The sequence below is a fragment of the Puma concolor genome, chromosome C2 (genome assembly GCF_028749965.1).
Source record: "Puma concolor isolate L17-30 chromosome C2, mPumCon1.1.hap2, whole genome shotgun sequence".
NCBI classification, from domain to species: Eukaryota; Metazoa; Chordata; class Mammalia; order Carnivora; family Felidae; genus Puma; species Puma concolor.
The window spans coordinates 113,573,876-113,691,685 of record NC_141675.1 but is presented as its reverse complement, the minus strand read 5'-3'; the positions used below and the strand labels follow the sequence as shown (position 1 = coordinate 113,691,685).

The following is a 117,810-nucleotide window of genomic DNA, read 5'->3' as shown; positions in this document are numbered from 1 at the left end:
CATTTGGAATTGACAAATTTTTGGAACCTCAAAGCATAATCTTACAAACTCTGGCACATTCCAAGTTCTCAAGAATTAATCCCTTCTTAACACCACCTGTCAGAAGTAAACTGGATATACTTGATTCTCAATTTTGAGTTTATTCAAGAGATTATGTTTCAATATTAATTCACACGGAATACCTATTTTCAAATCAAGAATATTTTCATCTTTAGTGTTTGTCAATTTTACTCTCAAGTTCTCTGAAATAAAGTATCTGTTTACTGATTATTTATCAATCTATAGTTGAAATAGATACTATTTATTCTGAAATCCCTATGGATTTGGATATTTTCATGCTGTTTGATTAGGCATCCATCAAAAGTAAAGTGAAATTCTGAATATATGAAACTAAATGATTTTTTTTCTCTCTGATATTATTACTTGTCTTGTTATTAGCAATTACACCAACCTGTACTGATTCCAATGTAAATTACTGACATATTCACAGCATTAACAAAAATTTGGGGATGCTGTAAAGCATAAATTAGGCAGAAAATAGTGAAAATTCTAAATACCTAAATACCTGAACAAAAAAGATTTACTGATCACTTATATATGCAAATATGAAAGAAAAAATAATTTACTGAGAACATACTATCTGCTAGGCACAAAGCTAGACCTTTCATATATATTGGTTAGACATGATTTTTCATGTTTTTTCTCAGTAAAAATCTCGTACTTTGAAACTGAGTAGCTTGCTCAAGTTCATCCAAGTCATTCAGATCAAGCTAGAATTTGTATCAATGCTGCTTGGGAGTTCAGAAAATGGAGATCCCTGTAGCTTTGTGTACTGAGTTCTTATGTAGTATCAAAAGTAAAATGTGCCCTAAAAATGATTTTAAAAATGATATTTGGAGGAAAAAAGGAATAAGTATGACCACAGCCGATGTTTATGGAAAGAAGCGTGGCCTTGGGAATGGGGGATAAAGGAGGTGAACCATGGAGAGAGTAATAAAGTTGTTGTTCAGAGCTGTTCCTGAATATGGGAAATAAAGGTGGAAGTGTATCAGGTTATTGAGAATCTTATATGCCACCCAAAGGAATCTGAATTTATCTCAGAGGCATCAGAGAGCAAATTCTTCCTAGAACAGGGTAGTATGATTGTATCTTTCAGAAAACTAATCTGGCAATTGAATGCAATGAAGCTGGGCACAATAAGACTCACTGTAATGATTCATACATTAGACAATGAGAGCTGAAACTGAATAAAAGTAGAGGAGTACACAGATATCAGCAACATTTTAAAGAAAAGATAGGCAATTGTAACTACTACTGGGTAATAAAATAAAAGCTTACATTCTTCCTATGAATATCAACCTAGTCATAACTGATTTCCTTTCACTAATACTTAGTAAGGTGCCTGACATATTTGGCCATTCACTAACCATTTCCTTTAATATATTTTATTTTTATTTTTTACATTTTTTTTAATGTTTATTTATTTTTGAGACAGAGAGAGACACAGCATGAACGGGGGAGGGGCAGAGACAGAGGGAGACACAGAATCAGAAGCAGGCTCCAGGCTCTGAGCCATCAGCCCAGAGCCCGACGTGGGGCTCGAACTCGCGGACCGCGAGATCGTGACCTGAGCTGAAGTCGGACACTTAACCGACTGAGCCACCCAGGCGCCCCTCCTTTAATATATTTTAATATAATTAAGTTAATATGTAACAGGTTTGTTATTTTTATTTTTGAATTAATCAATCAATAATAATAAACACATAAACAAAGCTCTATAGGGTCCTAAACTCTTTTTAAGAGTATAAGGGAAATCCAGATACCTGAGTTAGATGAATGTTGTTCCTTTGTATCCACTCCCTACTTTAGAGGATATTTTTAATTGTCAGACTCACATACATTGATTCCCTCTCCCTTTCCTAGAGGTACCACAAGTTTTGTTATGTATTTCTGTACCATCTACCCCCAACTCTTAGCAACACTGAATCCTAGAGGTCTGTTAAGGGAAGAGTACATAACGTATTTGGGGCCAATGAAACAAAAGAGGTAATTGTGTAGAAGTTTCTGGAATACGTGGTTCCTTTATTTTAAAACAGATCCACACAAAAGGTAGTCTTCCTTCCTCTGAATGTCATGCTGTGTGGATATGAAATCTGGCACAGTCTACATCCATTTTGCCATCAAGGGAGAAACCAGCCTAGAGACGAAGTCAACACACACAAGAGCACATAGCTGAGGGAATCACATAGAAACAAACCCAGAGTCACTGGAATTAACCATCCCTTCTGGTTTCAAAATTTAATAGACCTTCTAACTGTTAAACTTGTTTGGGAAAAATACTTTTATTGCAGCTGAATAAATATTAACTAATACATTCATGTCTCTTGCCTCATCTTTCATTTTATACTTGATTTTAAATTAATTCTCATTCTTTTAGCTTATAAATAACTTTTCACCAGTGTCCGTTTAACTATTTGGTGTTTTGTTACATATTTTACTTTTATTTCTATATTTTAATTTCCTATAACCCCACTGAAAAAATGGGGGACACAGAAATTGCACAATTTGTCCACAGAAATATTAATTTGGAGTTCAGGGATCAAATACAGGCTATCTAGCTCCAGAATCCATGTTCCTAACCACTAAGTCACATTGTACACAGCTCAGAGAAGTAAAAGTAGCAAGAGAGGAAAACATTCAAGAAACTAAGCTGTAAAGTGGGCAGAGATTCAAGAAAATGTGAATCAGTGACATTTTCCTTTAAATTTATTTTGAAATATTTCAAACCTACAGAAAAGTTGAGAGAATGCTCATGAATTTTTTTAAACCAAGATTATTAATTAACATTTTACCATATTGCCTGGTAATCTATCTATAAATGTGTACATATATATTTAATTCACATATGTATATATACATATATATGATGACATTATGACAGTTTACCCACATATCCTTCAACATATATCTCAAAAGAACAAAGACATTTCCTACATTGTCATATCATTACTATCCTCAAGAAATTTTTTTTTTTTTTAATTTTTTTTTTTTCAACGTTTTTTTTTATTTATTTATGGGACAGACAGAGACAGAGCATGAACGGGGGAGGGGCAGAGAGAGAGGGAGACACAGAATCGGAAACAGGCTCCAGGCTCCACCCATCAGCCCAGAGCCTGACGCGGGGCTCGAACTCACGGACCGTGAGATCGTGACCTGGCTGAAGTCGGACGCTTAACCGACTGCGCCACCCAGGCGCCCCACTATCCTCAAGAAATTTAACATCACCTAATACAATGTTCACATTAAAATTTTTCCCATTTTCCCCAAATTGTCCTTGATAGCAATTTATTTTTTCATCAGGAATTCAATTAAATGTCACTATTTACTTTTGGTTATTATCATTCTATAGCTTCCTGTAATCTAGAAGAAACTTCTGGCTTTTTTTTCTTTCATGACATTTAAGATTTTTTAAAATATATGCATCAGACATCATGTAAAATATCCCACAATCTCTATTTTTGTGACATTTCCTCATGATTAATTTAAATTAAATAGTTCAGCAACACCAGATGTGCTGGTTTTTTTCCTTCTCGCATCACGAGACCTATAACATCAGTTTGTCTTGTTAACTGATTACTTCATTCAAGGCAGTATTCATCAGCTCTTTCGATGATAAAGATAACTGATTTCCTTGCTTTTAAAATCTAATCTGTAGGGTGATATATTGATGCCATGTGCATTTCTTGTTCCCTAATAATTTTTCATCAATGGTTTTAGCATCCAATGACAATAATTATTTGAATCAATTATTATAATTGGAGACAGAAAAATGGTGATTGTTTTTCCTTCAAGTGTTATCTGGCTTCATTCTGAGAAACAAGAACTTTACCTCAAAGTCTTTTTTTTTTTTATGTTTATTTATTTATTTTGAGAGAGAGAAAGAGCAGGAAGGGCAGAGAGAATCCCAAGCAGTCTCCATACTGTCAGCCTGGAGCCCAATGCAGGCTCAATCTCATTACTGCAAAATCACAACATGAGCCAAGATCAAGAGTCAGACGCTTAACTGACTGAGCCACCCAAGCGCCCCTACCTCAAAGACTTTTTAATAAGTTTTTAAAAATTTTTTGAACAGTTTTGGATTTCTAGAAAATAATAAAGACAGTATAGAGAATTCCCATATATCACACACCCATTTTCCCACATCGTTAATATCCTACATTAGTATGGTACCTTTGTTATTATTAATGAGCCAATATTGATACATTATGATGAAGTGAATGAAATCCATATTTTATTCAGATTTCCATAGTTTAATCCTGTGTTTTTCTGCTCCAGAATCCCATTCAGCATATCACTTTATATTTGGTCATCATGTCTCTTTAGGTCTCTCTTAGGATATGTTATCTGTGACAGTTTCTTAGACATTCCTTGCTTTTGATGTCCTTTGTAAGTTTTGAGGAGTACTAATCAGGCATTCTGTAGAATGTCCCTCAATTGGGATTCTTCTGATGTTTTTCTCATGACTAGACTGCGGTGACAGCTTTTTAGGAGAAAGACCACAGAGAAAAATTGTCATTTTAATCATATCCTATCAGTGGCAAATACTATCCTCATAACTTATATAACTTTTGATGTTGACCTTAACCATCTGGCTGAAGTAGTGTTTGCCAGGTTTCTTCCTGGTAAAGTTGCTCTTTCTCCACCTTCTCTTACTGTGTTCTTTGTCAGCAAGCCCACAACTAAAGAGAGAAAAGAAATGGTCCAGCTCCCTGGGGCAAAGTATCTATATAAACTGGAATTCTTCTGCACAGATTTGTCTATTCACTTTATTTGTTTGTTTGTTTGTTTATTCATTCAATCATCTATTTACATCAGTATGTAATTAATGGATTAATGGATATTTATTTTATACTTTGATATAATTAAGTACTACTTTGATATAAATAAGTACTACTTTATTAATTAAGTACTACTTTACTGCTCAAATCATTCTAGCTTTGGCCATTAGGAGATGTTTCTGGTGGTTCCTGTGTCCCTTTGACATGCACCATGACCGTGTATGCAGGGTGGGGTTTTTTTTGTTTGTTGTTTAGCCTTTTTCTTTTTTCTTGTCTTTTCTTTTTCTTTTTTTTAACTTTCTGGCATTACAGGATGCTCCAAGCTCATCCTGTAGATTTATTTCCTGCCCTCGTCACTGAATCTGCTATTTCTCCAAGGAGCTATAGTTCCTTTGACTGAATAATGGTATTTGAAACCAAGATCTGGGCCATAGGTATGCCAATTGTTTCTGCAATGTCATTGCTCCTAGGCCCTGATAGCTAGCAGAGAGAGGATGTGTGTGTGTGTTCCTGTCATTCCATATTCTTGCCAGCAATTGGTTGGGTTTATTTATTTTTTTAAATTTTATCCATTCTTTTAGGTATGGCATTATTGTTTTAATTTGTAGTTCCCTAATGACAAATAATGTGGAGCAGCTTTTCATATGTTTATTTGCCATCTGTATTTCTTCTCTGGTAAAGTGCTTGTTCAGACCTTTTGCCCAATTTGTATTGGATTGTTTGTTTGCTATTTGTTGATATTTTATCAACAAACAACTTGGAGCTCTTTATACAAGTCTTTCATCAGAAATGTGTTTTCTTGGTACTCCCGCATTCATATGCTGACATTTAGTGTTGTCTTTATTTCTCTCAGGCTCTGCATATCTCCTCATTCTTTTTTTTCTGCATCCTTTGGATTGCATACTCTCTGTTGATATAACTTCAAAACTACGGATTCTTCCATCAGTTTAAATCTACAGTTGAGCTTCCAAAGTGAATTTTTTATTTCAGTTGTACTTTTCAATTACAGAATTTCCATTTAATTGTTTTTTACACTTTGTGTCTCTTTATTGACAGTCTCTATTTCACATAACATGGCATTCATGCCTTCCTTTACTTAAAGTTAATATTTACTTCCTTTAGTTCCGTGAACATATTTATCATGATTATTTTTAAGGGTTTTTTTTCTATTAAATCCAATACATGGGGGCGCCTCGGTGGCTCCATCGGTTAAGCGTCCAACTTCGGCTCAGGTCAGGATCTCATGGTCCGTGAGTTCGAGCCCCGTGTCCGGCTCTGTGCTGACAGCTCAGAGCCTTGAGCCTGCTTCAGATTCTGTGTCTCCCTCTCTCTCTGCCCCTCCCCTGCTCATGCTCTGTCTCTCTCTCTCTCTGTCAAAAATAAATAAACATTAAAAAAAATCCAATATATGATTGCTCTCATGGGCAGTTTGTGTTGCCTGCTAATTTCTGGTATATGGGTCACACATTTTGCCTGTCTCATGACTTTTTTGGTTGGGAACTGGGCATTTAAGATAAAATAGTTTAGAACTCTGGATGTTCATTCATCCTTAGGTTTTGTTTTATCCTTGTTTATTTGTTTAGTGAGTTGGTCGATGTGTGTGTGTGTGTGCGCGCGCGCGCATGCATGCATATGAAGTCCATTTCCTCTGCAGTGTAAAGCCTTTGTTGTTGCTCTCCAGAGGATGCAACATGCTCACAGTCACTTGGGATGACCATGATTTTAGCAGAGATCTTTTCATCTCTTTCTTTGATCATATCCCACTGTTAGGCCCCACTAACTCCCAGCAATAGCATGAACTCTCTTTTTTTTTCATGCTATGGGGAATAAGTTGTTCCACATTCATAAGCGATTAAATTTGGGTCCCTTTGAAGCATGGTTTTTGAGGATAATATTTGAGGCTTGTTCTAACTTGAGGCAGGCTCCTCCCCACTTTCTCCCACCCTGCATCTTTCCAGGCAAACCAGCTGGCCTGAAGTTTCACCAATGATTCCACCAATCTATTAATCTCCTTTTGCCATAAAGTCACTTTCTTTGGGGACACTTTTGACGTCTCTGTTCCTAAGGCCTTTCTTCCCTTTTGGGTAAAATCTCTAAGACTCAACTCCTAGACATGGGAGTAGTGATAGTGACCCACTTCTCTCCATGCGATACCCCAGCTTTAAGAGTGGGTCACTGGAAGTGTGGGGGGTGGGAAGGGTGCCCAGGTGGCTCAGTCAGTTAAGCGTCTGACTTGGCTCAGGTCATAATCTCATGGCTATTAAGTTTGAGCCCCATGTCGGGCTCTGTGCTGGCAGTTCAGAGCCTGGAGCCTTCTTCGGGTTCTGTGTCTCTCTCTCCCTCTCTCTGCCCCTTCTCCACTTGCACTCTGTCTCTCTCTCTCTCTTAAAAATAAACATTAAAAAAAAAAAAAAAAAGGAAAAAAGCATGAGTCACCAGGTAGTCACAGCAAGCAGCCTCTGATCTCAGCTTGCTCCTTCCAGTCTGGAACAACTGCCTGACAACTGAGCTCGGTCCCAAGGTGATCAGGGCCTGGTATTTTTGTTATGCCACACCTAGGGTAGAGTCTCTACCTTACGAGTGTGGACTGGGTGGAAGAAGGGATCCACAAACTCGATCACACTCACCTAGAATTTAATCTCCACAACACATAGCTGGAAGGAGGCGAGAAAGGCTGTAGGCCTGGCCCTTGTGGGAAGTAATATAGTCTACTACTGGTGGGTGGGAGAGATACAAGGAGGGAGTTCTGTGTCCTTGGCTGCACCTGAGTGAAGTGGACCTTTTGTCAGACCGAGCTGGGAAGGCACAGGCAGAGAGCAGGTTATGATTCAAAGGCTGTAGATTCTCACTGTTCTTACCAAGTTTTAATATATTTTCTTGAATGAATGTTTTTTCACTTGCTGCATGCTCTTAGCACAATTTCCACAGATCTCTTTTTCTTTCTCTTTTAGAGGGCATACATGCCCACAGCCAGGAATATCATCCACTTGGTGCCAAAAAACCAGTGGGCAGTGGGAGGGATGCTGGCACCATTAGCCTACCCAGACTGCTGTTGCCTGAAATCAGAGTGGCCACAGTTCCAGGTTCAAGCTCATGAGGTGATGTGAGGTGGGAGCAATCCCTGGCCTTGGAGTCAGGGGTCCTAGGACAGAGTAGAAGAGCTATAGACTTGCTGGGTGTCTCAGGTGAGCCTTGGATCCACACATTTCAGTTTTCACAGGTTAATGTGGGCACAGAGCCCAAACCACAAACCTCTCATGGCCACTGATGAGAACAGATGTACAGAGCAAAGCAGCAATGGGCGTCATGTTGATGTCCATCAGCATCTTATTGTCCATGTCAGGCAACCTAATGTTGCCATACTTCACCTCATGCTGGTTTCATCATAGTGCAGGATCAGCAGCATCTACAGGAGGCCCAGGCAGACACCAAATGGAAGCAAGCATGCCACCTGCGCTGGCCGCCAGCACGTTCTTGAGCATGTCCAGGCAGTAGTAGAGGCGCTCTTCCTCCTCCTGTTTATAGTTGGGGTGCACAACTGCCAGCTCGTCCACCAGAGCTCCAAGCCTGTCATAGACCCTCAGCTGGTCCTTATCACCCAGCAGCCCTGCAAACCGCCACCCAGTATATCAGTGGCACCACCTCCATGGTCCAACCCCACTGGAACACTTGGGTGGCCACCCCATTTTCCAGAGATTTTTTTAAATGTTTGTTTATTTTTGAAGGAGAGAGAGAGAGAGAGAGAATGAGTGGGGGAGGAGCAGAGAGAGGAGGAGACACAGAATCCAAAGTGGGCTCCAGGCTCTGAGCTGTCAGCACAGAGCCCGACGTGGGGCTTGAACTCACAAGCTGGTGAGATCATGACCTGAGCCAAAGTCAGACGCTTAACCAACTGAGCCACCCAGGTTCCCCTCCAGAGATTTTTAAATCGTGTTTTTTAATATATAATTTTCACCATTTATTCTTCTTTTGAGGAACCGGGCCATGAAACTTATGCTGCCATTCTGAAGTGGACCTTGGCTGTAGTTTTTTCAAAAATGTTCTTCATCAAGTCAAGAATTTCCCTTCTAGCCCTAGTTTGCAGACTAGTTTTTAACTCTATTCTAGTTCTCCTCTAAGCCTTCCCCTGTGTGTAAATCCAGGTTGTCACTTATTAACTGTGGCCCTTCTAGCCCTAGTTTGCAGACTAGTTTTTAACTCTATTCTAGTTCTCCTCTAAGCCTTCCCCTGTGTGTAAATCCAGGTTGTCACTTATTAACTGTGGCATATTGAGCAAGCTAATCCCTGCTCTTAGTTCTAAGTGTGTATTCATTAAATACTTCATATACTTATTCAAGATCACTTTATCCCCCCTAAAACTTCAGTTTTTAATGAAGAAATATCAATCCCCACAACCACTTTCAACTCTTTTATCTATGCTTATGTTAAACATGTCCGTATTTTAAAATCATAAGTATATGTTGCCATTTGTTGACTTTTCAGTTTTAAAAATTATTAAATTCATACAAATATGAGAATTTCCATACTTAATTCTTCACATCCCTAACCCTTTCAATACAGCTATATTAGAATTATTATTTTATCAATATTCGTATGACTGCATAAATTTTGTTCATAGGAAAAATACATAAGGGTACTATGATGATGTTTCCTTTCTTACACAAAATTTTCCTTCCTAATAATCACTTTGGTTTTTTCTTTGATTAATATTTTTATCACTAATTCAGATGCAAGATTTTCTAGATGCCAAATAACCTATCAATTCCAGGTTATTCTTGCCCATGTTTCACCCAGGGCCCCTGCCCTTCTTCCCCAGTCTGTACTGGTTTTTCTCTGGGACTGTGGTTAGTGACCGTGAAACCTAAGGGAGGGGAGCATGGTGGGTGGGCTATATAGGTCTTTAAACTTTGATATGCTTTTCTGTGGTGAACTCAAAAAGTAAAAGTAAGAAGTACAGTTTCAGGTGGGTACTAACTTAATATGCACACCTAAAACATCTCCACTTCTTCTAATTCTCATATTTTTTTTCCTAATTACACAAAATTATACTAAGAATCATCTGGAAGAGTAAGTGTTTGTCACAAACATTTAGCACACAAGGCAATATGGTAGGCTGTCAAAATATACAAGTATATATATATATGTGGAACTAGATAAAAGTACAGAAATAAACCCAAGTTACTTTAAAAGCTCAAAGTATGTTAGGGTTCCTGGATGGCTCAGTTGGTTGAGTGTCTGACTCTTGATTTCAGCTCAGGTCATGACCTACATGTTCATGAGTTTGAGCCCCGCATCAGGCTCTGTGCTGACAGGATGGAGCCTGCTTGGGATTCTACCCTTCTCTCTGTCCTTCTCCTGTTCACATGCTGTCTCTCTTAAAATAAACAAATAAACTTAATAAAATAAAATAAGATTCCAAAATATCTTAAAGGTGTAATTTCAAATCAATGGAGAAATAATGGTGTTGGGAAAACTAGCCTGTCATTTAGAAATAAGGTTGGATTTCTGTTCACATCTTAAATCAAACTATATTTCCTATGAACAAAATATGTAAGAATCCAAACTGAATACAAATAGTAGAGGAAGTAATCTTGAGAAAGGACTTTATTACCAAAACAGCAAATCTAGAAATCATAAACAGAATAACTGAAGTATGAGATTCTTCTGATCATTTGCATGTTTGCCCTCAATCCATTTCCCAACTTCTCCTGTGTTTTGTTTCATAATCAAATGACCTCTCTAAACTCTTGTTTCCCAGACTCCTTTCAAGTAGCTTCTGGCTAGATTTGGACAATGGGAGGTACTGATAAGAAGTTAAAGAGTCTGGGGAAAGAAATCACAGTATTTCCCCCCTCTTCCTCTGCTGCAAGCAGTGTCTCCAGCACAACCAACCTCCTCATTAATTCCAGCTCCTGAAGGAAAACGCTGCATGTGGCCAGAATCATGGATTCTGTTAATACCACTCCTCCCTCCCTATTGGAACTTCCCACCATGAGTAATCTCTGGGTTGCCTTACTATTCCATGTTTGACATTTTTGCTTTTGCAACTCTTTGGAGCTGTTTACTGAATTAATTTTTTATCTATTTTAACTAGTGGGCAAGAACACAGTTCTCCTGGGTAGACCATCTTACAATGACTATGTAAAACTTTAAAACTGCTATATAATTAAGAAAAAAACAAACAGAGTTAACAGCCAGATAAGATTACAAGAAAAATATTTAAGACATTTATGAGATTAAAGATTAACACCTTTAACATATAAAGAGCTTTCACAGTTGCTATGAAAAAGGTGAACATTTAAATAGAAAGAAGGAACAATGGACATAAAAAAGAAGAAATACAAATAGCCAATGAATTTAAGAAACTATGTTTAGTTTATTTAAATTTAAATTAAGGGGCCCCTGGCTGGTTCAGCTGGTAGAACATGAGACTTTTTAAAAAAAAACTTTTTTAATGTTTATTTATTTCTGAAGGAGAGAGAGAGACAAAGCGTGAGCTGGGGAGGGGCAGAGAGAGAGGGAGACACAGAATTCTAAGCAGGCTCCAGGCCATGATCTGTCAGCACAGAGCCTGATTTGGGGCTCAAACTCACAAGCCATGACATCATGACCTGAGCCAAAGTTGTACACTTAACCGACTGAGCCACCCAGGCACCCCTGAACATGTGACTCTTGATCTCAGGGTTGTAAGTTTGAGCTCCAGGTTGGGTGTTGAGATTACTTACAAATAAAACCTTTAAAAAAATAAATTAAGAAAATTAAAACATCATTGAAGCTTTATTTATTTTATCTTTGGGGATGAGGAGAAAGAAGAGATATCAGTTTGGCAAAAATTAAAAAGGATAATGATAGACAAACTGTTGGGAGTATCATGAAGTAGGGACTTCTCCCAGATTTATACGATCTTTCTGGATGACAAGTTAGCTAAAAAGATTAAAAACCTTTGAAATATTCATGCACTTTGATCCAGACATTTTACTTTTGATGAATCAGAAAATAAGGGTATATTTAAATAGATATTATTTAGTGCCTATTTATGATAGATGGAAGTAGAATTAAACAAAATACCCATCAAAATGGAATGAATTTAAAATGGTACATAAAGCCTCATGGTAACCACAAAGCCAAAAACTACAATAGATATACTAAAGAAAGGAATCAAAGCATACCACTACAGAAAAATCATCAACTCACAGTGACAGAAAGAATGAAACAAAAAGACTATAAAACAGCCAGAAAACAGTAAGATGGCATTAATAATTCCTTATCTGCATTCAGTTATCCCACATTCTACAGCAGACAGAAAAAAAAGAAAACCTTGGAAGCCATGGATTTATAGGTCCAGGGTGTACAGATCATGGATTTTCAATTACACCAATTAACTACCACTCCTAGAAAGCAACAAAAAAATCAAGGTCCAAACATTATTAAAGGAGTTTATCATATCATTATCAGAAAAAGCCTAGGCATTGAACAAAAGATTGTCTAAAACTCAAAAGACATATACAAACCAAACCACTTGAAAAAATTCCACCTTTTGCTCACATGACAGAATAGGGAGGCTTCAAAGATAACAGGGATTTCCCAACTACTATTAATCAACACCTTAGGAGAAACAGATCTTACCATTTTGGGGGAATGAAGTACCATTAGTTCTTACAAACACAGGAGTAACAGTATCAGTTCTTAACCCCACCAGCCTCTCTTTTCCCCTTCCTCAGAGTACAGAAACACTTCAAATGGTGGGAGTTTCCAATAACCCTATGACTTTTTAACTCCTTGTTTATCTCCTTTTAACAGGGACCACTGCTGGTCACACACGAGTTTCTACTCATTCCCACAATTCCTGTTCATTCACTAGGACATGATTCTCTCAAGATCTTTCAGGACCATATTTCTTTCTCTTAAAAGGGATAAATATCTCTAGAAACAACAGATCAACAAAACATAAAAGAATCTACAATAAATGGGTCAATACCAATACCTGTCTTTCCCATAATTCAAATTACACAGCATCTGCTTCTTGACACTGTCCCTGACATCCTTTGGTTTCAATGTTCTGCTGACATTGGACACATACACTCTGCTCCTTCTATAACAATTCAGATGGACTCTTCTAAGCCACTTCCCAATATTAAGCAATACCCATTGAATACTGAAGATATTAAAGACATTAAACCCACTATCAAGGAATATTAAATAAGGGTTTAATTATTCCATGCACTAGCCCTTATAATATCCCAATTCTTCCCATACAAAAACCTCACAGAAAAGGGCAGAGATTTGTGCAGGACCTAAGAGCAATAAATAATAGTTATACCTTGTCACCCAGTTGTGCCTAATCCTCATGTTCACAGAATCCAAAGCAGGCTCCAGGCTCCAAACTGTCAGCATAGAGCCTGATGAGGGGCTCGAACTCACAAGCCATAAGATCATGACCTGAGCTGAAGTCAGATGCTCAAGCTACTGACCCACCCAGGTGCCCCTGAACTTTTTGCTTTAACACGGGCAAAGGATAAAATAGCCAACACATACAGGAAAGGGTGATATGCTTTTGGAGCTACAAAGTATTTCAGAATGGTCTGGAAACAGAGGATTTCTAACTTCTACTGGGCAACAAATTAAAGATAATTCTTATGCCCTGAAATTACTCGATCAACTCAGCTACCCAAACAACTATCTATAATTAAAATTCCTGCTCATTATGCAGCAAACATGGAGGAAATTAAAGGCAATTAAATGGCAGATAGCATAGCAAAAAATTGCAACTTTACAAAATCATTTCACATTAAAATTAATGTCAACCTTAATTCCTTTAGAGACCTTAAACAAACTCATTTTGAGTGACCTGAAACAATTTAGGATATTCAACATAATGTCACTATTAATGAAATAAAGAAGTAGATAGAATCAAATTGTAAATTTGATCCCAACACCCACCTTTGGTCCAGCCCAAATAGGCAGCCTGTCCATGACTGCCTATAGAAAATGATTTTAAAATTTAACCATAAAATGACCCTCTGGAACATGGATAAAATGATGGACTGGGGACAACAGTTTTTGCAGAACCCACCTCATAAAACTGCAGCAGAAATTTACCATTGTTTAATTTGCCACACTCATAATCCTGGGAAGCCTACTCATATTTCTATGCCGCATTTCCCATTACCTTTAGAACCTTTTGAAGTTTGGTGGGTTTTATCCATATGTCCCCCTCACAAGGATACAAATATGTACTGGTAATGGTATGCATGCACTCTCATTGGGTGTAAGCATCAGCAGAAATCAAGGTATTATTACAGAAAATCATACCTAACTAGGAATTTCATCTGAATTACACAGTGATGGAGGAATTCATTTCACAGGACAAATAGGCAAGGCACTTTGTGAAACTTAATCTATTCTACAGCATTTTCACTGCACCTACCATCCCAATCATCAAGGCCAGCAGAAAGAATCAATGGCATAATTAAAACACAGCCACAATTATAGAAGCTTTTAATTTGCCCTGACCTAAGACTCTGCCACTTATGTTATAAAAATCTAAGGTCCACACCCTTTGGGAAACATATACAATCTTCCTTTGTCACAACTGGAAGACCTAGACTCTGGGGCTTATAAGCCCATACCAGTCAAAGGAGAAATGCTTGAATACTATAAAGAACTGATAAAAACCTTGAAGAAAAATTCATTCTTGGTAGAAAAACCTTTTTACAGCATGTTCTCCTGAAGACCTCCTCTACTATGATCTATAGTCTGGAGATTTTGTCTACTGACAAAGACATCTCCCCAAAGACACCCTACAACCCTGATGGAAAGGACCCAACTGAATATTGTTAACCAACCCTTGCACAGCTAAATTCAAAGACATTGACTTTTGGATTCATGTTTCTCATTTAAAGAAAGTCCCAGCCCCTCAGTGAACATCAGAACCAACTGCAGACCTAAAACTCGAAGTGACTCAGAGTTGAAGCAGAGTACCTCTGAGTACACAGTTGTCCCAAGATGCTGCAACAAGTATTGTTTACTTCCAAGTCTTTTTTTTCCCCTTTTACCAATAACTTATTTTTTTAAAAACTTTAAGTTTATTTATTTTGAGAGAGAGAGAGAGAGAGAGAGAGAGAGAGAGAGAGAGAAGGTGGGGCACGTGAGCAGGGAAGGGGCAGAGAGAGAAGGAGGGAAAGAATCCAAGCAACCTCCACACTGTTACTGCAGAGCCCAATGTGAGGCTTGACCCCACGAACCACAAGATCATGACCTGAGCCAAGATCAAGAGTTGGACACTTAACCAACTGAGCCACCCAGGCTCCCCAATAACTTGTTATTTTCTCTATAACCCTTCTCATAATCATCTTATTGGGGAAGCTCCTTTATCTACTTTTCTATGAAGGAATATAACACCATTTAGAACATGTATTCTGTACTCCTTCTTGTGGACCTCTTTGCACAAAGTGAAGATTCCAGGAATGGGTTTATGCTTGGCATTTAAACTTGAAGAGCACCCCTCAGATTTTTTGGGAAATTAGTAATGAAGGACTGCTAAAATATTGAGCATTTTTCCTAATAAGCATTCTAATGCTTTTTGATATATTACACAGTAGGATTCCTTTTTGGATGGTAAAACCTTATAGTATTGGAAAAACCCATTTTTCATATTGGTTACTGCATTAGAGACTGAATTTATTGCCTGTTAATTGCTCTAGGCTGCTTGGAATTCATACAGTAATCAACATATCAAACCAACTTTCTCTAAGTTCTCCTTACAATGGCCTCTGTTACTAGGAATAATTCTAGTCCCTGGGTTAACATTTTACTTTTTCTTATTACCCTCATTGCTGATGGTCAAGTCTTATCACATCCTTTTGCTCTCCCCTGCAAAAATCTTCTGATTCTGACTTTCTGATTCAAACAGTCTTTCTGACTGTTGGATTTGTGCCAGAGCAAACCATACTTATGGTGTGCCTGAATTAATAGCTTGGCCTTTATCCCTAGAGGCCAAGGGTTAGAAAAACTTAACGGGTAACGTAGGATTCTCTTTTTGTGTCTTGGAAAATATTCACCAACTTCCATCTGGAAAACATGCCCCAAATACAAATACCTTCTATTGGATTCCCCTACTCATAAGGGAATACCTTTAACTCAGATATGGGCCTTGACTAATAATCATTATGTTTTGAAAAATATAAATGGTACAGGTAAAACATTAGATTATCTTTTACTGAATATTTGTAACTATACACTCTTATATGATTCAGGTGACCATGATTTCACTTCACATTGGAGTCTATACAACTACAAAACGCTTCTTTGTAATGTATTCTTGTGGTGGAGAAATGAGATCTATAATGGAACTGGATATTGGGAAGCAATATCCCTTTTATTGGGACAATGTGGGACATTGATAAAAAAAACATCTGGAGAATAGTAAAAACTTAATTCCTTCTGTCTTCATCCCAGAAGCTTCCCATATCTTAACATGAATCTGACTCACAATAATCAAACTCATTTATTGCTTCAAGTATATAGAAATATAAGATGCTCTTAAAATCACTGAGAAAATTCCATAAATCAGATGATTATGTACTCTGTGAAGATGATTACATTTTGATCATGAGATTTCTTCCTTTGAAACTGATAAAAAAGAGCAAAAGGACCCCACTTATGCCTCACCCCTAGAAGGTTCTGGATTTGTTTGTTTGTTTATGTGGTGCCAATATTCACTCTACTCTTCCCATTAAATGGAAGGGGTTGTGGGATTGTTGCTCTTACCACTGATGCCAACATTAGAAAAACTCTTCCTTCCACTGCTCGTATACCAAATCTGAGATCCTTCTCATAGCAATTAAAAAGCACTTGGCAAAGCTGGGAAGGTTATAATTCTGCATTGATACAAAGCAATTGTAGACAGAAAGGGCCTTGGTGACTTTGCATGAGCATTCTTTCCTTGGGCTGGAGGAACAGACTTGAAAAAGGCAATACATAACCTACCCATAGTCTAAGTGACCACCACCTTCAATGCTTCTGTTCAAGCATTTGGGTATCAACAAACTCAAGTTGGTAGCCTGGTAGAAATTATCCTACAAAACAGAAGGGCACTTAACATCTTAATGGCCCATTGGAGAGGTACTTATGCCCTATTAGAAGAATGGTTTTTTTTTATGTTAATTGATTTGGCAGAATAACACAAGAACTAAAATCTGTAAAGGATAGTACCAACCTGTTAGCTGACAGGACACAGGCCAGGACTTGGAGATTATTTTAATATCCTTAGTATCCTTAATATCCATCAGGAATAGGATCATGGTTAATAACAATAGCACAAACTGGTTTATTACTATTTTTCTTAATAACATGAATGTTATGTGAACCAAATGATTGCTAAAAATTGGAACCTCTGCTGTCACTTACCCAACCATGCAGCTTATGTTTGTACTGATGACCATGTTGATGCTTTTCATCAGGATGGATTTTATGGACCAGAAAAACTAGAGTGGAGTTAATCCACCCTGGCCTCAAGGGACTAATATTACCCTATTGATTTTTTTTTTTTCTCTAGGGAATTATGAGCAAAAGGGGAAATGTGAAAAGAGTTGTCAGCAATTACTCCATTTTTGTACTTTCGACTCAATCTTGTTAAAATATGTACTGGCCTTGCTAACTTGCATACAATTGATATAAGATTTTTACTTCCTTAGATCTGCTCTATCACACTAACAGCTTACTGAGCCCTTAGATACTTAATAATCCAACATTCTTAACAATTTCCTAGATTAGTGTGTAATGTCCACAAGACTTTTAAAATATTATTGCTAATTGCTCTTCTTATGCTCACTACCTTGCTAAGAAAGTTCCACCTAAAACCTCTACAAGTGCCTGATTATGGTTACTCCCACAGGCTGATTTATTTGAGCCTCCATATGGCATAATAAAGTCCTCAGAAGAGGAAACTGTCTAAGAACCATTTCCTGATTGCTTCCTTGTTGCTCAAATATGGCCTGACCCTAAACGACAGTGACTCCTTGAAACAATAATCAAAGATTAAAAACTTCCCCTCCCCACCCTAACTTGAGACATTAGCTTCTGGGTAAATCTATAGATGATTGCCAATGCTTTCAGAAAAAGATCTAGATGGGAAGGGGGAAAAGTGAAATTGAAACCATGTCCTATAGGGTGAATGAGGTTAAAATTGACACAAGCAAGATCTTCACTGACCCCCCTCTCCCTTCTTCTTCACAGGAATGTTAACCTTATGTTTTAGAGGCTCCAGCCTCTAAAAAGAGCTCCAGCCAGCCTAGGCCAGTTTTAGCTTGACCACTGAATCACACCTGCATGGATAGGCCATGGAGTGTCCAACAGCTACCTCTACTTCATTATAATGTTAGAATCTCCATCCAAGGAGGAACACAAGCTTCATTAACATACACCTGGTGTAGTCTCTATCTGGAACTCACCAAGACGTAAACTAATTTGGTTACAAAATGAATTGGAGTAACTCAACTCAAGGGGTTTTAAAATGGAGTGGGAAGGCCAGTAAGGAACTGGGCCTTATGCACATCTTTGATGGATGAACCATGAATTATGAACTGGACCAAACTGTAAATATTCAAAGAACTCAGCCTGCAATTTGCTACAGTGAGAGGTGCTGAGCGATGACCTTAGCAACCAATTTAGCCAAGATTAGTTTTCTGCCACCAACACCAATCAAAATTCTTTGTAAACAATACACAGGAGCATCCCCTTTTGTTTTTAAAAACCTTTCACTTTGTTCCCTAGGGGGGCACAGTTTGGGTTGCTACCTGAATCTGTGCTCCCCAAACTGCAATTCTGAGATCTTACATAAATGCTTTTATTTCAACTCTGCCTCTTTGCTCAGTTGACAATATACTTGAGAGCTGCTAAGAGGTTAAATTTTTTTTTTATAATGTTTATTTATTTATTTATTTTGAGAGAAAGTGTGTATGAGCAGGGGAGAAAAGGAGAAAGAAAATCTCAAGAAGGCTCTGTGCTCTCAGCACGAACTGTAAGATCATGGTCTGAGCCTAAATCAAGAGTCCTAATATGCTGAACGGACTGAGCCACCCAAGCTCCCCAGAGAGTAAATTTTAAAATTTCTCACCACACACATAAAAAGGGTAATTAGGTAAGGTGATGGGGTGTTAACTAACATACTGTCATCATCATTTCATAAATATATACATGTATCAAATAATCATGTGCGGCTTAAACTTACACAATGTTATATGCCAATTATATCTCAATAACACTGGAAACAAATAATGATACCAATCCATTATGTACGTACCTGGGGCTGTTGTTCTTCAGGGGAAAGCCTCGAGGAACAGGCACGATGGTCTCCGGAGATGAGTTCATGAGTTCTTGGCTCGCTGCTACAGGGAACAACCACTGGCCCCAAGGATATGCCATGGAATGAAGCACTGAGGATGCTATAACCCCAAAACCTTGGAAGACCTCAGACTGAGGCCTCCATGCCAGGCCAGAAGCCCACGTTGCTGACCGCTGGCCTTCGGGCTCCTGGAAGGAAATGCATAGACTTGTCCCGCACATGCGTAGTGCACTCCCTCATTCTGGTCTCTGGCAGTCCCACCCCTACCCAGGCTGCCGGCTGGGGACCCGGTCCCAGACACCAGCCAGGCACCCTGGGATGAGGAGTTTCAGCAATGCGACTCTGACTGGGGCGAGGGGGAGCCTTCAGCATGGATTGAGGTTTGCTTGATAGGTGGTGTGAGCCAGACTGCTTCCATTTGGAGAGAAAGGGTTCCGGACACCTGGGTACCCAGGTGTTTCTCATCCCTAGAAGCTAATTGTGATGTAGATTTGTGCTTGTTGCTAGAAGCAGAGTTCTTTTTAATACTGTTAAGTTAAAACACTCTTTCCAATATGATTCCACCTTCCTAAATGAATATGAGAAATAATTCTGAAAAGATATGCATAAGTGATGTTAGTAGTTGTTTTAGGCAGCCACCGTGTGTATATAGTTTTTAATTTTAATTTCCTTTTATTCGTTTCTGGCTTTTATTTGACATTTCATGTTGATAAATGTAAACACATAAAGAACTGGAGAATATTGGCATTATCTGCTGTCCATGAAGCTACCTTCATTTAATGTTTTTATGGCAGTGTCATATGGACATATCTGGTCAAGTCTGGCTGGCTTGAGTTAGCAGCTGATCCTCGGGTTTGAAAGCCAGCTTGAGTCAATATGATGGAATGAGTGTGTCGCTCATTCATTAAAAGAGGAGCCAGCCTCTTTCTCCCAAGCATTGAGGGTTTGAAGTGGCCAATCGTAGTCATCCCACTTTACTTTCTCTGAAAGTGCTTTGATTTCAGGCCCATCCAGAGCTCTAGCAGGAACCTAGATAGTGAGTGATAAGGTTGAGTGATCAGCTATAATGAGCCCAGGAACATCTACATATACTTGCATATGTAGAAGAGAGACTAGGTAGGAGAACAAAGGAGAGAATAGAACTGGTCTTATTTTTAAGATTCTATTTATAAGTAATCTCTACACCAATGTGGGGCTCGAACTTACAACCCTGAGATCAAAAGTCATATGCTCTCCCGAATGAACCAGCTAGGCACCGCTGAACTGTTATTGCTGTTGCTGAGTGCTTTTGTAGTTGGAAGCACTCACAACATTTTCAGGAGGAGGGCAGGAATATTTGTCAACTAAATTATTGTGGTTTGATGGCACTAGGAGAAATTCAGGCCAATAATACTTCTGGGTTCTTCATTAGAGAAGCCATTATCAGTTTAAAGCTGAAGAGTGTAGAGGTCCTTTATAAAACAAACCTTTGATATAGACTGGGGTTAGGCTACTAATGTGATTTCCCTGACATTGGATTGTTGTCATTTTCTTTAATAAAAAGATTGGTTATCAGCCTTCAGGAGAGACTTTCTAGCATTCTTTGCTTCATACAATCAAAGTATGATCTTTGAAAAATAAACTCAGCCCTAAGTCTTGCTAATGATGTCTCTGGCCCAAAGGGCTGCCTCAATACAAACTCCCTTCTCATTCTTTCACACTAATGTTCCTTTACTAGAAATCCCTATCTATTTCCTAATAATGTCCATTGTGCATTGTTTGAAAACAAAACAAAACCTGTTTGCAGTTATGGAACTTACCCAATTCCCAGTCTCTGAGGGTCAAACTTTTAATAAAGTCTCTAGTGAGGACCTTCAGGCTTACTAAAAATTTCACTAGGTATCATTAATTCATGCAAATCTCTTCAGCTAACCAGTTAAAATGAACCAATTCATACAAAGACATTAATGATTTTAGCAGCATGCTCTAAAAAATGAAAAGACACAAAAGCATTAACAAGACAGCAATAATTACAACAAAATTACTATACTAGTATAACAAAGCTTCATAATATCTATAAAACATCCACTATTAATGAAAACTTTCCCTGGTGGTCCTTCATACAGTGTTTCTATCTTGAAAAAAAAACCTGTTCACTGGTGTTACCAAGCTCTCTTACATATTTGAGATAAAATGTTAACATTTTTCAGTGTTATGGTTCACTTCTGACCACCTATTTGCTGTAGGCAACACCTTGCTTTACTATGCCGCAGGACCCAGTCAGTTAATGGATAGTACCATCTCAGAATGTATGGTGAGTTGTACAAAAAGTTAAATTTAAAAATTAGCCAAAATATGTAAAAATAACTTGATTAAAATCAGTCTTATTGATCTCCAGTTTGTGATCCTCTCGTGCAGAATTTGAAACATGAGCTGAGAATCACGGGACATAGTCCTGAGTGACTTGAGAAATGTTTTAAGAATCCATGGAACTTGATGTCAACTTGATGATAAGTTGGATATGGGGGGTGAGGATAATGTCAATGTCATAGATGGTCCTGAAGGTTTGAACCTGAAGGTGTTGAATGTCTCCCTGTTGCTGTTAGGATACACTTGAGAATCTTGACCCTGGACTATGAGGTCCTGTGATATCTGCCCCCTGACTCCCATTCTAACCTCGTTTGCCACCGCTACTCCACTAACTTACTGTGCTGTAGACACTCTGGTTTCTTAGTTCCCAGAATACACCAGGCTACTTCCCAACTCAGAGCCTACAAATGCTATCTATGTTATAAATGCCATTTGTTTCACTTCTTGCCCAATATCTGGTTAATTCACATATTGTCAAGGCTTTAGCTTATGTGCCGTTTTCTCTGGGAAAATTTCCCAGCTTCTATCCCCAGACTGGGATAAGACCTCTATTATATATACTTCTCATCATAGCTCTTAGTAGAGTTGTAATGATTTGTTTAGTGTGTTTCTCTGCACCACAAGATGATAAGTTCCATGAGGGCAGGGACCACGTTAGACTTGCTCACTGCCCATCCCAGGAGACTGCCCTCACCTTATGTGTTATTTCCTCAGAGATACTTTTCCTCTCCCATCTTCTACATTCTGTGACAACATGGGGAAGTTAATAGGGAAAGCTCTTTCTTGGTACAGGTAATTTCCCTTGCAAGTGTGGTAAGTTTGAGGCATGATTAGATATTATGGAAATATCCCACAGACATGAGTTATGTGGAGTGATCAGGGCTGTAGATGATGATCTGGAAGTCAGCTGTATCCAGCGGTGAGTTACTAATTTCTAAGAGAAAAGAAAGGGTCAGATGGAACTTCAAAAATGCCTATGTTGAGATGGAAACAATGTTAAGAATGACAGGATGGTTGAATTTTCAAATATTTTAGAGAGGTCAAAGAGAACAAAGGTTCTGAAAAGATAATTTGACTTGATGGACAGGTCATTGGGGAGTGCAGTCTTTACAAAATGATGGGAACGAAATCTGGGTTGCAGGTAATTTAAGAGAGTTAATGAAAACGGCAGGTATAGAATTCTTTTGAAAAGTGTGGTGCTAAAAATGGAGAGAAATGGGACAAGAACTAAAGAGGTGATAGTGAGGTCAATTAAGGTTTTCCAAAATAGGGCAGAACTGTGCAGCTACAGGGGAAAAACAACAACAACAAACAAACGCCACTTTCACAGTGGGAATCTGAAGTCCCTTGAATCTTTTGACCACTCTTTTTTTTTTTTTTTTAAGAAATACTATTTCCTTGACTTTTACTACATTACACTATCTCTCCTCCTCTTCATTTAGCTCTCTCTCCTCTCTTTTTTTTCTCCCCTTCCCCCACCTTGGAGCTGTGCTTTCCAATAGTAGCTCATAAACACATAGCTAGTAAGTACTTGAAATGTATATAGTCTGAATTATTATGTGCTGTAAATGTAAAAATCACACCAGATTTTGAAGGCTTGGAAGGAAAATAAGTTAAAGTAGCTTATTAATAATTCCCTATGGATTGTTGAGGCTATAATATTTTATATATATTGAGTTAAATAAAATATATTATTAAAATTAATCTCATATTTTTTACTGTGTTGTTATGTGGGTCCCTTGCCTATCTCCCCACCCTCTTTTGCACCATTTACCCCAACTGTCTGCCTCATGACCCTCTTTCACTACCTGGAAATTGTCATGCTCCCTCCAGAAATCGGGTCTTTGTATGTTTTTCTCACAACTCACCCACTTTACCTTTTCCTGGTAAAATCTGTTCAGCTTCCAGATTTGAGTTTAGTCATCACTTCTTCAAGGACATCTTTCTACCACTTCCCCCACACCCTTACCCTCCACAAGTACTAATGACAGTGGTGACCATAGTGGTGGTAAGTGATGACAACATTTAGCACTTAGTAAGCATTTATTATATACTGGAATCTCTTCTACTGTTTTAAACATAATTCATTAAATCTTCAAAACTACCTTTTCATTCCCCATTTTCAGACTATAATCCATTATAAAAATTCATTTTTTTGATGTGCAAATTGACTCACAGAGAAATTAACTAATTTTCCTGAGATCAGTTAGAAAGTGCTTAGCCAAGATTCAAAATTAGGCATTCTTGTTCCAAAACCCATGGGGTTAACTACTATACTATACTGCCTTTTCAGACTAGGCTAAACTTCTCTATTATGTTTCCAATAATCTTACCTTTGCAATAGTGAAGTTGTAATTACTTAATAATTAATTTAGGTGATTATCTCTCTCCCATAACTTTTTCCAATTATGTAAGGAGAGGGGAGGCAGATACCATATCTGCTTTTGTTTCGTGTTTAACCATAGTGCCTAGCATTGTAGCTGGCATAAAGTAGACACACAATATAGTTGAATACAAGTATACAAAATGTGTCAATATATGAAAGAAGGAAGGAAGGAAGGAAGGAAGGAAGGAAGGAAGGAAGGAAGGAAGGAAAGAAGGATGGAAGGGCAAGTTCCTCCATATCTCCAGTTATGGATTTCTCTACTGAGCACAGCTTAATCTACTACTTTCTATTTCTCAAATCCTACATGTGTCTAAGGAAGTCAGACTCTGGCAACAACAAATTCAGTGATCCTGTCTGGTATGTACTAACTTAAGAATTTCTGAGCAATTAGTTGATTATGGATGGCTGATTCATTCAATATTATTTTAGGCAGAGCATGTCAAAATCAGATCAGCCATTAAGTAATCTGCTATGACATAATTATGAGTACCAAGTTCTCTAATTACACCCATACTGCAGCCAGATTTGGGGCTACTTTCTAGTCCTCCAATACTTCATGAGCTTTCATGCCTCTGACACTTTGCTTAGCATTCCCTTTCCAACTTTTCTCTGCTAAGAAAATGTCGATATATCTTTCAAGGCCAGGGTCAAATGTCCTCTCCTGGGTAATCTATAATAAAACACCCCTTATCACTTTTTGTTGTGTATGTGTGTGTCTTATAGAGATGCTAGACCTAACTGGAGGATATTTTAATATGATTGCTCAGTTGAGGATATGTCTGTATCCTTGTGGTTAAGGTTGGAAGGTCCACCGGAGAGCTGGGCATGCAGTGTCAGTCACAGGGTGAAGGGTTAAGCCCTCAGATTCAGAACCCAGGAGTGGAATGCCTGCTCACTCTTTCATCTTTCACATTTTTAGAAATGGATACCTTGGGGCTGAGCCAGGTCTGAACTTCCAGGTAACTGGGAAAAGACATCTGCCTCTTAGAAGTAGATTTGGAGATAGGTAAGGAGGCCTTGCCATAGCGAACCATAAGTGTAAGATGAGCGACTCACTCATGTAAACCAGATTATCAAGATCAGCAGGCTTCAGACTATTTCAGCACTCTGATCTATCACAATCAGTTATGAGATGCATCACAATTGATGCATTTCTAATAATAAAGTACCATAGTTTAATACGATTTACCTTTTCAAAATATAACTAGAGTCAATTCCAGATTATCTCAGGAATACATTTCTCACTCCTTTGCATCACAATATATCTTGAATGTGAGAAAATAAAGAAGAGTCATAGCTAGCCAGCAGGCAATTGCTCATTACTGGAGGAAGCTGAGAGGAGTGTCAACATCATCTCCCGACTTGCTTTCTCAGTAGAGAGAAAGTGTTGAGAACTGCTCTTCTAGTGGTATATTAACACATTTTATTTCCCAGTGGTTATCTCCAAGTCTAGTCAAGACATATATACAATGGATCCCTCTTAATCTCTGTGCTGCAGGGATTCATTTGGGCCAGAGTGAATGGAAGAACAATGTCTTCTTGTGGCTCCCAAGGGTTTCATAGCAGTGGTGACTACTTCTCCGGAGGGAAAATGAGAATCTGGAAAAAGGTTTGGGGGTGTGGAGATTTGCTTCTCCCACATGGAAATTTGATCTCTACTGTCAACCTAAAGTATTATTTTATTTGGGAAGAGACAGTTTTCTTACAGAAAGCCTTTTTAACACCCCCAGGCAAATTAAGTCACTCCCATCTGTTCTCACAGCGTTCTGAATGTATGATTGTACTATAGATTCTATCACTTTGAATTATAATTATTTGTTTACATAACTGCCTCCCCAGTAGAGTAAGTTGTAAGTCACAGCAAACAGGAACTGGGGTCTTATACTGCTATGAATTACTATGGCTTGTTAGCACTATGCTTGGCATTCTTACAAGCACTACTAATTTTTGATCATGAGTCGAACATGACCAGAAAAGCAAAACAACATTCATCACATTAAATTGGGTCTTTTTTGTTATATTTGATTTTTTATATATAAAAATCTTAGCATCATCTTCATTCCACAGCTTTCATCTTACATGGTACATAAGGGGCATCCAAACATTTGTTGATTCATTTGTCATCCTTGTCATGTCAACATACAAAATGTCGCATACAGAATAAAGCAATGAGTCACACACAGAATTGTTTTACTGAAACTCAGATCTGATGGAGTCAGTCCCTTGGCAAATTTATTCAGGGCTTACTAAATAAAATTCAAGCTCCTTGATTTGGCATTCTGACCTTATCCTTTTTAGGATACTTCCTGTTTCGATATCACTGTATTTTACTCCCACCAGGCATTTTGTATGCTAGATAATCTGGTCTAATCCAAAACAGAAAGTCCCAGAGGTCTCTTTCGCAATCACCCTTCCTTCTTTTGCCTTCCAGCTTTCTGTAGATGATGTCACTCAGTTCCAAGGCTTTACATGTTCATATGCACATGACTCCTAATCTCTAGCCTTATCTTTCACATTCAGTTGCCTCTCTGACATCTTCACTTAGATAACTGCTATGCATCTGAAACATAACAGTGATCAAATAAAACTCGTGTTTCTAGCTCCCCCAACCCTGCCAAGAAAATATTTCTGCTCATCTCCTTCAATTCGAGAAATGCTACTATCTTCCCCTCAGATGCTCAAGGCAAAAAAATCTAGGCATTTTCCTCACTAGCTCTTTAACCCCCTCACACCTGCCTCTTAAATCCACATTGTCAGCAAATCCTGTTGATTCATCCTCAAAACGTAATTCAAATCCATCTACATTTCTCATGTCAATGACTGTCATCCTTATTCTGAACAGGATACTGTCAGATCCTCCCACCTGGTCTCCCTACCTCCACCCTTAGCTTTCATGATCCATTTTCTGAAGGACTGATAGAGTGTTTGTTATTAAAATGTAAATAAGGTAATGCCATTTCTGGTTTGGTAAAAAATCTGGTTTGGTAGGCAGAATAATGGCCTACCAAAGATGTCTTCATCCTAATCTTAGGAAATTGTGAACATGTTATATTACAAGCAAGAGGGAATTAAATATTCCTGGATTATCCAGGTGGGCCCAATGCAATTTTATTAATGTTGACACAAAGCAGAAGAGTCAGAATCCGAGTGAAACAATGTGAGAAACATTTGGCCGTTTCAGGCTTTGAAGGTGGAAGGGGGCCATGAGCCAAAAAATCCAGGCGGACTCCAGAAGCTAGGAAAGGCAAATATCGATACTCTAATTTTAAACCAATGAAACTCATTTAGGACTTCTAACCTCCAGAATGGCAAAAGAATAAATTTGTGTTATTTTAAATTACTGAGTGTGTGGCAACTTGTTGCAGTGCAATAGAAAACTAATACACCCTCCAAGGCTTCTCAATGCACTGAGAACCCTATACTCAGTGTTATAAACCCTATGAGAACAACTTTTCAATCCCATCACCAACCACTTTCCCCTGGCTTTTGTGGATTCTTCAAACATGCCAATTTTATTTCTGCCTTAAGGAATTTTCACTACTTCTTCTGTACCTATCATACTCTTTCCCAAACTGCTAGGTCTGGCTTCTCACTACCTACATCTCAGCTTGACTGCTAACCTTTTCCTATAAAGCTTTTCAAACCATCTGATCTAAAGTAACTCCCAGCCATTCGTTTTCACATTACACTATTTTACCCTCAGCATAGCGTTTCCTAATTTTTGCTATTGTTCTTATTTACATATGCACATATTAATGTCTGCTTTCCCACTCTGTTAGAATGTAAGCTCCATGAGAACAGAATCTATCATTGTGATGGCTCATAGTAGGCACTGTAAAGTGCTTATCACATGAATGTATGAACTAATAGAGCAATAAATGGCAGGCGTTCTGTGGTACTAAACTTCAAGACTTGCCAAAATTCTTAAGTAAGCATAAAATTTTTCACAAATTTGTAAGAAAGTAGAATACCAACGAATGAGCTACATGATTCTTTTCACTGATTCCGTGAATCTTTCACTGGCCCCACGTTATATCATGAGCTGAGTGGAGTAGTAAGCTAGGAGCAACATTCCTCATTCTTCTACAGTTCCTTTGGTAGTGTCTTCCTCCATCATTTTTTAACTAGCTCTCATTATAGGAGGAAGTTTCCCTTTGGTGCCATACTAGCACAAAAGAGAACTGTGGTCCTCACCTGAAACAATCACATTACTCTAGAATTTAAGTTCTTTTTTTTTTTAATGTTTATTTTTGAGAGAGAGAGAGACAGAGAGAGAGAGAGAGAGAAAGTGTGGTTGGGAGAGGAGCAGAGAGAGAGGGGGAGACACAGAATCTGAAGCAGGCTCCAGGCTCTGAGCTGTCAGCACAGAGCCCAGTGCAGGGCTTGAACCCACGAATCATGAGATCATGACCTGGGCTGAAGTCAGATGCTTAACCAACTGAGCCACCCAGACACCACTTTAGAATTTAAGTTCTGATGGGAGGGATTTTTTTTTCTCTTCTTTGTTCTTTGTTATGTCCTTGGGTACATTTCAGAAATATGCATGACCCTGATGTCAGTGAGTCTGTAATCAAGCAGAGAAAAGCCACAGTTAACCTATGAAATACCAGGGGACCACACGATGCAAATAATGAGACTTGGGAGCGATTAGATGGGTAACAAGAGCTTGGGAGGTTGGGAAGAAGGTAGATGAGCTTATCCCAGGAAAGCTATATAGACATTGGTCTAAATATTAAAGGGGGGGATAGGATTTTCATAGATGAAAGAAAATGGTGGCAGTAATACAGAAGAGGTAAATACAGATGAGACAAAAGTCACAAAATGAGGAATGGAAGTGACATATTCAGAGAACCATGAGAAGGGCTTGGCTTAGAGATGGTACATCAGGAGAGCAGAATATAAAGAGAGAAAACAAGGTCAAATGGTTAAGAGTTACGGTAAGCAGGATGAGTAATTAACCAAACAGAGATTGAGATTGATGGGCAATCTCAATAGTGTAATGGGGATTCATTACACTATAAATGATGGGAGTTCTAAATAAGGGACTAGTTTGAGGAAAGGAGACTTTTTGAGAAGCTGCTTCTGGATTTGCAAGAAAAAAAAGTAAAGTTTATTCTAGTAACTAAGATGTAAGATTAAACACATTATGAATATATTTTTAAAGGAAGATTCTAGGGGCACCTGAGTGGCTCAGTTGATCAAATAAATATCCAACTTCAGCTCAGGTCATGATCTCACAGTTTGTGAGCTTGACCCCCGCATTGGACTCTGCTGACAGCTCGGAGCCTGGAGCCTGCTTCCGATTCTGTGTCTCCCTCTCTCTCTTCCCCGCTCACACACTCTCTCTCTCCAAAATAAATAAAGATTAAAAAAAAATTTTTTTTAATAAAGGAAGATTCTAGAAAGTGTAAACTGATTTTAAAATGAGGTGGGAAAGGTGCCACTTTATGACTTCCGCTCACTCCACACCTTCTTCTCTCTGTGGCAACAAATCCCAGCTTAGTTTCCACTTCTTTTATAAGCCTTTAATGACCAATCCAGTGGGAATTTTTTCCTCCCACTTAGAATTCTATATTCAGATTGATGATAAGGAAAATGGTGTAAATGGACATAAATTAAAATCAAAACATAGCCCTTAAAATTTTTTTGGAGATGGGCATTTGCTTTACTATCCAGGTCTCAAGGGATACATTATTTCTGTTCAGTATGTCTGTAATGTGTAGGAAATTAGGTCTCCCAGGCTCTGATGTCAATGCCAAGTAAATCCCCTCAGAATTATTTAAAATATTTAAATATTCTCTATCAATGACATAAACATTAGCACCGACTTGTTGGTAGAAATATTTTCCTAAACAATCAAAAGGATAGAGTTTTATTTTTGCATCTACTTTAGAAATCAGCGCCAGACAACCAACTAGCTTCCATAAAACTCTTATCAGAGAAAACCAGGTAAGAAACTATTTAAAACTTTCTCTCTCTCTCTCTCTCTCTTTTTGATAGAAATATTAACCTCTAGAAATATTTCTTTTTTTTTTTTAAACGTTTATTTATTTTTGAGACAGAGAGAGACAGAGCATGAGCAGGGAGGGGCAGAGAGAGATGGAGACACAGAATCCGAAGCAGGCTCCAGGCTCCGAGCTGTCAGCACAGACCCCGATGTGGGGCTCGAACCCACGAACCGTGAGATCATGACCTGAGCCGAAGTCCGACGCCCAACCGACTGAGCCACCCAGGCGCCCCTAGAAACATTTCTTTAAATTCTTCAAGGTTTTGTGGGGGTTTTTTGAAATTCTTACTTTTCAATCTTTTATTTTAAATCTTCCCTTAAATGTAAAGTCTGTTGTGTAAGATTCAACAAATGACTATAGTTCATTTGTATCACTTCTGATTTTAAGAGAAGCCTAAATTACCAAAAATAAATAAGTAAAGGTGCACTATCATAGTAATAACAGGAAACATTAATATTTTTGAAACTTCTTTGAATAATACGGTTTGCCACTTTTACAACTTAACAGATGAAATAGATTGTTCACTTGCTTCTATAGTGAACTGGTATTTAAAATGCCTGTGTTGGACATTCCCTCTATATTAAACAAATTGTATGAGAAATGAATAGACAGTTAACCCTGGAACAAAGTGGATGCTGGGGATGCTGACCCTGTGTATAGCTGAAAATCCTCATAGAACTTTTGTGCCCCAAATAGTAGTAGTTCACCTGAACTGTTCACTAGAACCCTTATAAAGTCAGCGAGAGTTTTCTCTATATTATTAGGAAAATCATAAGGAAGAGAAAACACATTTACAGTACTGTACTGTATGGAAAAAAAAAATCAATGTTAAGTGGACCTGCACAGTTGAAATCTGTGTTGTTCAAGAGTCAGGTGTAATTTTAAGCCATTCTTTTAAAACCTTGATGTAATGTGTGGGAAATTTCTAGTTTCTCTTTTGATTCTTAGAGAAATAAAATACCAGTGTAAAACTTAACTTTTGTCAGACTAATTATAAGCAACTGAGAAAACTGAAGAAAATCTTACTATTTTACGTAACTTCAAGCTGGCAAGTGTAAGGCATTTAATGAAAAAAATTATTCAAATTACACTTATATAGATTTAAAATATTCATTTCTAGACTTCAGGTTGCCAAGAGTAAGTCATTTAATGAAAATCTAATTCAAATTATAGAGACTTCAAATGTTCATTTTTTAAATATTTCTCCTAAAGGAATTAATCCAAAATAGTCTGAGATTTAAAAGTTAATAATATTTTCAGGAAGGCAAAAAGAAAGAGATCTCCCTACATCTCTCCAAAACACCTTTCCTCTGTTCCTGGAATACAAAGTGTGGTTCTGGTCAATGAATATCCAGAAAACTATCAACATGGAAATGTCCAGAGGATCAATTGATCTTCTAAGAAAGTACATAGCACAGAGCAGGCATTTAGTAAATACCAGGCCAATGAACAAATGATTCTTGAATTAACTAAAATAAACAAAGGTAGATTGAAATAAAACATTCTCCAACAAATTAGAACTCTATCAATAAGGCAAAATGTAAGGGATAGATAATTGAACTTTTACAAATATACTAAAAGTTTAATAGATTATAGAAGCTTAAAATATCATGCTAACATTTGACACTCCAAAGAGAAAAACCTAATACCAAAAATTCATTGCTTTACATAGAGAAAAATGTCCTTACGAATGCATCACCATGGGGCACCTGGGCGCTCAGTAGGTTAAGTGTCTTGGCTCAGATCCTGATCTCATGGTTTCGTGGGTTCAAGCCCTGCGTGAGGTTCTGTGCTGACAGCTCAGAGCATGGAGCCTGCTTCAGATTCTGTGTCTCCCTGTTTCTCTGCCCCTCCCCTGCCCACACCCGTGTCCCTCTCTCTCCCTCTCAAAAATAAACATTAAAAAAATTTTTTTTAAAGAAAAAGAATGTATCACCACAAGATATGAATGTATTCCTGAATGACTCGAGATACACCCAAGAGTGCTGGCAAATTATTATCATTTATAACTGAATGTCATTATCACGAAGATGGAGCAGATACTTCCTCAACGCATCCGTTGTGATGTTATCCGCAATAGGACTATAACATGCAGAAAACAATAATGATTGTTGTGCAGTAGTAAGGTATAAAACACAGCAGACCTAAGAGCATGTCATTGAATTTATTTAATAAAAATTGTATTTTCTGATTATAAAAGCAATATTCATTGTTGAGAATTTTAAATAGAGTAAAATATATAGAAGAAAGTGACCTATAATTCCCATTGCACAGAGAAAACCAGTATTAATTTTTGATGTGTTTCCAAGCTGCCTTTCCTTTATATTTATGTAAGTATTTACTTGGAAAATTAGGATTATTCTGGATATGAACATTATATTTTATTTTTCACACATTTTTATGTTTATTTTATCATCATATTAAACATTAAATAATGACTGCACAATATCCCATCACATGGATGATTCACATTTACTTAATCGTACTGAGCAAATGTTTACCCTTCAGGTGTTTTGAATTTTTTACAATGGACATTATATGTAAGTCTTTTCCTGAGGTGGTAAATATTTCTTTCTGCAATTAATTACCGAATTATTTTCCAGTGATGGCACCAATTCATACTTCCACTAGGGATGCAGTTGGGTTCCCATCTCAGTGTATTTTAGACAGAACTAGAAAGGATCGTTTGTTTTTAAAAAAATTCTTACTATTTTGAAAAGCAAAACAAATTTGCCCTCTCATTTAAAATGATATCCTTCTGATTAGCAATGAAATAAAACATTTTTATTTTTTCAAAATTGTATTTCTTTTGAGATTTTTCTGTTCCTGTCCTTTATCTGTTTTCTAGCGATCATTTATACTGATTTCTATAAGCTATTTCTAGAGTAAAGCCATAGAAGCATTATCATATTTATTGCAATAATTTCTCAGTTTCCATTTGACATTTGATTTAATCATGATGTTTTCGATGTGTAATTATATAAATGAATTTATCAATTCTTAGCTCTTAAGATTTCTCCAATTTCTTTTGATAGCATTTAAATTTATTCATGTACATGCATATATGAACAATTTTACGTTGCATGTGTGAATGGTATTATAAATGACCTGAAACTTTTTTTTTTAATGTTTATTTATTTTTGAGAGAGAGAGAGAGACAGAGCACAAGTTGGGGAGGGGCAGAGAGAGAGGGAGACACAGATTCCGAAGCAGGCTCTAGGCTCTGAGCTGTCAGCACAGAGCCTGATGCAGGGCTGGAACTCATGAACTGGGAGATCATGACCTGAACGAAACTTGGACGCTTAACTGACTGAGCCACCCAGGCACCCCATTGACCTGAAACATTTTAAATACAGTCATTTTTTTTTCTTTTCCCTCCTTCTTCTCTCTCTTTTCTGCTTCTATCCATATCAGTTTCCCTTCCCAGCCAAAGGGGTATAAATACTTCACAAATAGCCCTACTTTTCCCCCCTAAAGCATTTTATTTTTAAATAGGAGCACCTGGGTGACTCAGTTGGTTAAGTATCTAACTCTTGATCTCAGCTCAGGTCATGATCTCAGGGTAGTGAGGTCAAGCTCTGCATTGGGCTCTGCCTCAGGTTCAGAGCTGGGTTCTACATGGGGTTCTGTGCTGGCCGTAAAGCCTATTGAAAAAGTAAAATAAAATAAAATAAATAAATAAACTTGTATACCACTAGCATTGACAATAGTAAATTGCTAAGAATGTGCAAATGAAAATCTTCTTAAAAATTTTTTTATAGGATAAAATATGCATAACAAAATTTAAACCATATTTAAGTATAAGGTTTAGTGGCATTAAGTACATTTATGTTATTATGCAACTATCATCGCTCTCTATTTTCAGAACTTTCTTACCTTCCCAGAATTAAACCCCATACATATTAAACAATAACTATCCATTTCCTCCCTCTCCCTGACAACTATCATTCTACTTTCTGTCTCTGTAAATTTGACTACTTTAGTTTGTGTAAGTGGAATCATAAAGTATTTGTCCTTTTGTGTCTAGTTTACTTCACTTAACATCTTTGAGGATCATCCATGTTTTAACGTGTCAGAATTTCATTCCTTTTTAAGGTTGAATGATATTTCATTGTATGTATATACCACATTTTGTTCATCCGTTCATTCATTGATGGACATTTGGGGTGTTTCCAGCTTTGGCCATTGTGAATAATGCTGCTGTGAACATAAGTGTATGAAAGTCGTCTTTTCAACATCACTGTTAATACATATACAGTCCCTGAAATTGTTTGGGAACACTGATACCAATTGCTGACATTGAAATTATGAATCAGCTTTCCCTAATCCATAGAGAGAAGCTTTTTGCACTGAATATTCCTCTTAAGACCTCAAAAGCCATCTCTGTGCATATAATCTGATATATTTCCTGAAAATATACTGGAAAAATGTTAAAGAGTAGCTACATAGGTAATAGCTTCAGGAGATTGATACTAACTCAGAATTAGGCATGTGTCAAATCCACATAACATGCGAAAGCATTATAGAATATGTTCCTCATCCTTATGAACCAGTTAGATTGGCAGTCAAGTTGGACATATTATAAATTAGTACCTAATTTTTCCACAATTTTTTTCTCAACAGAGAATTCAGGAATGGCTGAAGAAAATCATACCATGAAAAGTGAGTTTATCCTGACAGGATTTACAGATCACCCAGAATTGAAGACGCTTCTTTTCTTGGTGTTCCTTGTCATCTATCTGATCACCATGGTAGGGAACCTTGGCCTGGTGATATTGATTTCAAAAGAGCCTCATCTTCACATGCCAATGTACATCTTTCTGGGCAACCTCGCTCTTGTGGATTCTTGCTGTGCCTGTGCCATTACTCCTAAGATGTTAGGGAACTTCTTTTCTGAGAACAGAATGATTTCTCTCTATGAATGCATGGCACAATTTTATTTTCTTTGCACCGTTGAAACTGCAGACTGCTTTCTTCTGGCAGCAATGGCCTATGACCGCTATGTGGCCATATGTAGCCCACTACAGTACCACACCATGATGTCAAAGAAACTCTGCATTCAGATGACCACAGGAGCCTTCATAGCTGGAAATCTACATTCCATGATTCATGTAGGGCTTCTATTTAAGTTAGCTTTCTGTGGATCTAATCACATCAACCACTTTTACTGTGATATTCTTCCTTTATACAGACTCTCCTGCGTTGACCCTTATGTCAATGAACTGGTACTATTTATCTTTTCAGGGTCAATTCAAGTCTTCACCATAAGCAGTGTCTTAATATCTTACCTGTACATTCTCTTTACTATTTTCAAAATGAGATCCAAAGAAGGAAGGACCAAAGCCTTTTCTACTTGTGCATCCCACTTTTTGTCTGTTTCGTTATTCTATGGATCTCTTTTTTTCATGTACATTAGACCAAATTTGCTCGAAGAGGGGGATAAAGATATACCAGCTGCTATTCTGTTTACAATAGTAGTTCCCTTACTAAATCCTTTTATTTATAGCCTGAGGAATAAGGAAGTAATAACTGTCCTGAGAAAAATTATGAAGAAAAAAAAATCTCATGAAAATTGGAAACAAATGACATCTACTGTAGCTTAGTGAATTAGATGTAAGAAACCCTTCCAAGTGAAATTACACAGAGAAAATGCACAAATTATATGTAAAATACTAAAATATATCATAATACAATCAATTTAGGAAGCAATACATATGGTAGAAAATATACAGGAAAGTATAAACTGTGCTAAGTCTTAATTCAAAATAACAAAAATCAAAACCAAATTTTGAATTCATTCAAGAAACAATTTAGCATGTTGACAAGCTCATGGACTATGTCAGCATCAGGGATTGGGATTATCAGCGCCCAAAAAGAAAACAACAAAACTGACAGTTACACATATAAAGGAAAATTCTATTAAACATTTACAGCCAGTCCACTTTAACTGGAGCATGAGCACTCCAGTTAGGCTAAAAGACTTTAAGGGCATGAGAACCTTTGACCAATGAAATCACTAAAGCATGAGAGGCAAAGTTGAAGCAAGTAAATTTTGAGGAAGCAGTTTTATTTTTTTATTTTTTTATTTTTTTATTTTTTTAATTTTTTTTTTTCAATGTTTATTTATTTTTGGGACAGAGAGAGACAGAGCATGAACGGGGGAGGGGCAGAGAGAGAGGGAGACACAGAATCGGAAGCAGGCTCCAGGCTCTGAGCCATCAGCCCAGAGCCCGACGCGGGGCTCGAACTCAGGACCACGAGATCGTGACCTGGCTGAAGTCGGACGCTTAACCGACTGCGCCACCCAGGCGCCCCGAGGAAGCAGTTTTAATAGCATTTTGGGCAACACTATAGTTCGGATAGAGGTGTGAGGAAATGAAGGTGTCAACTAAAAGTGATTATTATATTTTCAAGTTAAAGTTCCCTTGGGGTTAAATGGTTAAACACAGAATGCCGATTTCAAGAGTGGTTATCTTCAAGGGCACCTGGGTGGCTCAGTTGGTTAAGCTTCTGACTCTTGATTTCGTCTCTGGTCATGATCTCATGGTTTGTGAGTTTGAACCCCGCATTGGGCTTTGTGCTGACAGTGAAGAGCCTGCTTGGGATTTTTTCTCTCTCTTCTCTGCCTCTCCCACGCACTCTCTCTCTCAAAATAAATAAAGAAACTTAAAAAAAGAGTAGTTATGAGAGAGGGCTATTTACTCCCATGTACGCTCATAAAGATGCCCATAACATAAAGTTCCAGGCAAGTAGTCAAACTCCATCTAAGATTTGAAGAACCTCCATGGTCAGGGAGCTACACTAAACTCCTCTATCTTGAGAGGTGAGGAAGGGGTTCAACAACGAGGACACCACTACATTATACATAGACATGAAGAAAAGCATGATTGTTGAACCATGGATAGGACTTACCTACAATAATAATTCCTTATTTTTTTTCTTTTTCTCCACTGCAAAACCTGAAGTTGTGAAATGTAAGTAGAATTAAATGATCCCATTTATTTTTTTAAGAATTAAAGGATTTTGATGTGACAAAATGAAAGAATAACTTTTATTTATTCAACATAGATTTATTGACAGCTTCTTATGTGGAAGCACTGCTGTAGGTGCTGGGATATATCTGTTACCAAAATATCAGTTTTTTCATCTTCTTAAACAATAGAACATTGCCACGATTTTAATGACTAACTTCTGGATAAAGGAGGACCCGTATCAAAAAGAAAAAAGCCCTCTTCTACCTCTTCTCTTGATGCTCTGAGGTCCCATCTAAATTCCCAAAAGGCAGGGTGTCTGGGTGGCTCAGTCAGTTAAGCAATCGACTTCGAGTCAGGTCGTGGTCTCAAACTACTTCATGGGTTTGAGCCCCGCTGTCAGCACAGAGCCTGCTTTGGATCCTTTGTCTCCCTCTCTCTCTCTCTCTCTGCCCCTCCCCTGCTCACACACTGTCTCTCTCTCAAAAATAAATAAACATTAAAAAAAATAAATTCCCAAAGGCAATTGTCAGGTTGCAGTTATGGTCCAGGCTAGCCAGTCTCTAAAGCTAACTTTGCATGGAAAATCAACATGTTGAGTCTATTTAGAAAAAGTTGTGGGAACATAGATATAGTATTTCCAATCCTTTAATTCACACATACAAAATTATAACCTCTTTGTTTCTATTTGTAACCTCCAAAAAAATCTAATCGAGCCAATTCCATAGAATTAGACATTACAAGATTTGAAATGGAGATGTTTCAAGATTTTCCTGGTTGTTTCTAATTTAAATCCCATCAGTTTAAGATTTTCCCAACCCTACCTCCAACATTCCTTGATTGCATCTAAATGTACAAGTACTTGTTTGATATCATGGCACTGAAGACAGGTGTCATGTTACAGATTGAGCTCTCTCAATCTGTATCCCTCTGAGATGTTTGATCCTCTAACTTTCTGGTGATCTCCTGGTGCCACTATCAGTTTTGATTTCTGCATTCACATCTAGTTCCCAGGCTAGACATGGAAGCGTGATTTCAGCTAAAGCATCTACTTTTTAACTCCACGAGGCTCCTGTCATGTCTGTCAGCTCAGTCTTGCTCTCTCACTCTGCTAATTTCTGAGTAAATTCTCTTGACCACCCTTCTAGGATATCTAAGAAGATGGAAAAACTGGGTTAGAGGTTATTGATATACCCTAGCACCTAACTGAAGGAAAGGCCCACAAGAAGACTGGAGGGCACCATTTTTGTACTTCTGATGACACGTGGTGTAGGCTCAGTGCAGGATTTTGAAAGCTTTCATAGGTCCCACTGGAAGGTTCCTTTTGCCATATATCTCCAAACTTCAATGGGCATTTGATTGTCTCCCCATCTCATTCCTAGAACACCCGCTGGGAATATAAATCACAGAATCCCATCTCATCAAACACTGATTATTTCTCTCTGACTTTCTTTTTATCCCCCAACTCACTACATCCTTATTTCTAGGGTGATACATTGTACTTGTATTCTTCCTGTCTGGATTTTCAAAGTTATGTTTAGGGTAAAAGCATGTGAGATTCACATTGTTGTGCTCTAATCTTTCCTTAAGTAATAAATCTGAACTGCAAAAGCTACTCTCTAAAACGTCAGAAATGGGGGCGCCTGGGTGGCGCAGTCGGTTAAGCATCCGACTTCAGCCAGTTCACGATCTCTCGGTCCGTGAGTTCGAGCCCCGCATCAGGCTCTGGGCTGATGGCTCAGAGCCTGGAGCCTGTCTCCGATTCTGTGTCTCCCTCTCTCTCTGCTCCTCCCCCGTTCATGCTCTGTCTCTCTCTGTCCCAAAAATAAATAAACGTTGAAAAAAAAATAAAAAATAAAACGTCAGAAATGATCACTGGGCAAAACAGAATCACAGACTGTTTTCATCTAAGTACTACTGGTTGTAGAGAGAAAAGTCTCATAAAATTAGGCCTTTTAAAATCTTGGCCAATATTCCATAGTAACCAAAGAAAAGAGATTTGGTTAAGACTTTACTTTAAAAAATAAAACTAAAGCTTATGGAAGTAAATATTTTATCTTATACTTAACCAAACTTCAGTTATAATCACAAACGCATACTAATTTTGCAAAGAATGAATCAAGCATTGTTTTCCCTGGCATTATTTTCCAGAAGAATAAAGTATGATAACCAGATACAACCTTTACTTCACTTTTGGATTCAAGGGCTAATAGTAACAAATGCTAATAATGGAGCAATTTTGTAAAATATCCAAAAGCCTCCCAAGGATCCTTCCTAATTCTTACTGCACAAACTCTTATCCATTCAATCTGTTTTTATTGTCCTGATCCTACCAGGCCCTATTTGTCAATGGGACTTTGTGTTTCCTTCATGCAGGTCTCCAAGAACACATTCATCAACTTCATGAAGTCTACTGCATCTTTCTCAAGGTCATTTCACATTGGATTCGAATAATGTTTACTATATCAGAATATCAGCAAGTAATATATTGGCACCATGGATAAAGACAGTGGTGCTAAGCAGGGACGAATGTGTACAGGGAGATTAACTCCAAGAGTGATTAGTTCATTCAGGGATATTGTGTGTGATGACAATTCTTCCTTCCCTGAGAAAGCATTGTCACCTCAGAGACTTACAAACTGTTACTGTGATAGCAAGAACCTCTTTTGGTTCATCAGTTAATATTGAGGTGTGACCTCATTATGTATACAGAGGTTAACATTTGAGCTGATTTGTAGACATCTTTAACACTTGCAACACTTTCTTTTTTACATTTTAATTATTGGGGTTTTACACCTAATATGCCATTTTCTGTTACCAGCTGACTCCAACTATCCGAGTATCCAGAGTTTGGTGAAATGAAGAATATTTATTCTATACATACACCTCTCGGCAAGTCATTTACTTGCCCTTTATAGACCATTCCTTTTTTCGGATGATTAGTCCTCATTTTCTACTCATTTCCAGCCCAGAAAAATTACTCTGAAGTTGACAGTGCTTGCTGCTTTGGTGCAGGTCTGCCTTATCAGTGAGCCAATTTCACCACATGATTTTTTTTTTAATTTTTTTAATTTTTATTTATTTTTGAGAGAGAGAGCATGAGCAGGGGAGGGGCTGAGAGAGGGGGAGACACAGAATCTGAAACAAGGTCCAGGCTCTGAGCTGTCAGCACAGAGCCCGGCACCGGGCTCGAACCTACGAACTGCGAGATAAGATCATGGCCTGAGCCGAGGTTGGATGCTTAACCGACAGAACCACCCAGGTGCCCCTCACCACATGATTTTAAATATTGGCTCATAAGTGATGCTGATAAAGTGTCAGAGAAGCAGAATGTAAAATCTGTAGCCCATTCAACTCCAGAAATCATACTTACTGTTAAAAGTTTAGTTCAGTTTAATACCATAACTCTCAGGTTATATTTATAATCTGTCGAAATGGGACTATATTTGGACTGTGTACAGGGGAGAAAAAAAAAACTCCACGTTTTAGTAGATAACTTTTCCTACATCAGAGCAAATAAAATACCTCCTTGCATACTTGGATGTGCCTGTGTCTTGTATGTCTTTTAGAAATGTAAAGCTAATATAATGTATTATTCATATTAATTTGAAGTTTTCATTAATTTGTTTATCAAAACAGAATTTTAGCTAAATGAAGACATGATTTTTCTATTTAGTTTTCAAATTTTTTTTTTTTCAACGTTTATTTATTTTTGGGACAGAGAAAGACAGAGCATGAACGGGGGAGGAGCAGAGAGAGAGGGAGAGGGAGACACAGAATGGGAAACAGTCTCCAGGCTCCGAGCCATCAGCCCAGAGCCCGACGCGGGGCTCGAACTCACGGACCGCGAGATCGTGACCTGGCTGAAGTCGGACGCTTAACCGACTGCGCCACCCAGGCGCCCCTCTATTTAGTTTTCAAAAAAGGTGAACTTGCTAGTGGATTGGGTTCTTTCATTCCTTGAAAAAATATTTATTAAGATGTCTGTGGCAGCAGCACTGGGCACATGAGGTAGGAAAGGAAGTATACTTTGGTGCAAAACAATACAAATATACAATATAGCACATAACTATGTTTATTCAAAACTATTTTATGTATACACTTAATAGATATAGACATAACTTAGTGCCATCTTCCATAGCTCATAAGTCATAAGTAAAAGAGGTTATGTTTTACTACAAACATTTACGTTGTACTGATATCATTAAAAATTTACTAATACTCTATGGATCTTGTAGTTAATGGATAAACAACATTCAAAACTTCAGAAAACTTAATTTTAAAGATAACTTTTAAAATATATGTAACAATTTTCTTTATGATTCTATAATGACCAAGACAAGATTTTTTAAAATATTTCTTAGGGAAATACTTCCTGCTTAACATTTCAAACTCTTAAAAGTCAAACATGTCTCATGGACATTAAAAGGACAATAAAGAAATATTATGAACAACTCTATGCCCACAAATTTCATGAAATGGACCAATTCCATGAAATACGCAGTCTGCCAAAACTCACACACACACAAGAATAATCTGTATCTTGCAAGCAGAAATTTTATTTTTCGCGAAGTCCAGCTTATCAATTCTTTCTTGTATGGATCATGCCATTGGCGTTATATCTAAAAAGTCATTGCCAATCCCAATGGCATTCATTTTCTCCTATGTTTGTTTAGAAATATAAAAGTAAATTCAGAAAAGTTAAAAAGAGTTGAAGTGGTTAAGAGTTGGGGACAGCAGAAGTTGCAGTGAGGGTATTTTTCATTTTAAGTAATGTAAAATGATATGATTTCCAAGATCTGCATATAAATTGTGTTGATAAAAATAAAAGATAAATTTTAAAACATGGGTAACAATTAAGCTTGAACATTTTCCTCCTTCCCACTTGCACTGTTTATGGTAGAAAGCTCAGTTAGCGTTTTTGAGGAAGGATACATTCGTTTTAAACCTTTGACATTCCAAGCTACTTTTGGCTTCTGTGCCCATCAAAAATAACAGAAACTCCTTGAGAAAAGTATTCTATTACAAGACGAGGCAAGAAAATATGCATCATATTTGCCAAGGCAGGACCTAAAGAAAAGGTGCATGTAGGGAATGAAAGAATTTTTGGTAAAAGGTGAGAGATGAGACTTCCAATATCTAAAAAGGGCAGGACTTTATTATGTTCATCCTGAAAAATGCTAGAGCTGTCCTAAGCAGAACGCAGACAGGGCCTGATCCAGCCCCATGTCCTACAAAATGTTGCAACTGTACGATATATTGGGCCACTGTGGGAAGAAAACTTTACCACCCTGCTGTGACTTATGCTCCAGTTAGTTATTGCTAAACAGCCCCAATACTCAGTGACCTAACACAGTAATAATCACTATATTTTTATCTCTCATGGTTGGGGGGTCAACTGTGCTTCCCTAGGCAAGTTCTCACTCAATATTATCACACAGTTACAGTCAGATGATGGCTGGGGCTTTTCCTAAAAAATCCTAAAGGCTTTTCCACTTGTATGACTGGCCATGGTGTTAGCTGCTACATGGGATCTCAGTCAACATGTGATACCTCTTTGGGACCTGGTGTTTTGGGTTGAATTGTGCTCCCTAAAAACATATGTTGATATCCTAACTCCCAGTACCTCAGAATGTGACCTTATTGAGAAATCAGATCTTTAAAGAGGTAATCAAGCTAAAATGAGGCCACTTGGGTGGGCCCTAATCCCCTATGACTGGTGTCTTCTATAAAAGGGGGAATTTGGACACAGAGACAGATATGCAGAAGAAAGACGATGTAGGGAGACACAGGGAGAATGTCATGTGAGGATACAGGATTGGAGTGATACAGATGTGAGACAAAACATATCCAAAAATGCCAGCAAACCACCCAAAGCTAAGAAGAGGCAGGAAATGATTCTTCTGTACAAGTTTCACAGGGAGCATGGCCCCGCGTACACCTTGATTTCAAACTCCTAGCCTCCAGATGTGTGAGATGATAAATTGCTGTTGTTTCTAAGCCAGCCCTTTGTGATACTTTAGTCCCAGGAAACATATACATCTGAGTTTCCTTACAGCCAGAACTGGGTTCCAAGAATGAGTGGACCAAGAGAACCAGGCAGAAGTGCATGGCACTCTGAAGGCCTGGTTTTGGACATCCCATAACAGCACTTCCGCTATCCTTCATCACTGAGACAATCACAACAGTCACCACTGTTTTACTCACATTCAGAGGGAGGGGCCAGAGACCCCTTGATGGGAAATGCATCAGCATCACACTGTAAGAAGAGCATGAGGAATGAGATAGGGTATGTTGGCCATCACAACCTATACAAAGTTTAAAAGTTTAGGAAGAGTCGAGAAAGATAATTGGGCAGGGGTGTGGATGCATCAAGGGCTGAGTTTAGAGGGGCGCCTGGGTGGCGCAGTCGGTTAAGCATCCGACTTCAGCCAGGTCACGATCTCGCGGTCCGTGAGTTCAAGCCCCGCGTCGGGCTCTGGGCTGATGGCTCGGAGCCTGGAGCCTGTTTCCGATTCTGTGTCTCCCTCTCTCTCTGCCCCTCGCCCGTTCATGCTCTGTCTCTCTCTGTCCCAAAAATAAATAAACGTTGAAAAAAAAATTTAAAAAAAATAAAAAAAAAAAAAAGGGCTGAGTTTAGAGACAGAATGCTAAGGACCACTTGACTCACTCATTCTTTGTAAAATTTGTTTTCCCCTGAATGAAGGGAAGATGGCTGTTTTGAAACAAAAAGAGGTGAACTCTGAGGTTGTCGCCTTGGTTTCTGGGCTCCTCAGATGTTCCCTCACTTCTATCTCCCCAATAAGCGAGAACACTATGCGGGAGGTATGATTATCATCCCCATGTGACAGGCAAGAAAATAAAGCCCAGTATGGTTTAGTCACTGGATCAATATCCCACAGTAATATTTGTGATCTGAACTCCAGGCTAACTGCAAAACCAAATCCTCTGTTGTCACATACGAAGTCACAGAAGATCCAGGGGTGGCACACACTTGTTTAGTTTAGCCCACGCGGTACAGAGAACGGTATAGTACTTTTTAAAAATTCATTTCCAAGATTTAACAATTGGGAGAACATTCATAAAAGCAAATTTTAACTTTTCTTGAAAAGTTGAGAGATCTGGCAACAATTCGTTCTTTTTATGCCACCTACCTGCCCCTTTGAACATTCGAATGTGTAATTTTGCATTACAAAATACTGCCTCTCCTCACAATTATTCCAATACTTACTACAGTAAAAATATTTGCTAACTTGCTATTATAAACTATAAAATATGCTGTTTGAATAATTTCTCGCTGTCTCAGCTCACTTTTTATAGTGAAAACACTAAAAAGAAAAGAAATAACCAAAAAGGCTCAGAAGGGATCATCTTTTAATTCACTAATTAATTAATATATAATCAGATATACAGTGGGCTATTTAAAAAGCAAATAAATAACTAATGGTAAATAAATAAGCTAAATAAGTTTATTTACACTATTAAAAAAGCTTTTTTGTAACATTTATTTATTTTTGAGAGACGGAGACAGAGTATGAGCAGAGTGGGACAGAGATAGGGAACACAGAATCTAAAGCAGGCTCCAGGCTCTGAGCCTGATGCGGGTCTTGAACTCACAAACCATGAGATCATGACCTGAGCCAGGGTTGGACACTCAACCAACTGAGCCACCCAGTCTCACCTAAGTTTATTTTTTAAAAGGAAAATCTTATACAGCAGACAGTTGACTGTTGAGCTATACATTTGTTTTTTAAAAAATTATTTGTTTTATTGGGCAGGAGGTACAGGTATGAACTTGATAGAAATATGGTAGAACAAAAGTCAATGTAATTTATTTTAGGCAAATATACGTTTTCTTTTTATTAACTATGAACTTATTATTTTACTTAGTTTAAATTATCTTCAACTCTTCGCCTTATGCTTGTATATTTGTTTTGTTGGTGAATCAATACCAATCCCAGAAGACAGACACAACAAAACTAGTTAGTCCTGTTTAATGTGTTCACAAGGCAATTCTCTTTCATAAGGGAATGAAAGCCAAACGTTGATGTGGGAAAGAGTGCATTATCAAATTGGTATGCTAATTTTGGAGAACTGAATCATTATATACTGATATTACTTACAGATCTACTTTCTTTAATAATTAATAATTTAATAATTTAATAATTAATTTAATAATAATTTAATAAGAAGATAGGGACAAAAGAGCACATATGAAATAAAGGAAAACTGACTGAGATAAAAATCCAAAACTTTCTGTTAAGAGAAAAAACTGCTGGAAATTTTTTCAAATGCAGAAATATGCATCTGCGTGGAACTAATTCTTCATAAAAGCAAAGAGGGAACATGAGAAAAGAACCGCCTTTGGGTTGTGACACGGATGAGCAGGTTAGGCTGGTACTAGGCTCACTAGTATGTCCTCTCAAAGGAGGTTGTGGGACATACATTCAGCACATTTGCCTTCAGTGTGAACATAGACTGAAAGAATTACTTGAGGTTACCACAACTGGGGACCACAAGGCAGGGAAAATTGATTTATTCACCCCGGGAAGACAACTACATATAGACTAGCTCTGTGAGCATCAAAATGATGTAATTTCAGGAGCTCCAAGCTATTCTCCTAGTTAAAATGTCTCTCCATCTCTAGATCAGTGACATATCCCACCATTAGAATATTGAGACGAACATGGTGAACAGATTATATCTTTCCTGCCAAATGAGCAAGCGATAGCACGATTAATTAATGAAGGATATGGTCCACGGACTCAAAAATGAAGTATGTTATGCTTCCACATTAAAGGAAATAATTTGCGTTGTGTTTTTAGTGGCAGCCCATGCTAAGGGCAGCGTGCAGTCTGCATTCCCAGGGCATCTTACCTTCCTGGCAGCGACTGAGACATTCAAAAAGTATATTAAGAAAGAAAGAAAGGCAAGCAGGAAGGGAGAAATACAGGAAACAAAAAATTAAGAATAAGGTCTTGGAAGTCCAGAGATTAAAATGGAAATCACTTACCTGGAAGGTGTGACTCATTATCCCAATAGTACAGATCAATTCAATAGGTGGTTTGACAAGCGATTCGGAGGGAAACAGCCCAGAGGAACAAGGAACAAATCTGGGAATGAGGCGCCATTATTTTTACACACCAAAAGCCAGATAACACCCCAAATACGTGATTCCTGGAAGGCCAGGGACAGCCTGAGGACACCAGGCTGGACAGAAAGAAACAGAACTAAAAGTAGGAGGGATAGGGGCCCTGAAACAGATTATCTTCTCAGTTTTATGTTGACTGCACTAGAAGTGAGGCTCTTTTTTTTAACGTTTATTAAATGTTTTACACTAAAACATTAAAAATAATGTTTATTTTTTTTTAAAGTTTATTTTTGATAGAGAGAGAGAGAGAGAGAGAGAGAGAGAGAGACAGTGCGAGCAGGGGAAGGGCAGAGAGAAAGACACAGAATCTGAAGCAGGCTCCAGGCTCTGAGCTATCCGCACAGAGCCTGATGTGGGGTTCGAATTCACGAACCGTGAGATCATGACCTAAGCTGAAGTCGGACACTTAACAAACTGAGCCACCCAGGCGCCCTTGGAAGTGTGACTCTTTAAAGAACATATCACCTGAGCCCTCTTGTACTCTTATACTATCACAGGAAACCAATGTAATACTGAAATTTATTATGTCAAGGATTCTTGCAGAAGCAAGCTATAACGACCATAGTGATGAAATCTCTGGCATAAATTCCCCTGAGGGTTGTCCTCCTTTTTACTGATCTTCAGTGTCCTCCTCAACCCCTCTTATACAGTGTGTCCTCTTTCTACCTGCCATCCCCAGGGAAGCATGTACTGAGCTCCTGTTAGTGTAGGAAATAACACAGTGCCACACACAGTGAAAAGAATTACATGGGCACAATCCCTGTTCCTTAGAAATGTATCCAATGCAGGCTATTTAAGAAGGAAAGAAAGGGCACCTGGGTGGCTCAACTTGTTGAGTGTCCGACTTCAACTCAGGTCACGATCTCACAGTTCGTGGGTCTGAGCCTGTATCGGGCTCTCTGCTGTCAGCACAGAGCCTACCTTGGATCCTCTGTCCCCTCTCTGCCCCTCCCTCACTTAAGCTAGCTCTCTCTCTCTCTTCTCTCAAAAATAAACACTAAAAAAATTAAAAAAAAAAAAGGAAAGAAAATGGCATAGGATATTTCTAGTATATTCAGTGTAATTGACCAGCATAGAACTTCATTCCCCACAGTGCTTCCACTCTCTCAGTTTTTTTCTTCTATTTAACCAACTTTTTAATTAAATATGTAGCCCCTACTTAGAGGGAAATACTAATTTTTGAGATAGAAGATATATTAGTCTTCTCCTGAAGCAATATGCACCAATAACCGATAAGAGGAAATAGTGAAGCACACAACGTAATAATTATGTGTCTATCTATGTCATGGCATCAGGAAAGTGAGTATTGTGGATAACCAGACTTAAAAGATTAGTTCATGCAGGTGGAAAGTCAGCTGCATAATGTTTATTTATTCAGTAAGTACCCATTGAGCATTTTACCATATACTATGCACTGTGCTAAGCACTTGCTTACTGTGAGCAAAGTCAAACAGGATTTCTGCTCTTGTGGGCTTTAACTAACCCAGGGGAGGAAGGAGACATTAAAAATGATTACAATTCAATAATGTTTAACAGGATTTAAATAAAACTTATCCTCTCTTTTCAGTTTGGTTTTATCAGAAGCTCCACATGCTAAAATGAGAGGTTAGACCCCTGTGCAGGATTTGCAGAAGGTGGTCTTATTTTTTTTTTTTTTAATTTTTTTTTCAACGTTTATTTATTTTTGGGACAGAGAGAGACAGAGCATGAACGGGGGAGGGGCAGAGAGAGAGAGGGAGACACAGAATCGGAAACAGGCTCCAGGCTCTGAGCCATCAGCCCAGAGCCCGACGCGGGGCTCGAACTCCCGGACCGCGAGATCGTGACCTGGCTGAAGTCGGACGCTTAACCGACTGCGCCACCCAGGCGCCCCAGAAGGTGGTCTTAAAACCCATCTTGGGGCTTTCAGCAAATCACTCCCCACAAGGATCTGTAAGTGCTTTGGAGGTTAATCAGAATTTGGAGAACTGGGAGAGAATCTCTGGGGAGAGATACTGCAAGCTCACAGGGTTTCCCAAAGTCCCACCCGCTGTGGTAAGGAGGGAGCTGGCCCCCTCCTCACCCTACTAAGCCAGTTGAGAGGGGCTTTATTCACTCAGAGAGCTTGCCATGTGCTCCCTGACGTTTGAGAAAGCTGTGGAAGAAGATTTGACTCATTCTTGAAAAATCTGACAATAAAAGGGCTTGGCCAGATAATTCTGAAGCAGCAAGATCCCAAGTTGAGTTGAGAGGGACTTAGCTGTTTTTGTTTTTTGGGAGCTAAATGTCTTTCTCACAACAGGAGCTGACCTGGAGTCCTGTTTAAGAGAGAGGGAGAGAGAGAGAGAGAGGAGAGAGAGAACTCCTGAGCAATCTGGGGGCAGTGTGACCCTAACAGAGAGAAATCAGACTGCCAGGATCCCAGGGACTGTGGTAAGAGTGGTAAGCACACAGCTAAAGGAGAGACATTGATTTTACTTGTTAAATATAGTGTGAAGGTCTGCAGAGGGAGGGTCTCTGAGAAACTCCCAAAAGCAGTCTTTAAAAGAGAAAGAGCCAGCAATTGTGCATGGGCTACATGCCCCACGGCCAGATGACAACTGTACCAGCCATATTAAACTGTCCTTCTTCCTAATCTACTCTTTCCATGGTTTGACCATGGAGGTTCAGAAAGTCTCTGTCCATGTAGGAGAAAGTGACTGAGAACTGACAGAAGCTAAGTCCCCACCCCTATTGTAGGGTTTCCAGACAGAGACAAGCCTAAGCTAAGAGAAGATGCAGTTTCAACTTTGAATGGTGTTTTAATTTTAATATTTCACTAACTGGCCTGAAACGTGATTATCAGACTGGACTGAACTTTTTTCACGTCCCTCTTAAAAAGGATTTCATTATTTCTTAGCAACCCTAGAACTTCCCTCAGATTATTTTAAGGTATGGGGAGATTGGATCCAAGGAGTTTAAAAGGAACGATGACAGGGGTGCCTGGGTGGCTCAGTCTGTTAAGCATCTGACTTGATTTTGGCTCAGGTCATGATCTCACTGTTAGGGAGATCATGCCCCACCTTGGGCTCTACACTGATAGCTCGGAACCTGCTTGGGATTCTCTCTCTCCTCTCTCTCTCTGCTCCTTCCCCACTGGCTCTCTGTCTCTCTAAAAATAAATAAATAAATAAACATTTTCAAAAAATAAAAAAATAAAAGAAACGATGACAAGTAGAATCACTTCTCAACTTGGATTTTACTGCCTGCCACATTTGAGAACTTTAGAGTGTAAAATAGTAAGAGGGAGAATGAGCCCCAAGGTAGATGGTCAGGGAAATTGTGCTGAATAAGAAAATATTAAGCTTTGATTGGAAAAATGAATAGAAGTTAGCCAGGTAAAAAAGTGGGAAGGGGGAGGGGGTATCAGAAAAAGTCATTCAGGAAAAGACCTTTTAAAAGCCTATGGTGGGAAATTGTTCTAGATACTATGCATAACAAACGACCCCAAAATGTAGCAGCATAAAACAACAAATGATTATTATCTCTTACAGTTTTGTAGGTTGATTGGGCTTAGCTGAGTGGTTCTTGACTGGAATCTCAAAGGTTATTGTAAGATAATGGAGGGCCAGAGTCATCTGAGAGTTCAGCAAGACTAGACAGACATCCAAGTCAGCTGAGCACATGGCTAGAAGATGATCTTGACTGTCAGCTCAGAGCTTAGCTTGGAAATGTGACTGCATCACTTACCTCCATGGGGTAGTGGGATTGATAGATCATATAGTATTTTATTTTTAATTTTTTGAGTAATCATACTGTTTTCCATAGGGGCTACACCAATTTGCATTCCCACCAACAGGGCATGAGGGTTCCCTTTTCTCCACATCCTCACGAACACTTGTTGTTTCTTGTGTTTTTGATTTTAGCCATTCTGATGGGTATGAGAGGATATTTCATTGTGGTTTTAGTTTTAGTTTGCTGGAAGGGGGTTATAACCCCAAATGTTTGAAGTCTTTCTAGAATTTTTCTGGTTAATTTCTTATCTTACGTGTCCTTGAATGCTCCCTTAAGTCCTGGGCAATAAGTGCTGCTCTGCAACTTATTATAAGTGCTCGTGAATAATACCCAGAGGTTGAAGTTAAGGTGTGTGTTCCTGACATCTGTTGACAAGCTTAGCACTTAAAATGAACCATCCAAATCCAATTGCATATCAGGGGGCAGTAGTTGTTTTTAGGAACTTGAGAATAAGCCACAGAAATCCAAGTTCTTCCCATTCCGTCATGGATGTGGATCCAATTTAAGCAAGATAATGATGCGGCTGATCTTCAATCACCAACCGATGCTTCTCAAAATCATTGAAGAAACAAATATTCCACATTAGTGCCGTCTTGTGTGAGACAAAGGATAAAAACAGAAGCTTTAAAAATTCTTCCACTTTGAGATGCAAGGATGGCTTAAAAGTCCATGTAGTGAATGAAGTGCCATTTTGAAACGAACCTGAAACTGGAAACTAGACTGCCTCCGTCAATGTAGCACCAGCCCCAGCCCTATTCCGCACCAGACTGCAGTCACAGGACAAGCCACAGCAGCTGCAACTCCTGCACATGCCAGGCAAAGGCTGCCTTCTCCCCCTGTGCTATGTCGGCCTCCAGACACTAACACCTAACGTTTATTCAGCTCTTGCGTTTCAGGATCTATTTCACTGTCACAGTAACCTATCAAGGCACATACTATTTTATACTCATTTTATATGGCCATTGTCAAGTGCTTCTGGCAAGTGTAGAGGTTAATGTCAATCACTCATGCCTCTGTCCTGGGTGATCCTTTTTTTTTTTTTTTTAAGGTTTATTTACTTATTTTGAGAGAAAGAGCATGAGTGGGGTAGGGGCAGAGAGAGAGAGGGAGACAGAATCCCAAGCAGGCTCTGTGCTGTCAGTGTCACAACCTGTGAGATCATGACCTGAACTGAAATCAAGAGTCAGATTCTCAACCAACTGAGCCACCCAGGCAGCCCTGTCCTATGTGATTCTAACCAAAAGAGTAGGAGTGCAATGAATTGATAAGCAGACAGGGGTCAAAGTATTCACTTTATTTATGGAGGCCTAATTACACCACAGTACAGGGTCCCGGAAAGTACTGGATTAAAGAAAGTAATTTGGTAGTGAAGCCAAAACAAATGAGGCTTCCTAACACCTCCTGCCAAATCTGAACCTTAGGAAGAGCCACGGGGGTGTACTGGGTGTGCAGGCACACTCTCCCTACACATCTCCAACCAGCAGTGGTGTGATGGATTGGGGCCTGTCTCAAAGAGCCAGTGATCAGAAGAGAGTGCTAGAAAGCACAGGAAAGAAATGGCCTCTAGAAAGCAGGCACTGTACCAGGTCTGTTTACTTAACTGTTTACTTAGACTGTCTTTCTTACAATCTGTCTAGGAGAGAGGGAATCCTATTTCTTGTTTTTATTTTTATTTTCTGTTTATTTATTTTGAGGGAGAGAGAGAAAGAACAAGAGAGAGAAGGAGAGAACGTGCACACAAGCAGAGGAGGGGCAGAGAGAGAGGGAGGGAGAGAGAATCCCAAGCAAGCTCCACACTGCCAGCACGGAGCCCAATGCAAGGAGCCCAACTCATGAACCGTAAGAAGGTGACCTTTGCTGAAATCAAGAGTGGGTTGCTTAACTCACTAACCCACCCAGGCGCCCCCTATTTCTTGCTTTTAAATGTAGTTTCAGATACAGTTTTCAACATAGTTACCCACTGGAATCACTTTGAAAGATTAAAAAAAACAAAACACACACACAAAAAAGCCATAGTGACCTGGTCACACCCCAGGCCAAATAAATCAGAAAATCTCTGGGGCACAAATATTGTTTTTAAATTCTCCATGCAAGTCCAATGTGCAGGCTAGGCTGAGAACCACTGCTTTATAGGCTTGGTAACCTCATTCCCTCCTCATGCAGCCAGTCACAGCTAGCAGGTTTTGAGTGGCTACTTTATGTTCAGCAATTTACATAATCCTCACGGCAAGTGTATGAGGCAGGTATAAAAATCCTAGCAATTCACAGATGGGGAAAGTGGAGCTTGGAAAGGCTAAGTGACAGACCTGGAATTACAAATTTAGTATTCTGTCTTCTGAACTAGATCCTTCACCAGCATACACTGTGCTTTTTTGCGGATGCCATGATCCTAGCAATATCTCCAATCATAACATATTCTTTCTTTTTTAGGGGCGAGCATAAACAGTTGGAGAAACTGGAAGACTTCATTCCAGTACTCCCTCATGGAAAAAACAACAACATAAAACTCCTTCCATGGAAGTTGAGGATGAAGAGTGTTTCTCACAACTAACTTTCATAGAGATTTTGAGACTGTGTGGTAGGAAGTAGTAATAAATCAACAGTTGGAGATGGTTAAAATTGTCGAGCAGCTAAAGTCAAAGAGCATCACTTTTTACATAGTCAGTTTAATGGTTTTGAACAGCCGTTCTTGGTATCTTGAGACTGACAAGAAAACTGGATAGCACAGTCTATGAAGATAAGCCAGCGTCTGGAATGCGAAGGAAGCGGCCGTGGGAGGTTATGAGAACAAGGGAGTCTAGGCTGCTCATGAACATACCAACTACAACACAAGCTGCATAGAGAGAAACAAGAACAGAAGGCTGGAAGACAGGGAGGGCCGGAAAGGCTGCAGGAGAGCTGAGGTCAAGTTCACACCCTGAGACACTGAGTCAGAAGATAAAAGGTGATGCATTACTCAACAAGCCAAGTATTTTTAAAAGGTGAAGACAAAACAGAAAGAGAATTATCTTTCCCTCCATATTTCATATTTTTAAAACTCTGCAAAGGTACAAAGTAATATGAATTAGATTTCACTTTATGTAAATTTGCTGAGTGTGTGTAAATCTTAATATGTCAAATAGCATATTAACTTTGCTCATAGAATTTTTAGCACGGAAGATCATTTAAATGAGTCGTGTGGCAATTTCCTCTATAGAGCAAATAACCCACTCTTTTTGCAATTTAAAATTCTCTTATGATGAATCTGCAGGACACTGGCATGTATCATAATTTGATTCAAGGAAAAATGTATGTCGTTACAATTTTATGTTGGAACACCTAATGAGCAACAGAAAAATAATTACACACAGATGTGTTTCCTTGTTTTATTCCTCTCTTTTCAAAGTATGAATCATGATTCCCTTATGAGTAGAGGGCTGAAAGGAGGACAGGACCCCACCCAGCTCTGCCAGCACAGAGCTCCGTCAAGCTTGTGAAATTACAACTTGCATCTTCAGGGCTGCACCCATTCAGTAGCCAGGAAATCTCGGGGAGTGTTGTAACTGGCGAAATCAGGTTAATTCAACAGATGGTTTTCATTTCTGGTGAAAGTTTGCATGAGGCTTACTTCTTAAAACGCCCTCACACTATCTTACGGTCAAATGAAGATAACTGGATCTATATTATAAGTTTTAATAGTGCTAGTCTGCAATTTGCTCTTGTCTCTGGAATGGGAAAACTAAATTGATCTATCCTATGGCCATCTCATTCTTCTCACCGGTGTGACTAAATCAGTTCACCTTTAAGTGACTTTTCAACTCTGTCCTCTCCCCCCAAAACACACACACACACACACACACACACACACGCAAACACTTTGAGCAGGTAAACCGTAACACATTACTATTATATTAATGACATAGACAGTAGGCACAGTGTTAACTGAACAAATAAATTCTTCCAGGATTATTCTGCCCTTTTTATTGTGTCAACTTTTATGGCTATACCTTAAAATTTTTTGAACTGCATCTTTTGCCAAAAAAAGATATAAAAGATATTTATTCACATCATTTAATAAGATTAGTTAGGAACTATAAAATTAAGATTTTAAAACACATTTCTTAGGGGCACCTGAGTGGTTCAGCCGGTCAAGCAACCAACTTCTGCACAGGTCATGATCTCACAGTTTGTGGGTTTGAGCCCTGTGTTGGGCTCTTCGCTGACAGCTCAGAGCCTGGAGCCTGCTTCAGATTGTGTCTCCCTCTCCCTCTGCCCCTCCCCCACTCACATTTTGTCTCTCTCACAAAGACATTATAAAAAAATTTTTTAATGCGTTTCTTAAATTACCGTGAAATTCATGTTCTGAAAAACCTGAAAATTAAGTTTTTACTTTGGGGGTTGCTTTCAAAGATTAGGTGAAAAGAGATTAATAAAACTTTACTTGCCACTGATTTTATGTCATTAGTTTTAATCAAAAATGGATCAAATATCAGCAATTTCATATGGCTCTACCTGGTTAGAATAAGAGACAGGTGAAAAACTAATTTTCACCTCAAATGATACACCCACGGCCCTCTATGTTCCAAAGAAAAAAGTCTTTGCAAGAGAGGATGACCTCAGATATTCTGAAATGTGCTTAAAATATCAACTACAACACATATTCAACCCCAGAGCTTCTGGTGCTGGCTACCAAGTGAGCCTGTAACTCACAAGTCCGATTCTGACGGAGTTTTCACAGTGCATGTGAAAGATTGGTGGTGGACTGACAATCACAGACAACTTTGGAGGGACAAGTGGCAGGGACACTGTCTAAAATGAGTAACTTCCCAATAAAAAATGTCATGTTGGTCAATAACTTTAAAATCCCATACCTAAGTGCTTTGTGTATATTTACTTAGCTTTTCTGCCTTCTACAGAAGGTGCTGAAAGGCAGTGAACTTCAAGAGTTAGGAAGAGGTAGAAAACTGATAGCCAGTAATTGCACAGGTAATAACTGGTGGCAGAGTAATATTGGTTTTAAGTCAGAAAGTGGAGTATTTTACAATAGAACACAAACATCCACAGCCATTAAATAACTTAAGAAAACTCTAGCCACATTAAATAGGATACATAGAGGTCACAAAACTACTTTGAAAACATGTTTTAAAACTCTGAAGAGTGTCTTATTTTCTAATGGGCGTAAGGGGTTCCCATATTTTTTGGAAGATAAAACAGAGACCCTAGCAACAACGCATTTTCCAGAGAAACACAGAGATCCTCATTCAGAATCCTGCACTTCTTTATCCTAAAATATTGAGATTTACATCAACTGAGACACTACACAATATTGAGTTTCTTCTCATTTTTTATTTTTTAAAAAAGACAGATTTAGGATATTGTAAGAAATTACTAAGTTACATTTTTTAAAATCTGTCAAGTGCTACAGTAATGGAATAAGTAAATAAGATTTTTTTTAAAGTTCAATGTTTATATATAGACATATTTATAAAAAAATGACTGAATTAGAAGATGTTAAATAATGTTGATACACACCAGGAAGGGATTTAGGCAAGGAAAGGCACATCATTTCACCACAAGAAATAAAGACCATAGTTGGAAGTTAATGACTAGCCAAAGCTTTAGGTCTTGTGGTAGTTTTCCTAGCTCCGGAGGGTCATTACGGTGGAACCTTCTTTATGGTACTGAGCTGGAATACATAGACAGCAGTTGGAGAATTTTACTCTATGACCCCAAAGTACTGTTAGAAAGAAAGCACTCTTAAGCCTGATGTGTGAAGAGGCAAGGAGCAAAAATCCAAAATGGTTTGGTGGTACTGAAAATCCTATTGACATACTAAGGAGAGTTAAAAAAAAAAAAAAATACAAAAAAAGGTAAAGTAAAATAAGGTTAATCCTCTTGTCTGGCTGAATTGGAATTCCTGCAGTTACGAAGTTAAAGTTTCAAGTAAACACTGTATTTTTCACTTCCTTTCTTGTAGACAAACACAGTATAGATAAACAGCTGCCATACTTCACCTTGAATAAAGCTATATGCCAATATTTGGGGAAAAGGCTCTTAGCTAATCTCCTTATTTTATATAGCTTAAGTCTGAAAATAGCACTAATACTTCTGGCTGACTGGCTATCTACAACAGCACAGTGACCATTAAGTTTTGACAATGAAAGGTTTCCCAGAGACACTAAAGGGTTTCTAGTTGAACAAACAGCTAGCTATTTACTGAAAAGTCTAACCGACATCAGTAGGACTTGCTTTGGGTCAATCTCCCACTATCAATTTTCTTTCAGAAATTTGTGCCAACCGTCTACCCACTTCTTGCTCTCTGGACTCTGAACCCACATTGGTTTGTTTAAAAGATGGAATCATTCAGAATAATCCATATACATTTTAGTGGTATTAAGAAACAATTGTCTGTGTGAATAAATAAAATAGATTTTCAGGATAAAATGGTAGATCCACTCAAAAAAATTAAATTAAAAACAACGGGAGGGGAGACAAGAGAAAATATTAATATTAAAAACATAATAAAAATGGCAATTGCAAAGCAGGCAACTTCCCACTCATGCCACACGATAGGCCTTCATTAAGGTGTACTCTTTCCGATTGGTGTGAGCAGCCCAGATGAAGAGGGCAGAAGCCATGAACTGTAGGGGAGCTGAGACACACGCCAGGCAGAAGGACCATCCAAATTCACCAGACACGTTCTCAGGTAGTTCTAGTTTCTGGTGGAGTAGTTCAATCCCAGCAACATAACAACTCACTGAGCCCAGTGTGCACAGCCCTTGGAGGAGAACAAAACATACTGGTAAGAGCACAGTGAGAGCTTCTCGGGCAACACAACAGGACGGTACTGCGTGAATGTTTAAGAGTTACGACTCTTTGGTCTCTATGGACACAGGAAGAGGAGAAAAGCGAAGTATCCTGACAAGACCCACCTGCAAGGAGATGCAGAATGCCTGTGGCAATGGTGGGATACAAACTCCGGCAGATGCAAGCACAAAGTCCAATCACGGCTCCAAAGCACATCAAACCCAGACTGACAAAAGGTAAGAGGAACTGGCAACGCCAAAGATCTGATTTTGAAAAAGAGAAAAAAAGAAATGTTACCATGATTTCAGATGGTGTTCTCACAATGTCAATTTCTGTCATATACTAAATAGATCTTTTCTCAACAAGTGAGAAAGGAGTACTTTTAATACTGGATGTTTCTTTTCTAAAGCACTTTGTTCAACAGGATGCTACCTTTGTCCTGATAAAAGTGAAAGGACACTAACAGTTAACAATCACTGAGGGCTTACTATGCATCTGGCACTATTCTTTACACGCGTTGCATGTTAATCCTCCAACATCCCTATGAAGAGGTACTATTATTATCTCCATTTTATGAATGAGGAAACTAAGGCAAGAGGTATAACTAACTTGTACAAGGTAAAACAGTAAGCGGGAGAGCCAGCATTTGAAGCAAAACCTTCTGGCTCTACATACAAATGAATCTAAGTCCTTATAGGATCTCAAGGCGGGAATAACAAGTAAATGAATGGTGATTATAAAAGACCTGTTGAAAGAATATACATGAAACACAAAGCAGAGGATCTCTACACTCAGTAAATGGCAGTTTTAATTATCATAAATTCCCTCAACAACAGCTGTGGGAAGAAAGCTGATGATCTTCCAAAGCACCCCCTTAAACTCTTACATTACTTTAATTATTAGTAATGTATTAATATCAACTCTAAGCCAAATTCTACCCTATAGTGCTAGTTTTACTTTCTGGAACTACATAAAAGTCTTTTCTCCAACTTCCCTTCAAACTCTGTTAGAAATATACTTCTTCCTATATATTTGCAATACAAATGTGCAGGTTTAAATGTGCAGGTTGAGGAGCGCCTGGGTGGCTCAGTCGGTTGAGCATCCGACTTCAGCTTAGGTCATGATCTCACGGTTCGTGAGTTCAAGCCCTGTGTGGGGCTCTGCGCGGACAAGCTCAGTCTAGAGCCTACTTCGGATTCTGTGTCTCCCTCTCTCTCTGCCCTTCCCTGCTTGTGCTCGGTCTCTCTTGCTCTTGAAATTAAAATTAAAAATTTTTTTCAATGTGCAGGTTGACTTATATGCAGATTTTTAACAGAACATACTGCAAATGTATTTTCTCTTCCTTATCATTTTCTTAATAACATTTTTTCCTCTAATTTATGTTAAGAATACACTATATAATACATACAACATACAAAATACGTGTCAGGCGACTATTTTATGTTATTGGTAAGGCTTCTGATCAACAGTAGACTGTTAGTAATGTATCGGGGAGTCAAAAGTTATATGTGGATTTTCAACCCCGTGGAGGGGTTCGTGCTCTTAACCCCTATGCTGTTCGAGGGTCAACTGTACTTGCCATTTCATGGTCTCTCACAACATGGTCATTCTTTTGGACAAGCTCCAGTAAGCCTCTACAGCCGGAAAACCAGGTGCAAATCTGAAGACAGTATTTCTTATGCAGTCTGACCATCAAGGAATGGAACGCTACTAATAAATACTTTCATTTGTTTTTGATATCTATATTTTGTTATTCCCACCTAAGGCTACATTAATGTTTTTGGTAGCCCTAATCCTTAGTTGACTCTTAGAGCTTATAGTCAACTTTTTTTTACATATCCCTATCTGAACTCAGGTAGCTGAAATGTTTAACTCAAATACAAAAATTTATTATTTATTCCTATTAAATTTACTCTTCAAAAGGGCCCACTAATAACATCTTTTGGGGAGGTCTGGATTCTGTCACCTAATGTATTAGCTGCTTCTCTGAACTTTATATTTGCAATTGGTTAGGTACGCACCTAACCTTAAAATATGTTTTCAACAGAAGAGAGTTCATCGGGATACCATTAGAGATCTTATTTCAAGTTGACATGACATACTGATTCATCTTGTTCCCAAAACAGAAATCAACAAATGGCAAAATTATTTCTTTTTTTCCCAACTGTCCGGCTGAAATCAATGTACTCACAGGTCCGAAGCAGATCAATTCCACTATTGTGGTTTCCAGGATCAACAAATTTCTCCATGAACTGCTCATTTAGCGTGAAACTCATGCATTTTGTGACATCAAATGACTCTGGAACATGAATTAACAATGATTGCTTATTGCTTTAATTATAAACATTTAACAAAAATCCCTTTCAGTAATTATTCTCTAAAATAAAAAGTGATGTAGAAAGATGTTCCCAGAGGACAGCAACCTCTTTGGCCTTGAATGACACACAAGATTCACTGATGCCCAATGGATGCCAGTGGTTCTCAGCAGTGGGCTTAAGACATTGGTACAAGGAAGGGGAAAAAAAGTAGGAGCAGTAAAATGAATGCGAATAGATATGCAAGAAGACTAGGAAGGAGAAGACAAATAAATAGGAACTTTCATCTTCTCCCGGAAACCTACTCCCCCAGCTGTCTTCCCCCATCTCAGGCAATGACAATTCCATTCTTCTAGTTCCTCAGACCAGAAACTATAGTCATTGTTGCCCACATGCATCCCACCAGTTAATCCTTGAGGGTCCACCTTCAAAACATATCTAGAATCCAGCCACTTCTCAGTGCTACTACTGTCGTCTAAGCCACAATCATCTCTCACCTGAATCAGTGCAAAAGTCTCCTGGCTTCCACCTTTGCCTACTACCTGTTTTCAAAACATGCGTCTAGGTGACCAGATCATCTGTCCTCTGCTCAAAGCTCCGCAATGCTCCTTCACATGTGGAGTAAAAACCGAGGCCCTCATCACGCCTAGAAAATCTTGCAAGGTTTGCCCCACTCTCACCCCCAGAGTACCTTTCTGACAACTCTCCCCTCCTTACCCTCCATTCCAGCCCAGTGGCTTTCTTGCTGGTCCTTGACTAATTCAGGCATGCTCCCACCATAAAGCCTTTGCAGTAGCTTTTCCTTCCATCCCACGATTCCCCCTACCTCTGCAACTTACCATACAGCCAACTCCTTCACCTACCTCAAGTCTTTACTCAAGTAATGTCTTCTTGTTGAAGCCCATCCTGCCTATGCTATTGAAGATTATAACTTATGCACACCAACATCCCCTTCCCTACATATTCCAAATCCCCTGTATTTTCCTGCATTTTTTCATAGCATGTGTCACCTAACATACTATATAAATAACTACTGTTCATGCTATTACACTTATTTATTGAGTTTACTGCATGCATCCCTTACAAGAATGTTAGCTCCCTCGGACTAAAATTATTTTTTTTCTCTGATGTTCTACATGGAATATGGAGGCATATAATAAATATTTGCTGAATGAATGATAAACGATTGGTAAGATTCAACCATCAAGTGCTCCTATGCCCTCATAAGTAGAACTGAACCCTTTACAATTAACTTTAACCACCACCCCCCCTTCCAACTACTTTCTTTTTCCCATTATATAATCACAACTATTGTCCTTCTGATATATGGTAACTCCAGCCTGTTGTGCTGTGATTTAAATACAGTGCTTCCCACAAAGTGGTCAACAGAAGTAGTCATAAGTAGAAACAAACTGTAAAGTTGTTCCTTAGAAACAGTTCTAAAGTTTCCATTTCAATAATTGGAAATTAAACATTTTTAATGGTAAGAATGCTTGCAAAATAAATGAGACAATTTCTTAGGTTTTTATTTCCGTAATGCATATTTTTAACCTACAAACTCTATCAAGTTGTTGTAAAACAGACTCAATATACACAGATTTAAACGTAGAGTTGGATCAAATTATATTCTCTAAGATTCACAGGGCAAATGATAATAACTACTAAAACACAGCTAACACTTAAAAGACTATCAATTCATATTTGTTGATTTGATTCTGGATACTAATTCTTTCACCAATTACCAAATATTTAAAGTCTTCCAATGTACTTTCCCAATTATTTCCTCATGACGTGTGTGAGACTAATGAAAATAATTTTACTGATAAGTACAGAGATTTAAACTGGCTTTCCCAAGATAAGGACAGTTACTTATCCAACCAATTGTAACGAGTATCATGGTACTTCATGGAAGATGGGCAGAGAAGGTGGTAGAGAGAGAAGAGACACATAGATTTATTTCTTTGGAGAGAGAAAGAACCCACAAACCTCCTTTTACATAACTGGGTCATCACCATCACTTTATTATTGAGTAGATAAAGGAGACAGAAGTTAAAATAAGAGAAATACCTGTCCTTTCTGGTGGGCTATACCAATATGTGTTTGGAGGTATAGTGATACACCGTCTCCACAATCCCACTGTGCCATTAAATCGGAAAAGCGCATCATTATAAGTCTTTTCATCTGCCTCATCACTCTCGAAGTCGGTCCAGATGCTTTTGGCCAAATCACTGGAATTTTCTTGAACTGGACTTCGATATTCATACCAGAAGTCTGTGCCAATCGAGGCTGCCATGTAGATGGTGGAAATGAGGCTAAGCACACAAGCAATTACAAATGCTGTAGCAAAACGGTTATCCATTCTGGCATTCAGACTGCTCTGTTTAAAAGTTGGAGAAAGAAGAAATGTTAGATTTCATGGACATATAGAGGTTACTTTGAAAGGAATTATCTCAAAAACCACCCTTTATCCTATTCCCCATCCCTTGGCCCTTAAAGTAATATATAATCATTAAAAAATAAATAAAGGCAAGCATGTTCTCAATTAAGTTCAAAATAAAACTCATTATTATGAAAAGTACTTATTGAATGCTCACATACCCAGGATGCTACGGAGACAGAGGTCTTGTTCTCTAGTCTATCACCTGCACACTAAAACAGACAACACTGAAATGGACATACACATTACAGATACAAACAATAGACATGCTCAGAGTCAGCAGTGTACCATACATAAACTCTTCATTACAGGCTGAATTTTTATGCAAGCTGCAGAGCATTAAGTTTTCTGGGGTTGAGCGCGAACAGAGCATTAGAAAAGGAAGCAGAGGAAGTTGGCTCCTCCCAGTTTCCTCTGAAGAGGAAAACCTTCTAAACCAAGGTTAAGAATCAGGAGCTATTTGGAAAACAGAGTTGAGATGTTCCTTAACCCACACAGAAAAGGTAGTTCTGGGTACACAGAATAGCAAAGAGAACAGTAACTATGATAATGCTAGATAGCAATCTGCTCTTAATCTATTAAAGCTAAGGAAAACTCCCTTACGCTGCCAAATTCTCCACTCCTGTCTACTCTCCCCATTCCTCACACTTTTTGACTCTCCTCAGCTGCAAACTAAATGATTCCCCCTCAGCTAGAAAGAAAACTGAATTAGGCAGAATATGAATACTCCCAATGTAGCAGGATTCTCACACAGAAAGAGTTGGGACACTGAGGCTTTTCTTTCCAGGAAACAGCTTTATTCGGCGGGCTAAGACCCAAAAGGCTGAGCCCCCAGCGCAGGGCGGGGGGCTTTTGTACAATTTTTGCTCTTTTGTCTCCCATATATGGTAACATACAGTCTGAATAAGCTACGTTACAGAGTCCTGGGGAATGTCACGCACCGGCACAGAGCCAGGTTGCCTTCCCTCCTCTTGAGGTTTTCACCACATTCCTTAGGGAGGGGCTCTACCACACCAAGGTGTGGACAGGACTCAACGGCAGTAGTAGTAAATGGCCGCAGTAAAATGACTCAAGGCGGATCAAGCTGAGTCGAATCCTGCCAAGTATACACCGTGACCGCACCAAACACCTTACAAAGGCGCACGAAAACAGGCTCGCAAACTGGGATTGCCGAGTTTGGAAGATAGCAAGTGTGACACAGGAGAGATGGGGCAATTACACTGATTAACAATAACTCCAGAAGTTGGTTTTGTATTCTTGTTCTTTCTAATTCTCTTTCATCCTGGTGCTCTCAAATGACCTTAAAAGGTCCCGGCACCGAGAGCGGCTGTTTACCCAGGCCGGACAACTGGCGCTATCACCTCGCAGGGCGCACTACCGAGCCGGGGGCCCCGCAGTCCAGGGCCACCCCAGGCCAGGGGCCCCAGGTACGCGACCAGGCCCCTCCCCAGACCACTCGGCCGAGGGAAAACCCCCGCCGCAGCGCTGCGGCGGGGCACCCACCCGCCCGGGCCGCTCCCCGGGAGGGGCCCCTCTTCAAACTGCTGAAAACATCCAACGGCTACGCGACCCCTGCCCGGAGACGCCGACCCCGCTCACTCACCGCCCATCCTCCTGCTCCGCCAGCTTCACCCTCAAGCTCAGACCACAGCACCCTACTCTCCCCGCGCCTCCTCTGACGCACTTCCCTGCAGATCCCGCCCCCTCCATAACTCCCGCGCCTCCGCCTCCGCCTCCACCCGAGGCTGGGCTTAGGCCCGGGGCCGAGGGGGCTTGTGGGAGTTGTAGGAGGGACAGAAGGAAAGCGGCGGGAGGTGGCGGCGGTCCGCATTTCTGGCGCCGCGCGCGGTGCATTGTGGGGGATGTAGTTCAACTCCGGGGGGGACAGTAGGGGCGCAAAAGGGGGATGGGGGGTGGCGGCGCGTCTGGGCTGATGGAATCTTGTATTTTATGAAGGAAGGGAGGAAGGTCCGCAAAGGCGACCTGTCTCTGATCACCGACAGTCATTGATTGTGACTTATATAACAGGTTTTCCAGTTCTGTGCTCTCCCTGTGACATAGCCCTACCTCTAAATATGTCAATAGCAGTAAGATACTTCTGCGATATTAACCCATTTATGTCCTCTCCCACAATCTCACTCCCATTGAAGCATAGTCCTTCTGGATTTATTAAGTTTAGACTAAGAAAGATGTGACTTGACCGTATCCATCTAGAATGTAATGTTTGGGTTTCATATAATTTATGTTAATGGCTACTTTCTCTTTATGGCAAGCGATACAAATTTTCTATTTATTATAGTAGAGTTTCGTTTTAATGCTTTTTTAACGTTTATTTTATTTATTTTGAGAGAGAGCACAAGTGGGGGAGGACTAGGGAGAGGGAGAGAGAGAGAGAATCCCAAGCAGGCTCTGCGCTGTCAGCACGGAGCTGGATGCAGGGGCTCCAACTCACTAATGTGAACTCATGACCTGGGCGAAAATCAACAGATGTCTAGCGGAATGAACCACCCAGACGCCCCAGTACAGTTTCACTTTAAAATAAATTCCAGTTAATTAAAGAAAAATATTAAGTTATGATAATACTGAGGGTACCAGATATGTCAAAAACGTGAATTTAAAAAATTGTTATGTAATGTGAAAAAGACTCGATTTGAGGGAACATTGTCTTAAGCAGATAAGGTCATGGACAGCCTCTGAAAGTGCAGATGGCCATGTGTCACAGCAGTAACTGAATGACTCTTAAGTCTTCAAGTATTGCACAGAAGTTCATGGATAGAAAGCAGAGAAGTCTTTGCAATAATGCATGTGGACCCAGGAACATGGCCCCAGACCAGTAAATGATGGATTTCTCAGCACATACTGACAGAGACAGCTTACTCAAGGACCAGAAAAGCTCTCAAACCCTACCCCATCCCCAAATGCCTTGGAATTTAGCTCAAAGTTGATACTAAATTTCTACCATCATTATAGATTGAAGGCACAGTATCTGTTTTTCTGTCTGTGGTTCTACTTCTTTCACCGGAGTTGGCAAACTGATATTCATATCTAGCACATAAATAAAATAAGGTAATAGCCAAATATAATATTAAAATATGACTGGATTTTCATGTAGAATGTCTGACTAAAGGAGAACTTTGTCAGAGGCACCAACTAGAGAAAGTGGTGGAGATGTACAGGCAAATTGTTAATATGCAACTTGACTCCTACCAGAAAGGAGGAGTCATGTACCAGAAAATATCCTTGTCCTTTGGCCTTCATCACAAGTCCCCTATCTTCAGAACTACCTCTCTGGTGAAGTCACATGGTAAATAAACCCAGGTAGAAGGGAAGTTTGAAAGAGGAAGACACTACCTCAATTCATAGTCAAGGAAGCTGATCCCAGGGTGAATAACTGACTAATCAAGCTTGGATAATAGGGTGCACTAACTAGTTTTGTGACATTAGACAAGTTAGTTAACCTCTTAAGTCGCAGTTTTCTTTTCTCCAAAATATGAATGCTGATAAACTCCCTATCCCAAATGACCATTGGCAGGATTAAATGAAAAAAAGAAATGCATGTAAAGTGCCCAGCACAGGGTCTGGGCATAGTCAACAATCATTCAATTATTAGTATTTGCAAATATTTGTTGAATATTTATAATGTATGGTTAGGGTCAATATAAACAGCAAATGCTCCCAATTCCCCTAGAAGCTGGAACTAAGCCATTTATAGAGGTAGGTGTCTTGCTTACTTCAGGAGGTTTATGAAACTCGGGGCTAACTGCAGATGACGAGGAAAGACTTGCCACGACCACATTTCAGGCATCCTTGCTGAGCTCGGCTCAGAGCATTCCCAGGCTGGGCTCATGGCATACATAAATCTTCGTGATTCAGGAGGTAGATGTTTCTGGGGAAGCCTGCAAAGGAGGAGGCTGCTTTCATTCATCAGGTCTGCAGAATGCCTAGAAAACACATCAGACACATTTACATTTCACTCAATTTAGGGGGCACCTGGATGTGTCTGCGTGTTTGAGGTTGTGACCATCCTACCCACTCAGCACAGGAGACTCGAACTGCCTGACCACACCAGTACCAACAAGCACATAACCATACTTCTCATTTATCTCTGCATCTTGGGTATTTTCTGTTTTGGGCGCTTGCTTATGGTGTGGGTAGGCAAAACAAATCCTTAATAAATTAATGGAGTTAAATTTCTGCTCCCATTCATTACTCTGCTCTTTGGGAAACAAGAGCTAGCCTGACATATTTTCACAAATAAGGGATGATTTAGTGAAACCAAGTACCAATTAGGAAATTTAAATTTAAAACTAACGTTGAACTAGAACTCTGGCTTGATTTGCTAATGATGATTCTAGTTTCAGGACAAAGGTGTTATGGTTACACTATATTTTAAACAAACCAATAGCTGCAAATCTAGATATGCAAATATTATAACTTGTTTGTATCATGTGCTTAGGTAAAAACTCCTTGTGCAAGAATTCCCTTCAATACCAAATTTCCTAATATACTTAAATTTCATTTTTAATCACATTTTTTAAAAAAAAACTAAAAATTACCTGAAGAAAGATACATCTACATTATGTTTTTCTCATATAATTTTGTCCTGCTTGTTTTCCTTATAAACTGTGGAAGGCAAAAAGAAGGAAAATAGATATATACACAAGCTATGGTTTCTAATCAATAACCTCAGAAAAAAATGCATCAATCTTTGAATTTCCTTGTACTAATCCATTATACAATGGCAAAATTAATCAAGGATGAGGCAAATAGAAAAGTGCATCTAAAATGGTTCTTTCCTTCTAGCAATTCCTGTAAAATGCTACACAGAGTAGCAAACTATAGTTATTTAGATGTCCATGCTTCTGAAGGACAGTGAATGGACCAAATGTAGGTGAGAAGTTTAAAATTAAATTGTCCTCTATTTTAATATCATCAGTGTGAGTCTTTAGTAAATGACCCTTTTTGAGTCCCAGTGTCCTCATTCACAAAATGGTTATGCTGGATGATCAGTAATATCACTTGAAGCTCTAAAATTTTATGATTCATAAAATTCCATTCTGCTGGAAGAAGAATAATGTAACTCCAAAATATAGTTGTCGTAGATCCACAATGTTCAAGTTTCATTGGGAGATTCCCATGTCCTACACCTCCATGCTAGGCAATGTACAAGATAGAGATACAGGAAATGCAGATGGACAAAGGAAAAGGAGGAAGGCTCTATGCATTCTGATTAGAAAAGATACAGCAACACAGGCCATTGCTGTTTCAACAATAAACAGTAATCATGGAAAACGGAAGCTGTCTAAGAAGTTTGTGAAACCTCCCTATTCATTGGAAATAATTCAAAATTCAAGCATAATTCAGTCCGGATCTACAAACATTAATTGACCACCTATTGTATGCCAGACACTGTGCTGGGTACCAGGGACACTAATATAAGTAAACACAATTTTTGTTACGCACAACCTAAATCCAGATTAAATCAACTGTTATGAAGAAACCTAAAGTATATGTGCCTAAAATAATATCACTTTTGTTTATGTAAATATGGGGTACCAAGGGAAATAATCTAATAAGTGAAGGGGAGGAGGGCCCTGATAACAGCAAATGCATGCCATTTAATTTGGCATGATATATTACATTACAGTACATTACACTAAACTCTCCAAGTAACGGTCCAAATAAAAAAGCCACTGAGACTTAGAATATAAACTGATCTCTTAAACTGGACTGTTTAAATGGCTATACACTTTATGATATTCAAGTAAGAAATGAACAAGAGAGTGTTTCTAACAAATGAATATGCAATCACTGTAATAAGATTAATGAAAAACAAAAACTTTGCTTCATAATCTTTGCCACTTATTCAGGAACAAATCAGTAGGGTGTATGAATAGCGATTTCTTTCTCCTGTGCTACTGGCTATATAATCTGATTAATCCCTACCTAATAGAGCAGCCAGAGTGACTGATAGGGAAAAAGCAGAAGCAGAATATGCCAAAATGCCAGTTAGGGTGGCTGTACTCACAAAATCATCAGCCCACCTGTGAAGCAAGTCTGCAAGTCACAGCTAGGGCTGTATGATAGATAATACTGTATTCAGCTGAGCAGACATCTCAGGGGACAACACCCGACTGTCTCCCCATCTTCAACATTTGATGCAATTCTGAACATATCTCAGGAATTGAGGTGCAGAATCGGGAGGGCCCAGAAGTCTAAATTAATTCCAAAAATTTTGTGATATCAGACTAGAAGGTTGCTAAGAAGTTCGAGTTTAGAGGTGATTTTTAAGCTGAAAAAAAAGTTAGCCAAAATCATAACAAAGCATAACATTTAAAGTTGGTGAAGGTTTGTAAATTAAAACAGTGCTTCTAAACTTTAGTGTGTGTGAGAATCACCTTGGAGTCTTGTTAAATATAATAAGCGACCTTGTTAGGAATCACCTGGAGTCGTCTCCAGATGATTCTGATTCAGTAGATCTGGGACAGGGTTCAGAAAGCTATGGTCTAGGAGGCACCCAGGTAACTCTAAATGGGTAATGTGGTCTGGCATCCAGAGGTTCAAAACATGACTTTGAGAGTCCAAAGAAGACTTCAGCTAGGTAACTCCTTTATGTTAGAGATGATGAAGAGGTAATGGATGGCCTCTCCCTTCAAGTTGCTCATGATCAGCTCAGGAAGTCAGACACCAAAACAACAATCATGTGAAATGAAGTAATGGGAATTTAATAAGCAGTATTGTAAAATATCTTAGAGAACACAAAGGTGGAAGTAATTATCCCTGCTAAGGATGGAAAGCATAATATCTAAAGTTGAATATAAACTCTATTTATGTACTTATAAAATAAAGGAGAGTTGAGCATTTTTTTTCTGGGAAAACAGTTCTTAAAAGGGGGTATGTGTGTATGCTGTCATTCAGTTATTAATATTTACATCTTACTTTTTTTTTTTTTTGTCCTCACCTTGTTCTTGCTGCCTTTCCACAGGCTTATGGTATCCAGTGTTGTTTCTGAGTTTTGGTCTATGTGTAGTTGGTTATTTATTGTTAGTATCCTCATGTTTATTTCAAAGAGCATTCAAAGTTCTAAACATGACTGTTGTACTGTTTGTTTGGAACGATGACTTCCCCTACTTTATCTAGTCAGCTTTTATTGTGGATTCTGTCTTATAATAGCTTTGTACTCTTTGAGTTATTAAAAGCCCAGGACTATGCTGTTTGTTTCCTTTTTGCCTCAAAATACTTAATCTGTTTTCTGACTCAGGTCCCAGGATCGTTTTGATCCACGGTGGATATTCTCACATTGCAACATACTACCATGAACTACCATATTCCAAAGTGACTGTATATGATAAAGCAAGATATTTGGTCCACAGCTGCTCCAAAGTTCAGTGAGGCAGTCAGATTTATTTGAGATAGTTTACATCAACAAGCCAACAACTTGAATGCTGAAAGAAAATTTAAGACCTGCAGAATAAATGTAGGCCAGACATTTTTCTCTGGAATATGAGCATGAACTTTTTTTTCATTTTATGATACTTTTATTGGAATTCTTGAGATACAAGAAAAATACAGATATATCTATGGATAGATATATGTATAGATATAGTGTTTAAATATTCTATGTTTACTCCACCAATCCTTGTCAAGTAAATATTGCCCTATTCAAACTATTTGACAAAATGAACGATTACATTAAGTATTTAAGGCTTACTCAGTGGGAAAGATTTCTATTCCAGAAATGTCAAAGCATTAGTTTCTCTCATCTGCAGCCTACACTTAGGGAAATATGCCCCCCACAAACAACACAGAAATGCTAGGGACACAAAGAAAGGCAGAGCCCAGTTGTAAATCAACTTCTGAGTGACTTGCTGGGGGTGCCCCAGATCAGGGGAGTCCTCGTCTTTCCCTGACCTAGACCCACATGCCTGAGACTCAGGTCACATTAGAACACATCAGGAAACAGTGACAAGAAAGGGGTACAAAAGGCAAGATAGTTATTTTCAATATATTAATTATGGGAAAAATAAAAATTCAGTAGAAAGGACTTCAAATGTTAAACAATGGTGTTTTAATTCACAGGCATGCGTTTTTCTACGCAATAGCAGTATCAGCCTGAAACTGTAACTTTGGCTATGAAACCAGATGGAGGGAAAGAGAGAAGGAAAGAGCCTTACGCCACTTTGACCAGTAAAGAACTGAAATCAATGGAGTTGATTTCAGGATTTGTACTCCACGACAGTTTTCCTAATATGAAAAGGAACAGATGACAGGAAGATATGATAGGACCCGTCTGTTGTTAGCCCGTTTCTCAAATGCTTTGAATGAACCCCAAATCTTTCTGTTAAAGTGCCTGTACTGGCAACTCCATTATAATGCCACTTATTAGAGGTCTGTCTCTGCCAAGTCAATAATCCCAAAAGTGAAGTTCACTGGTTTGTGGAGGTACTTAAAAATAAGTCACAGCTCAAAGGCTGAAAAATCACTGCTCCAGTAGTGAGGTATGAAAAAGACAAGATGGGGGGGGGGGGACCCAGAGTCTGATGAAGGGGAGTTACTTGGAGGTAGAGAGAAAATCTCCTAATCAAGGATGTTTATTCTAACAAAAAGGAACTTAGCTGGTTGAATTACAAAGCAGATAAGAGTGTAGGGTGCCTGGATGGCTCAGTTGACTGAGTGGCCCGCTCTTGATTTCTGCTCATGGTTCATGGGTTGGAGCCCCACGTAGGGCTCTGCACTGACAGTGTGGAGCCTACTTGGGATTCTCTCTCTCACCCTCTCTCTCTGCCCTTCCTCCGCTCATGCACTCTTTTTTTCTCTCTCTCTCTCTCAAAACAAAAATTTTAAAAAGAGTGTAAAAATAGCAGTTTGCCATTTTTAAACCTGTGTTTGTAAGCTACATAAATAACAACAATGCCTACAGTTGAACCACAATGAATACATACTCGTTGATTATACTAGATCACAAAACCAAGAGTTTTCCTGAATAATTCAAGTAAATTGACATTTCCAAAGGACCTATCACGTGCAAGGTACTGTGCTAATGACAGTGGAAAATTTTTAAAACTAATATTAACAGCACAAGACATGGTCCCAGTCTCTTGAGAATTTTTAAAAACATATTGAATGAAACAGGATTGATTTTGTATAAAGTGAAAGAAGCAAGTAAGGGGAAAGAATCTCATACCCTAATTAGAATCATTATGTTTGCTGTAGATGTAGACTGGTATGATTTGGGAAATTTTCAATTCACTCTTTCTGCAGTGAAAGACTACTTTCCTCACTTTTACCAGGGATGTGAATAAAAGGACTATCTTTGTCATCACCACCTTAAAATTTTAAAAGAAAATACTACCTTGTCTGTGAAACAGAAAACCAGATCAAAAGGATTTTCAGTGTCAGAAAAGCAAAGGATGTCTTTAAAGTAGGTAAGGAAAAAAAGTTTATTTGTTTTCTAATTTCTGGATTTAAATAAACAAACTGAATATCTTGAAGACAGAAGTCAAAAAAGCACCCCCGTCTCCAGGGCAAATGCAAATAAAGAAAACCACAACCACAACCACCAAACACCAACCAGGGTGGTGTTCTTTCTGAGGATTGGTAGAAACTGCGTTTTTTAATCTCTGTTTTTATGCTTGTCCCAAGATCTTTTAAGGGGTGGGGTGGTGGGGGTGGTGGGGAAGAGGTAGCCACTATATAAAAGAAGCTGCCCTGAGATTTTAAACTTTTATACAAAAACTTCCTAGGTAAGGAAACTTAATCGGATCTGGCAGCTGACCTTAGTGATGGACCCAGAAGCAACTGCTGTTTATTTGGATTATTTCTATGCTACAAGCCAAAATCCTGATATTGAGGAGACCCACTCCCGTGTTGCTTACACATCTGTCTTCCTTCCCATCTTCTACGCAGTTGTGTTCCTGACGGGAGTGTTGGGGAACTTAGTCCTCATGAGTGCATTGCATTTCAAACGGGGCAGCCGAAGACTGATCGACATCTTCATCATCAACCTGGCTGTGTCTGACTTCATTTTCCTTGTCACGTTGCCTCTCTGGGTGGATAAAGAAGCATCTTTAGGACTGTGGAGGACAGGCTCTTTCCTGTGCAAAGGCAGCTCCTACATGATCTCAGTCAACATGCACTGCAATGTCTTCTTGCTCACCTGCATGAGTGTTGACCGCTACCTGGCCATCATGCGCCCAGCCGTATCCAGGAAATTCAGGAGGAGAGACTGTGCATATGGAGTCTGTGCCAGTGTCTGGTTTATCTCCTGCCTTTTGGGTTTGCCTACTCTTCTGTCCAGGGAGCTCACCCTGATTGATGATAAGCCATACTGTGCAGAGAGGAGCGCTACTCCAATCAAACTGACTTGGGCCCTGGTGGCCTTAATTTTTACCTTCTTTGTCCCTTTGGTGAGCATTGTGACATGCTATTGTTGCATCACGAGGAAGCTGTATGCCCATTACCAACAGTCGGGAAAACATAACAAAAAGCTGAGGAAATCCATAAAGATCATCTTTATTGTCGTGGCAGCCTTTGTCTTCTCCTGGCTGCCCTTCAATACTTTCAAGCTCCTGGCCATTGTCTCTGGGTTGCAGCAGGAAGTCTACTTTTCCTCATCTGTTATCCAGCTAGGCATGGAGGTGAGTGGGCCTTTGGCATTTGCCAACAGCTGTGTCAACCCTTTCATTTACTATATCTTTGACAGTTACATCCGCCGGGCTATCTTGCACTGCTTGTTCCCTTGCCTGAAGAACTATGACCTTGGGAGCAGCACTGAGACATCAGATAGTCACCTCCCCAAGGCTCTCTCCAACTTCATTCATGTGGAAAATTCGGCCAGAAGGAGGAAGAGGTCTGTGTCACTCTAAAAGTCACTGTGACATTTCAAGCTCTGTTAGTAGATTGGAGACTTAATTTGTGTCAGCGATAAAGAAGGAAAAAAAGTATTGCTGTTGGTATTCATATTCGCATTCACGAATACAAGGAAGAGTTTGTTTTTAAAGAGATGAATGAAAAGTCCCTGTGTTCATGGCTATAATTAAACCATATGCTGTCTTTTTTGTTTTCTCTTGTTTTCCTTTTTTTGTTTTTTTGGGTTTTTTTTTTTTTTTTTTTTTTTTTTTTTTTTTTTTAGCTGAATGGCCTTCTTTTAACTCTGGTCAATCTAGTTTACCCGGCAATATACGACTCCTGTAGACCTTGAACTCTGACATAAAGGCCAGCTTGGATCAATTCCTTTCTTCTTGATTGTTTATGTACATTCAGGCCTTTTCCTCTCTCAAGAACAATGGTACCTTGACCCACACCGCCCTTCATAATGGGCTTCAATTGGACGACATCTAAAGGATTCTTCCCACTTTCATCTGGTGAGAAATGTGTTAACAATACAGGTAGCAAAAAATATACGTGTGCCCTTTAGTTAATTATTACTGAGTAACAAAGCGAGAGTCTGGCCTTAATCTTTAAAACTTTGTATGGCGATTCTTTACTGCCTTCCAATGTTATCTTTCACCCTAAGCCATTCACGATAACTTTGGACTGTCAAAAAATTCATGGGGATAAAATCATTCTGTATTGTGTTTATGATTTAGGACTTCCTTTATCACCTGGTCTTCTAGAGTATTTTAACAAGAGAGCACAGGGCAAAGTTTGACCTTTATTTTCCTTATAAGATATATTGGTAAAAATGTATCTCATTATAATGGCATAGTAACTACTTTTCAAGAGGGTTTTACTATGCTCTTTTGTTTTCATTGACTTCATACATTAGGATATGACTTTGTTTTAATTACATGTTTTTAATTACTAGTTATTGAGTTATCAAATGAAATGTAACTACTAATATAATTGGAGGTCCTCAAATGCTTAGCTACATCACCATGTGTATTATCATTTTACATTTTAATTAAAATGTTAGTGCTACACATTTTCTATAGCATCATTTGCTTGGTGTATATAATTTCAAGACTTGATTCAGTAATATAGGAAGACAGTATGCTCTGTATTTAGCTGAAGTGAAAAATACAAAATGAAGATATTACTGATATTTTATATACATTTTTCCAAACCCAGAGACTTTGCTGAATTCTTTCACCCAATAAAAATTTATTAAGTCTACTTGCACGTATTTTTCTTTTAAAGACTTTGAAGTGAAAAACATGTAATTAGCAGCAACCACAAAAGGCTTTTGCTACAGAAAACATACTATTGTAAATATCTTTTGATTCAAGAGAAAGTGGGTTATGTGTTGACCCTCAGTGTTGACGCAAATGAGTTACTATTTTACTTCTAAATATTAGGTTTGAAAATCAGAGAAAGTTTAGAATCTTTTCAGAAACTAGGTAATTCAAGCTCATCCCATGTATCTTTCACATTAAAAGAAATCTCAAATATTGGGCATACCATAATCTATTTAGAAGTTGAAAATACAGTGTTTTGTTTTATAAATTGGTTAATTTATTAATTTCTCTTAACCTGTATTAAATAAAAATATAATTTTCTTAAGTATTCTTCTATGTTGTATTAATTTCTATCAACACAGTTATTATTAATATTGATATTATAAAAGTTTTTAATACTTTATTATAGATATAGAAAAAAAGGACTGTAAACGATAAGAAATAAGGTTTCTTGGAAAACTTTAAACTGAATTTAAAACAGTTAAATAGATCTCCTAAAGTTAAATAAAAACAAAATATAAAAGGTAGAAGCCACTCACGTTATAAAAACAAATCAGCAAAAGCACTATTACTAATCAGGGAAATAAATGTCTTTGAGAAATGCTACTTTTAAAAAATAGCTCAATAAATCAGGTAAAGTATTTGTTAGGAAATGAGAAAAAATAGGTTATTAGATTCAGCTTCATTCTTAATGTTGGGACATTGAGTAAATCATTGTAATCTTTCATACCTAAAGTAGTTGGTAATATCTGTGTCTATAGAATTGTCAAGAATATTATAAGTCTAATAAATACAAAAGTGTTTTTAAATATTGGGTAAAAGTTATTATATAAAGCTATTGGTTCCTATTATTAATTACTGAGTGTTACTTTAAAATTTCCAAACTACGGGGGCGCCTGCATGGCTCAGTTGGTTGAGCATCTGACTTAGGCTCAGGTCATGATCTCACAGCCTGTGAGTTGGAGCCCCACATGGGGCTCTGTGCTGACAGCTCGGAGCCTGGAGCCCGCTTCAGATTCTGTGTCTCCCTCTCTCTCTGCCCCTCCCCTGCTCGTGCTCTGTCTCTCTCCATCTCTCAAAAATAAATAAAAATGCTAAAAAATTTTAAAAATAAGAGTATATAAATAAATAAAGAAAGAAAATTTCCAAACTACAGTATCAAGTGACAATCACTCTCATTTAACAAATATTAAGAATATGCCTTACAAAAATCTTAGCATATTGCATATATTATACTCATAATGTTCCAATGATGGAAGGAAAAGCAGATATAAATTTATAGATAGAATAACTCTGATAGTAAAAAGTTCAAAACTTGATTAAGTTGGTATTTTACGATGTCATATATGGAGTCCTCTGGTATGAAATGTAATTTACATTATAATAGCATTGAAAGGCTTATTATAAATTGTATCAGTAGGTCTCATTTTGCAGATTTTTAAACCATGATATTTCCACATTTTAAGACAAATTCATTTATATATTATATACATATAGATACATGTAGAAACATAGCTTATCAAGATTTTTGTTATCTCAAACTATTCTGAGAGCTGCTTTGTGGTCATTTCATGTCATTAGTAAAACAAATCAACACACATTTCCATGAATTTCTAGAAAATTAATCTGACATCCTAACAACCACATCTGGCCAGTTACATCTAAAGTTAGAAAAACAAAATAAAACTTAGCAAGAATAAGTATATGTGGAAATCACTACAGATTAACCTCATTTGTTGTCATTTTTTAAAGTGATCCAAAGCCACTGCCAGGTCTTTAAGGACAAATATAAAAGGATAGTCATCCCCCAAACATTTCTCAAACAATTTTTCTTGAACTCATCACAAAAAAGTTCTCCAAGAAAGTCTGTATAAGATGTCGTTGAATAACTTGTAATTAATTTTAAAATCCATGTACTCAAGGTTCACATATCACAAACACACATTTACTCCATTCAGGCCATACCAAAAGAGTAACACTAACCTGATAGTTCTGGAAGGCCCACCATTTGTCCCCTCTAACAAGCCAAAATCACTTCTGAGTGAGAGTAACGCTAGTGAGAATAATGGTCTTAAAGGAAACCAATGTGCGTGACTGAGAGTGGAATGTTACTAGGGGTCACGAGTTAATTTTTAAATAGATGCAGAAATGCACAGTATGATGATGAGCTGAGTGAAAGAACTCTTCTCCTATGATTCATCTTGGCTCCTCCAATCATTCTCTATTCCTCCTGGCAATCTCAAAAGTGAGAAATGACTCATTAGGTGTGTGTGCCACAGTGAACAGGAGGTCTCAGTTTTCCTGCAGAGCTCATTCACAAAAGACAAGCAATATTAGAAGAATTATGAATTTACTGTAGCAGAGCCACTGGTGTAGCCAGCTAGCAAGATGATGGCCTCCAGCACCGTGAGAGAAAGAAGTGTCATCTGGAGAAAAAGCGGGAGGATTATTCCAACCATCAGAGTATTTGTAAATGGTTATTGGATTTTGCCTTCCACAGAGATTGGTATGGGATGGTTTGTCTGTTGCAAATGCCGGTTTTTATTTTAAGTTCTTTTCTTTGAGTCAACATTCTCTGTTTTTATCAAGTCTATGAGTAAACAATCATGACTAGACTTTACATGTAAGTGGACAGGGAAAATCAACAGTAACAGTGACCTGTGACTTACTCTTGGCACTTCTGGTTATCTTTGTCATTTCCTTTGTAGAGTTACATTTCCTAAATGGGAATTGTATCCTAAGACTGCATCCTGCAACATTAAAAAACAAACAAACAGGGGCGCCTGGGTGGCGCAGTCGGTTGGGCGTCCGACTTCAGCCAGGTCACGATCTCGCGGTCCGTGAGTTCGAGCCCCGCGTCAGGCTCTGGGCTGATGACTCAGAGCCTGGAGCCTGTTTCCGATTCTGTGTCTCCCTCTCTCTCTGCCCCTCGCCCGTTCATGCTCTGTCTCTCTCTGTCCCAAAAATAAATAAACGTTGAAAAAAAAAATTAATAAAAAAAAATAAATAAATAAATAAAAAACAAACAAACAAACAAACCTACTTTAAATATTCAATGTGCCAAACTGTTAATGAAGCGAAGGTTCTTATGGCATTAAGTCACAGTAAAATGTAAACTTACATGAAATTCCCATTCACTAATCTAAAAGTGGGGGGAACTATTCTGTTAGTTGACAGACATTATTAAAGTAAAAAGTTCTCGGTTTAACTATATAAGTAACAAATTTCTAAGACCCAAAGGTCCTTTAAAATTACAGTTGTCTTTTTTAGGGGGGCCTGGGTGGCTCAGTCAGTTAAGCATCTGACTGAGGCTCAGGTCACGATCTCACAGTTCTTGAGTTTGAGCCCTGCATCGGGCTCTGTGCTGACAGCTCAGAGCCTGGAGCCTGCTTCAGATGTAGTGTCTCCCTCTCTTTCTGGCTCTCTCCCGCTCTCTCTCTCTCTTCCTCTCTCTCAAAAATAAATAAGTGTTAAAAAAAATCTTTTAAATTACGGTGGGCCTTTTTAAAGTTGACCACATGTGATTAAGTTGAATTGTTGTTAACTTAGGCAAGGGCCCGTTTAAAGAATTTATGATACAATGTTCATAATACTTTTATAATGTTCTACAGATCTAGTACAGGTTATCATTATCTATCTGACATCACTCAGTGACTTTCTTATTTGCTAATTAAGAAGATTTAATAATTAGCTAGTTTCCTATCATTGCCATACTACAAAGAGTTAGGCTTCATCTGCAAGTACTTCGTGATGTCAACACGGATGGGAAAAAACATTTTTATTTGCTATCTCCTATCATTTCTAATTAGAAAGATTTCATTTCCATATTACAATTAGTTCAAAATGAAATATAAATGGTTCTCCCTGCTAGAATTCTTTATGACCTGTACTTTATAAATGTACTCTTCCATTTGCTCTTAATTACATACAAGCAGGAGATATAAATATTCTTGTGATGTTTTTAGATGAAATAAAATATGGGGCGCCTGGGTGGCGCAATCGGTTAAGCGTCCGACTTCAGCCAGGTCACGATCTCGCGGTCCGTGAGTTCGAGCCCCGCGTGGGGCTCTGGGCTGATGGCTCAGAGCCTGGAGCCTGTTTCTGATTCTGTGTCTCCCTCTCTCTCTGCCCCTCCCCCGTTCATGCTCTGTCTCTCTCTGTCCCAAAAATAAATAAAAACGTTGGAAAAGAAAAAAAAAAAAAAGAAAAAAAAAGAAGAAAATATGCATCAAAAAATACCTGCGACGAAAAGACTATTTTTAATTTGTAAAAAATTTTCTCGGGCAGAGTCTTCAACAAACAACTTTGCTCTTTTTATTTATAGAGAATAGAAAGTATTTAAGAACTTTGTATGGCAAAACTGTCACAAATCTCTAAACCTGCAAATTCTAGAAGAACATATGATTACTTCATGTAAGCTTAATACAGTGTAGCCTGTGCAGAGCTACTGTATGAGGTGTAGAAAATGAAGCAGAATCGAAAGGTCAATCCTGGGTGTTGGGCCTTTCCCGATGGGTTATTTGTTCATCACATCAGGAGACAGTGGCTTAAATTGATGCCTTTTATGCCACAGACTTGTGGAGTTCCTTGAAAATAGTCAATAACTAAAAAATCAAACTGTTAATGCAAAGTGTCTATTGTACACAATGCACTATGATAGCCCAAAATATGTTAGCATAAGTGACGGATTTCAAAATAGGCAAATAACAGTCACTTACAAAATTTCTCTCACTTTCTCATACATACACCCAGACACACACACACACACACACACACACACACACACACACACACAAATACACAAACATGTTATGTACAAATGCAGCTGATGAGTATCTGTTGAATCTTGTTGCTAATACTCAGTCTAAAGTACTTGAAAGAGTGCAAGAAAGAAAATAAAAATAAAGCAAACATATAGTAAAATGGCATATATAAATATGTAAATATATCAACAATTACAATAAAAATATAAGTGCATCACATTCCCTATTAAAAGGTTGAACAAGTAGCCTGTTTCCACAATAATTTACTATATACATATATATATACATGTATGTGTGTGTGTATATATATATATATATATATATATAGCACTATTAGACTGTTGTAGGATGTAAAGAAGTAGAACTTGTTTCTTCATGGAATTTATAATCCCCATTGTTACTTGTTTTTTGAACAAAAGAATGAAGTACTAATGCTCAAGAAGAGCTTGTTAGATAATGATAATAATAAGTCAAATCGCTTTCTTTTTTTAAAAATTTTTTAACATTTATTTATTTTTTGAGAGACAGAGTGTGAGCAGTAGCGGGGCAGACAGAGAGGGAGACACAGAATCCAAAGCAGGCTCCAGGCTCTGAGCTGTCAGCACAGAGCTGGACGCGGGGCTCCAACGCACGAACTGTGAGATCATGACCTGAGTCGAAGTTGGACGCTTAAACAACTGAGCCATGCAGGCCATAAGTCAAATCACTTTCTTTGATCTTTTCTAATGTTTAGGGAAAGGCCCATAAATAGTCCATATCCAAGTCATTTCAGGTAAGTGCTATTTTGACACGATTGTTTCCTAAATGTTGTCACATTTCCTTAAAGAAGTGTTCACACTGACATCCCCAAATAAAAATTCTTTTGTTGTTTTTAAAAGAGTCTCAAGTGTAAATGATCATTTTAAACAGGAGAACGCACATTGAGCAGTATTAAGTTTAAATTTATTTTCAAATGACGAACTAAAATAAGATATGCAAAGAAGATAACTCTATACAAATCTTGCCCAAAGACAGTGATTTATTGAGATGCCCTCTCACTTACCCTCACTTTAGACCAAAAGCAAAACTGACAACTCAGGTGGAGAAGTGGTAAATGAGAAATGAAACTTGGCCTGTGGTTTTATGTTTAAAGCAAAAAAAAAGAAAAAAAAAAGAAAAAGAAAAGAACAAAAACAGATTCAGGCCAGTTAAAGGTAGATGGAAATGGCCACTCTATTTCTAATTAAAAAGTAAATGCAGAAGTGCATAAGTTATGCAGCGTTTAGGATTATAAATAACAGTAATTTCAACTCTATAATTCAAATATAGAAAAGATACTACCAATAAATTTATGAAAATATTTAGCCTAATAATCAAAGATGGCCAAATTAAAATAACAAAAAACAAATTTTACCTATTATATTGGCAAAGATTTAAACATTAAATACTGAGGTTGACCAGGATTGGAGGGGTGGGGTGTGGGTAGAAATTCTTGGACCATCTACTGAGTGGAAGTTGATTAAGCTAGAGAAAATTTAGAAACATTTACAAAAAGCAATTCCACTTCTAGGATTTTAATGTAATTATGTATATAACTATGGCCATGTGCAAACATATATGTACATGCATTTTTATTGCAACATTGTTTGCAAAAGTAGAAAACTGAAATAATCTAAATGTCACTGATAGAGAACTGACTGAATAAATTAAGGTTCCTACACATCCTTACAATGTAGGACTACATAGCCTTTATGAGTACTGTACCATGTACTGACATGAAAAAAAATCTTCATAATAAATTAAATAAAATTAAGTTAAAAGAAAAGTAGGCTACAAAATAGTACAATTTTCTACAGAATATTCTACAAATATTCTATTCTATTCTATTTGTAGAATATTCTATTCTACAAATATTCTACAGAATAATTGCATGTTTATGACTATTTCATTTATATAAGAATACAGGACTACCAGAACCCTATACAGCAAAATGTTAACTTTGTTCCTCACTATGTAGGTGATTTTTAATATTTTATTTGATTTTTATTTTTGTGATTTTTATTTTTGTTATAACTTGCATTTTCCAAAAAGAATATGCATTAATATTGCATTAAGGAAAAAAAAAAGTAAAGCTAGTTCTATTTTTTAAAAATGAGGTACACAGGTAAAAATAGTAGCTAAAAGTAAATTTGTTTGAAAACATCAATTCTGCAATCACAGGTCCTCTGGTTCTTCTGATTTCTGAGTGAGTATAACCCCTACATTGGCCTTGAAACCTTCCCGAATATCTGCTGATTCTCTTTCGGAAGGCCTTTCTGTTACCTGTACGTGTGCTTGTTTCCTTAAGAGCAACAATTTCAGAACTATCAGACATCTATAGTTTTTTTAATGTTTGTTTATTTTTAAGAGAGAGAGAGCAGAAGCAGAGGAGGAGCAGAGAGAGAGGGAGACACAGAACCCAAAGCAGGCTCCAGGCTCTGAGCTGTCAGCACAGAGCCCAACATGGGGTTCAAACTCATGAACAATTAGATCATGACCTGAGCTGAAGTTGGATGCTTAACCAACTAAACCACCCAGGCACCCCATACACGTTTACAATTTTTAAATGGTGATGAGAGATTGGCTGTTTTAGCATTCATTCCCCATTTCCCAGTGCCTTCCCTCAGCACAGCAGCTCCTGCAACCTGCCTATGGAATCATTGGTGGTCTTTCCCCAGGCTTGGGAGCTTGGGAGAGATCTCCCCCAGGGGGAGGGGGAGAGCCATGTCTTCATTTTTGTATGTCTATATCCTATTCCAAATCAGGCATTCATGATTGTTGAACTAAACAGAACATCCTAGAAACATGCCATCTCTGGCTTAAATTAAATTTAAGGATTTTTACAAATGTTAAATATTCCCATTTTTAATTTTTACTTTACTTCTAATATGTTGTAATTATGAGGAGCTAGAAGACTATACCAGTTACACTTCATTTAGGAACATGAATCCTTCCATTCTCCTTGAATTTTATAGGTCATTCTAGTGGTATTATGATTAGCAAAATGAGTGGTATAGTAACTTTCACTTGATTCCTAGTCATTTCCTTCTCTCTGTGACATTTATGTCCTATTTAAATGGAAGACTTTTCTTAGTGCAAATATGATTATGATTTGTAATAAAAATTAGTGATTTGCAGTTATAATCATGTAATAGCTGAACATTCCTCCTGTGATTGCAAGGATATTGTCAACCTTTTCACAAACTCCAAGCCTATATTCCAGATGTGACAGATGTGACTCTGTACTTTTGAGAGGACATGAAAGCAGCATTATGGGTCACATAATTGGAAGATAATCTCCATAAAAACTAAGGAAAATGCAACAGCAACTAATAGTCTATTTCTGGCACTACCTGGAAAAAGCAGAGCTAATTCAAATACCATGACATAAAACATTTAAATCATTAGCTTGTGATATTCATTGTAATATAGCTATTACTGCAGGGAGCATGGTATAGCATTGTGGCTAAAGAACACAGATCCAAATTTGCTATTTATTGTCTGTGAAAGGTGAGCAAGTTTCTCAGTATTCCTGAGTCTATTTCTCTCTACAAAATGGGGACAGTTATACTTGCCTTAGATCACGGTGGTTCTAAGAAATTAAAGTGAGAATGTAAGGAATTTGGCACAGTATCTGGTACATATTAAGAGCTTGTTAAGTCACTGCTGAGAACTCCATTTTATAGATAAAGGAAATAGGATTCAAAGAAATCAGACTTCACATAATTCTTAGTGAAGTGTACCAAAAATGCAACCTTGATTTCAATGAAATCTAGGCTTACCTATGTGATTCCAAAACTCATGCTTTTTCCACTTCATATTTTTTTCCTCTGAGTCCCAGATTTTTCTATAGATTCTGTTAACATCACAAGCTTGGTTTGGTTTGTTTTTTTCTGTCTCCAATTCCTTTTCAAATTCAAACATGTTTCTTATTTTTTTCTAATGCAAATACCTCAAATCACCAAAATGTCTGCCTATTCGTGGCTAAATAGTGAAGATATTGCTCAAGGGAAGAGGAAGTCCATTTTATTGAAAATACAATCTCGAACGAATCATATTTTCTTGTAGCGTGTTTCCCTCTTCATCGCGTTTTATTAGAAATGACATTTTCCATCCTGTTCAGTGGTCACTAAACCTCTTATATAGGCAATCAAATGTATGCTGCATGTAAGAAATGGACAGCTGTCTCCTTTACTCCCTCTCACATTCAATCCCACATTAAAGGACAGCAACATCTATGACAGTTACCCTCACAGGAAAACATTTTTTTTTTTTTTTTACAGAGCACACACATACGAGGGAAGAATTATACTTTCATTTTCTTTATTTTTCCATTTTGTTCTAGTCACAGATTTCTTGTAATATTCCTATGGCAAGAAGAAAAGATAAATCCAGTGCCAAAGCTCCCACTATAGACTGTGTGCCTAAGGGCTCTGCCACCCAAACTGGTATGAGACACTGTAAGTATCACCGTCTTTCCTATTCGGTGCTGTTTGTTAGGCCAAGAAGCTGCACTCACTGGTCTATGTGCAGAGAGAGCAATTTGAATACACACTATTCCTGCATTCCAGGAAACTTGTTTACACTTTTCAGAAAGCACATTTGTATAAATGACTTCCTAATTTTAATAAGGATTTCCAAAAGGAGTTTAAAAAAAAACATAGTGGTTTCTCAAATTAGTAACATCATAAACTGCCCCAAACATTTGAAACTTGATTTACATTTACTTTACTTAAGAAATAATATTTCCGTGCAGCATTTTTCGGAGGGGCAGTTAAGAATGTTCTGAAGTAAAATGATAATAAGGTCAATAACTGAATGACCACAATCAAGAAGAAAAGGAAACATAGTTTTTAAGAATAAGAAAGCATAGTGTTCCAACATTAAACCTGCTATTTATTTTCTAAATATATATTTTTTTGAGCGTAATTACCTCAGCTTGCTTTATTTAGGAAGGATATTAAAATGTTAACAATAGTTGTTGTAGGTAGTAGAACCAAAGACAGATTCATTTTTAATTTTAAATATTTTTATGAATGTTATCCATTTTTTATAATGAATATGTATTTCTTAAAGTTTAAAATAAGGGATGCTGAAAGAAATGTCATACGTGGCATAAAGCATATATTAATATTTCAGCACAATTTTAGCTCTTCCTCTAAAGTCAAAATAGGATTTTTTTAAATGTCATGCTCAGTTTTAAGTTTAATATCCATAACTTTGAGATGATTTAACTTTAGACAAACCCTCAATAAATTAAAATTCAACCAAATCATATTTGTTCTCATATCAAATGCAGCAAGTTATTATTTGGTTCAAAGCTTCTAATTTACTTTTACCAAATTGGCTTGTCCGTTAAGTCAAAGGTCAGGCCAGGTTGTGTGTATAGATGCAGTTCTTTATCTTATTTTAAAATATTTCAACTTTTCAATCAAGTGCAAATTAGAATTGGTTGGATAATAGTTGACTGTGAGTTATACCATTTATTCCAAATGCTCTATTGAAAAGTATTTGCAAATAACATATTTCTTGAAAAGTGTAAATACCTCCAAATGAAAGATTTCTAAAATAAAAGGAATGATTTTTTAATTTGAGCAATCATATGAGGAAGAACGTTGGTTTTTAACGTCTTTCTCTGTCATGTGGATTTATCTACAAACTTTTCTAGCGTTGAGGCTGTGTAAACATTGTTTGCTAAGTTCTCAAGGAAGCCGAACCACCAGCCTGACATCAATTTTCCATTGTAACAGTACAGTTCTGTTACCAAGAAAAATGCACAGGGCAGATGAATTGTAACAAGTATCTATGGTTCTCATTGCAACGATTTTTAAAAATGGAGTTTAAGAATGAGACCCATGTTTATGGGGTATTCATTTAGTACCAAGGAGCTGTTAAATGGTTCACATATGTTATCACACTTAATTTAATCCATAAACCAACCTGTGAAAAAAAACTTACCCAGTCCTCCTTCCTTTTCTCTCTTTTTCCACCGTGGTCAGATCTTCCTTTCAGTCTGAAGCTTTCTCCCCAGCTTCTCTAGCTTCTTCTCTCAATAAATCTTTCCTACTCCTGTCTTCAGGTCTGTTTCTCTGCAAACTTGAACACATAAAGAGAAAAAAAATTTTTTTCTGACAGAATATAAATTTTCTAGAGTTAAAGAACCCTTTGGAAAATGCTTTCTCTCAGACATGTCAAAGATGGAGCATGCTATGCTTTGGAGTAACAAGTGTTTTGTGCGTTTTCATACTGCTGAAGTCATATATTTAGCCGAGACTTCTAAAAATGTGCCTCTGAGAAGTATCTTGATTAGCTGTCTTAAGAAAAGCCCTTGATGGGGGTGCCTGGATGGTTCAGTTGGTTAAGCGTCTGATTTCAGCTCAAGTCATGATCTCACAGTCTATGATTTCACAGTCCATGAGTTCAAGCCCCGCCTTGGGTTCTGTCCTGACAGCTCAGAACCTGGAGCCCGCTTTGGATTCTATGTCCCCCCCTCTCTGCCCCCCCCCACTTGTTCTCTCTCTCTCTCTCACCCCCCAAAAAACAAATAAACATTTACTAAAAAAAAACATTTAAGGTGATAATTCTCACCACTATAGTGATGGTTACTATTGTAGCCATTATTAGATTTTATCTATTTGCACCTTTCCACTATTTCCAACCTTTCACCCACATCCCTAGAAAACTAAAATGAGAAATGCCTTCAAATAATGGAGTAAAAAAAACATGGTGTGAGGTGATGGAAAACATAAAGGCTTTAGAATTAGCAAACTTTGTTTTGGAAACCACAACAACAAACCACTGGTGAAGTCTGTGTGAACTGCACGAGTTATTGACATTCTCTGCCTCAATTTTCTCACCTGTGAAATGAAGGTAACACTATGTTCTTTGGGGTTATTGAGCATTAAATAAATGAGCAAACTTCTGAAGGTCATGAGAGTAATGTTTGTTTTGTCTTTAAATTCTTTATTAATCCTGTATGCACAGATACAAATACATATATATTGTAAAAACAAATTTTAATTTAAAATAATTTAATTGTGGAGACTTAAGATTTATGAAGATGTTTTTGCAGTATATATATATATATATATATATATATATATACATATGTGTGTGTGTGTGTGTGTGTATATATATATATATATATATATATATATATATATACCATTAAATATTAGGCAGACTGTATACATATCCAAACATGCAGACATGCAGACCCCCAAAAACAGGGTCCTCACTCATGGTTAATAAATTTACTGTGGCCTCTGGGCAGCGAATTTTATAAATTATGTTTGAAAGCTATTTTATTCAAAGCATTATGATACATTTATTATTTAGTTCTAGCTATTGCCATAACAGAAAATACCTTTAAAGGGATAAGATGATCAGTCCTAATCCATGTGACTATGTATTTTCTTAGCAGTCTCTGTAGGATTTTCATCTGGTTTAATTAACACAGATGTGTGTATACCTATAAATCTATCAGAAATTATGTATAAAGAAGGAGGGAGCGACCTAAGGCTCCACCAAACCAGGATAGCTTTTTGCTCTGAAGATAAAAGAAAATATTGGCCGTTGTCAAAAAGTTCTCTCTCTGAAAGTCAAAACCTTTCTCAGCTTTGACATTTTTGATGTCTTAAAGTACAGGGGGAAAAATCTACAAAGATAGGTCTGCAAATATTTTAACTGATCCTCAGTCTAAAAATTCAAAATATCACAAATATTTTAGGCATGTCTCTATGCAGAAAAAAACAGGAAACATATACAATACTCTTCCCTCTTGCCTGCAGTTCTGGTGACTATAAACAACACTGCCCTCTGGAATAATTAACTCTGTATGGGGGCAAGGGATTGGGGGAGGGGGGACGTAGAAGGGATGAAGAAGAGGATATGAAATGGGAAAAAGGATCATCATTGTTGCTGATTTTCCATTTATTTTAGGAAAATATTCCTTCCTTGTGGTTTTTTGTATCTGAGATGACTGGCCAGTTGAGGACCTAAGAGGTTGGGAAGGCTTCTCGGGACAGTTAGAGCAGGCAGGTGAAGCCCTGGAGAAAAACTCACGTTCTCAAGCTGCACATCAGCTCTGCCCTTGACGGCACTGACCCGTGGGAGAGGGAATGGCCCGTGGCTGCTCCTCCCTCTCGATCCCTCCCCTTGGGTGACCCTAATGAACCATCTTCAGGTGAATGCACGGCTTCCATCTCAACTCTGATTTTTCTTTAGCCATTTCTGTTTTTGTACCTCTCTGCCTTCTGTTGAGGCCAAAGCAACATTAATGGTTTTTAACATGTTAGATGGCAGTTTCCCCCCTTTGTTTTACCAAAAAACACAGAAAATGAGAAACAAGAACCCTCTCAGGGTCTTTAGAAATAGCACATTTGAAAATTTCAACATAAAGATCTAGTTAAATTCAGACTTAAATTCAGTTAAATTTAATGTGCCAAGTTTTAAATGACAATTTGGTTCTCTGCATTTTAAAATGCATAACTGTTTACAATATTCTATTTAATGCAGACATGTCACAATGTGCATGATAGATAAAATTAAAGGCTTATTTATATATATTTTTACAGAATATAACACAAACATTGCTGTCAAAGGAGTTGTAAAATCATCTAATTTGACTCACTCATTTTTCAAATAAGGAAATTAAGTGAAGAATCTTATTCAGAAACAAAACTTTCTTTTGGTATTTTTTTAAAGTCATTGAGCTAGTACACATGGACATAATTATAAACATCATTAAATTAAGATAACAATATATTTTTATTTCAGCTAATAAACTGCTACTGCCCGGAGTCCTCTGAGTGCCTACCTATCAAAACCTTCTGACATCTTCCTCAAAAGCTCCTGGACCCTTCAACATTAAGCAACCAAAAGGTTAACCCTTTACAAGCCAGAGGCCTTTGGGAGCCAGGCACCCCCCCTGACGAGAGTGTCTTTTCAGACTGGCTGGTGCCCAAGAGGGTGCAGGCTGTTAACAGTTTTGAGTATTGTCCCTGCATGCAGCCAATGACAGCAACTTAAATTCCCAGCTGTACTGGACATTTGTTGGTTGACCTAGCATGCATTCTCACACTCCGCTTCCACCCCCAGGCAATCATCTACCTCTTCTTCCTCACACAGCTCATGTGTTTTGGTAAAGGTTGAACCCACCCTGAGCTCCATGGAAAAGACTCCGTAAACTTCAGGTCCTTGGTACCTTCCATCCTCTGGCCACAGGTATCACAGGGCGAGCATGTGACCGGCCAACCAGGCTATTTGGAATGCTAGGACAACACTGCTCTCTCCCCTCCCAGGCCCTGTTGAAATTTGCAACAACCTTATTAGGAGCAAGAGACCCAGTCTTGGAATGAAATTAACATTGTTGACACTAAAGAGATACAACAGAAAAACTAAGCAGCACAAAGCAAATCAAAATAAACTGAGTCCTTCCTGGCATGGCTGAACTACTAGATCAACCAATGCTGAAGTCCTCCCGAATTTGGACTTCCCAGTCACCTGAACCTAAGTATTTCTTTTGTTGTTTAAGCTCATCTGAGTTGGGTTTTCTTTTACCTGAAAGTTTATGGGACCTCATATATTAACACACTGGTCCACCAGCAAAGTTTAGCCAAAGGTCTCCAGTATAGCCCTTTAGTTAATTATACCACAAAGTTTTGAAACAAAGCAGAATTTCTCAAAATGTGTTCTGAAGAATGACTAAAATAAAAAATACAAGAAACAAGTGTTGGCAAGGATGTGAAGAAAAAGGAACCCTCTTACACCGTTGATGGAAATGCAAATCGGGGCAACCACTGTGGAAAACTGTATGGAGGTTTCTCAAAAAAAAAAAAAAAAATAGAACTACTCTATGATCCAGCAAGTACACTACTTGTATTTCCCCAAAGAATACAAAAACATTAATTCAAAGGGATACATGCACCCCTATGTTTATAGCAGCATTATTTGCAATAGCAAACTATGGAAGCAGCCCAAGTGTTCATCAACAAATGAAGGGATAAAGAAGGTGTGATATATTATATATATATATATATATATATATATATATATATATATAATATATATTGCTCAGTGATAGAAACAATGAAATCTTGCCATTTGCGATGACATGCATGGAGCTAGAGAGTATCATGCTGAGTAAAATAAGTCAGCTGGAGAAAGACAAATACCATATGATCTTACTTATATGTGGAATTTAAGAAACAAAACAAACAAGCAAAGAAAAAAAAGAGAGGGAGAGAACGAGACAAACCAAGAAACAGTCTTAACTGTAGAGAATGAATTGATGATTACTAGAGGGGAGGTAGGTGAGCAGATTGATTCCCTGCCCATGCCGCAGGACCTTGACAGGTCTGTTGACTTTTCTACTTTTCTTTGGGAAGACCTTTAAATCTCTTTAAAAAGCATTAATTCAGAAAACAGAACAACTTCTGTTCTTTCCTTCCCTTCACCATTCACCTACTCACCAGCTGCCAGGGTAAAGGTGGGGTGGGGGTAAATTTTCCAGATTTTGTAGATAAAAATACAGGATCCCTACTTAATTTAAATTTCAGATGAATAACGAATAATTTTTAATATAAGTATGTCCCAAATATTGCAGAGGATATACTTATAATAAAAAATTGTTGGGGCGCCTGGGTGGCTCAGTCGGTTAAGCGTCCGACTTCGGCTCAGGTCATGATCTCATGGTCTGTGAGTTCGAGCCCCGCATCGGGCTCTGTGCTGACAGCTCAGAGCCTGGAGCCTGCTTTGGATTCTGTGTCTTCCTCTCTCTCTGACCCTCCCCCGTTCATGCTCTGTCTCTCTCTGTCTCAAAAACAAATAAACATTAAAAAAATTAAAAAAAAATTGTTCATCGTTCATCTGAAATTCAAAATTAACTGAGAATCTTGTATTTTATCTGGCAGCCCTAGGTAAGCACAGGGAAAAGTGGTTCCTCTTTTATAGTCCCTAGTTTCCTGAGTGCCTTCACATTCCTTGGAGAGGGCAAATGGTGAAGATGATTCTTCTGTGCCAACTTGGGAAGTTCTTTGGTCCTAGGGGACCTCTCTAGCATCAACTCTCAAGATCTGAAGGATATTCCTCATTCCCTCAGGATGCGCACCCCATGTAGCCCTTAATCTGCCAGCTGTGGGGCCCCACAGCAGTTACAACCCTCTGCATTGTCTCATGGGAAGCAATGAGACATCTTTGCCCCCATGCAGCAGCAAGCTCCTAGATCGGCCACCAAAGCGCTAATGAGCCAACTTTTGCATCTACGTTTTGAGGAGGGCATCGGAGGGCATCGACCTCAGTCTGCAGTGTCCCTGAAATACGGGAGCACATATCTCCTCAAGTAGTCACACTGAAGCCACTGGGCTTGGTGTTGGAGGCAGCAACTTTCCCCAGGGGAAAAGGTGGGGGCCCCATCGCACAGCTGCTAGTCTTTCCTCAGAAAATCTCACAAAAACCTCCTCCTCTGAAAGGATCCAAAAATTGTGGAATAGGTTCCCAGATATTTTGCTTGTAGAGTCTGTGCAGGGTGACTTAGCAACTCGCTTGAGAATTCAGCATTTACTTTATCTTGATGCCTAGTTGAAATTTCAATTTTACATTCTGTTATATAGGTTTCTTTTCTGGGAGAATTCTCACAACTTTTAATATAGCATACATTATGAGTCTACAAGAAGGGGTGGGAATTTGCAGTGGTTCCCAAATGTTTTTAATTACATAAACTTTTTTTCTTTTTCTTTCTTTCTTTTTTTTTTTTTTTTTCAGGAGATTTGAATAAAATTGCTGTTTTGTGGCACAGACTTGGGAATGGATTGTCCTAGAACATATATATTTTGGTGATCAAGAGCAAGATTAAGAGGTCTGAGTCCATATTTGAATTCCAGCTCTTCCACTTACTTACCTTAAGGCCCTGTGCCCCAGTTTCTTTATTTAATTATAGAGAATGATATCTACTTTACTGAGTTGCTGTGGAAGGGAAATTAGTCAAAACATGGCGAAGCCCCTGGAACAGTGCCTGGCACAGAACATGTGCTCAATAAACCTCAGCTGCTATTTGTAGCAACCACATCGGTAGCAGTAAAAGCAGCAGTCCTGGGGCTCCTTAGGTGATCGTTATAAAATGGCAGAGTTTTAAATGCATTGGGACACTGTGTCATTGTGCAAATCCCCAGGTTTCTAATTTTACAGGTATGTAAAGCAAATGTTTCCATACATTTGAATATGGCTAAGCGAATTAAAGTGCCCCGGAGAGTCCTTCAAATAATACTACAAAGTTTGTATCCTCTTGTGTTTAGAAATACAAAACTTTTTTGAAATGTCGAGCATCATTTTCACAGAGTTAGAAGATTATATAAGTAGGAATTACGTTTATTGTTATCACTGGGTAATTTTTAGAGAAGAGAAAGGGCTTAATCTGAAAGAAAAAGAACATCCTTAGCAACTTCAGGTGAGAATAATGATTGCAATACCCAAAGTTGTGTACTGTATAACCAAACTTCTAAACATGTACCATCATTCGGGTCCTGTGATTTTTCATCAGTCACAGTTCTGCCCAAGGCCACCGTCCCCTGACTGAGCGGTGCCTCCCTTGCATATGAAACTGGGAAAGGCAGAGAGAAAACACCAAAAACACCAAGCCCAGCCAGCCCACACCTCAAGACCACTCATTTTAGACACATGGCTGTATCTTAGCTTGCAGTAAACAGCACAACAAGCAAAGGTGCGCTCTGGATATGCCAGTGAAAAGTCCCAGTCAGAACATTTGGTTCTGAGTAGAGGAGAAACTTTGAGCAATTTCATTCACAGTTTTGACAGACTGTATTGTTATTATTATCAACTGTGCCTACCTGACCCTCAATAAAAATGATGTGCTCAAGTCCTAACCATTAGCACCTTGGGATGTGACCCTATTTGAAGACAGGGTCTTCCCAGGGGTAATCAAGTTAAAATGAGGTCTTTAGGGTGGGCTCTGTTCCAATAAGACTGATGTTCTTATACAAGGGGGAAATCTGGACACAGACATACACAGGGGGAACATGATGGGAAGAGACACAGGGAAAAGATGTTATCTACAAGCCAAGGAATGATGGAAGCTACCAGAAACTGGGACAGAGAATACAGCAGATCCTTCCCTAGAGACTTTAGGGGGAGCATGGCCCAGCTGACACTCAGCTTTCAGAATTCTGGCCCCCAGCACTGTGAAAGGACACATCTCTATGGTCCTAAGCCACCCAGTTTGTAGTACAGTTACAGCAACCCCAAGAAACTATTACAGCAACCCCAAGAAACTAATACACTGTATGAAAGTATGTCTCTCCCAACATGCTAATGACTAAACATGGCTGTCCTATACTTTTTCCTGCCTGCTGTCAACAGCTCATCAAAGCTCAGGACCTCCCCTCTGAAGTTGGTAGAAATTCCACATAGAAGAAGCCCACACCACATCATGAAGATACAAGGGAGATAAAATTAAACTGGCAAGAATGCCATTTTAGTACTCTCAACTTTTTTTAAGTTTATTTGTTTTTGAGAGAGAGAGAGAATGATCTGGGGGGGGGGAGGGGTGCAGAGAGAGAGGGAGCCACAGAATCTGAAGCAGGCTCCAGGCTCCGAGCTGCCAGCACATAGCCTGAGTCGGGGCATGAACCCAACAACCACGAGATCTTGACCTGAGCCGAAGTCGGATGCTTAACCAACTGAGCCACCCTGGCATCCCTCAACTTTTATTTCAAATGGTTAAGAGAGTATCTCTTTTACTGAAGGGGTCACAGGTATATTCTTCTGAGGTTGCCACATTTAAAAAGAAAATATTAGTGTTAGAAACCAGCCATGTTACATACGAATACAGGCATGCCTCAGACATACTACAGGTTTGGCTCCAGACCACTGAAATAAAGCATGTGTTGCAATAGAGCCAAGTATATTTTTGGTTTCCCAGTGCATATAAAAGTTACATTTACACCATACTATAGTTTATTAAGTACACAAAGCATTATGTCTAAAAAATAATGTAATACTATAAATTAGAAAATACTTCATTGCTAAAAAAAAAGCAAACCATCATCTAAGCTTTCAACAAGTCATAATTGCTAATCACAAACCATAACAAATACAATAATAATGAAAATATTTGAAATATTGCCAGAACAACCAAGATGTAACACAGAGACATGAAGTGAACAAATGCTGTTTGCAAAAAATGTCACTGACGGGCGCCTGGGAGGCTCAGTCGGTTAAGCATCTGACTTCAACTCAGGTCATGATCTCAAGATTCTTGAGTTCAAGCCCTGCATCGGGCTCTGTGCTGACAGCTCAGAGCCTGGAGGCTGCTTCGGATTCTGTGTCTCCCTCTCTCTCTGCCCCTCCCTTGCTTGTGCTCTGTCTCTGTCTCTCCAAAAATAAACATTAAAAATTTTTAAATTAAAAAAAAAAAATGGCACTGATAGACTTGTCCATCACAGAGTTGTCACAAACCTTCAATTTGTAAAAAAAAAAAAAAAAAAAAAATGCAGTATCTGTGACGTGCAATAAAATGGCACACAATAAGATGAGGGGTGCCTCTAAATTTTAATTATAACGTATAAATCCTGGGATCCAAGGAATGATAGCAAAGCTGCAGCCTTTACCAGCATGACTCCATTCCCAGTAACTAACAGGGAGAAGGTTGAGCTGGCTCGGCCCTGAACTTGCCAGCCTCTGAGCCACCCTGGTGCCCTCATTCACTGGGCAAGGCTAAAGCAAAGCAGAGGGAAGAAGTGAGCTACTTTCATGGGCTACCTGCCTCAGCATGACCTGACTGACCCCTGGCTATCTGCTGAAAATGTCTTCCCTATAAAAAAAAAAAATGGCAGAAATTTTTGGTGGCTGCATTGTTGTAAGATTCCTGGTAAAGCACATTCCTCAAAGCACACCTCAGAAAATTCTCACAGGAGTTAAAAACATTTTCCCCTTTCCTCTGTTGTTCTCTTCTCTTCATTCTTCTTGCAAAACATCCTACAGAGGCCTTTACTCCTCAGGCCTGTAATCAGAGTAGGGGCACATGTCAAGTCCAAGGTCTCTGGACAGAAAGATTAGACCAAAGAAAATAAGGCTGTAAATTTCATGGGATCTGACACAACAAACAGTAGCTATGGAGCTTTTGCATGAGGACTTCACCATCTGGTTTCAGAGACCTCAGTTTCCTATCTATGAAGGGAGGAAATTGTACTGAATGGCTTCCTATGACCCTTGCACCTTGAAAATCCTATGATTTTGATTCCTTATTCACAAAAGAGTAGGGTATGGGGTGCCCAGGTGACTCAGTCCGTTCAGCGTTCAACTCTTGATTTCAGCTTGGGTCATGATCTCACGGTTCATGAGCTAGAGCCCCAAATCAGGCTTCTCCACATTGACAGTGCGGAGCCTGCTTGGGATTCTCTCTCCCCACTCTCTCTGCCCCTCCCCACTCATGCTATCTCTCTCTCTGTCTCTCTCAAAATAAATAAACTTAAAAAAAAAAAAAAAAAGAGGAAGGTATGGATGCTGCAATTACCACGTCTTGGTAATCCTGGCAATATTTCAAATGTTTTCATTATTATCGTGTTTGTTATTATTATTCGTGATTAGCGATCTCACGCTTTAGACTAATTTTTAAAAGAAAAAAAGAAGCAGCGTCACTAAAAAGATGGAGACATTACCAAAGGAGAGTAGAAGGATTCTGTGGTAGATTCCTAAGGGAAGTGTTACAACATGAAATGATCCTGCAGGGAAATAGAGAGCTAAGACTTGCAAGTGCAAGAGACCAAGCCATTCCCAGGCAGTGGGTCCCACCGGGCAAGCAGAGACCTTGGTGTCTCTCCCTCTTTCTGGCTCACTTTCCGCACTTCACATTCCCCCAGATTTGAGTGCAAAGCCCTGCTACAATGAGTGGAATATAGACTCTTTCCATCTTTGTCTTTCTCTCTCACTCTCCAGATGAAACAAAACTCTTACTTCACACTGAAGGTACCTCTTATAGTCTTGCATGAGATCAGGTGATGTATCAGGCTCCCAGGAGGCAAGAGATGGCTTGCCAAAATTACAATAATTCAAGGGGGCTTAATAAAGACGATAACAAGGATAGCGCAGGTAGCCCAGATTGGTGACAACAGAGCTTGTATCTGTGTTCCAAAGGAAGCGGTCGGGGAGGAATTGCGAACCCGGAAGGAAGGAAGAGTGGTTCAGCCCGGAGGCTGCCAGCCTGAAGCAACAGTGAAGAGAGGGAGCCAAGGGAATAAATACATTGGAAGCCAATATAGGCATGTTGAAAACATTTCAATCCTTGCCAGTTGAAGTACTTCCTGAAATAATTCTCTTAATGTCCCCAATCTGGTAAAAATGTATCCTTACTGAGGAAAAAGCCAGAGGTAGAAAATTTTTGTGCCAAAGCAATGCAGAATTTTTGGTGTGGGATAGATATAAGTAGGCGAATCTGAAATGATTCCTTACTCCCAGAATAAGCTCTTCTACCTGAGATTAAAAACTCATCAAAAAAAAAAAAAAAAAAAAAAAAAAAACAAGTTCTAAAAGTTTGCTACTTGTTATTCTTTGTAATTAAGTAAAAGAGAGACTGTTTTTTTTTCCTTTGGATACCCTCAATCTGAATACAATTAACCAATGATTGATAACAGGGGGAAGTGACCCTTGAGCCTTCTCTTAAATATCCAGCATTTGTTTCAGAAGGCCATTGGGATCCCACTTGTACAAGTCTTAGCATAGAGCTAGTTCAGTCCGAGAATCTTCCTGTGTTTTGGATCTATTTTAATTGCATTTCAACCCCCCTCCCAAAGCATAAGCCAAATTCTCTGCAGTGTCTAACCTGGGGTAGCAAATATATGGCAAAGGGTTTCCACTTTTCACTCCCATACTCACAAGAGATGTGACTAATCAACCGTTTCTAGTTCCTGGAAACTGAAATATGATAGTGACTCTGTCAACAAATTCTCTGTTAACCAAAGGAATTAGCTTCTGCATCCTTCCTCTTTTAGTCCCTTCAGGCTTTTCAAAATGGTATTAGTACCTACTACAAAAGCCTTGTTACAGCCTATTGCAATGAGTCATTACTACATAATAATTGCTTACTCCCCTACAATTAACCTTCTGTTGACATGGCTCATAAATTATGCTTCTCTTTCTTATCTTTTCCTGTTAATCTTGTAACATCTCTGGGGGTAAGGAGTAATCCTAACTAATTAACATTTATTCTTCAGGTGAGCCATACTATAAAGACTCCAGTAAACAATTTGTTTTCTTACCAGTTTGTCATTTACAACCCAAGCCAGAATTCTTCCACTTCAGAATAAAACCAGAGTTTAATTAAAGCAAGGAGAACATCAGCTTCCGGGGATATAGCATTCCTTCTCTGTGTTATGCTTTAAGATCCATCAGATGAAATCCTGAAATACCAACGTTGGAGTGGGGGGGTGAGGAAGCTTTCCTGATGCTGAACACAGGTAATTTTTAAGGTAATGCAAAACACTTGAAAAGCTTGTTATATACAATAAATAGGTAATAAATATAAACCAAGATTAGCTTCAAGGAAATGTAGATAATTACATGAGGATTTACTTTATGGTCCATTCATTTGTTCAACAAATGTTAATCATTACCAAGCCAAACATTTGGCACTGCATATAGGCTCTTCCTAAACTTTCGAAGTTGCCAGAAGGACAACTACCAGGTAACTTCACATACTACCCCTGGATCAGTCTGAAACAGGTGGGATTAGCATGGCTAGATCATAGATCTGGCCCAATTTGGCCTTTCCTATAATCTTGCAGCATTTCTATTATAGATATTGATTTACTCAAACATATAAGAATAATACTACCTAATCCAAACCCTTTGATCTGAGGGATTATAAAGAATATGTATAAATAGACAAAAATAAACATTCCAACTGAAGTCCTATCTGTTCATCTGATTAAAATTCTATTTTTTTGAAAGATGGATGCTTTGGTCAAATAGTTGACTTTTCCATCCTGTATAAAGGGCTAAATCAGTTTCTCTCATATCAAAAGTTTCCTTTTCCACCAACTTTATTCACTGTCCTGCTGCCCAAAGTCCTGGGTCTAAAGATACCACGCAATCCGATGATAACACACTGAATGCTTGCCAACAAGAAAGAATGCTCAAGGAATACGATGATTAGTGACTAAACCATTTTAAAATGCTATTGGTTTCCTTTGTCTCTAGAGGATATACACCCAGGAACAATAATAAAAGTTCAAAAAAGCCAAAATCCTTCTTCCCCCTTTCACTACATAAATTAACCTCCTCCTTTATAAACAAGTGATTATTTGCAAAGTTGGTTAAAAGGAGTTTAGATTTAGGTTTCATTTAGAATTTCTCAGCCACACATTTTGTTTTTCTCCTATTATTTAAAAATTATTTTATTGCACATGATATTCCAAGTACTTAAACTTTGGTGTGAGTTTTTAAAAACGTAGTTAGAAAAACAACAGAGGGGATAACATGGCACTGGTTATGAAAACGTTCTTGAAACCAAATTTATCTCAGGAAGAAAGGAAAACCAACAATGCAGCTTAAGCAAAAAGATTTTTCTAATATTGTACTTGTTGACTCTGGGGTGACTGACAGAAGAATAAACACATCCACCCTTTTCTACTATTCAAAACACCTGCCCTTTTAAACACATAATGCAGAATCTTACCTTACAGGGGATGATCACAGGCTATTATATTACAGCTCTTTTATTCAAACTAAAAACCATATCTTGGTGCATATAAAAAGTTAAATCAAATCCAGACAGCCAGATAAGAGACAAATAGAGAAAAAAGAAGGAAACCAGATGTTTCTGAAGGCTTTTTTTTTTTTTTTTAAAAAAACCTCTTTGGCTCCAGCTAAGGTTGAGGTTAGCCTGAGCATTGCGTGCCATTCTTGAAGGACCCTAGGGCTGACTCATTTATTTTATCATTTCTTGTGAAAATGAGAGGTGGCAGCCATCACTGAAGAGTGAAGGGTGACTTGGTGACTGATCTCTTTACTAAAATGAGGAAAGCAATCACACGCGATGTTCAAAATCTCCCCACTCCCAGAGAAACCCAGCAGCTTTATAGAAAGGAAGTTATTTCTATCTAAGAAGACAGGTGGCAACTGAAAATACAAATGAAGAAAAGAAGAATAAACATCTTTTTCAGATATGTATCAGCAGTTACAAATAATGAATATTATTCCAGTTTTCTTACCCGCATATTGCAAGTCAAAATAGACTTGATCACTGTGTTTTTAAAGTTCTATCTTTTTAAAGTGCCCTTTCTAAATGCATCACTTCACTCTTAACTGTCCAAAGGACCCGTTAGAGTCTACTTCCTCTAAAACAGGTGCAATTTTAATAGAATAGTGGGGGCAAAGGCCACCCGCCCACCCAGAGTGTTGAGGAACAAGCATGGGCACAGTGAGCAGAGGAAGGTAGGAAGTGATAAGTGTCATAAGAAAAGTCATGGCAAGGTCAAAGTTCCTTCTCTCCTGGGGCAGTGGGGCTGGACTTTTGATTGAGCTGAGCTGCAGGGACAGACACTAATGTGCTTCCCTGTGGATCTGGAAAGGAAACAGCAAGAACAACCTGGTTGAGCACTTAACTGGAGTGGGAGAGACAGACACTTTTTTTTTAAGTTTATTTATTTATTTTGAAAGAGAGAGAGAGAGAGAGAGAGCACAAGCTGGAGAGGTCAGAGAGAAGGAGCAACAGAAACCCAAGCAGGCTCTGCACCATCAGCACAGAGCCCAAGGTGGGGCTTGAACTCACCAACCGTGAGATCGTTAGGGAGCTGAGATGAAGAGTCGGATGTTTAACAGGACTTCACCACCCAGGCACCCCTGGGACAGACACTTTTATGAATACTTTACAAGAATATCAATTTTAATCCTTAACACAACCTGGAGAAGTAAATATTGTTATCCCAGTTTTAGAGATGAGGAAGTTGAGACACTGAGTTGAAGGAGAAGGAGAGTAAAACTCTGACATCCAGGCAGACTCATCCCATCGCCATTCTGCAGTCTCGATGTTTCAAAACCACACCTGCGTTCTATGTGACTAATCAACATTTTTGTATTACTTCAACTAATGAAGCACATTCTCTTATGTTATCTCAATTTATCTTCATTAAAGCACTGAAAAGATGCTCTTGTTAGTAAGCTTGTTACTCAGGTGAGAAAAATGAGTCTCAAGTCGTTCATCCAGGAAATGGTAGAGCCCCGACCAGAACACAAATTTTGTGCCCTCAATTCTTCTGCTCTTTCAGTCTAGCCTCTTGCCTTTCATCTCTGCTCCCCTCCTCTCCTTCTGATTCATGGGAAGGCTGTGATGTCTGTAAATTCCCACATCCACCTGCAGCCAAAATTGAAGCTTTAGTCCATCAGCTTTCCAGCTTCAATCACTGTTAAAACATAAAGGTCCTTATGAGAAGGGGCACTTGAATCTTTCATCAGCCATTTGCACTTCAGTGAGACCAAGGGTCTGACCAGGGTGAGACCAAGCATAAACATTTTAATGTTTATTAATTTTTGAGAGAGAGAGAGAGAATGAGCAGAAGAGGGTCAGAGAAAGAGGGAGACACAGAATCAGAAGCAGGCTCCAGGCTCTGAGCCATCAGCCCAGAGCCTGACGAGGGGCTCGAACTCATGAGCCGTGAGACCATGACCTGAGCTGAAGCCAGCTGCTTAACCGACTGAGCCACCCAGGTGCCCTTGAGATCGGGTTTTCTTAAATAAATGTTACTTCTTAGAGCAGTCTTGAATTCACAGCAAAATTGAAGGGAAGGTACAGAGATTGCCCATATGCCCCTTGCCCCTACACATGCACAGCCTCCCCCATCATTAATATCCCCTGCTAAAGCAGAACATTCATTAGAATTGATGGATGTACAGTAACACTTCATTATCACTCCAAATCCATAGTTCACATCAGGAATCACTCTTGGTGTTGCATATTTTATGGGTTTGGATGAATGCATGATGGCGTGTGTCCCCAACTACATTATCACACAGAATAGTCTCACTGCCCTAAAAATAGTTTGTGTTCTGCCTATTCATCCCTCCCTCCACTGTAACTCCTGGAAACCATTGATCTTATTTCTTTTTAAAATCAGTTTTTCATAGGCATAGATGAGCATAAAAACAACACAAAGGAACAAAAAAACATAAAAACGAGGGCATTTAGTACCTAAGGTATACAGGGTGATGTGGGTCGGGAAATTGAAGATCTAAAGATTAACAAACTCTAGCAACCTTATAAGTGAGGTAGATACACACCTCTCTCTGCCTCACCCCTGCCCACATCTTACTGAGACTCGCCTCATTCAAACTTTTTAGCCATGAAAACCTACGTTGAAACAATATCTTACATTTATATACATAGAATATTAACTAAAAATGTGATTGTTAAGAGTTTGTTAGAATGAAAGTTTAACTATTTTAATAAAAGTTATATTGTTACATGTACCTCAGTATCAACTTCTGCTGGCAGCATCCGATCTATTCTTTTTAAATTTTTATTTATTGTGTGGCATTGAAAAAATCCAATTCATAATAATAAATATCTGCAAATGGTTCTTTTTTAAAAATTTTTTACTGTTTATTTTTGAGAGAGTGAGAGAGAGAGACAGAGCATGAGCAAGGGAGGGGCCAAGAGAGCAGGCGACGCAGAATCCAAAACAGACTCCAGGCTCAGGTCTGACAGCAGAGAGCCCAATGCAAGGCTTGAACTCACAAACCGTGAGATCATGACCTGAGCTGAAGTCTATGCTTAACGAACTGAGCCACCCAGGCACCCCTGCAAGTGATTCTTTCAAAGAACTCAACTTGCAGTCTCGGACTATTTCCATTAAGCTGAATCAGAACTTTTACAGGGCACTAATTTCTTGCATTCTTTTTTAAGTTTATTTATTTTTGAGACAGAGAGAGACAGAGCATGAATGGGGGAGGGTCAGAGAGAGAGGGAGACACGGAATTGGAAGCAGGCTCCAGGCTCTGAGCCATCAGCCCAAAGCCCAATGCGGGGCTCGAACTCACGGACCACAAGATCGTGACCTGAGCTGAAGTCGGAAGCTTAACCGACTGAGCCACCCAGGTCCCCAAATTTCTTGCATTCTTTAGTGTAAATACAAAAGTCTGACACATATCTAAAATGCACAGTTAGCATTAACACCATCTGTATAAAAATATCAAAATATGACCAAGTTATGTGCTCAATTGCTTCTATCTGAGTACTGATGCATGAGGAAAACATTCACCAAAAGGCATTCCTGGGTCTTGCAAGGACCACAATCATGTAAGCATTATCATGGTATACTTAGTGGTGTGCATTTATAGGCTTAAATCTTGCAAATGTGAAGTTATAAACTTTTTTAAACAAATCTCTTATCTGCAAGAGCAATGTATGAGCAGAGCCAGGGTAAACTCTGAAAGAAAAGACCATTAAAGAGGACTAGCCTTGCCAGATATTAGAAGATATTATAAAGCTCTAGTGATTAAACTGTGTGTTGAAATAGTCAACCAATGAAAGAGAACAGGGTACATAAATATATATATGAGATATGAATATGATAAAGTTGAGCACTTCAGTATAAAAAAGATGACTTTACCATTTCTTGGGGGAAAAAGCCATATGGAAAACAACAAAAAAAGAACCTGGATCTCTCTCCTCCCTTATGTCAAAATACATTTCTGGTGCAGTGATGTGCTAGACCTGGCATATACCAGCTGGCAGGAGCCCATTGCGCACATCTTTTCCTAACTAACTCTGTGTTCAGTTCACATTGATAGCTGATAATTGAGCAGGATGGGAATGTTTACACTTCAGTAATTGGCAAATACTACAGATCAGGGCTGCTGTTGTTTTTGTGTTTTGAGACCCAATTTTCCAGTCACAACTGCTGGTAGAAAAAAATCATACAAGATACGAAGCAGAAGATAACATGAAGATTTTTCTTTTTACAACCTTAGAGGTGGTAGAGAAAGTTTTTTATACAATCCAAAATATTTTTTTAAAGATACACTGACAAAAAGCAGAAACCTACTCTGAAAAAATTCTATAAGTCATGTTAAAATTTAAATGTCAAAAGAGGGAAAAATAAACACACATATAAAAAAGGGCTCATTTTCTTATGCAGAGAGTTCTAACCAATTAATGGGGAAAAGCTGAGCAATTTAATATGAAGATGACAGACAGCAATTGACAGTTAACAGAAACATAAATATAAATGGCTAATAAGTACATGAAAAACATGCTCAACCTCACGCATAATGCGAAATCCAAAATGAAAAACATATATATATATATATATATATATTTTAATCTATAAAATGGCAAAAATCTAGTGTAGGCTGTGATGTTGAGGGTAGAAGTGATGTAGCCCATTCATTCACTGTGGGGCATTGTTAAATTAAATTTAACATTATTAAGTAAAATTTACAATTCACACTCTTTCCAACTCAGTGATTTTACATCTAGGAATTTGTTTTATAGGCTTTCACAGTCTCATAAAAATGAGCAGACGTGGATGACTGTTACGGTTCTATGTGTGTAGTAGTTACCTATTACTACAAAAGAAATGCCCCCAAGACTGAAAAGCCTGAAGACATGTTAAACATTATTATCTTATACAATTTCTGTGTCTCGGGAGTTGGAAAGCCGCTTAGCTGGGCGAGTATTTTTCAGGAGATTGGAGTCAAGGTGTGGGTGGAGGCGTCTGAAGGTCATTGACTGGGGCTGGAAGAGCCAGTTCCAGTGTGACTCACTCATATGGCTGACAAGTTGAAGGAAGCCTCAGTTCCTCACCCCCCAGACCTAAGTCGTCGGATTGCTGGAGTGTCCCCACGGTAACTGGCTTCTACCAGACTGAGTGACCCATGAGAGAACAAGGCAGAAGTCCCAATGCATTTTATAACCTACTCCTGGAAGTAATACATCACCCTATCCATAATATCTTCTTGTTACACAGGTTAATCCAATCCAGTGAGGGATGAGAATATACCAAGGGCATGAATACCAGTGGATGAAAGTCACTGGAGGCCATCTTTTGAGGCTGATCTCAACAGCCACTAATAAGGTGCAGGTTAAATATATTTCCTAACTTAATGAAATGTCATAGAACCTTTGAAAAGTAGGAAGCGGGAGCAGCCTACATGCGCTGCTATGGGGAAAATGCCCAAATTTGAAGCACACATTTATGTGTTTTATAATACGAATCTCTGAGTATTCTTATAAATATAGGCATATATGCACAGTTGCATAATTATATGCATAAGGGTACACAATTTCTGCAACAATTTATAAGGAGTTTTATTAGTGGTTAGTGGTTAAAGATAGGTAACTTTTTTTATGCACTGGTAATGTTTGAAAAAATGTTACTATGCACATATAATACATTCATAATTTTTAAAGCTAGTTTAAAAATATGCTTCACAGATATTTACAGGACAGATAAACAAAGGGAGATATCATTTTAGCCAAGGTCAGATGACAGACTTCCTCCTTACTCTAGCCCTTGCTCAGAGGAGCTGAGGGATAAGCAGGAAAAAACACAACAGGGTTTTCTGAATTGAGGATTGAGCGCTATGAAGTCTCCCTGATCTCCAGGTCTCCAGACTCTGCAAAACTGGATTACATGAGACAGGAATTATCCCAAAGGAAAAATCTGCTGTGGTCGATTTCTCCCAATTCTGAGGCCACAGAGTCCAATGGAGGGTCTGGCAGCTGAGAACGTGCAGGAATGTCAAGGCTTGCAGTGGGTAGCAGTTACAAAGGGTCATTCGACCATGGAAAGCCTCTCAACACCTTAGTGTTAGTGAAACTCAGTGCCCGTGGATTCCCTCATCATCTGCTGCTAGGAAAGCAGGGCATGTGAACCTGTGTCCTAGAAGATCCTCAGGGACTACCACTGCAAGAGTGATCACTCTTGGTGGATTATGATGATGGGGATGTGGACACAGAAAGCCCATGCTCAGTTTATTACAAGGTCAAGCTTGTGTTACAAGGTCAAGAAGCGCTCCGCTGGGTTGAGGGAGAGGACAGCTGAGAACTGTGGGCAGCAAGCGTGAGCAAGATAGAGTTATAGATTTGTAAGGAATCTTCCCAAGAGCTTGTATAAAAATGCCAAAAACACAATGATAATAATTATATTATCAGATGCAGCTGATACTTATTGAATGCTGATTATTCATTTACTAATTGTGCCCATTTTAAAGTTTAAAATGCTGAGAATAGGAGAAACCAAGCGATCTTCCCAAGGATATTACATAACTTATTTTGGAATTTCAGTTTTAACAAATAATTCAAAAATGTAATTTAAAAACATTTTGAATCGAACATTTTAAAGTTTTATTTATTTATTTTGAGAGAGAGAGAGTGCATGCACAAGGGGGTGGGGGGCAGGCGGGGAGACAATTCCAAGCAGGCTCCGTACTGCCAGTGCAGAGCCCAATGAGGGCTTAAACTCACAAACCATGAAATGATGACCTGAGCAGGGATCAAGAGTCAGATGCTTAACCAGCTGAGCCACCCAGGCACCCCTGAATCAAATATTTTAAAAGTAAGCACTCCCGCTCAAGAAATCTGAAAACTACTGCTTTGCTGATCCAACACTGAACCAGTGAGCAGAATTTACAGAAGGGTAAATTTCTGTTCAGTATAAACTTATTCATAATTGAAGTGTCAATCATGGAAGGACATTTCCTGAGATAGAAAGCTCCCCGTGACTGGAAATGTTCAAACAGAATCGCTCCCGCCACCTGTTAGGTATCTTCTAGACAAGGGTGAGCAGCACCCCATCGGTTCCTTTCATAGCTAAGTTCTGATGTTACCACTGAGAATAGAGGCTTTACATCTGTTACCCTTCAGGTTGAACTGAGCTGAAGCTGCTGATTGCAGAAGACGTGATTAAATATATTTCCTAAGACGTGATTAAATATATTTCCTAAGATGGGGGGGGGGGTTAGTGATAATAGCAAATACATACAAAGCACTTAATTATATGCCTGGCACTGTTTTAGGTGCTTTACATATATTAACATACGTGATCCTTTCTATCACCCTAATGAAGCATGTATTATTTACACAGAATTATCTAAGATCCTAACCTCAAAATCTGGCTACCAAATCCATGCTCTTCAACACTGTGATATTGCAGTGAGATAGTTGCAATTTATCCCTATAAAGGGAGAAGAGTTTAGCTAAAACACTGCAGATAAAAGAATAAACAGACACAGGAAGTGGTTTGTTATGTAATAGGGAGTTTCTGTCCATGTTTCTAGTTCTGTCTCCAAATCACAGGTTGATACTTCGAAAAAAATCAGTGCCTCGATATCAGTAACATTCCTTGTTTCTGAATTCAGTACAAGTCAGTTTAACCTAAAATTTTTAACTTAATGGAGGAAAAAAAAGATAAGGAGAAAATCATAAGAATAGCTTAGTAGAATAAGAGATTCTTAAAAACTGAGAACAAACTGAGGGTTGATGGGGGGTGGGAGGGAGGCGAGAGTGGGTGATGGGTATTGAGGAGGGCACCTTTTGGGATGAGCACTGGGTGTTGTATGGAAACCAATTTGACAATAAATTTCATATATTGAAAAAAAAAAAAAAGAATAGCTTAGTAGAGTGTAAGTTCCCTAGCCTTTTTTTTCTTTATTTTTTTGCATAACAATGGGATTTGTTTTCACAGATCAACAACCAGTCACATTTACAGGTCCCTTATTGAATGCAAACCATGGTTAAGTGCTGAAAGTGGCCAACTGTGAGGCAAAGTCTCTCCACTCCACTCAGAGGCGCTTTCCCACCTCAGTGATTCAGAGTCAGACGTGGCTCTACACAGGGAGTCAGGACTCCCTCCTGTGGGGCAAATACTCCCACCGCCCCCCCACCGCCCCGCCCCACCACACCTCAGTTTTTCTTATACATGTAATGGGGATAATAGTACCTGTCTCATAGGAATATTTCTTTTCTTTTTTTAACGTTTATTCATTTTTGAGAGACAGAGCATGAGCTGGGGAGGGGCAGAGAGAGGGAGACACAGAATCCGAAGCAGGCTCCAGGCTCTGAGCTGTCAGCACAGAGTCCGACGCAGGGCTCAAACTCACAAACTGTGAGATCATGACCTGAGCCGAAATCAGATGCCTAACTCACTGAGCCACCCAGGGGTCCCCTCATAGGAATATTTTAATACTGAGTAAGCTCATGGAATTTTAGAACAGTGCCTGGTACACGGTAAATCGCCAATTAGGTTAGCTATTAATGTTAGCTAGTGTGAGGAGAAATAGGGCATTTATTATTATTAATGTTTATTTACTTATTTATTTATTTATGAGAGAGGGAGACAGAGCATGAGCAGGGGAGGGGCAGAGAGAGAGGGTGAAGAATGTGAAGAAGACTCCAGGCTCTGAACTGTCAGCACAGACGTGGGGCTCGAACTCACGAACGGTGAGGTCATGACCTGAGCCGAAGTTGGATGCTTAACTGACTGAGCCACCCAGGTGCCCCAGAAATAGACCATTTAAATGTACATCTAAGTTTACAAAGACATAAATGATACTGCTGAACAGTGTGTAAGAATCTGATGAGTTACAGATACTAAGTATGCCTGGGGTCAACATTGGGTGAGATGAATATTGAGAGAGGACTGGGGCTGGCTGTCAGGGTGGGGAGGCTCCTGCAGGGCCAGGAAACCAATTCTTTTGCCCACCTTTGATGTGGCATAGTTTCAAATGCTGTTAGGAGTCTGTGCTGCACACTGGACCATAAGGGAAAGAAACAAAATACAAAGAGAATTAGAAAGTTAAACAACAGGTGGGAAACAGTGCTAAATAAAAGAAGACACACAGAGGTTAACACATTATTTCCTTCTGCAATAAGTAAATAAATATATGTATGTATGTGTGTATATATTTGTATAGATATGTGTACATATACATATACAGTAAAACCTTGGTTTGCAAGCATCATTCGTTCAGAAAACATGCTTGTAATCCAAAGCGCTTGTATATCAAAGCTGATTTCCCCATAAGAAATAACGGAAACTCAGATGATTTGCTCCACAACCCAAAAATATTCATATAAAAATGATTGCAATACTATAATATCATACAAAATAATAAAGAAAATACAAAATAGAAAGAAAAATAAACAAATGAACCTGCACTTATGTTTGAAAGCCTTCCTGGCTGGTGTGTGGGAGACAAGAGAGAGGAGGGTTATTGTGTAGGGCGACTTTCACTATCACTAAGAGAATCACTGCTAAATGGAATCTTTTTCTGCATGGGGGCCAGTATATAAGCATACAGTCGCACAGATGTTGGCTACAGTACAGTATTAATAAACTCTTGTCATATACTGTATTTAATGTAACTGGCAATAAGGCAGCAGAGGAAAGGGTCTGCATCTGCAGGCAGCCTGACCTAGAATGAAGCAGAGCAATCGTAAGCTTACCCTTACATGGAAAAGCAAAGGGCCGTCCATAGGTGCTTTGAAGTGACAAAAAATGCCCGAGTGCCAGTTGTGGGCACCTTCCAATGTTTTGAAAATTCACTGATTTCTGCCAAATACCACAGACTGAGACCAAGCATCCGATCATGGAAGACGATCATCCACAATCCCCAGAGAGAAAGACAGAGAGAACCGTTGGGTCAGTTGTGCTCATGTGATATATGGCATCACATACTACTCGTATTGCAAGACACTGCTCATTTAAAAGTTGAAATTGATTAGAAATGTTTGCTTGGCTTGCAGAACAAGTTACTCTCAATCCAAGGTTTCACTGTATATAAGTGTGTTTAATATTTTGATGTATGTGTAAATATATATTACTGAATTGTTTTTCACTTTTCCAGCTAAATTCCTCCTTCAGATGACTCAAATTTCTTAGTTTTAAAACTAACGATTATTTTTGACATTGACTAGAAAAAGTGAAAAGCAATTTACCAAAGCCTCTCTCTGTAAAATCTAAACACGTGTGGGCATTTATAGTTCCCACCTGGAGGGGATTCCTGATGAATCTCATCTACTCTTTCAAGTGTCAACTACTCATTCATCTACTTTTCTATCTCGTCACTTGTTTTAATGTGTTTGGTGTGGTTTTAACTGATTTTCTAGGTACCTAATAATGTTTGGACAACAACCAGGTTACTGAGCTCTTTCCCACACATTATGTCACAGTAATGTTGAGAGGTGCATATTACTCATTCTAGTCTACAGAGTAGGTAACTTGAGAAGACAGTCTATGTGACTTTCCCTAGATCACAAAGGGGTGACTGGTCTATGTGGGGCTGGATGGTATGGGAATCTTATAAAAGGTTTCAGAAATGGCATTTAAGGGTCCCCTGGTGTCTGGTTAAAAAAGGAAAAGTGGGAGGGATAATACAGAGTGAGTCTCTGCTTGTAATTTTGTTGTTGTTGCCATTTATTGGTCTTACTTTGATTTCGTTTTTGATCTGAAAGAAAGCTAAAGGGTTATTTTTTCCTCACAAGCTTCAGAACCCTGCCAGAGAGAGCAACTAATTCCCAAAACCCCCTGACTGTGGTCCGGGGTCTGTATTCAGGGGAGCAAGAGGTGTAGTGATGGAACAGAATCCCGCTCCAGCAGCAGGGACACACTGGACTGCTGGGTCCAGGGAAACTCTTCCCAGAACTGCCCCATTGCCTCATCCTCATTAGGGATTAAAGTAAATTATTAAAGCCACAACCCTGTGAACTGGCTGCATTAGCACCTAGAAAATACAGCCTAGGTTCGTAAAGCTACTTCCTCCTATGAAACACTTTGGCAGAAGTGGTGGTTCAAGACAGGCCTGTAACAATGTAAGGATTTTTACAAGAGCCTGGGGGGTGGGGGGGTGGGAGGAGGGACATTGGAGGAGAGGTTGGCAGGAAGCCCAAGGTACCCCAGGAGCCTATTCATAAGCAGTCCTTGGCCACCAAAAAGGTGAGGAGCTTTACCCAATCCTGGAAATATGAACTTGTGGCCTGATGGCACCCTTGGAATTGAGTCTCTTTAGTGTAAGATGTCAGAAAATAAGGATTGAGAGAAGCTTCAGGGATTAGGGAAAATGGAAAGGGGGCATGTACAGAGGAAAACAAAGGTAGGTGGAGGGTAAAGGCAAGGAGCAGGCATTAGTGGTATGATGGTTAATTTTATGTGTCTACTTGGCTGTGCCACAGTGCCCACATAGGTGGCCAAAAATTATTCTGGATGTTTCTGTGAGGGTGTTTTCAGTGAGATTGACATTTAAATCAGTGAACTTTGAGCAAAGCAGATTGCCCTCCATAAGGTGGGTGGGCCTCCTGCAGTCCTCTTGAGGAGGGACCATAAGGCAAGCTGAGGGCAAAGCACAAGCTAGCACAACTCGCCCTCCCCCAGATGGGATGTGTATGCTATTCCTCAGGCACTCCTGGATGCCCAAGAACAAAGGAAAGGGAAGAAAACAGATGGTTAACTGATAGAGATCACTGTCATGCAGGACAGGAGTCTTCACTAGTTTACAAATGTCTTAGTAAATTACAAGAAAAAGGCAATCTTATCAATAGCCTAATCTCTAGAAACCTATAGACTCAGTTTCCTGGAACCCCTAATATCACCCTCCCCGCCCCCCAGAGTGATGTGGAGAACAAAGGCAAGATGGAAATGACAGGTAAAATTAACTTTCTTTATAACTTGCAGCCCATTGACAAATACTTGAGGCAAATACAGAGTATAACCCCCCTACTGTCATCATGTTAATGGAGGGAAAACATTAAAGGAGGGAAACCAACCTTAACCTGACAATAGCAAGCCCCCTGGCATCTTATCAGTCCTCTTTAGCTTATGAAAGTCCTTCTGGAGGCCTCCCTTTTGTCTTTACTGCCTCCAACTCCATAGTATATAACCAGTCACTCCTCACAACCCTAGTGCAGCTCTTTCTGCCCACAGGTCCTGTCTCTGTGCTTTAATAAAATCACCTTTTTGCACCAAAGATATCTCAAGAATTCTTTCTTGGCTGTTGGCTCCAGACACCCACCACTCCAAAACCTGATCACTCTGAACGCTTGAATAGAACAAAACACCCAACCCACCTCCCCGGAGCAAGAAGAAATTCTGCAGTACTTGGCCTTCATTTGGACTTGAACTGAGGCATCCACTCTTTCTTAGGTCTCCAGTCTGTGGGCCTTAAGAGGTGAACTGCAGGTTTTGGACTTGCCAGCCTCCATAACAGCATAATGCAATTCTTCAAAATAGGTCTCTTTAAGGGGCACCTAGGTGGCTCAGTTGGTTAGGTGGCTGACTTTGGCTCAGGTCATGATCTCGCGGTCTGTGGGTTTGAGCCCCAGGTCGGGCCCTGTTCTGGCAGCTCAGAGCCTGGAGCCAGCTTCCGATTCCGTGTCTCCCTCTCTCTGCCCCTCCCCTGCTTGCTCTCTGTCTCTTTCTCAAATAATAAACATTAAAAAAATTTTTTTAAATAGATCTCTTTAATACATATATACATCTATATATTTCTAGATCTCTTTAATATATATATGTAATGCCCCCGATTTCGAATCTGAGAGACCACCAAGGAGCCGATACCGATGCAAAGGCACGAGGGTTTATTTACAAGCTTGAGCTTGGGCCCAAGTATACCCGACACAGCGGAGCAGGGACTTGGACCCCTAGGTTAAGAGGCGTAGCAGTTTTATGGGGGCCAGTGGCCAATGAGATTGTAACACACACAGAAAGTTGCAGTCATGTCAGTCCACACGCAGGTGGCCAATTGAATTACAATTTACCCTATAGTAACTGTTTGAACTAGCCTATCACTCTGGTCAGAATTGACGCACAAGTTTGGCGGGCAAAAGGTGGGGTTTACATTCTTTGGCGGTTAGGGGTTCCGGATTCCTATATGAGCCGGTTTCCAGTAAGGGTGTGCTCAGCGGCTTGACTAGGGTGGGGGAGTGTCTTAAGCAATAAGTAGGTCATGTGGGGGTTATACATGAGATGGTGGGTGTAGCACAAAATGGAGTTAGTCTTGCTCTGCTTGTCCAGGGGTACAGGATTTTTGTTAAATTTCTTGGGTCCCACAATATATATACATCCTGTTGGTTTGACTTCTCTGGAGAACCCTGACTAATGCAAGTGAGTTGTAATCTTCAGGCTACAGGAAAGAAAATTGCAGCCGGTGAACAAAAACCAGGATTACAGCACCAAGAAGCCAAACTATGGCTCTGTTTGGCAAGCATACAGATACTGACTACACTCTTGGCTTCTTAATTTCTCAACATCAGTTTCTCTTTGCTAACCTTTCTTATTTTTAATTGAATTGATCCCATCATATCTTATGTGTTATTATAAATCACCTTAATTCTTTTTTAGGATAAGTTAGAAGTATAAATAAATAAGTAGATTTCATCATTTGAAGTCATTATGTAAGGCTAGATTTATATTTCTACATATAAGGAAAGAACATATGAACTATCTAAATCGAAGAAGAAATGATGAGATATAGCTGATAAATTCCCAGAATTTAAAAAGATGTTCAATGAAGTCCTAGTGTGTGTGCAAGGAAAAATATTTTAGTAATAGAAAAGAAAGTGCTTTTTTAAGTTTATTTATTTTTGAGAGAGAAACAGAGAGAGACAGAGAGAGAGAGAGAGAGGGCGCACACCCTCACAAGCAGGGGAGGGGCAGAGAGAGAGGGACACAGAGAATCCCAAGCAGGCTCCGCACTGTCAGCAGCATGAGCCCAACGCAGGGCTCAAACTCACAAACCGGAGATCATGACCTGAGCCAAAATCAAGAATTGGATGCTTAACTGATTGAGTCACTCAGGTGCTGTCCAAAAAAGAAAGTATTGAAATTAATCCAGAGGACAAAACATCAAGCTACAGAGATGGGTTAAAGAACCAAAAACTCCACATTAAAAAAAATAAAGGACAGTTTACAAAAAGGGGAAAATGAGTTTGTGTGAGTTTATCTGCCTAAATTTTTATGAGATTTATGGAATTAAAAATATTTTATGGTGGGAGAAAATTAAAAGGTTCAAGGAAAAGACATATATATGAGTAATGAAACATTGTGCTATATTGTCTCTGTACATCTGTTTTTCAAATGTGTATACTTCTAACTATAAAATATTTTTCTAAGTTAATAATAATTCAGGTACAATTTCATGCTATGCCATCAGGAGGAGTCTGAGGCATTCATGACTTTATGTAAGATTATAGCAAGGCACTGAAAAATTCTGAAGAGCAAGCAACTGTGAGAGATTGTCCCACCACAAAAGGGTAATAAGATAAGAGTGAGGTCTCCAGCCCACCTGTCCACATGAGAACCTGGCCAGCATGCAAACCCAACCCTGTAACAGCATTGCAGGAAAGCCCAAAGGTTTCAGAAAGAAGCATTCTTCAGCTTATAACTCATTTCTCCTAAACAGAAAGTGTCCTTCAATCTCATCTCTTTGCTCACTTGTGTTGTATCTCATACCAATCCGACCATGAAGCAATGGCATTATGGTGGCTGCACATGGATTGTGTGACAGTCCAGGGAGGAAGCCAGATATTTTCTCTAAGACCTTGGGTTGGCTCATTTCCTCCACACAGCTTCCTCTGATTTGGTGGGAACCAAGGGGGAGCATGAGGAGTTGTGGGTTTTTGTTCTTTAATTGGGTAACTTTCCCTTCATTTCCCCATTCTAGTGATTGCCAAGGAAACCATGTGGAGGTTTTTCAACCATTGGTAGCCGGCCCTTCAAGTGTCATTAAAATATAGTTTGAAGAAAACATAAAGTAAAGCTATAAAAACTGAATATGCGGGGGTTTTTTAGGTTTCTTTCTTTACAAACACAAATATGCTCAAGTTCCTCTATAACCCATGACATGCCTTTGTGGTTGAGCCTGAAGGCTACTGCATTAAGAAAACATAACCCAGAAACTGTGGTCAAGTTGTTAGATGGTCATTGATTTCAATGTAACTTCTAATCTCCCAAGCTTAAACTTTAAAGAGGTCACGTATCTGGGGCATTGTCCAGCACTCAACCTCTGAAATACCTTCCCCACATACCTTGATGTGTATGAATTGTGTATGAATCTGTGACTATACAGTTTGAATTTTATGAACAATAATTTTACTTAAAGCATATTAGCATATATAGAAAAGATACTTGGGTGCCAGACAGAAAGTTCTATGAATCCTGAAGAATTATTAGAACCTGTTAAATAATTCTTTTTTTTTCTAACCATATCTGATCTCTTAAAGTTAGAAATAGTTAGAACATAACATGCATTTAATTAATCTTAACAGTGAGGTTAAAAACAGGAAGAGGTCTTTCAAAAGCACCGATAATGACAAAAAAATTAATGTATCAGAATGGAAAGTTCTTTCTGATAAGAAAAACCTACATGATGGAAAAATATGCATAAAGAAATGATGGTTTGAGACATTAAAAAAATCCATGGCTTTTACTGTTTAATATTTGTATTAATCTAATAAACAAATGTCTGCCGTTTAAAAAATTGAATATAAATAAAGGCTTATAATGAAAAACAGCCTTTTTCTATTCCATTTCTATCCACCCCTGGTCCTGCTCTCCAAAAGCAACCACTTTTATTTTTATTTTTTTTATTAAAAAACGTTTTTTAAACCATGAGAGAAGAGAGAAAAGAAAGAAAAGAGAGAAAGCATGAGTGCTGGAGGGTCAGAGAGAAAGGGAGACACAGAATTTGAAGCATGCTCCAGGCTCTGAGCCCTCAGCACAGAGCCCAACACGGGGCTTGAACCCATGAACTGGAAGATCATGACCCAAGCCAAAGTTGGACGCTTAACCGACTGAACCACCCAGGTGCCCCCCAAAGTAACCACTTTTAAATCTCTTATGTGTATTTTCTGTTTGCCTCCACATTTCTAAATAATAAATTTAAGCTCTTATCTATCTGAGGATATTTGCACTACAGGTATGTTTGTCTATTGTTTCTGCTTATTTTTCTCTCGCTCTTTCTCATATTTGGAGATTTCCCCCAAATATCTGATGATCCCTTCCTTTAAAGAGCACTAAAAACTGGATTGGAAGCTCTGGGAGTAGAGAGTTGGCGGTGGGGGGCGAGGGGGGAGACACAAAGGATAGAGCTAATCATTTTGTGATGAAAACACCAATGCTCCCAGTGGTGAAGTATTATTTTTTTCCTTAGAACTGCACTAGAAAATAGTTTTCTATAAAACAGCCCTTGAATCTTCTGCCCAGCTGGAAGCCAAATTCTCTGGGAGAAAGAGGGTGAGCCATGGCTTTGAGCCCCCTGCAAATAGCTCACTTTCAAGACACCCATTTTCATCTCAGCCTATCCTCTGCCCTTGAAAGTCTAAAATAACAGCGGGAAATACTTAAGACATAAGGGGAAAAATCAGGATACAAAATTATATACACATTATGATTTAACTATATTCAAATGTGCGTGAGATAGCTAAAAAGAAATACACCAGAATATTGAGTGGTTATGACTTTCTGAGGAGTGCTATAAAATGTGATGGCTATTCCCTTCTTGATATTTTTGCTTATTTTACAAAATTTTTCTACAAAGCATTGGCATTCATTTAAATATTAGGGAAAAAATTTGGTTTTTAAAGAACACGTATCAAGATGTCAACAAGAAAACCTACAGAGGTGTATGTTCATATCAGAGAAAAAAAGTTTCTCGGCTCCTAGCTTAAAAGATTTACAAGTAAATATTTAATATATATTAACATTAAGAATATGAGTAAGATGCTAAGAAATTTCCTATCGATATGCTGATATATTAAAATGGCCACTTGAGAACTTGGAAGCCCTGCATAAACCCTGACTCAATCCTTCACCTGAATTTGTGTTTATCATTGGTTTTTCATTAGTTTTATCATTTAAAAACAGTCTATGTGAAAATTACAGCCTGGGGCATATAGTCTGTAGTATTGTAATAATGTTATATGATGGCAGATGATGACCACATTTACTGTGGTGGGCAATGAGTAACATATAGAATTGTTCAATCGAATTGCTATGTTTTACACTTGAAACTAACACTGTATGTCAACTAAACTTCAATAGTAAGAAAAAAAGTCTGTGGTCTAGCTTTGTATCTTTTGAATTTTATACAAATGAAATCATACTGTATGCCTTATTCTACAGGGATATTTTTCGTTCCATGTTTGTGAGTTTTGTGAATAATCGTGGTATTTATATTTCTATTCTAGTGAATACCTCCATTATCACATCTTTATTGAACATCTTAGCTCTCCATTTCTTTATATTTATTTATTTATTTAGAGAGAATGAGTGAGCGGGGGGGGGGGGCAGAGAGAGAGGAGAGAGAGAGAATCTGCACTGCCAGCACAGAGCCTGATGTGGGGGCTCGCACTCACGAACTGTGAGATCATGACCTGAGCTGAAATCCAGAATCAGACACTTAATTGACCGAGCCACTCGGGTGCCCCTTCATTTCTTTGCACAGTATCCATTAGTTCCCTCTAAAATCAATGAGAAATTATCATATTTACATTTTCTCCCCTGTAACTCCAACCGGAAGTCAAGATGCATTGTTATTGTTTTCTTTCTTTGATTTATCAATATATTCTGCTGATTTCTCCACTTTCATGTTTAGTCCTTAAAAATGTAAAAATGCACACCATTTATATGCATAAGCGAATTTTGAAATGTTTTAATTATGTGCCACTAATTTTATACCCCTAAAATATTCTTGCTTATTTATAAATTAAATATATTCATTAATGTACTAATTTATTGTGGACAAATCATTAAGTCACACACAAAAATAGAACTTTTGAAGGGATAAAAAAATGTTTTCTTACCTTTCTTCACTGAGTATCATACACTTCCCCTGGGGTATAGGTGCTTTCCTGATTTAGATGAACTGTCCTCAGTCTTTTCAGGATCATGTATCCTTTTGAACATCAAATTAGCATTATGGACTCTCAGAAAAATGCACACATTTCACATGGTTTCAAGCAAACCACAACTCAGGAGCTCCCTAAGAATTCAACCTTGCTGGGTTTATAGACATTGCCGACTCCAGAATCTGTAATAAAGAGAAAAATGAAACATAGTGGAGCCATTTGACAAGACACAAGCATCTTAGTTAAACTAACCCTCTGTGATTAAATATGTAATACAACTTGTTTAAGATAATCTCTCCAATAGTCCCATAGTTGAATGAAGGAGAGATCTCACAGTTCTCTTATCTTCTCTCCTGTCTCCCTCTCCTTTTCTTTCCTGTTCTCCCTCTCTCACCTTCCTCCTCTCCCTCTCTCCTTCTCTCTCCCTCCTTGCTTACTTCCCTTTACTTTTTCTTCCTTCTCCTCCCACCCCAAAATAAACCCTCCAAAACCCAGGATTAGATTTTCTTCAACAAATCTGCTCCACCTACTGGTACTTTAAAGAATTTCGTATTTAAATACAATTTGGGGGCGCCTGGTTGGCTCAGTCGGTTGAGCGTCAGACTTCAACTCAGGTCACGATCTCGTGGTCCATGGATTCGAGCCCCGCGTCAGGCTCTGGGCTGATGGCTCAGAGCCTGGAGCCTGCAGCCTGCTTCGGATTCTGTGTCTCCCTCTCTCTCTGCCCCTCCCCCGTTCATGCTCTGTCTCTCTCTGTCTCAAAAATAAATAAACGTTAAAAAAATTAAAAAAAAAATACAATTTGGGAAACTGGAAACACTGACACTTAATGGAAATTATTTTATCACCTAAATTTTAGTACCTCAGAAGATCTTGGTAATTTAGGGTCTAAGATCATTTTTAAAAATCTAAACTTAATATGTGATTTATCAAACTTATTTACGTAGAACATGTATTATTTTAATGTCTTCTCATATGTGGAAACACAGTCACTGTATAATGTTTTAAACCTCATTACAATCACATCCAACTTGTCCCTTTTGATTTCCTTCTTCCCTGTTCCATTTGCTCCAGGAGCTGCTTCTCTTCCTCCTTCCCTGACCCCTCTTCTCAAGCTCATTTCTCTGTCCCCAGTTCAGTCTCTGACTTTGCTTTCTTGTGACACTGCATGCACTTCCTTGGATGACTCCCCTTCTTCCACTTTTTCAATTATCAATACAAATAATTGGTAAATATTTATTTCTAGACTGGACTTCTCTACTGAGCCTTAGACCTGCATCTCTAAATACTGGCTTGCAGGCACGTCAAGACCATCAAAACTGCTCTCCTCTTTTGTTAATGGCATCTAACCCATTCCAGTGTCCACTGCACTTGAAGAAGCCACCCCAAATTTAATGACATAAAACAGCAACCATTGTATATGTTCACAGATTCCGTGAGTCAAGAGTTCTGAAGCAGCATGTCTCTGCTCCACATGCCTGGGCGTTCTCTGAGAAGACTGTCTTGCCCTTACAAGGAAGATACCGTATTTCCTTCACATTACTACAAAGGAGAGAGAGAGGTAGTGATGAAAAGTGGGTCCTTATTCTTTGTTTCCTCGAAATATTCACATTATTTAAGTACTACACTGTTAAATGGCATAGAAGATCAAGTTCATAATAAAGAATAAAAACTACTCCCAGCAAAAGTTAATTTGTAATGATATAACTTAAAACGTTCTTTGAGACTACTGAAATTTTTAAATAAACTGCAACTTTAACTGCAAGAAATTGATAAGCTGGGTTGAAATTGTGTATATTAAACTTATTAGAAGGATGTCAAACAGCAGGCATGGAACGTTCTGAAAGTGTCAGGCTGCCTCACCAAATCAGCAAAAGGGAAGCAACTTTGATCAAACCTGCATTTTATCTACAGATGCATTATTCCCTTGTTGTTAAATACAGGCATCCAACTGGTGCAAATTTATTTATAAACTTGAATTTGATACCTCCCTAACCATTTCATAAGCAAACGTGTCCATGACGGAGTCAGTGTTGCAACTCTAAACAGCTGCAAAGCCTAAATGACTTTCCTAAATGACCCTATTTGTGTCAGCTCATTGAAACCAACGTGGATTGAACTGTGCCAACTTCTGTGCAAGCATGTTTTGAAGTACGAACTGAATAGGTGAAGCATTCTTTATAATACTGATTACTGATGAATGAGTTTAACTTCTAGAATCAAAACCAAGTACGTTGATTGGAAGGTGAAAGGCAGTTTAATTACCTTACTCAGCTGGTATGCTAGTGTGTATCTGGTATTAACGACCTGTAGAAACAGGTCTGTGAGGTTTTATGCTGTACGGCCTGACTTGGTTTCAGGCAACAATACCAAATCTACTCAGCTATTTGTAAATATCTAAGCTTCTCTACTTAAATGTGCTAATTTAGGTTTATTATGAAATTGGAATTTTACACGAGTGTTTGTTTAGGAAGAAGGATCAATTTTTTTAAATATGGGATTTCAAATACATAGTACTTGTGGCAGGGATAATAGAACACATCCCTGAGAACCATTTTTTTTAAATATGAAATTTATTGTCACATTGGTTTCCATACAACACCCAGTGCTCATCCCAAAGGGTGCCGTCCCCCATGCCCATCACCCACCCTTCCTTCCCTCCCCC

At 38.6% G+C, this 117,810-nt stretch overlaps 3 protein-coding genes and 1 long non-coding RNA gene across 6 annotated transcripts; 2 read left to right on the top strand and 2 right to left on the bottom strand.

Moving 5' to 3' along the window:
• Positions 1-34,547: 34,547 nt before the first annotated feature.
• On the top strand, positions 34,548-35,528 carry LOC112850120 (olfactory receptor 5K1). The gene has a single exon (XM_025913722.2). The coding sequence runs from the start codon at positions 34,560-34,562 to the stop codon at positions 35,526-35,528; it is 969 nt and encodes a 322-aa protein (XP_025769507.1). The 5' UTR covers positions 34,548-34,559.
• Positions 35,529-55,105: 19,577 nt separating this feature from the next.
• Positions 55,106-63,068, bottom strand: CLDND1 (claudin domain containing 1). Of its 3 annotated transcripts, none has more exons than XM_025913903.2 (5): positions 62,942-63,068; positions 60,969-61,278; positions 58,778-58,885; positions 56,712-56,849; positions 55,106-56,557 (listed from the first exon to the last, which is right to left on the bottom strand). In XM_025913903.2, exons 2-5 carry the CDS (start codon positions 61,258-61,260, stop codon positions 56,337-56,339), a joined length of 759 nt encoding a protein of 252 aa, XP_025769688.1. In that variant the 5' UTR covers positions 61,261-61,278; positions 62,942-63,068; the 3' UTR covers positions 55,106-56,336. The 3 variants fall into 3 exon arrangements, with proteins under 3 accessions (XP_025769688.1, XP_086531776.1, XP_086531775.1); XM_086675650.1 differs by having other exon boundaries at positions 60,969-61,273; positions 62,942-63,063; XM_086675649.1 differs by lacking the exon at positions 62,942-63,068 and adding an exon at positions 61,500-61,565.
• A 1,891-nt stretch (positions 63,069-64,959) lies between these two features.
• LOC147577497 (uncharacterized) lies at positions 64,960-98,701 on the bottom strand. The gene is made up of 4 exons (XR_015240350.1): positions 98,079-98,701; positions 84,236-84,391; positions 76,184-76,264; positions 64,960-65,279 (listed from the first exon to the last, which is right to left on the bottom strand). It is a non-coding gene; the product is annotated as an uncharacterized LOC147577497 (long non-coding RNA).
• GPR15 (G protein-coupled receptor 15) lies at positions 71,032-73,839 on the top strand. The gene has a single exon (XM_025913421.2). The coding sequence runs from the start codon at positions 71,121-71,123 to the stop codon at positions 72,201-72,203; it is 1,083 nt and encodes a 360-aa protein (XP_025769206.1). The 5' UTR covers positions 71,032-71,120; the 3' UTR covers positions 72,204-73,839.
• Positions 98,702-117,810: the final 19,109 nt, after the last annotated feature.

What these genes read in the sequence shown, in the direction of transcription:
- LOC112850120 (XM_025913722.2), top strand. Translation starts at nt 34,560, where the DNA reads ATGGCTGAAGAAAATCATACCATGAAAAGTGAGTTTATCCTGACAGGA.
- GPR15 (XM_025913421.2), top strand. Translation starts at nt 71,121, where the DNA reads ATGGACCCAGAAGCAACTGCTGTTTATTTGGATTATTTCTATGCTACA.
- CLDND1 (XM_086675650.1), bottom strand. Translation starts at nt 63,048, where the DNA reads ATGGAGGGGGCGGGATCTGCAGGGAAGTGCGTCAGAGGAGGCGCGGGG. An exon ending in GCGGAGCAGGAGGATGGGCG is followed by an intron (nt 61,274 to 62,941) that starts GTGAGTGAGCGG and finishes TAAACAGAGCAG; the next exon opens with TCTGAATGCCAGAATGGATA. An exon ending in CATTCTGCATCTCCTTGCAG is followed by an intron (nt 56,558 to 56,711) that starts GTGGGTCTTGTC and finishes TTCTCCTCCAAG; the next exon opens with GGCTGTGCACACTGGGCTCA.